At 40.5% G+C, this 103824-nt stretch overlaps 2 protein-coding genes across 8 annotated transcripts; both read right to left on the bottom strand.

The window, feature by feature from the left end:
- Nucleotides 1-13247: 13247 nt before the first annotated feature.
- Nucleotides 13248-15240, bottom strand: KCNJ11 (potassium inwardly rectifying channel subfamily J member 11). 2 transcript variants are annotated; one of them, XM_055814665.1, is made up of 2 exons: nt 15049-15240; nt 13248-14877 (listed from the first exon to the last, which is right to left on the bottom strand). In XM_055814665.1, exons 1-2 carry the CDS (start codon nt 15123-15125, stop codon nt 13923-13925), a joined length of 1032 nt encoding a protein of 343 aa, XP_055670640.1. In that variant the 5' UTR covers nt 15126-15240; the 3' UTR covers nt 13248-13922. The 2 variants fall into 2 exon arrangements, with proteins under 2 accessions (XP_055670640.1, XP_027640743.2); XM_027784942.2 differs by having other exon boundaries at nt 13248-15238.
- A 5273-nt stretch (nt 15241-20513) lies between these two features.
- ABCC8 (ATP binding cassette subfamily C member 8) lies at nt 20514-103494 on the bottom strand. 6 transcript variants are annotated; one of them, XM_055814003.1, is made up of 39 exons: nt 103228-103490; nt 101898-102039; nt 99115-99236; nt 93369-93535; nt 90988-91230; nt 89931-90119; nt 84600-84764; nt 82470-82625; nt 75910-76044; nt 72727-72889; nt 67886-67926; nt 67411-67556; nt 62933-63038; nt 62590-62700; nt 60665-60740; nt 60468-60573; nt 55745-55780; nt 54139-54174; nt 50927-51025; nt 49994-50078; nt 48692-48772; nt 46003-46140; nt 43439-43564; nt 42642-42741; nt 41842-42089; nt 40682-40842; nt 39240-39309; nt 38390-38547; nt 37374-37466; nt 33640-33742; nt 32113-32226; nt 31348-31468; nt 31057-31187; nt 30428-30506; nt 29416-29524; nt 27737-27840; nt 26839-26972; nt 25428-25490; nt 20514-21124 (listed from the first exon to the last, which is right to left on the bottom strand). In XM_055814003.1, the coding sequence occupies exons 1-39, from the start codon at nt 103421-103423 to the stop codon at nt 20987-20989; spliced, it is 4791 nt and encodes a 1596-aa protein (XP_055669978.1). In that variant the 5' UTR covers nt 103424-103490; the 3' UTR covers nt 20514-20986. The 6 variants fall into 6 exon arrangements, 5 of the variants coding, with proteins under 5 accessions (XP_055669978.1, XP_055669981.1, XP_055669979.1 ...); XM_055814006.1 differs by lacking the exon at nt 103228-103490 and adding an exon at nt 102598-102692; XM_055814004.1 differs by lacking the exon at nt 62590-62700.
- Between the last annotated feature and the right edge of the window lie 330 nt (nt 103495-103824).

The raw sequence follows: 103824 nt of genomic DNA, 5'->3' as shown, positions 1-103824 counted from the left end.
GTCACATATCAGGTAATAGTGGTGGACTAAACATTATTTAAATAATTGCAGCTTTCCAATCAAGATAATTGTATGTTTTAAGCAATAAAGCAACAAAATGTTTTTATGCACTATCACAGTATAGTATCTAATCCTTTGTAAAGTGAGGAACCAACTCGTGTTTATGAGTTGAAAAAAATAAAAGCCAACTCAAGCTTCTTTTAGGCAGCCATTTGCACTGTGTAAATGCAGCTCACTTCTCACATAGCTGTTCTGCTTGGTGCATGGCTCCTCATCACTGTCCAACGCCTGGGGCAAGCTCCTGGGGCAGCTCCTGCCACTGGCTTCTCAGCACTCCCACACCTGGAGGGAAAGGGAGTCACCTGCCCACAGCTGGCAAGGAAGAGGGCAGCTCCTGCCACATCTCCAAGGGCAGCAGGGAGGGTCCTTCTGGCCCAGCATTGCCTGCCCAGACAGACGCAAGGGAGAAGCAAGCCGTGTACCCTCCCAAGCCCCTCCTGATAGCATGCACACTGCTGGCTGTATGTAGCTCATGCAGGAGAGAACAACTAACATCCATTTCTTCTTTTTTTTTTTTTTTTTTTTCTTTTTTAAATTGACTGTACATCTAGAAACAAATGTCCCTTTTGTGCCTTACAGTTCCTCAAAAAATACTAGCATTCAAAGGAAGCATAGAAATGAAGCATTTGGAAGAAGCTATTTTGGATCACCAGATTGTGGGCCTTCATCCCAAACCATTGACACTAAACTTTTTAATCTGAAGTATACATGAGAGAAAGGTACAGATTTTCTTCTGGTAACACACAATGTAATGCTGCAAGAGAAGGACCAGGAGGATCTGATCTGAAAGCCTTTCAGTTTCAGGTGCACGTAGAAGAGAATGGCACTCCACACGCTGTTCAGGTTTCTCCAAATGCATGCGAGCATGACAGGGCAGAGCTTTCCCTCAAAATCATTTACGACAGTTAAGCGCACCCTCTTGGGTGGACACCACCACTGACTGTCATAGGTAAGAAAACTGCTTTGCCATGCAGTGAGTTTAATTTCTGGAAGACAGCAGCTGTCTGGATTTACGGTTGGTAGGGCTACAGCTGGTGCTAAACCAGATAATTTTACAAAGAAAGTGTGCACTTCAGGGCTCCCAAAGTTTCATCTCACTGTTACAAGGACGGGTGTTCTTTGTCTCCAGAGCTGTGACAGTCATTTCTTCTAACTCAGACACACTCACATGAATACACAGTTATTCCTATGTGCTCACACAGAAATGCTGTTAGTGATACTGTATATTTTCTCCAAATAGCTGCCTTAACCACTGCACTCGGTTCTCCAACAGCTGGTCATTTCCCTCACAGGCCCTCAGGAGCTGTGAGGGTGCAAAGCATTTCTCTGTATCTTATGTAAGGTGTCTGAAAACCATTTCCAGAGAAGGCACGTTCTCTTCACAGAAGGCAGCTTAATCTCTCAAACACTGTTGGTCATAGCCACCGAATCTCTCTAACTGGGAAAGCAAATACCCTTCAAACACATCTTTGGTTTTTCTTCAGAGGAATGTCACACCTGTATAGGGTGCAGCTGTGAAACCCATCCCTCCCCAGCCCTTTTCTTTTTGCCCGTGTTTGCCTAAAACCCTTCCAGCATGGGTTTCTCTGGGGGTCATGGTGCTCAGTATCTGGGGGAGGGGACAGCCCCGATGAGCACCTTGCGGTGCTGTATCGTATCTTGGTAAAATTTAAAGAAATATGATTATTTGCTTTTTAACCCTACCAGCACAGGATGCAGTGCAATGTTTAACAGAGATGCGAACTGCTGGGGAGGTGTTCACTTTAACCTGCAAAGCCCATTCCTTCTTTCCCGAAGGAATTGAACTCTTCAGGTATAGATGATGAGTAGCTCTCAGAACAATCCTTCACAGATGCTGAAGTTAAAAACAAAGGGTCTCTTGCTGATGGAGACAAAAACGTATTGCAAAACCAAATTCCGTTTACACAGCCACACAGTGCAGTTCACTGCTTACATTACACATTCAAAGAGTGCTACAAGGAAATGCTGATCTCTTCATTTACAAGGTGACTCTTTTATCCTTTGTTCTTTGGGCAGTATGTTTATGCTTTCCTCTTTGGTCCACTTGAAAACATCTGGAGAGGACACACTGCCTTTAAACGTATGTTAGCTCTACCTCGAGTCAGGTATGGACATGCCAGAAGAAGAGAGTTTTGGGAGGGCTGAACCTAAGGAGCAACAAAAGTACTGATCCTGATAAGATTTCACAAGCTTCATCACAAACTATCTTAATAAAATATTTTAAAAAAACCCCAACAAACCTACCCAGATCTGACTGTTTGTCCCAATGTGAGACACCTACATAGCATTGCACTTGCAAACCGACGTCTGCAAAAGAAAGGAAAATGTTCCAGATAGAGATCTAAATCCAGCTTGAGGTCTACATTCAGCTTGAGAAACAGAGCTAGCTGAAGAATTTCAGAGTGTCCACAGCACCTGTATTCCTGCCTACCCTACTAGAAATCAGGCAGCCTGATCTGTTGAGCAGAGAGGTTTCAAGAAACAAACAATCACCCCCCCCACCCCCCCACCCCAAAAAAAAAAAAAGAATAGCTCTCACAGTTCATGAAGAATTTTTTCTGAGGAAGTATTTTTTGATAAGATGACACTGATGTTTTACAAGAAAGTGAATAAATGGTTCCCACAGCAGAGAAACTGCTAGCACTCCATAATTCACCACCTTTTAAATTGCTCTGTTGTAGCTGTTTCAGGGACTGTGAGAAGGACTAGCAAGGAGAAGCTGGGAACTTCATAAACCCGGGAAAAATAACAAAATATATAATTATGTGTTACATTTGTTATAGAAGCCCTGTAGCTGCAGAAGTGCTAATTTATTATAAATAAGTACATTTTCATATCCAGAGGACTACGAGTTCATTGTGTTTAAGCTGTTAAAAGAACATTATTTCTCGTACTGATTGTATTCCTTGCTGAGACTGGATCCCTCTTGCTTCTTGTATAAATAGCCAAATATATAAATACCAAGGCTATAAAGACATAAATAACCAAGTTTCTTTGATCTCCTTTTCAGGTCCTTATCTGCTTATCTAGCATTAGCAAATACTATATCATCTCCCTGAGTCTCTGTGTAGAGTAAGTGATTTTTGCCCTGAAGAGATTTAAATGCAGTGGTTACTGGAGGAGGATATAATCAAGGATAATGTCAGAAAAGAGCTACGGGGCCACTCAGGCGACTGCTTTTACGTACAGTATGTGCTTCAGACCATACCTACAGCTTTCATGTTTGCCAAAAAAATTGCTTTCAAAATAATGTACAAAGCCTGGAGAAACCCATCACAAAAGAGGTATTTCTAAAGCTTCCAGGTATGTATAATACATCTATGGTCCCTTTCGCTTAAAGGGCAGTACAGAGCACTATTTGATGTAACTTGGGGGGGATGGAAATAATTTTGTTTCAGGTGTACAGAGTCCTTTGGGACAGGAAGGTATAACTTATGAGTCACTGTGCAAGCCCCAGGAGACTCTGGCTGTAGCTTTCAGTTGAATTAGTCCACACAGTGCTCCAGTAGATATATTCATCTGGCATGTTATTTATGCTACTGAGAGTCTCTACAGAAGTCCCAACAAACTGGTATAAACAAAGGTTGAATTTAACTTGAGTTTTTGCTTTCTTCAAATTGTTTTATTTTAAGTGAGTGATGAGTGTTCTATTCCCCACTATGAAAGTTGCTAAAAATAAAGTGGCTGGTAAAAAACATCAAAGCCAGAAATTGAGGTTCTGTTATCTTGAATTCAGCCATTCCACCACCAGTTTGTTTTCCAGGAGATATCACATCTGACAGGAGCAATTTCACTTTCCCTCTCTACTCTCAACCACAAGATGTAATTGTATATTTACCCTGCTGTGAAATTCTAGTGATGAGAAAACAATATAGATCTTAGATTTCATACTTGAGGAGTGTTAGCATCCATCCCTTGTCGGGGGTTTACGTCTCAACTAATTTGTCCTCCAACTATAGCTCTTCTCTTACTTTGTAGCGAGGTAACAATATTTTAGTTGGTGGAACTGATAATGAACGGGCTGCAAACAGCCTGCTCAAGACAAGTGCTAACTATCGTGTTGATAGGACTCATACTTTGGTCTTACTCCTGCTGCCAGAAAAAAACCCACACCCCTTAAAAAAAAGAGCAATTTTTCTTTCTTTTAATATATGTAGTATGACACACTATGTACGTATATATAAAGTGCAGTGTCTGTATTACTGAGCCCAGGTACAGAGCAGCAGGCGTATACTTTTTTTCTGTTGCAATTTTCTTCTGTAATAAACCACTCTCGGTTCAGTGTCCCAGGAGTATTCTACTGCAGCAGCTTTTTAATGGAAGACTTTCTCTGTTACTTTAGCAAAGTCCTCTGTTGTCTCCAAGGTAAGAGAAATTCCTACACAAACCACAGTCAACAAGACTGTCTGTCTTTAACTTCCCATATCAAATTTTGTACCTGACAACATCAAGCACTACATGTATGTATCAGAGCCACAAAGACCAGACAGTTACCTGAAGCCAACCAAGTAAACAAACTAGAATTGGAGAAAATAGATTAAATGTTTGTATCAGCAAACTACAGTTGTCTCCAAAGGCATCTGACAGTATTAAACTACTAAGATGCGAGGTTTTTCATCCAGCAACCCAACACTGCATAGAACAAGCCTTTCAACTCGACCTTGCAGGTAAACTCTATTGTTTTATTGTTGTTTGTTATTTCTTAGAAGTTAGTTTAAATTTGGATACTAGTTTGCAAATACTCACACTTCTTTTAGTGTGGCTGGAAAATGGAATAAGACATCCCACAAACTTATTGGAGTCTTACCTAAAGAAGGTTATAACTTTAAGGGAGTATTTCTGTGTGTCAGAAAAATGTGGAAATTATCAAATTTTCCATCCCACAGTTATGCACTGAATGAGCTACAGCTACACTGTGAACTGTAAAAATGATCTAACAGAATTTCCCCCCTATGATTCACTAAGGATCAAATCAAACTTCTCAACTAATGCTCATCAGTTTGGTTTTGGTTCTTTTTTTGTATTTAAACTGTTCAAAAAAAAATAAAATAAATTAAGTACAAGTGCCAGCACACCGTTTTAGTCAGGCATTCTGTGAACTTCATCCAGATTTTTTTTTAAAGTCAGTAAGAACACACCGGTTGAATTTAGCACACTTTGGTAGTTTCTCCAAGAGTCAATGTGAAAACCAGTGATGACTGAATATTGAGTAATGACAACACGCTACCAACAATTTTGTGGACTGGTGTAAATTTGGCAATATGTTTTAATGCAAGATTGTGGATTTTCATATGGATGCATTAACTCTACGATACATCAGTATAAGATTATTACTATCATAAATACTTTTATTTCTTCTACAAAGTAGAAGAACCTAACAGGGCTACTAATAAACTGTCTCTGACTGCAAGTCAGAGCCACACAGAACATCTTAAGTATTAGTTTTAAAGCAGAACAAAACTATAAAGGCCGTTCTGATAACAACATTCCTGGGCATGATTCTTGCCTCACCAGGTGAACATCTCTGGAAGGTATGGCAAATGAAGGATGGCTTATGCAGCAGCTGCACACCCCTATATCTCCTACAGGACTCCAGGTGGAGAATTAGCAATACGTGTGTAAAAGGGGAAGAAACGCAGGGTGCATATCGTCCACCACCACCAAAGGAGCTGTCTTCAAGATAATACTAGTAGTTGTTAAACAAAGATTTTATTTTTAGTTTTGTTTCTTTTAAAAATGGATGTCACCTGGAGGAGGCAGCAAGAGATCTCTGACAGTCCAGACAGAGGTTCACAGAGAAGGTTTTTAGGCATACAACAGTTACACATTGGGTCACCTCAAGGCCAAGTCCAAACAAGGAGAATAAGCAGGCAGGGAGTCTTGTACTTATACTAGTCTCTTCAGGTAGTTATTTAATGTTATGGAACATCAGCGAAAAGTAAAAATTGCAGTTTTACTAGTAGAACACAAACCACTCGGGCAACATAACACATTTATGGAGTGGCTTTGGTGCCAAGACCTTTATCCTCTTCTCTCTGAAAACATAAAATCAAAGATTCTGGTTCATCTAGCCAAGAAGCAGTTCCCACTTTGAAGATAAAAGACTAGCATGGATGTGGCACTTCAGTGCTGCGTATCTGGAAGGAACAGAAACAGGGTGAGTTTAGTTGCCAGGTTTAAGGGACTATTCCCAACTGAGGAGGAAGCAGAAAATAAGGACGATGAGGACTGATCTGATTTCATCTCCTGTGTAACTTGCAAAGCAGAAAAGCAGAGCGAAGAATGTAGGATCAGATGTGAGGTTCCTAGTGAATATGAAACTTTTGAGGAAACCTATATTTTAAGACTCAGTAGAGCTCCCCTTAACAAAGGAAACAGACTCAGTGAAAACAGATCTGCACATTAACAGTAGAAACACCTGTGATACCATTGAACTATCTTGAATGGTAGTACTATAATTTAAGAGTTCTGACTGTGGGTCAAAGGGCTGTGCCATGCTGTGGAACTTTCTGTTTTTCTCCTTAAGCAGATGCTGTTCAAGAACACAAAAGAAGTGACGTATTTCTCAGGCTATGTACAGTAACGAACAAAGTAAGTAGGAAAAAAATCCAATAAAGGAATAACAACTTTGCTGCAATTAAAAGAACAAAACACGAAAGAGCAACATTTCAAATGTAAACCTTAAATGTCACTATCAAATGTATCCATTTAGTAAAGCAGGTAGATTCTGAGTGTAAAGATTTCAGCTACGGATGTCTAGACAACATTTGATAGAGGAAATCAGTGAGAAAATAATGGCTACTTTCTACAGAGACATTTCTAAAGATAGATACTGCCTTTGGAAAAATACCTGTTTACTGCCTATAATTCTAGATAAATTCCTAGCAAGCATGAGCTTTCTGTGGCTGGCAAAGCCAGCCATTAGTTCTTCCAAATCAAGCCACCCTCACGTATTCAGTGATCAGCACGCCCACAAGTGCTAGTCATCTTCTCAAACATTGCTGGGGATGGCTGCACAGGGCAGCTCCTTTACCCTCAGGGTCAAAATCTACTGTCATTTTACATTAGGAAGCTGCTCTCTGGGCACTCTGCTCCAACAAAATCCATACATTTTGCAAGAACACACCAATCGTCCTGCTCTTCTTTTCCACCCATCCAATGAAAGAAGCATTATCTTGCTAACTTTTTTTAGAGTAGAGCTAACTAAATTGAAATAATGCATCTGGGGCAAAGACAGGGTATAGAAAATGTCCTCGTTACTTGTATGCACCCACCAGGAAACAGCAAGAAATTAGAATCACAGAACCATTTAGGTTGGAAAAGACCCTTCAGATCATCAAGTCCAATAACTATATCTCCAAATACAAACCTAACACTGTTGAGTCCACCTCTAAACCATGTCCGTAAGTGCCACATCTACACACCTTTTAAATACCTCCAGGGACAGGGTCTCAACCACTTCCCTGGGTAGCCTGTTCCAGTGCTTGACCACCTTTCCAGTGAAGAAGTTTTTCCTAACAGACAGTCTAAACCTCCCTTGGCACAACTTGAGGCTGTTTCCTCTTGTCCTGTTGGTTTTTATTTGGGAGAAAAGACTGACACTCATCTCACTACAACCTTCTTTCCAGTATGTGACAAACAGTGCAGGCTGATCTCAGACCATGACATAAACATTCAAGTCATTCAAACCCCTCAGCATATAGAATTACACAATATGCACATGGGCCATATTGTCTCATACTAAAGAAAAAGAAACAAATCAAGATTTTTACTCACAAGGCACAGGAAGAGGTTCCCAAGAGATACCGAAGCAGAAGGAGACTTTTAACTTAAAACATAGGAAACAGCATTACTGTTGCCACAAAAGCACCATCAGGGACTATCTGGGTCAGCTGCCCACCCCATTAACCTAATGGTGCCCAGCCCTGAGATGGAAATCCTGGTGCTAATGAACTCCCTGGCAAGGCTGGATTTAAAGGCCCAGGATTTAACACGGGGACCTGATTTGAAGCTCACTGAAGGCAAGGGCTCCTACTGCTAGCATTGAAGCTTGCTTTCAATCTCTATGCCTCAGCTCTGCTCAGGAATAACATTATTGTGACTATAATGACAATAATGCTATTTATACACTGTGCCTACCCTCTCTTGAGCAGAGAAAACATAAATGCAAAGCAATAAACAGGTATTTGCTACTTAAAATAGCAAATGAACAAAAAACACCCTGGGAAGGAAAAGTGCGGCTCTCACCTACTGCTATAGCACATGGCAGCCCTGCTCCCAGCTCAGGATCTTGCCACCCTTACAGCAGCAGGGGAAGAGGGATGGGATGGGGTGCTCAATGCCTGCTGCCAGGGCAGGTGCCAGCTCCTGTGAGAGGAGAAGAGACACAATCCGCTGTGGGGTCCCTCCAGCTCGGATGGAATTGCTTATTTAAGGCTGCTTAGCTTTGCAGTAAGGGAGCTGCTTAGGAAACTTCTCACAGTTGCTATCTACATTTAAACTCAGTAAGTCCACCAGGCACAAAGGTTGACAGGGGAAAATTGTGAAAAGGGGCTGTGGGTTTTGATTTTCGAAAATCACTTTTAAACTGAGTCATTCCCGTGTGATGATTCTTTAAAGTCACACTATGTATTAAAATAGGGGCATAAGCCATAAAAACATGCAGCATACGTCCTCTGTAGGCACCCAGCAGTGCTGAGAGCAGGATGGAGGCAGCAGTATCTGCAGCCTCTCAAGAATGTCTTCTGCTCTTTTAATAGTTCTCCTTGGGGAGGTGTGGAGGTTTGTATCACATATCTTTCTCCTGTTGCTGAATCAAAAATAGTACACTGAGTCATTTGTTACAGGCAGTTAAGACAGTCACCAGCCATGTTAAGCGCACATCCCACCACCCGCTCTGGTCCACCTTACCCAAGGCCACCTTCACACAAGGGTCTTCTCACCTCAAACAGCAGCTTTGATTCAGTAAGGTCGGCAGCACCGACTAAATCCCTTTCTGCTGTGGCACATGCTTTCAGTAGGTTGGCAGATTACATCCTTTGATCCAAAAATCTAATGAAATAGGTGGGACTTTTCTACTCCCTTCCAGGAGCCTTGGGTCAGGGATGTTGGGTTTGAGATGTCTGCCTTGGAAGGGGGCAGCTGGCCCTGGCTAAATGTGGGGCCCATGGGAACATGCATTGCAAAGAGCATTGACCCTGCCCGTTTTCCGTGACACCACCAGTATGACTTTGAGAGTAAGGTGTAACCAGGGAGGCTAAAATGCAGTGATTTTGAACCTTCTCTTCTCCCTTAACCCTAACCTGAAGAGCTAAACCTCTTTCCCTTCCACAGGAACCTGCAAAATGAACACCAGGGAATAATCTATGGTAGTTTATTAATACCAGGTTCCTAGGAATAGATATTTCCATGCTTTGTACAAGGAATCACTGTGAAAGTTGCAAGCTTGGCAATTTCACAGAGGTTTCTGGGTTTCTAATATCTATTTTATTTTTGTGTTTCATTTCCCAAAACACTCTTGTGCTTTATCCCAAATCAAAACAATCTGTGCCAGCAGACCCACAATAATTACCCTTAAGGGTGGATGATGTACAAAGAAAGAGCGGAAGAGGAAGGAAAACATGAAGAAACAATTTTTTTTTTCAAAGAGCTATTAATTATTCATTAGATTGATATTATTAACTATTAATAAATAACTAATGATAAGAATCAGTCACCACAAAGCCCTCCTAACACTGCTTCCAGCAGGGCTCTGTTGTGACTTGTACCTTGCTCAACACGCAGTAATATTTACCCGCTGGATTGAGCAATGCTGCTCATGCCCAGCCGGCAGTCTCGCCTTACAGGGAGGACTGAATTTTGACAGTGACCCTGTTGCTGATCTATGCTAGCGCATAAACCTTGGCCTTGTTAAAGCCTTTTACACCAGCTCCTCATATCTGCTTTTTAGGTCTCTGATCTCTCACCTCAGCATTGTCACAGCTTCGCTGGTAAGAAGGGCTTCAAAAGGAAATAGTTTATTACTTCTTGACACTGACTTCCCTCTGTGTTACCTGTGGATTTTAAATGTATTTATTTTGTGTCTGTGACCCTCTTTTGCCTCAATATGCAGCCTCTTGAGTTCAATTCTGTTTTCTTTCTATTTTACAGGGACATTGTCCTACTGAAGTACACCACTATAATACTATACTTATCAAGTGCCTTGGGGGATAAAGAGACCAAGTCAGACCTTGTTATACTCTAATTTTGTATATGAATGTCACTTGATTTCATTAGGAAACGCAACATGAAACTGATATGCCCGGCAGGCTACGTTCTCACCAGCAGTCACTACAAGTATTTTAAAACTATGGCATATAACATAAGGGTTCTTCAGACTCTGTTTCTGATTAATAAGCTTATCCTTCTGTCGATCCAAATAGTTTAACAAACTCCAATTAGAATGCACTAAACAGTGTGAACTACGAGCATAAACCGATAATGGTCTCCAGACTCTGAAGTACGTGAAAGGCAATTCCCATGGACACAGTTAGTTCTGCCACAACCTAAACTCAGTAACAGGTCATTACAAAACCTACAGCTCCCCACTTCTTGTGTCCGTGCCCTCCCCTCAGCCAGGGCAATCCCTTAGCATGCAGCCTCCAGCTTCCCTCCCACTGGTTTCTGTGCAGAGGCCATGTGGAGAGGTAGCAGTGGAGGGAGCCACAGCACACTCCCCTGAGCTGTTTGGCAGCATCCCAGAGGCGGTACCACCTACCAAAAAGCCGATGTAGGCTGAGAGAGAAGGTTCAAGAGCCCACTCGCTTTGGACTTCAACTATGGAAAATTTAGTGTTTGCTCATTGCTAAGAATAAGAACTTTTCTACATCAAATGGTATCATTGGTGCCTTCTCCAGAACCTTTCCACAGAGAATGAGGGTTGTCAGCAGAAGTACAACTTCAGGAACAGTTTCAGATATTTGTGTTCCCAAATACTTTGTAAATGACTAAATGAAAGGATCCTCACAAAGAAGTAATATCCCTAGTACAAAATAAATACACATCTAGTTCAAAATAAATACACTTCTTCCTTGCTCTGCCCCTGAAATGTTCCTGAATATTTTAAATGGTCAAAGAATAGAAGGATTTAAAATCACAAGAACCCTGAGATTCAAAATCACCAACACTTTGATTGAAATAATTCACTATGGTGATGTTAAAAGTACAAATCCTGCCTTCCTCATAATATTATGATACCTATTTACTGCAAGACTTCAGAAAATTAGGCAGATTCTTGTCAAAGAAGTGACATAAAAAGTGGTCCTGAAAGCAGCCCAGCATACGCAAGCTCCTGTCTTTCCCCTCCCATCTCCAGTGAACAAAGAGAATTTTCTACCTCTCTGTAGCACAGATTTCCCTGAGGGAAAAAAAGCTTGCATCAGTTCCTGAAAATAGTTGCACGGTAGTGCTGCTGAAGCTGCTTTACATTTAGGTCAAATCTTGAAAAGAGCTTTAAAACGCTACCAGAGCTGAAGAGGTTTTGTGCGAGAGCCTTAAGGTGTATTTTACACATTGAAATAAGGCACTAAAGAGACTATGTAGAAGCCAACGATTTCGAGTCACTGGAAAGCTAATTCTAGTATTTTGTCTATGACACTGTAAGAACAGAGCAGTGGTATTGTGACAAGTGATAAAGAACAATGAACTTTCAAAGGAACAAAGGTGTCTAGGAAATGCAAATAGCTCTACTGTCAGTGCCCCTTTGATGGGTGATGGGAGATGGAATAGAGGCAGTAAATGGGAAAGCTGGAAAATAATGTGACAATTAGACTCAGTCTTACAGAAGAAATTTAATCATCAAAGGCATTTAATCATTCCCTATTTTTAAAAATAGGATTTTTTTATCATTACAAATGTAAAATGTGCCTTTCCAATTTTTTTTGCTGGCTACTTGTTAATGCTAGTTTTTTTTTTCATTGTGAAACTCATATCACATTTTCAGAGCTGTTCACAGACTAGTATTGGTGTATTGGGAATCTGAAAACTGAACAGGCGTTTATTCTCTTAACAGGCTGCCTGATAATGCTGATACAGATCTTCATAAAACTGAAATACATAAATATTGAAAACATAACTACTATTTCATCAGTTTAAAACAACCTTTGGTTTCACCCAAACATTATTTCATTTTATTATAGATGCCTGAAAATATTCCATAGTCGATACGGAAGTTTTGTCACACTTTTGAATGAGTTTGTCATATTGTTACACTGATGAGGCATCAAAAATTTGCCATATTATTGCCAACATGAATTTTAGGTACCTGTCATGAACTACCTAACACACAAGAACTTGATACTAGAAGCTCTTTGAATAATGAAGTTGAAAGTAACTTTGTGCCTCTTTTGCACAGCTTATGTAACCAGGTGTTGGATCACTTCTGTGATGCTTATTTAAGTTTTATTTGGACATTACCTTTTTTCACTTGAGTGGCAATTTGCCCTGTTAATAGCACACTGTAGTTAATACTGCTGCTATCTCCTAATAACCCTGGATCGAAATAAAATTGCTGCTGTTACTGATATCTGCAGACAGAGGATCTGCAGGAGTGTGCTAAGGGGAATTGCTCCTATCACCACTGTGGAACTGAAGGGGTGAGCATGGCTCCTTCATGTTTGCCGGTAAATACAGGATCTTGATTTCAGCTAAAAAACAAGACAGGCACCGGCTGTGTCGGGAGGTCAGGGTGTAAATGGAAAGGGAATAATTTCCTCAGCAGGTGTATGCTTTGTGACAGAGCACCCCAGAAGTGACCACACGGCCTTACACATCCCTTCTTTCCCCAAGCACAAAACCCTCAACTTCTTTGACTTGAAGGGAGAGAAAGGTTTTGCCTATTGCATGCAGATATAATTTCAGCATTCAGCATTGCTCTTTCATTTAAAATAACTAATTCTATGAATAGTCCCTGAATCAAACACAATTCACTCTGGCCTAAAGGAGAGATTAATTTTCTTACTGAGTATCCCATGGCCATGTGGCTCGGGGCAGAGGGGACATTACTTCTCTTCTTTTAGAAATCAGAACACAGATTTTTTCCTATTGATAATTAATATCAGTTGTATACTATCTGCTACTCTTTTTAAAGGCAAAGCATTGCTTACTATCAGAAATGTACAGTCCAAAAAGGCATTCCTGAATGTTTTATTTTGGAAGTGTAAAGAGTTTTAAAATAAACAAAAGTAAATACTCAAATCCATTTCATATTGCATGTAGCAGGAGTGGCTCCATACCATACAATATGGATGAAGCAAATCCGGCAGTTAATTTCTTTGAGATGTAGAGTATAATACATAGACACTTTCAGATCTGATCTTGTGTCATACGTAACATTACCTGACCCTTTTGTTATCATTTAAATCCAACCTACTTTATTTATTATTAATATTTTGCTATATTGATTGTTCAAGTTAGAAAAAAACAGTTAAAAACTACTGACTTGAGGACACTGCAAGACCCTAAGTAATGCAGTCTCTGTGGATAAATATACATTTATTCTTTGAGAAAATATATCATTACCTGCAGATGAATCAATGCAAAATGATCATGCAATTAAACAGGACAGTCTGAATGGAAATTTAAAGCTGCAGACTGTGATTTTTCTACTCCCAGTGCTGCTTGAAATCTCTCACACCTTTAAAAAAATATAATTAGCTTTAGATTTATCCCACAATAAATAACACCAGAACATACCTTGTGCTACCAACCTGAATTTAAAAAAAAGTAAGAGGCCACCTCAGTGTTTTGAGTTTATGAGATTTTTCAGACACAAAGGCCTAACAGAGTTTCCCAGTCCAAAGGCATCAGGAAGGATCATCACTTATGGTAAACTTGGGCTTTAGCTTGACAGACCTCTTCCTTATTGTGCCTTTAGGGGACAATGGCATGGTGTCCATAATACTCTTGTCCTCCTCAAGCTGCCTAGCAGTGCATGAAGGGGTGGGCACTTTCACTGTGTTGCCAAATTTAGAGTAGTCCACAGAGTATTGCCCATCTTCCTCTGCCACAATGGGCACAAACCTTTGGCCCCAGAGGATTTCATCTGCCAGGTAGGAGGTTCTGGCTTGAGTGGTGATGCCGGTGGTCTCCACCACCCCTTCCAAGATGACGATGATCTCCAGGTCCTCGTGGTGGTGAAGGTTCAGAGGGGAGATGTCGTAGAGGGGGCTGTTCTTGTCTATCACGTGGTAGATGATGAGTGGGGAGACGAGGAAGATGCTGTTGCCCCCCACGGGGTTCTCCATCTGGATGTCGATCTGGTTGAGGGGCACCACCTCCCCCTCCAGGCTGGCGGTCTTCTTCACCACCTGCATGCGGATGGTGGCACTGATGATCATGCTCTTCCGGAGGTCACCCACCCGCAGCATGAAGCAGAGCTTGCCCTCCCGCAGGGCGATGACTGCGTGCTTGCTGAAGATGAGGGTCTCGGCCCGGCGGTGGGCCTGTGAGGTCTTCATGAAGATGCAGCCCAGCATGATGGCGTTGATCACCAGCCCCACGATGTTCTGCACAATCAGCACCAGGATAGCGGCTGGGCACTCCTCTGTCACCATGCGTCCCCCAAAGCCGATGGTCACCTGCACCTCGATGGAAAAGAGGAAGGCAGAGGTGAAGGAGTGGATGCTGGTCACGCAGGGCACGAAGCCAGCCGGGGCCCCCGCCGCCCCCTCGCCATTCTCACGCTGCAGCCGGGTGCTGTGGTCCAGGTCCCCGTGGGCGAAGGCGATGAGCCACCAAACCATGCCAAAGAGCAGCCAGCTGCAGAGGAAGGACATGGTGAAGATGAGCAGCGTGTGGGGCCACTTGAGGTCCACCAGAGTGGTGAAGACGTCCTGCAGGAAGCGCCCCTGCTCCCGGATGTTTTTATGGGCCACGTTACAGGCACCGTTCTTGCCCACAAAACGTGCCCGCCGCTCCCGGGCACGGTACCGGGCATGATCCGGCACATCCTCCGCCAGCCGGGTCAGCACGTACTCCTCGGGGATGATCCCCTTCCTCGACAGCATGGCTCCCCGCCGCCGCTCCGCCGCTCAGCGCCGCCCCATGCAGCCGCCGCTCCGCCGAGGGAGGGAGCCGGGAAGGGGGGGGGGGACACGCCGCCGCCGCAGCCGCAGCCCCTGCCGTAGCCGGGAGGCGGCGTCTCCGAGGCCGGGAGCGACCGAGACCGGAGCCATACGCCGGACCCGGCTTGTGGGGCCGGTCTCGGTCGCTCCTGGCCTCCATGTTGCGGTCTCTGAGGCAGCCCCGGCCCCTCAGGCAGCCCGAGGCGGGGGGAGAGGGGCTCTGAGGTGTTTCCCGCCCGCGCCTCCACCTCACGGTCGTTGGGTAACGGGCGCAAGGGCAGGCGGTTAAAAACCGTTGGGCGCCGCTCCTCAGCGTAGCCCTCTGAGGAGAGAAGGGGGAGCCGAGTCCCAGCTTGCTCTCCGATGTGCGCTAAGTGCCTTCCTTTACCTTTTTTACCTCAGTTTTTTTTCAAATTATTTTTCATTATGGTTTTTTTTTCCCTGAGGAAGGGGGAGGTCGGGCTTTGGGCCACGGTTTCTGTAAATATTTGCCAGTACCTGGCTGCCTTCCATTAGCAGCACCTACTTTGTAGGATGGTGTGGTTTCAGGTTAGGCGATTATTCTGTGAAATAGAAAACAAAATGGTAAGGAGATTTTCTAAAAGGAAATCTTTAATAATAATAATTAAAAAAATATCCAGAAATTCACCTGCACATCTCTTTAAGTAGGAGGAAGGCATTCATCAATAGATAGGGCAGGCATTGATAGGAGATGGCCTTGAAGAGGCCAAATCCAAGCACATAATGGTTAACCAGAGACCTGCAATGAAAGGGTCTCAGTCCCACTTAGCAAATTTGCTGGAGTTATTTTGCCAGGACTAGGGAAGGATTTTTCTAAAAGGAGGAGTTCATGAAACAATATGAGCTGTGACTGCTCAGGAAAATGTCTGCTGTCCAAATAGGAGTAAAAGTTGCCAAAGAACAATCTAGACACAAATGGTTAACCCACAGGGACATGAACTTCCAGACAGACATCAAAATTACCAGAAGAGGCAATAAAAGGAGACAGAAGGCTGGAACCTGTGTGTGGCAGTATGATGTCTGCATGTTTATAAATACATATACGTACCTATAAGGATGTGTCTTTGTGACAAGATGCATTATTTAAACACACTCCAATGTGGCTGCTCCACTGTTTAAATGCAGCATTCCCATTCATGTGTTTACTTTGGTTTAGGTATTTGTTTCTATTTCACATGTAGACACCAACATTACAGAGTTGCTAAAGCATCCTAGGATATTCTGGATAAGAGGTTTTTCTTTAGTGCCAGTGGATTTTTGATTATATTTTTCTAATTGTATGTGTCCATGGTCTTTCCTTTGAGTCTTGGCTCTAAGTGCTTTGGCTCTAAGAAGAAAATTAACTCTATCCCATCTGAAACCAGGACACACATACTTTAAGCAGTTATTGATTGCCTGGGAAAGGCAGTTGCCCAGCTGGTGGTTGGGAGCCTGCCAGTTGGTGTTGGAATTAACTTTCTCCACCTACAGCTACTTACAGTGGCCCACCTATGGATTTCCGAATAGTATTTTTAAGTAATGGCTCTGAGCTCTCTAGGCATTCATTATAGGTCTTGTAATTAACCGATTACTATTACTTTAGACTATTTCTACTTCTTATGTATGAATAGTTGCATGTCCTTGGGCACCCATTCCTTTTGGAGGGGTCAGTTTCCCAGTGCTTTCTCTTGTTCCACTGTCTTTCTTGCTGCTTTGAAAAATTAAAATAACAACAAGGTGTGGCACCTGGCTGCCAGGCCACTGAGCTTAGTCAAAGATATTTCTCCTTTCTCTGTATCACTTTGCTAGACATTTTTTTGCGTGCTTCCTGTGAATGTCACCTACACCTACACTTTTACTTTACGTACATGATTTATAGATACAATTTAACTTCTAAAATACTGCATTTTTCATACTTTTTTTTTCTCTAAACACTTTTAAAAATGCAAATGGATGAAGGAATTTGAAGATTTACTTGTCAAAGATGAAGTTCTCCAACTGATGGCAGCTCATAGGTGCTTCCAGCATTTTGCAGTGAGCATAAAGGGGCTCTATAACACCACGCAGGGTAACATTTCACACTCTTTTGCAGAGAAGGACATAGCTACCTTGCAGTGTTTGGTTTACAGTTGGACCTGATGACCTTAAAGGTCTTTTCCAACCTAAATGATTCTACAAATCTAGGATTCAAGAGGCAGTCGTGTCTTTCATGCCATTTTTCTTTACTCTTTTCTAATTGCTTTCTTATTCAGTACCTTTTCCTCCAGAGGGTGGTAACGACGTGAATGTAGACTAAAAAAAAAATGTGTCAGAGGAGTCTTTGCAAGGGAAGGTTAAATTGCTTCATAGTCTGGTGCTAGGAACGATCCATGGAGCCTGCTACAGCAAGGGGTATTGCATGAACACACCATGTTGGTTTTAGGAATCCTGAACTCTACAGAGATAGAAGGGTGTTGTCTTGTTTCCACTTCTGTTCTTTATTGGGACTGTCATTTGCCACTTGTTTCCCTTCACTTCTGAGCACTTACTGGCTGAGATGGGACAGCAAAGCAAGTGGCTTCTGCTGAAGAGTTTCTAGAGCAGAGTAAAAAGAAGCCCTGTCTTTGTGGATCAAGTGACAGATACTTTAAAGAAAAAAGTGACAGCTCTTCTGTGTGAGCCAACATATTTGTGTTAAGAGCTGCTGAACAAATTGGGCTCACAGGAATCAACAGTCCCACTCTGTAGTATTGAATCATGAGGGGTAAGTTTTTCCACCCACAAAATAGGTTTTATATTTCAAAATTCCCCCACCCCCACCCTAATTTATCCTAATTTTAATGGCTATCAAATAAGATATTACTATAATTGTTAAATTATAATTTAGTTGGCACCATGGTGTTACTCTGCCTTTAGAAGCAGGTCTGTCTTTCAAAGGCTACACAGTGTTAACCTAACACAAATTAAGCCCCAGAAATCCCCTTGCTGTATGAGTGGGTAGAAAAAAGAAAAGAGATGGGAGCTGTTTAGGCAAAGCCACAGGGGAAGGCTGGAGAGAGGGCTAATGTAGCAGGCATGCTGTGCTTCCTGGCCTCCCAGTGACACAGTGCTCCCTTAAAAATAAATAGAATAGGATGAAATGGTCACACTAAGACAAGGAGATAAATGCTATAGCAGTTGTTGTATAATGGGAGTATTTATAGAAAGCAAGCAAAATAAAACAAACTTTGTGTCTTCATGGACAGCTTATCCTACTAACACCTTTGGGACTGAGCCAAGTCCCATCCCAGAGGAGAAATGAAAGTCTGGACGTGGCTGCTCTGGGGCTGTCTTGTACCTGTTTTAGTACAGCACTTTGCTTGGTAATGCTTCATAGCCCTGCAAAATACACTTGTGAGCCTGATTCAATAGTGACTTCTAGCCTGCCTAGCTCAAGGCAACAGGTTTAACAGCTCAGATAATAGCAGTGAGTCTCCCACCACAGGATAATTTTCTTGGATGCTGCTTCTGGTCACTGTTGAGAATCTCATGCTTTGGAGTTAGGGAGCAGGCAAATACTCCCCTGGGACTTGGGCCCATATAAACAAGACTAGATAAAATGTGCTGAGGCAATGTGAAGTCTACTCTGTCCAAAGTGGCAGCTGAGAGGCCTCCCTGTTCACACGTTTGTCCAGTAGTGTGGTACCATCAAAAAGATACATGATCATTGGATATGAACCAACTCACCCTATGCTCCTGCAATGCTGCTTTGTGAAATAGAAGGCCCATTTTCAATTGAAATGTATGACACTTGTGTTTTGAGTGTTTTCTTAATGCTGCAAGATATAATGCAGTCTTAGCGATATGCTCCCTTGCATTCCTTTCTAGATAAGGTTGTCAGAAGCTTATGGATTAGAAGCTGGTCCAAACCACAGTGTCAAATCCCAGGCACTTTATTAAAATTATATGAAACCTTGCTTCCCTGTATCTCTCCTCTTGCCATTAGGATATAGGACCTCCACAGGCACTTGCAAAGCTTCTGAGGATCTCTCTCTGCAGCGTGAGTTTGAGATGTCCTGCAGAGCAATGTTCTCCTAAGCCTTTACAGGATGAGATCCTGCCTTAGACCAGTGCTGGGCAGCTAGGAGGCAGCAGGCACAGTAGCTGTAGCGGAAACCTGCCGTGCCCTCACTCTGCCTTTCTGGTGCCCTGGAAGGACAATCAGCCATCTCCCATTTCTTCTCTCTTAGCCCTGATGGATGCCCGGTACCCTAGGGTGAAAGCACACCAGTAGTTCTGCAGCTGTTTTCTTTGCTGCTGCCCAGTGATTCACTGGGGAAGGAAATCTCTCCCAACTGCCCATTTTCATTCTTCATCTGTAGCAGGCAATGACAGAGCTCATGCACTCGTCTGCATAACTGCATTCCACCTCCCCAATTTTATGCAGCTGTATGTTCTGTGGCCTCAGTTTAATGCCCTTAGATATTGCACAAATAATAGCAGGCAGATGCTGCAAATACTCCACTGTGGAACTGTTAACACTACTAAAACTGCAACAGAAGTTCTTGCTTTCTGCTGCAATGCTAGAAGTAATGCATTAAAAATATCATGTATCCCATGAGAATACAGAGGTGTCTTTTTCTAGAAAATAAAGCTTTTAAAAAAACAGATTCCAAATTAATTGAACAGACTAAAGACAGAAAAAAGAAAGACAAAGCAATTTTACTAAGTGCTAGAAATTCTTCAAAAAGGGGAAGAGTACATAAATGGATGTAAAGCCAATGTTGCTATAAAAAGATTAACAGTGAAAAATTTGTGTAGCCTTCCATTTTTTGACATTCTAACCCCTTAGCAACTAATAAATCCTGAAAGGATTGTCACAATGAATCAATAGGGCGGGGGTAAGGTGATACCTAGCCATATTAGGATAATTTCAGTGGTTACAAATTAAGCATATATCATCTATTGGTAAGGATCACAGTGAATCTAGAAACAGTGTGACAGCGGGTGAAATACCTAAAACTAGGAGACAATGAGTCAAGCTGTCATGGCTCTGAACTACAGTGAAAGGTTTAATGCTCTTTTTTTACTAGACTTGGAGGGATAATGTCCAGATGAATTGGTACATCTGTACTGGTCTGGAAAAAGCGTGCATTAAACACTGCTATGTTATCGCAGCCTGCCTACTCGTAGCTTCCTCACAGTTTGGGAGGGAGTCTAGCTCAATCCTGTTTGGAATCAGTATAATAGTATTCAATGGGGGTAGAGGTGAGGCAGCCTAAGGAAAACTAAAGGAACGTGATTCGTTTCTAAAAGGTATTAAAGGAGAGAACAAGAGACACAGGAACTATCAATAAAGGACAATATAAAAAATGCTTTATAGATTTTATATTTAGATATTAAAGCTTTACAGAGTCATATGAATAAGAGATACAAGCTTTTGAGAAATCCCTTTGGTATACAATTTTTCCTTCTGTATTTAGTCAGCCATGAGCACTATCTACAGTAGAACTATGACATAAAAATAACATGTTAATAGAATGACAGGAGAGGTTTAAGAGTTACATAAAAACTCCATGCCGGCTATGTTTGATGTGTACCCTCTCATATTTCACCCATATCATTTTTTCAGCTATATTTCATGATTCTTTGGTAGCAAATAAAAAGAGTAGTAGTATACATAAAAGGAAAATACACAGATAATTTGTTAATGCTTCAGATGGAGAAAAATCGCTCATTTTATTAAAAAAGGAAAACCTCAATTTATTATGAAATATTTATTTACAGGTATTTTACATTTTTAGAAAATAATACAATTATACTTTAAAATGCTTCATTTATTTTTGTTATTTATCTGCTTGTACAAAAGAAGCAAAGACACTGTCTTCTTGTTCTAGCAGAACCTCAGGCTTGTCATATTCCAAAATAACCCCTCTCTTCATGACAATAACCAAGTCTGCATTGAGGATTGTATGCACACGATGCTGAAAAAGAAACAAAATGCTAGTTCAGCATATCTACCAAATGCATTCCAGGATAAGACAGAGTTGCAGAAATTATCAAGTTCAAGTTTGATTAGGTTTACTTATCCTACTTTCATCCTAATTTACTGTGCAAATACTGCAGATAAACATACAGACCAAGAGCCATGTGGATACTCAAGTATCATAAATTGCACATAGGTACTTGAGGTACTTCAGTATGAGGAGTCATGTAAGTTCAGACTACAATGTCCCTAGCTCGGAGTCCTGCCACCGAGTGTTGCCACAGGAAGGTAGCCCGGAAGTGAGAACAGGGAAGGAATTGTGGTACTGCATGCAGGCACCCTCCCAGTCCTGGGCTACATCTAGATCACGGGGGTTCCTGAGATTGGTGTGGTTTGTCTGTTTGTAAAACTGAATGGATCTCTTTTCTAAGACCTTGCCCACATCTTCTCTTGAGCTTTCATAAATGTTTTTCATCTACATTCTTTGGAAAAGATTTTTCAAGGCTTGCGCCCCACTGCATGAACAAGTGCACACTTTTGTATGCTCTGGGCCTCACCACTCAGAACTTCATCTGATGCCCCTTGCCTCATGATTTTGCAGACCAGTCTCACATATCCTTATGTTGTCCTTCTTCCAGGCAGAAGAGGCCGAGCCTACTCAGCTGCTCCCCTTAAGGAGCAGTTCCACTCTTTCGATCATCTTTGTGCTTCCCAACACTTTTCAGTTACAACATGTCGTTCTGGGGATGAGCGGACTGGAACTATACACAATATTCAAGGTATGATGTTGTCTCTTTTTGTTCTCTACCCTTTTTCTAGTGACCCCTAACATTTGATTAATTTATATTATTAGGAAGAAACCTCCATAGTTCTATTCACAGTGGATAATAAAAATAATTAATTTAGCTTTCTGCAATACCATTATCTTTCCTGAGCATTCCTTTCATATATCCACCATCAAATACCCCTATAAATTGACAGACTTCTTGCTGCGGTGTGTTTCAGGGATTCATGAATTCATTATTAGTTTTGATAGCTCCCAGAAGCTACTCTCATAGGGGTTTTTTTTTGGCCTGCCTTATTGCATTTTCATATAAACATGCCAGAGTTTATGATAATTTCTGTTTTCTTTATGAGTTCATCTTCTACAAGAATGCCTTCTTGTTTCTAATCATCTTTATTTGTTTAGCCATACCAGTTTCTATCCTTACTCAAGCCTTTCCTAATAAATAGCATGCATTGGCTCCAGGATCTTTGAATAAAATCCTCCAGTAATTTCCACGACTCCTGGCAGATTCAATTTTCTTCTCTGCTTCTTTTTAGCTAGGTTACCCCCATCCCCCTACCCTGCGTATATTTTTGAGGTTTGTTTTTAGCAAGCCTCCTTGATTTTTCCAGAATTCTTTCCAGAATTCTACTCTTTAAAGTTGAGTGTAACTCCATTGGATTTTTGGGGTCTGCGTTACTCCTGCAGGGATATTTAATCTTAAAATACTATGGCCCCTGTTACACAGTTGCTCTTCACCCGTAAAGTTCCTAACCAGATCTTGGGCCCCCTCAGTACCACAACAACTCTTGTATTTCTTTCTGTGGCTTCCTAGCCAGATGTTCCATTAAATAATCACTGATGGTATCTACAAATCTCATCTCTGCCACAGTCCTCCTGTGACATTTATCCAATCCACAGGCAGGGGGAGAGGACTAAAATACCACATTCCAGTTGTACTCCCTGCCCTGGTTGTCTGACCTCTTTCAGTATAACACAATCACTGGTAAAGTAACGTAGATGATAATACAGACCAAATACTAGACTCCTCCTATTCTTCCTAATGCAAATTGGGAATATACGGCCTTCTCTGGGGGAAAAAAAAAAACCAATCAAAAACCCCACTGAAAACCCAACAAAAAACACAAAGAAAAAGCGAAAGCCATCACCTACCCCACCCCCAAAAAACTTGTTATATTTTTACTAGAGAATGTTTTGAATACAAACCCACCTGCTGTAAACCACATTTACATTTGGAAGTAAAAACATTCACAGTAAATTTCTTCCAAAATGCTGTTTGCTTGAACTGTGCAGTTTAAAACTCACTAAGAGAGTGAAAGATTAATAAAACTTTCTCAGCCTATCCCCAAACAAACTGAAAAAGATACATAAATGCAAAATGCAGTGCAACTCAAGAATTTTCAGGCAGAGAAAGCAGGAAATTTCAGGCTTATGATTCCTTTGCCTTTTTAATAATGACACAATGAATGGATACCTTGAAATAAATCAGGTTTTCTATTACACATATGCTAGGTAAAAATAAAAACATACTGTAACATTCCTGAGCATAGGTTTCTTGACTTGTATTTAATTTTTAAATGTTAAGAAGCTTAATGACTTTACTTCACCTTCCTGAAATATGTGTTTTTCTAGAAAACAGAGAACTAAAAGATCTGTATTGCTTCTGACACATCTGTTAAGCCAACTGCTTTGATTCAGGTCAAATCTCTTTCATAAACAATTTTTTAAGAGATACTCAAATCTTTATATAATCACTTCAAGAATATGCAAACTTAAATTAAATCACTGTCAGCAGGGATGGAATGTTTATTTTTAAAAGTTGGTAAGATTCTAATTTATTTAAATTCTGAAACATAACTGCTTTATCCAGTGGCAGAACTACCACATAATTTTACTTGTCCTTTGTTAAATTATTATTGTAGCTTGATGAAACATTCTTAGATTTCACAGTAGTCAAAGTCATATTATATTTTAAATTACCCTAAAATGGGTAACAGAAAACAGACTGTGTACTTAAGACTGCATGCCTTTACAGGCAATCGGATCTAGCATCATGTAACACATTAAAGCAGCTGTTATTATGTATTTAAATATCCAAAGTGCCATCACGTGGCACGTGCGGGACAGCTGGGGGGTCAGGCCCAGCCAGCACAGGTTTAGGAAAGGCAGTTCCTCCTTGAGGAACCTGATCTCCTTCTATGCCAAGGTGACCTGCCCAGTGGACGAGGGAAAGGCTGTGGATGTTGCCTGTCTGGACCTTAGTAAAGCCTTCGGCACCGTCTCCCACAGCATCTCCTGGAGAAAGCGGCTGCCCACGGCTGGGAGGGGTGTGCTCTGCGCTGGGTTGGAAGCTGGCTGGACACCGAGCCCAGAGCGCGGCGGGGAATGGAGTTACACCCCGCTGGCACCGGGCACAAGCGGCGTCCCCAGGGCTCGGTGCTGGGGCCGGTCCTGCTTAATGCCTTTATCGATGATCTGGGCGAGGGGATCGAGTGCTCTCTCGGTACCTTTGCAGATGACACTTGCTGGAGGCAGGCAGGCTCTGCGGAGGGGTCTGGGCAGGCTGGGCCGATGGGCCAAGGCCAATAGTATGGGGTTCAACCAGGAGAAGTGCTGGGTCCTGCTCTTGGGTCACAGCAACCCCACACAGCGCTCCAGGCTTGGGGCAGAGCGGCTGGGAAGTGCTGGCTGATGGCTGGCTGACCATAAGCCAGCAGTGTGCCCAGGTGGCCATGGTGGCCAAGGGCATCCTGGCTTCTCTCCAAAACAATGTGGCCAGCAGGACAAGGGCAGTGATCGTCTCCCCATACGCGGCACTGGTGAGGCCGCACCTCGAAACCTGTGTTCAGTTTTGGGCCCCTCACTACAAGAGGGACATAGAGGTGCTGCAGCGTGTCCAGAGACGGGCAACGGAGCCGGGGAAGGGGCAGGAGCACAAGTCTCATGAGGAGCGGCTGAGGGAACTGGGGGTGTTGAGTCTGGAGAGGAGGAGGCTCAGGGAGGATCTTCTTGCTCTCTACAACTACCTGAAAGGAGGCTGCAGGCAGGTGAGGGTCGGCGTCTCCTCCCTGATAACCAGGAACAGAACAAGAGGAAACAGCCTCAAGTTGTGCCAAGGGAGGTTTAGGTCGGGTGTTAGGAACAGTTTTTTCACTGAAAGGGTGATCAAGCACTGGAACAGGCTGCTCAGGGAGGGGGAGGAATCACCATCCCTGGAGGTGTTTAGAAAATGTGTAGATGCGGGGCTGAGTGACATGGTTTAGGGATGGACTTGGCAGCCCTGGGTTGACAGTTGGACTTGATGATCTTAAAGGTCTTTTCCAACCTAAATGATTCTATGATTCTATAAATAAGAAAGTAATTTAAAATGGAAACGAAAGCTTACACTTAAACACTGCTTTAAAAGAAAAGACTAATGGCCAAATTAACACATTTATCAACATTTACAAGAATTAACTAATGTGACATTTCTGATTCTTGTTTACATTAGAAAGGTAGCAGAAACTGTACTTACTGCTATTGTAACCACAGTACGGTCAGCAAATGCAGTCATGACTACCTTCTGGAGTATGTTCTCCTATGTAAAGAAAAATGTTTGTTGCTCTTTAAACAACAGAAGTTACATGACAGACACACAGATACTAGGAAGGCTTAAGTAGCCAGTAATTATTCCATGCTTTTACCGATCCTTCATTGCAGAAATGAAGAATTAACGCTGTGCCAAAACTAACTCAGAGCCTGGTCTCCAGTTAGACAGCCCTTGCTTGTTCTTGCCACCCCCGCTGCCTCTGGCATTCAGCACACATGACAGTTGTGCTCTGGTCCCCAGACCCCTACTATCCTGACCTCAGTCCTACAGTGAGGAAATCAAAAGTGAATTCAGGGTGCTGCCAGGCTGCCTGCACAAAGGTGCCTCTGTGAGGTGTTTTTCACCCTGCTGCAAGCCCAGGAATGTCCCAGCAGACTAGGGACTTCTAACACCAAGGGGTGTCAGGGATAAGCAAGGGAGTATGCTGTACCTGGCATATTTAACAGTGGAGATAACATTTAAGATGGTCTTAACATACATAGTTCTCACTCAACAAGTACTATCCTTTGATATTTAGGAAACTTGATGTTGTGTACCAAACTGCCTAGAAATGTCACTAGCACAGATATTTTTATTTGCTATTACCTGTTCTTTAGGTATCTCAAGAGAGGAAGTATATCCTCAATGAATCAAAATTAAGAATTTTAACTGGGCTGCGTACAGTATAATTCATAACCTTACTGACACCCAACACAGTAACATTTCATACAAGTAAAAATTGTAGCTGTTACAATAAACCCTTCCAATGATATTCTTTACTCATCGAAAGAAAAAGACTGAAACATTTCTCATAACAGAAGAAAAAAAAATCCTAAGAATGTACTGTTATTTGGCAAAAATCTAGTCAGTGCACTAATATTGTGTGGTTTAACATGTGTCTAGCAATTTCAGACAATTAATGCAGTAATCCAGTATGTCTTCTCTGTCTCTTTGTTTATTTCCTTGACTCTAATTTCAAGCCTTCTAACTTCCTGACCTGTCCTGTCCACCATACTGGGGACATTATTCTGCTTGCCAGTTTACCCTTCACTGACCATCTCAGCTGACCTTCCAAAGCTTTGCTTACTTTAGGAAATAAAACTGCCAATGAAAATAACGTGCTTCATTTTCCTAATGCAAACAATGCTGGAATAACTATTAACCCCCTAGTAAAATGAATTGAAAGCTCTCTAGTTAGCAATAACTCACAACTACCTGGACTTGTAAACATGTCTGCACTAAATGCGATCTAAGCGTATTACAGGTTAGAGAGAATTGCTTTCCACCTTTTTCTTTGCCTATTAGCAGTTCCCTCCCCACCAAGGAAAACAGGAAGTCAGCAACACTCCAAACTCACTGTTGCCATGTCAATAGATGCTGTGGCTTCATCCATAATGAAGATGCTCGTCTTCCGCACAAAAGCCCTTGCTAGGCAGAACAGCTGTCTTTGGCCCTGGCTGAAGTTTTCACCCCCTTCTGTGACTATAGCATCTGGAAACGATATAGCAAAACCACTGTTTATATGGTGTGCATGCGTGTGTATGAGAGGGTCTGATCAGAGCAGAGCACATGCTTGGAAAATAATGTCTCACTTCCAGCATAAGGGCTTTCAAAGTAACATTTCCTAGGTCTACAGCTGCTGGTGACCCAATTATATGACCAGTACTTCTGCCTCACTATATTCTTTATATCTATTAGACATCAAAGTAACTAGGTGTGTTTAAAGCGAGTTTATCTGGAACACTTGTGATCTATGACACTGCATCCCCCTGTCAAAGTAGCATCTGTAATTTCTGTACCCTAAGGCTGTATAACTTTCAATTTTCAAGGTTTTTTTTAGTTTTGTTTGTTTCATTGCATGGCCAAATGAATCACACCTTCAAGCTTTTGAAATCTTCCTCCCTGGACATGACTATTGGAAAATACCAAAGAACATATTCTACTAACACCTGACTTCTTGGCACCTTCTTTGAATTCACAAGACCTGTAAACCTCAATGTTTCATAACAATGACATACTGAAATAAAATAATAATTTTACCATTGATTTGAATAAAACAGGATTCTGCCCCACAGGTGCAGCTGGTAGGTAAGGCAGTTAGATGGATACAGGACTTTTGCCTGCTGGCAAGTACCTTTTGTCATAAACCAAAAAAGTTTTTTCTTCAGCAACTACTTTTTTAATAAGCAGTAAATGTGAAACAGGAATGTTGTGAACACTGGAAGCAATTCTTCTCAAAAAGGAAGTCTCATTACCTAGACCCCCAGGTAGCGCTTTCACCACATGCTTGAGCTGTGCTATTTCCAGTGCCTCCCACAGCATGCTGTCAGTGCACTTCTTCTCAGGGTCCAAGTTAAACCTACAGTTACATGTAATTCAAGAATATCAGTCAAAATAAAATAAATACATGGCAGAAGTTTATAATGTTTAGAAACAAAGCTGCAAATAATCAGAATCATATGCTAAAGATCTATCGTTGGTATAAATCCACTGAATTTTGCAGGCTTGGTCAACATTTACACCAGTGTGATTAATAACAAAATTTGACTCTTTCAGTTGAGCAGTACTGAAAAAGCTTCCTGTTTTGCACGTATCTTTGTGCTTTTAGAATTTATTCTATCCTGAATAAATTAAAGAAATTCTCATGCTTTATTAGAAAAAGCTCTGAATAAAAGTAGTAAATATGATCAGTTTAACATTATTTTTTTAAGAAAGACCAAAATTCTACCATCCTTTTAAATCCAGCGTCTCTTTGTTCTTTACGGCTATAGAAACGCTAAACAGAACAATCAAGATTCGTATTGAATTATGAAACTCAAATCTTCACTACAACTGAACAAATCTTGAATTTATGAACAGATGAATGTTAATTTAGCTTGCTGTGGCCCAGAAATGACAGCAACAAATGTGACTCTCCTATTTATATAATGATAATGAGAAATAAAAGATTCAGCAGTATGTAACACTTTTTATGTTTTACTCCTACTGTATGTGCTGTGCAGATCGACGCTGCCTTAAATAAATTTTTTAATAGATGAATTAATAGAACAAAGGTATACAGTCACCTCAACTTTTGACATGAATGAATCATGCTCTATTCAGGCAAGTTCAGGAGATAATCCTGAGATCCGTATTAGCACGGAGTCAGCAAACCAGAGAAGCCTGTATCATTTTCAGTGAACTCTAATGACTTTTATGCAGAAACTGTAACAATAGGTGATGTAACTGTGCACTGAGGATTGTACTGTTCCTCTCTAAGGGAAATGCCACAGACATAGGGAAGGACATTTGTTGGAAACTGTGGATATTTTTGCCGCTGTTTCTACTGTGTCATCCTCTCAGAGGAGAAGGAAGTGGGGGAGCGGGGGAAGTGAAAAAAGAGAGAAACAAGGTGTTTGGTCTCACAGATGAAAGAACAGCTCAAACACTAGAAAGGCAACACTGATAGAGGCTCCATGATAAAATACCCAAGACTTCCTCCAGTACTTCTCATATTGTTTTACTGCTTTTTTCCTACATTAATTTTTTAGGCTGCATTTTTTCCATCTCATATTTTAAGGCAGACACATGAAAACCGATGTAGGAGAAAGAAGGCGAAGGTTTCAAGAAGTGCTGGCTGGTTATGGGTATTTGATCAGTGAGCTGAAATGACTGCTCAATCCCGGAGGAACAGTGACTTTCCCTACTTCCCAGGCATGGGATGCCTTCTGTCGACAGCATGCTGTCCAGGCTCAGGCACTGGGAACGTGCAGTCTGGCAGGGTGGCTAAAAGGCACAGACAGAAAGCAACGATCCTCTCCCTACTCCAACTAAGGTGACCAGAACTGAACAGCTTGCTATCAGCAATTCTGTAAAACTCATGACATGATATAATTTTAATATATAGTAACATATAAGTCATTGTAAGTTTTTATTGCTGGTGCTTAACGCTTACCGGATTGTTCCACTGAACAAAATAGGATCTTGGAGAATGATCGACAGCCTCGATCTCAACGTCTGTAAGGGGAGCTTAGCGATATCTATACCATCAATGATAATCCTTCCTATTCAAAAAGAAAATGGATAGTCTGCTAGACCATTTATCACGCCATGCAGCTGCTCACAAAGACACGGCTCACTTTCAGCTTGCAATACAGTACAGCAGGAACAGGCCTTGAATTGCATATCCCTTCATTCACTAAAGAAACAAGCTGTGGTCAAGCAGCAAGCACAACTGTCTTGGGACTAAGCCTCAGCTGGGAAGAATAAAAAGTATACCTGTAATATTTTATGAATGATTAGACACACTACTTATCTGCTTGACCATTATAAACATCTACTGAACAACAAGGTAAGACGTCACTTCAACCAGTGACTAGTTAATGGTTAAGCATTTCAGAATGCCAAATTACTATTGAGCGCTTTTGAAATTTTATCTCCAAGTACAACCACCTGGCTCTGCATACGGGCCCTGTGGGTGATGTGGCTGGGAAACTGAGGCTGAACTATTTTTAAGTTGCACAGGAAAACACTCCATCAGGCACATAGATATGGTGCACATAGCAGGAAATATGGCAGGAAATTCCAGGGCAGCAGGGCAAGCTGCAGTCCTCAGCTGCTGAGTTTTCTGGGCCCAGTGGGCCCTATCTGCGCATGTACTTCACTGTACTTGAACACCGCCCCCTTTTATGCTTTGCTCCTACAGCTGTGATTTAACAGCACAAAAGGCTGTCCTCTGGCACTCTTGGACTTTTGCTTCTGTCAAGCAGAACTTTTATTGATCCAGCTTATGAATGGCACAGCTGTTAGGTAACAGATGATACTGTATTTAAAGTACAATACAAGGCCAGAGAGTGTGTCCTGCAGATTAAAATAAATAATCACAATTCAAAGCTGTGGCTAAGGAAAGGACTAGCAAAGCACCTTCAGGAGCTGAGCTTGACCAATATGCAGAAGTGTCATCTTACCCTCAAAAGTGTCAACCATTCTGAAAAACGCCAGAGAGAAGGAGGATTTTCCACTGCCTGTTCGGCCGCAGATCCCAATCTGTGACACAGAACACAGATGAACGCCACATGAGCGGACATGGATAATGTCTGTATTTGACGTTTAAGATGAGTGGATGGAGAAGCTGTTCTGATCCCCGTGACCCTCATGGATCAGCCAAACTGAACTGGCCATAACAAAATCCCTGAGTTCACTCTTTGTCTTCAGGGGTCTGAGCATTTAGGAATAAATCAAGGCCAGTCCTACATACAAGAACAACAGGAGAGTGGCAGCAATGGGAATAAAGGCAAGAGAGCCACATAGGAATGATGGAAAGTAGATCTAACACAATCGCTTCTTATGGCACTGTGTGCTGACAACAGGCGCTGGGATACTGAAAAGTCATATGTAGTTCTAACTTGTCACTCTTTAAAGTATGCCTAAAGACACCAAAATAAGAAAGCCCCAGACTCCTGCCCAGTGCACTACATTCTTTTAGAGAAAGACTTTGGTAATTCAGTCATCAAAACATACTGTGGTATGTTTTTTAACTCTGATTTCTATGATGTGCTAGTCTAAAATGCTCCTCAGAACCACTGCAGTTCTTTACCTTCTGTCCTGGAGAGATGTGGGCATTGACATGCTTTAGCACTGGCTTTAAGTTGCTGTCGTATCGGACACTGAGGTTCTGGATTTGGATCTCCCCTCTGTCTGGCCAGTTCTGGGGAATCTGCGAGGAAGCTGTACCAGGAGCACAGGGGAAAAAACCCAATCAACCAACCCTCTCATAATAAATTAATCAGTTCATTAAGTGATTTACTATGTTTTTCATGGTAATACACTGCAAAATCATTAAAATTTCAGCAAGCTCTTTCTGCATGCTGCACAAAACTGCACTTACAAAGGAGCCCTTCGTAATTTTCAGCTTCTGTTTTGAGAAGGCCATTGATTCTTTTCACTGCACCCAGCTGGATCTCCATGTCAGCCAGGTTACGAACCATCCAATTCAGATAGTTAGACACCTGATGTAAAGCAAATACACTACTAAATTCCAGATTTTTAGTAGTTTGCATCATTTGACCAGCATGCAGTTTATATTCCTCCGCAGTTTATATTCCTCCACAGAAACACCTGTTCAGCCTCAATAAGCTGGCGTTGCGAATCTGTATGGTACACATCAACAGGGTGATGGCAATGACTAATGGTTACATTTCCTAACTGCAGTGTGCAAATGCTTTGGTACTATGGAGATCTGATCTACAGGAACAGAAAAGAGGGGGAGGAACTGTAAAGACAGGTGAAAAGACATCATCTTGCTAACTTAAGGTTTGACAGTCTAGAATGATGTACCAGGGCATAAATATAATTGATGCACTGAAAAAATACTCTTCATGATGCAAGACAATATTAAAAATATGACACAACTTGGCCATATTTGGTTGACATATTTGAACTAACACTTCAATATTTTATCTAAAAACTGAAGAAAGCATACACTCAAATATGTCAACCATTGAATGAGAACTGAAGGTAACACATGGTTTCAATGACGTTACAGCACCCACTAGAGAAGTACAGACACCTTCAATCTTCCTGTTCATCTTCGTGCCGTGAAGAATTACATAAAAACGTTTGGGAGAGACAGAAAGGGTCCCAAGATTCTTACCATAAGAGCATAGGTTAGTCCCAAGCCTACAAGTCCTGAAGAGAGTTCATTATACAGGCAACTGGTAATAGAAGTGACAGCTGCTATGAGTACCACACATGCTCCAATGTACTCCTGAAGGAATATGAATAAACTCCATCACTGTAAGTCTACAAATGATTAAAATGTCATAATTTCACATACCAAATAACAAACCTGTTGGACATGCAGAAAACACCACGTAACTCTAAAGAGACCCTGCCTAGGAACCCATTCTTAATGCCTTTAGTGTGGCTGTGCTGTTTGGAAACACTTTAGCACACAGGAGGAGTTGTACCAACACTCCTTATCTTCTTCCAGAGAAGTCAGTGCAAGTATCTTAAGCATGTAATGGGGGTGGCTGAAACCGCACAGCTGGTGTTACCTGGGATAGGAGGGAAATGCTCATGTAATCCCATCTGTGAGCAGATCCTCTCTGCGGCTGATGGCTGGGAGGCACTGCTGTCACTGCTGAGTGGCTACCAATCCATATTTGTTCAAACCAGCTGTTCTTGCACAGCATGTATTTATTAGTTGGATTGCATCCAACCATGACGGGCTTTTGCTGCTTTAATTTAACTCATTAGTGATTTGACCTCCCACAGACAAGCCTTTGCGTAAAATTATGTAACAGACTAGAAAACAAACTCTGTAAGGAAGGAAATTGTTTCTTGTCTGTATTTGTACTGTTTAGTGATATACGCACTGACCAAATTAGGGTCTTCAGATGGTCTAGGACTGAGCATATAAAAAGGAAGTAATATTTTATTTAAGTCATACTCAATATCTGGATTTAAGTTGCAAAAGATACCAGCTAAAATAGAGTCCAAAATGGAGATATAGTCTGAGACATGAAATATGAGTTAACATACACTTAGCACACATAAAAGGAGCCCATGTTACCACAACAGCAGTACTCCACCTGTATCTAACAAAGTCTGATACAAGTATCACCATCCACAACATAAAATTCCTTGATTTCCTTCCTAGGGAGTTATTTTTAATAAATAATTTCTCATGCCAGGCTACTTTACTGAGCACTTTTAAGGAAATGGGCACTTGAATATCTTTGGCATTCCTCAGATGACCCAAACCCAGGCACAAACTGCCTGCATCCTTCTGCTCATTGAGAGAGCTTCCAAGATGTTGAAATGTCCTGGGGACCCCCAAGGCCAAGGCCTGCTGACACTGACTAACATGGTCCCACAAAGGCATCCTGGCTGGCAGCACAGCTTGACCAGCTCTAATCACTCTTCACACACAGAGGAGCCAATGTGACCTATAAAAACTATTCTTGTCTTGGAGAAACAGCTGCAGGCTATGGGGAAAATGTACAACGTTCAGTTTCCAGGGTGGGCTGGGCACATATTCGTTACAGATAGAGAGATACAATGGGTAAAGGCGCAGATCTGAAACCCAGATGAAGCTGGATAACTGTTGGATGCCGCCTCAGATTGCTTGGAATGAAGTCAAATTCATTGTGTATACACACAAAAATAATGTACTTGCCATGCGGACTTCCAGCCAGCGATTGGCAGCTGTAAGGAAAAGGGAAGCGATGTTGTTGGAATCTGTGTATTCAAGAAGCTTTTGGCGAAATTTGGCTTCATACCTGAAAAAAGAAAAATAAAAAGGAAAAAAAAGGAAAAAAATAGAAGAAAAAAAAAGGAAAAAAGAGAAAAAAGAGAAAAAAAGTCATGCATCGTGTCTTGGAAAAATGAAAAGTAAAATTTAATTGCTGGGGATATATGCTCATCGGCAGTTTGACACAGGGTCTAAATCAGCCTACCAATAGTTCAGTGACATTATCTGTAGACTTGTATTAGACACATGCAAACTGTATTTGTACAGCATTTTTAGGAGTAAATGGATGTTACTGCATTGATGAAACTCTATGTGGGACTTTCAGATCACACTGGGCATTTTGTAAATGTATTTTATTACATGGTAATTGTGAGACAGGCAATCTGAAACTAAAAATGAAAATATGAGAGAGAAATAATACATGCATGTAACTTGTGAAAAGTATTAATGCTGCAGAATGCAGTTCCTCTTCCCACCTGATCATATAAGCTCGTTTTAAAATTTATATTACTGTAGTACCTAGAAATTGTAACAATTTATTATAAACTCAAAGTACCTCCAGTCATAGTAGCCCCAGTGTTAGACAAACACGCCCTTATCAGTGGATAAATGGAGCACTTTGTAAACAGCAGTCCAAGCACATGGAGCAACAAGAAGTAACAGAATGGAAAGAACTGTGTCTTCGCCCCCACCTGCCCCCAGAGAATTAGTCACAACACAAAACGATGGCAAATAGAGCTGCTTATGGTTTATTATATTGAATCTGCACCCACTCATCAGAATAGCCGCATCAATGAATTCTGCCTTGAATTCAGCAGATACGTAAGGTGATTCCCTGCTACACCTATTTAGACTGGGGTCTTGGCAAGCATACAAGTCAGTCAGTCACCCCTTTTAGCTGGGCATATTTATTTGCATAGGTATTAATTAATATGATGTTAATAACATGTATCAAGCATTATGTCTAATAACAAAGAGGTCTGGCACAAAAGTTTTTTCCAGAGCACTAACAGAAGCTTGAAGTCATGAAGGTCTAGTTTAAGCACCCAGAGCCTGAAATTTTGTTCTCCTTTATTACATTAGCAAGTTTAACAAACACGCTCATTTCCCCCTGTTTATATCCTTTAGCTACTACAGCTGCAAGAAGCACTAGTTATTTCTAAGTTCAGCTCTCCTTATACTGATACGAGAGAAAGATAGGACAATGTTTTAAGTATGAAGTACGTGGCTTAGAGAAGCTTTCAAATTTGTTCACTGCAGAGCATCTTAATCGTTCTTCTGAGTACAGCATAATAAAGTTAAGACTTTACATAAACCATTTATGCTTTTGAGGAAAAGTAGTAAGCGCCACTTTTGGAAAAAATTTCGCTGTTCAAAACTTAACCATTTGCCAAGACATAAGAGATGTGTCTGCTGTGTGCAATGAAGAATGGCCTCGGCTGGCTCTGAGCATATTGGTGTATATGTATAGTCTAGAATGGCTCTTCCTGAAAGCAAGTGCTAGCATCACACAGTGTCAGTTAGTGAGCCCTGCCTTTCCTCAGGACTAATTACCCTCGGTGTCCTACCATACAGAGATGGCTGTACTGCTTCTGGAACCAATTCGGTCATGTTTAACTCTCCTATCTACACCATGAGGTATTATGTGACGCAGATATGCCTCAGAAGATGTGAGGTATGTGTCATGAGTCAGCCATGCATATATGCACGTGGAATGGGGATGCAAAGTTACCACTATTGGTGGAGGACTGCAGAAATCTTTCTCTTCAGAGAGCGTCCCCAGATCACCAGGCCTCTCAGAAAACAGACCAGTCTTTGCAGAAGCCTTCACATTTACATTTTATCGATTATTTAGCACCAACACTATCTGAAGTGCCAGATAGCAAACTATAAATCAGGCCAGGGCATCTGCTGAAGGCATATTTATAGCTGCAGCAGTAGCTGTCTTTCTGATCTCCCCCTGGATTTTTTGTACATTTCTTTCCTTATGCGTTCTGAGAAGTGCAGGATAAGAGAGTTACCAAGGGTAAGGACACTCCAGGAATAACTAGCACCTCCAAACGTGGTGACTGGATTCCTGAATTAGTGTTATTTTTAGGGATGCTCAAGCTAGCAAGTCTAAACTCCACTCCTGCTAATATGCGAGGCAGCTGAAAAGCCACACAGTCCTATAAATAGCCAGGTTACCAGCTGATGCAGGAGGCTGGCAGGCAGATGGAATATGGAATTTACTGAATGCACATGGCTCTCTGGGTCACAGGCACATCAGTTACTGCAGGATTTAAGAAAAAGGAGGCACCAAACACAATTCTTTGACATAGGAATTAATTTCAAGGTGATAGGAAGAACCAAGAGGGAATGCTCCAGAAGACTGAAAATATTAGCTAGATGGCATTGAATATTATTTATTGTATCAACACCTGAAAATATACAGCCATAATACTCTAAAAAGCCTCTTGATGGAGTAGAATACACAAATGAGAAAAGCAACAAATAAAGCAAAATTTATTTTCCTTAAAAGTGAACACAGACATAGCTACAACTGTTGTAGCTGAGAACACTGTTGGCACTTAACGAATTAAATATCCAATAACAGTAATTAATAATAGAAAATACTATGCCTTTCTACAACTCTTTGGGAAGCTACCTTCAGTCAAAAAGAAAAATCTTAAACTGGTTGTTTTTTCATTGAGCTATTTATATTCTATTTTCTAAATAGAATAAATAATTTATATATAATAAATAGAATAAATAGTTTAAGAAAAAGTTAACTTTGTGCATTACTTCTATTATAAAATTATAAAATTAAAATTACATATTAGGAGGAATAAGCACTACCATTTCAAAGATAGAATAGTAACAATTAACTAACAAAACATGTAGCCATCTAGATGAGATGGATGTGGAAGATAGTTAATTGCTTTTGAATCAACTGGGAAAAGGCAAGAGCAGCACTAGCTCAGGGAAAGCAGCTGGTAAGCTCTGCAGTAGTTTTATTGGTACCTCTGCCGGTACCAGCCATTTTTGTAACAGATGCAGCCCAGGCATGCCATCAGGTATTCCTGGGCTGCTCCCCTGTCAGCTTACGTGGACAGAAAAATGAATCAAAACAGGCAATGAAAGAGTTAGTCTCCAGCTTGTGTACTTTCAAAATAAGTATAAACCACCAAATTTTCAGCTAACAACCTGAAGAATAACTTCGGGTGCTGAAGTCGCTAGCATGCACAAATTATCTTACCAGGACATCGACTCATAGGCAGATTACTCTGGCATAACAAGTTAGTGCATATTAGTTGTTCCACGGAAACTGTCCAAGTAGACAGTCTGCCACACCGCACACTGCGGTAATTGCAAGCTAATTTAGCTTCTTTAATCACATTTGCCCTTAAGTATTTTTTTTTTCAGGTTGTGTGCAAGTGTGTGGACCATTACCACAGGGCAGCTGACAAACATCAGCCTGTTTTTCCACAGTAACTCCTTCACATGCAAATACTTAAAGTTCCTCAGTGTTTTGGAGTTCCCCCTTACCAGTGTTTTGGGGACTCTGGCTTTTCCAAGTGATCCAAATAACAATTACCAATAACTGCACAACTGCAGAACAGAATCAGAGATAGATATTCAAAAGTGAGGTAATATACGTTTCTTAAATAAAACTGTACCTGAAGGCTCGGATGGTGGTTAGGCCTTCAACGGTCTCTGAGAAATGGGAGAGTAATGGTAGCTGAGTGCTGTCATCCAGCTGCTGCAGGTCCCTGGAGAGGGTTATGAAAAGAATTTTGTAAAAATCCAGTTTTGTTGTGCAGTTCAGTCTCTTGAAACAGGCCCAGAGATTGAAAGTGAATATCATCACAATAATTATATATATGTATATATAGGGTTCAGACAGATTGCAAAGCAGTGCTGCATGTCTCCGAGCAAGGAACAAAGACCCCAGGAGGATTTTCCTTTTTTAACATTTTAATACAAACAATGCTGGAGTTCTGATGGGTCTTTTCCCTTTACTGCCTTCCTTTGTTTCTCCTATATTCCTATTTCTTATACTCAATTGTTTAATTTTAAACAACATTCTGGCTCTATGTTGAATATAAATTCAATGGGATACTGCAAATAACAGCTCGAGTTAAGCAGAAGGCAAAATGCAAGTTCCTCTGTCCCCAGTCTCCCCCCCAGATAGCACAACTTCTCACTGAGCTGACAGCGTAACTTACACAGAGTAACTGAGAGCCCACACTCATCATTACGTTGTTTCTCAGTTTTGTGTTTAGTCACCAAATCAGTGGAAACACAGGTGGGGTGAAATTCTATTTAGTCTCTGTTTCTTCCAGCAGGAAGTAAATTGGTTGTAGAATCCCTCTCAATTCATGCATACATGAAGGGATAAATGCAGCATTACTACGAACACTTCTTGAGCGCCACTGGGAGGGAAGCTGTATGTTCTTAGTAGCAGAACAAAATCACAGATATGGCTAGAATTTTTCAACTTGTTAGAAACTAAAAGGCACCCGGAATCAGAGAGGATGCTTGTGCATGTTAGATCCTTAGTGGGCAGCAGTAGCACCATGGTTATACTGCGTTCTCCAGATTCTCCCTGGATTTACAGATTTCCATTTTCACCTGGAATCACGCATGCAGAAGATGTTTCTATTGCCAGAATGATACTGGTTTATGCTCTTACCGTGATGCGACTCGGAAGTACTTCTGGATGAAGTAACACATGATTGCGAGGGGAACCAGGGCAATGAGAAACATTGGTGTAACATACGAGATGACAGCAAGAGCAGATACACACAGCAAAGTGGAACGACTCAAGCACTCCAGGGTAGCTGGAATGTGCTGTATAGATAAAGAAGAATAAGCACACAGAATCTTCCATACCATATCAAGTTTAAACCAGCATTATTTCATTTTCCTTTGTCCACTTACACAAGGACAAAAAAAAATTGAGGATCTGAAGCACTAAGTATACAGGTCTGATTTTGAATAGAGTGCTGGGTTTTGGAAAAATTTGAAGGGATTTCTGTGGGGCTGCTTCACATGTCTGCATTGTGGCCCACAATCCTCATGTCAGAGGATTACAAATGGGATGCAATGGATGATTTTAGCATCTGTATTAATCCTATGAACTGGCAGTGCAGTCTGGGTAAAAACTGATAATTTGAATCTCGCTTATTTCTATTTTGGGCAACAGCGTTTGCATTCTTCTAATTTCATTTGCTCGTATGTGCCAAGTGAATGTGTCTACCCACTTTTTAAAAAAAGATTCTCTTAATTTGGAGATATCACTATTGGTCTAATTTTGCTTGCCTTTTATATACAGGGCATCTTAAATAAATGGTTTTTCAATGTGCATTTAAGATGAGGAATGGATTCTGAACCTAGAAAATCACAATACAAATTGATAAAGTAGTCAAAACTATAGATCATCAGTAAACTTCATCTAAATGAGTCTGTAATAAAACAAAATCCAGCCTTTCAGACTGGGAAAGAAAGGACAACTTGGCAGCTTGAATATATTTATTCAGTACCTGGTCGATGGTATTGCAGTCAGCTGAAAATCTGTTCAATATACTACCCAGAGGTGTTGTTTCAAAAAACCTAATATGAGACAAGGAATAGGAAAGATTACAATATTGGACACTAGAATAGTTTTAGGGGTTTTTTGTCTTCCTTAAGCTAGGTACCCTATCACAGACACAAGCAAATATATGGACAGCCACAGTAAAATTTCACATTCTTTTCCCATCACCACAGCTTTCCAATGAAATGGCAGTCTTGAACGTAATCCAAAAACAGCAAGCATCTCCTCAGCTCCCTCTACTGCCTAAGCTACACAAATCATGATTACATTTAAAAAAATCCTTTGATTGCAATTTGAGGCCTCTTCAATGCAAGAAAACTGCAAACAAGTTATATTGAAAAGTCTTGCATTTTTCTGGGAATAGAAATGCATAACTAAGAACAAATGTGGAAATAATATATTAAGAGACCTTTGCATACGCAAAATGCAAACTTCATTATTGCTCTGTAATTAACTGTTCCATAGCTTTTGATGAACCTCAAGTCTAATTCTATCCTGAAAAAAAAGTATTTTAAAAAATCTGAGGTTTTATGCGTATATTATTTCTACAGGATTTCTGGGTCAAACACAGTTAACTTGAAAATAAGAAGATATTTTTCCTAATATTCAGTAACAGCTGCAGGTTTGAATTAAGATACAACTTGCTTTTCATGTATTAGAAAGAAAACTTACGCAGGACAAAGTCCTTTACTGGTATCTGTGCATCCCAGTGTACTGTAATGATGCCCTGATGACTGTCTAAGCCCATTACCCTTCATATACTTGCACAATCACTGCATGACAGTAAAGATTTTCAGTGATTAAGATTATGATGCATGCTATGAATGTACTGTACAACATCTAGATCAATAATTGTGTTTTCTCCCTAATTAAAAACAGCAAAGAGAAATTAAATATGCAAGGAAGTAAATCTCTGAAGTCACAGTCAGGCAGGAGAGGTGTTTGATCACTGTCTAGGAACTCAAGCAGCCTGGGTACCATTTTCAAAAATTGCTCAGTAGTGTGATACCTGGTGATTTTCAATGATACAAAAAATGTGATTCACAGTCACTTCTTAAAAACTGTGCTTAGAAGAGCACCTTGAAGTAAGGAGCACAAAACGGCCTTGACAGGCTTGAGAGGTGGGCCCATGTGAACCTTGTGAAGTTCAACACAGCCAAGTGCAAGGTCCTGCACCTGGGTTGGGCAATCCCAAGCACAAATACAGGCCGGGTGGAGAATGAATTGAGAGCAGCCCGGAGGAGGAGGACTTGGGGATGGATGAGAAGCTTAACATGACCTGGTAATGGGCGCTCACAGCCCAGAAAACCATATCCTGGGCTGTGCCAAAAGCAGCACAGCCAGCAATTTTTTACGACAATACAATTTGTATTACAATCAGAGCAATACCTCATTGGAGCCAAAATAATCTTATTTAGTAAAGAAGAGTGTAGTTTTTTGGTGACTTTCAAGCCAGTCCACTCCACCGCTATTGATGTGACAAGACATAATACAATCCCAAGACAGCAGAGAATGCTGAAAACTTTTGAATATTGAGAGTGGTTGAAATCCTAAGAAACAAAAAGCAAGTAACAAAATTATTCACTGTAAATTATGTTTAATAATTATTGTAAATGCACAAACACAGGACTGAAAAAATGTAAGGAGTAAATGCTTTTTCCTCCCTAAATGAAACTGCCAATGGTTTTCAACAACCTTAAACCACAATGTATTATCCTTTGGAGAGGGGCATGTTTGCATGAAAATAAGAGATTAATCAGACATTTAGAATCACAAAATACTATTAAAAAAAACCCTGAAAAGATATATTTGATAGTTTCATCTGAAGGCAAAAAAACATTTTAAAAGCATTTATTATGTCTTTGTTGTTTTGGTCTGTTTTCTGAACAGGAACAGAATATAATAGTTTTTTATTTTGAAATACTAATTTAATATTAAAACTCAGCATCAATAAAGCATCTTTTAAAGATGACAGTGTGATCCACGAAATCATACACAAACTTCCCAAACACTAATGTAGGATTACTTGTAGAAACTGAATCCCGATAAAGAAAATCTTAGTTCTAACAAAATCCCTCCTCTACAGAGTATCCTGATAGGTAACACAGTGGTCAATTCCATGTGGCATTCACATTAGAAAAAAAACAAACAACTGAAAAAAGCATGCACATCATAAAAAAAAAAAAAAATAATCTGTGTTCCCCATATTAGAAAATCTGAAAGCCCTACTTGCAGTAGAATGCAACAGTACAGAAGAATTTGAAAGAACTATGGTATCAAAATTACTTTAGAGACCAAGGTTTAGGCATATCAGCTAGATGATGAAAATACAATAAATCTAGCAAAATGAGAAGAACGGCACATAAAACTTAACTGTTAGTTTTATTGCACTGTGTACCCAAAAATGCATTAACCTTCAAAACACTCTCCAGTAGCTAGAAATTTACTAGAAATACAGCACACTGCATACAGATCTTGGAGCAGAGGTTGACAGCGGGAGATCCCCACCGGTTAAATCATAAGAGGAAGATGAAGAAGGCGTTGCATACCTGATAGGAAGAGCAGTTCTTCAGCTGTAGCTCTGTTTTCTCAGAAAGGGCATCTGAGGTCCAGAGTGCCAGGCAGTAGTCAATGGCCACCATTATTGTGTGCTTCAGCAGCTGGGACAGAACCAGCAGTGGCAGAAGAAGGATTCCTGCCGCGCTGAGGTACTTGCCACAGGCACTCCAGGGCATCTTTGCTCTCTGATGCAGCACCGAAGACAGGTTGTCTTCATCATCGCTTTCTGTTACTTCTTCTGCAATGTGCAAGAAAAAAGTACTTACTCGTACACACCTTTCATACGGACTGGCAAGTGGCAGCTACAAAACAGGTCTTATACGGGATAAAGAGTGGCTTTGAGGTGAAATTACATGCTCAGCCACACATGCTAAAAAGGTGCAAAGAACCTTAGTACTTAGTTATCGATGTCTTCAGCCATGTTTTTGCAATTTAAAAGTACTGGCTTGATAAAAACGAATTGTAAAACCTTAAACAAGTGTACTTAAGCTATTGACAGATTTGAAGCTCACCCACAATAAATTATTCAGTATTATTCCCTATTAATTATCAAATCATGTTCAAGTATAAGAAAAAAAACCTCAAGAGTTTGAAGGAACCTATGACTCCTGAATGCTTGAAATCACTATAGTCCAGATGTAAAAATCAATGGAAACAGCCCTCTTGCAAATCATGACCACCTGAAAAATGGTTATTCTCTTGCCAGTTTGCATTATATTAATTCATTCACATATAATTGAACTGTGAAACAGTAATGTAGCAGTACTGGGCTCAAAGGCTATCCTTTTACCTTCATCCTCTTCATCATCTTTCAGCAGGGCTTCACGGGAATACATAGTCCTCCGGAGATTTGTTCTTTCCAAAACAGTTTTGCTCTCAATAATAGTCTCCTGAAAAAGGGACAGTTCATGTGTTTTCAACTAGAGAATTAATAAAAAAATCACTAGCTGTGACAAAATTTGTTTCCAATCAGAACATGATCGAAAAATGAAAGTAAAGCTCTTACAAGCAGGCAGTCATGAGTGATGTATTTGCTACCTCTGTGTAAAACTCAAGGACATAAATTAGATATCCGACATTAATTTCACATTGTCAATCCCAGCTTCCTTGAAATCTTAACGTGGACAGATATCCCTTAATTAATAAGAACTAAGATTAATTATCTCATTCTTCCCGTGTTATAGCATTAAAGTCAAAATGTGTTAATGATTTAGAGAACTTGATATAGGCACATCTGAAAAACTTCTACCCGATGCAATGAGTAAATTCAGCAACTTTTATAGAAGCAGCTATCGTATCGCACATTAACAATGCTTTTTCCAAAATGGTCCAATTTAATATTCCTTAGGCAAGAATATTTTGATAGGGCTTCCTATCAAGAATGGACCAGAGGCAACAGTATCAAGGAAGGATGAGCTGTCCAGATGAAAGAATTTCTCTTAACAGATAAATAATAAGGGTAAATGCAGTACTCCAAATCACACACAGCATATCAATCCTTGCTAATGCTTCCAACCTAAGGAGAAAAAAAAGAAAAAAAAGAAGTCACATTTTCTGCAAATGTCGATTGCCCTGCCCATAAACAACCTTCTCCAGCTCTTGGTCTTGGCGATTCATTAATGTTTTCCAGTGTTCAAAGAGCTCAGTCTCTGATTTCTGAATGTCCTTGAGTGTTCCTTCTCTCTGGATGTTACCATCTTTCATGGCAATTATCTAAAAAGTTAGAAACACAAGTGGTGAGATAAAGAGCCACGTACCTCTATTTATTTTAAAGCTATGCTGCTGGGCCTGGACAGAATTTTCTCTTTTCTCAAATAAAGAATACTTCTGTGAATAAATCTGTCTTCTAAAAAGGCAGTGAAGTTATCTCTTGACTCTATCCCCTTTACTCAAGATGCTGCAAAACCATAAACTTCCTGCACTTCATGCTTTCAAGAAGGAAGGCTGCTTTTAAGTAAGAAAGAAGAACGGGGTCCCTGTCAGCACACAGGAGAGTGCATTACTCTTCCTAAATACAAGTCATTAGCAAGATGAGATTTTAGAGTTCTCTTACCTCCTAAAAGGAAAAGGCTTTTAGCAACACACTGTGTGCAGCATGTTTGCCCTCATTCAGGCAATTAGATACGAGCATGCCGGCTCCACCGTCTGTTTGATATCATGGACCTGATAAGGAAAAGCTAGGGAATTTGAATCCCTAAAGCTTTTAAAAGCATAAACAGTGGACACAGTTTGAAAAGAATTATATATACAAGACAACGGCTGAAGGGTGTGGTTTCCAGGTTTATCTTAGTGTAACTACATTATATACACAGCGTAACTACTTTTACTTTAGAGCTGACAAGGAGAATTGGAAAGTGAGGCATGTGGATTGTAAACTCACATGACATCATAAGAAAACATGTTAAAGCAGTATTTATTTTTCTCTCTCCCTGGAAACTCGACAATTTCCATGGTCAGTGGGTGGGGAAATAATCTATTCTGTTTACTGCTAAGAATTTACAACGGAGAAAAGGAAAAAATAAAGCAAACGGAAAAGGAAAAAATAAAGCAAACAACAATCTTGTGATCAATTTATTCTGTAAACCTATAATTGGGCTGGGCCTTGAATTTTTTTTTTTTTTTTTTTTGCATAGGGTTTTGCTATGAAGATTTAGGAGAGCCATCACATATACTTCCAGTTATATTTTTATTTAAAATTCCTTAATAAAGTAAAATAAATATTCATGCTGCACTCCATTAGGTTAGACTTGCTAAGCCTTAATGAGACCTGTGCTTAGGAAAAAGAGCCTGAACTATTTCTGAATAAATATTTTTCATTATAAATTTAATTAATACAAATGGTTACTATCCTACAGGCTGGTTGGAACAGTATATTTCATGAAACATTACTCAAACCCAATTATAAGATAATAAAAATAAAATAATTCTCATAAAGCATCTCATAAAACACAACTACCTAGAAATGGGTCTGACTCATAAAGAAAATTAAAAAATTATACTGACACAATGCCATAGCTCTGCATATTTTAAAAAATCCAAATACATAACAATTGAAAAAGATGAAGCTAAGAATGGACCTCACAGGGAGGGGAAGAAGGCAGAAAAGTCCTGTATCCTGAAAAGACACTGACTGGAAAACCAGAACTGTGTTGAGATCAATAGTAGTTCTTAAAGGTGTACAACTGAGGGACAAGGTCACAGCAGACCACAAAGGATAAATGCTGCCCACCAAAAAATGTGATCAGAACAAGATTAATGTCTATCTGCAAGTTTATAGCAAGCCAATATGAAGAACACAAAGCAGCTGAAACATGGTTATTTCTTGAGACAGAGTAACTGCTGCTTTAGTCTGTGCAAGCTGCAAATGAGAGAGAAGTCCTGCTAGGAGGCATAACTGCAGTCATCAATCATCGTGAGCAAGAAGACCTGTGATATTGTAGCTGGATAACTATAGGAGAACGAAGCACAAGGTCAGTGTGAACCAATGAACTAAAAAACAACTATTCGCAAAAACCAAACTTTATCCTGCCTGATTTGCTTCACCTTTGACATTTGCAATTGCAAACTGTTATAGGAAGTATACCTTCATTTTTTTTCTGTAAACAAGATGTAACAAAGAAACCTAACAAAACAATTGAACACTACCTATTTCTTAAAATTTTGTCAACATACAGAGGGTAAAGATGTTCTTGATACATTATGTACTAGTACTAATCACAAGGAAACACTATTTTTTCCTTCTATTTCCAAGCACAATATCCATAAAAACACCTTTTTCTGTGACAGCACAAATTCCTAGTCACATCCCAGCAGAGGCAAACATGTTAAACGTTTTACTGTTTTTGAGATAAAAAATGAGCAGAATTTTCCAATACAACTGATTTTTTTGTATACTCAATATACTTTAACTGCAGCCTGCTTCCATAAGAGTATTAAATATCAGCTCTGTGAAAATCCAACCTATCAGGTGTTCTAAGATGGGAACTCCAAAATCGTCACCCCAAGCTCACTGGCTAATTTTCAGATCTTTATTATGTCTCTTCTCACTATACTGCCTTGGCAGAAAGATGAAGAGAAAGCCTTGTTTGCAGCAAGACTTATTCATGCCACATTCTTGCCGCCTCATTAAAAAAAGGGAAGAGCTTTCTTACCCAGTCAGCATGGGGTAAGTACTGAAGCTTGTGAGTTACAAGCACAATGGTCCGCTTGTCTTCCCGCAGCATTTTCAGGATCCCTTCTTGCATAAGATGGTCACTTAGGTGGATATCCAGTGCAGAAAATGGATCATCCTGTCACAAGGAAAAAAGGTCAACTTTTGGAGACAGCACTTAGAGTGTTAAAGGAAACTGACAGATTTTAACACCAGTAAACCCAGTTAGATCAATATAGACAATCAAAAGAGGCTGTCAGAAGATTAAAAGTGTTCTGAGGAATGGCTTTTTTAAACTACGTAACAAATCTTGAACTGTCTATTTACAGTGAGTACTAAGACATATAGTAATGTCAGCTGTGTAAACACTGTGATTTCGTGAGGCTTGCTGGGAACTGCTCCTCTCAGCAGATGTGCTTCACAGCCTACGTATCTGCAGTGCATTGCTTCTGGCAGACTGAAGACAACACAGCAACGTATGTCTATGGCATGGATTACATAACCGCTCCAGGGGCAGGGACAAAAAGCACATTTTATTTCCCTTATACATAATGGCCTTCTGCTTTTTTTTTTTCTTTGATTCATAAATCAAAACAATCACACAAGAAGAAATATTGATAATTTTGATGACACTGCTCAGATGCCTGATTTATGACCTAGATTAGTTTATGCCTAAATTTAGTGCATATAATTCATTGCTTCAACAAAATAATCTATATCATCTTTTGGGGGACTTGTTTACCTAATCCTATTTATATGGAATTACAAATCTGTTATTTCTGCTTGCACTAATGATATTGGCTGTGAGATATCCTTCGTATTATTATTTCATACTATATTACACTAAAACCACAATGTCTTAAAAATCAAATTTTGCTTTCTCCAGCTGTTTGCTGATAAAGTAGAGTTGAATTTGAATTAATTCTGCTTTCAGTGTGACATCATTGCTACCAGTTAGTTAGAGAAAGGTACAAGCAAAGACAGGAGTGCTTCAGAAAATCCTCTTGAACTTTTACTCCCTTCAATTCTGCAACAATTTATTTTGTGACTCCATCAGATACATGAAAGCAACAATACTAAATTATCTACAAAACCAAAAATTTCTGAAATCAACAGTAAGATAAATATGATCACTGAAATTCTAATAAATCAGAGCCTAACAGAGCACTTAAAATGTGCTTTTGAAATACAGTAGCTTTGACTGTGGTACAGAATTTATTCTTAAAAATCTGAGTGCACTGTGCTCAATAAGCAAGGATGTATGTTGCCAGCTTTCCTGCTGCAACTACTGATTCTGCTGTCCTACTGATCCGGCACAGACCTGACCATCATTTTGAGCCCCGAGTTTGTACACAGCCACCTTGTCTGCAGTGCTGCGCTTCTGGGGACCGTAAATGCCAGTTCACAGAACACAACGCTGCACTGTGGAGTCGGACGAGGCTGTTCATTATAATGACACATGGATTAGAAGGCACGTGAAAAAACACCAGCTCGTGCTACAGGACTAGTCTGATAGGCAACAAATGAAACACGCAGAGTCAATTAATGTAGTTAAGAATAAAATCTGTAATGAATTATCACATGACCTTTTTTCATATCTGCAATGATCACAAGAAGTTTAGAGAATGTGAAAGGTTATGGAATATGAGGTGCATACTTGCCAGAGAGAAGCTTTTTGCATTTGTTTACAAAAGCAGTCTTAAAAGAACTGAGTGTTTGCAAATGCTACCGTATAAGATTCCTGATTATTTTTAAAAGATTTAGTAACTCAAAAAAGGTTTATTTGTATGTACTTTGACATTATCAAACCATAAGAGAACCTGCTACTATTAGGTGCTTATTGAGCGTCCTGCACAAAAGGACAGAAGTGACAAAACCAAGTTACAGCCCAATACTGGGTCTGCTGATTTGCAGCACCTGGCCCAGCTGCTGTCTACTCCCCTGCATTCTGATCATTGCCTGGAAACCTCCTACATGGGAAGCAAACACATATTGATCAGCCTAATTACAGGGAAAGGTCTAAGTAACCTCCCAGACTTTTAGGGATGACCTTGAATGTGGACAGCTTCTCTGATCCGATGTGACTCACTGTTATAACAGCTGGAGTCAAAGCTCCTTGAAAACCGAGCTTAAGAAAGAAGTCCTACATTGGAAAGCTGGCAAGCTAACTCCTAGCGACTGTGTAGGATACATTCGTTTTCCCGCCTACTAAGTTTTTAGAGCCTGCTCTCGATCCTTTTTCCATAGCACTTCTGTTGAAGTTGGGACAGGATATACAACGAGCAGTTCAGGGTGGGAAGACAGCTTAGTTTGTTGCACAAAGGAAACACCCCAGACACAGGACAACATTAATTTTAGGCCTGAGACAGCTTCGGAATTTCATGAATACAGCAGAGACTATTAAATTTCTAAGTACCAAAGATAAACACAAGGGTCAAAAAGAAATTTCAGCACACCGAGAGGGGAAGCATTAGCATTTCGATTTGTACCTTAATACCTATCTGTCTGTCTGCAACATTTACAAAGTGCTTCTTACCTGCAGGCTAGCTAACAATAGATATAAAATAAACAGTGCACATCTGGCTTAGCTCAGTGAAGCACAATGTTTGGTGTGTGTTACCCATGAAATACTCCAAATGCTCACATCCCATGCTTCCGTTTGGAGCATAAACATAATGGCACCTACTCACCAAGAACACAACATTTGTCTGCTGGTAAAGTGCTCTTGCCACACTGATACGTTGGCGCTGCCCTCCAGACAGATTAATACCCTTGGAGATAAGCAGGAGAAGAACAATCAGACAATTATAAAAACCATCAACTGAACATTCATATTCTGATTGGATTATCCACAGAATACTTTCTGGACAAAGAAACCCAAAGAAATTTTTCAAAAGTGTGGGCCTGCATTCAGCTGGGAACACAGTACACAAATTGTTAGAAAAGCCAGAGCACTGTCTGGAGCTGTACTCCATACATACCAGAGGGACGGGAAACGTTCAGTACTTTGTGGTGGCATAGGTATTCTGCAGGCAGTCTAAACTAGGCTTCTACTCAAAAGTCAGCCTTATGAGTTTGGCTATGTCCTGTTTTTTGTTTTTATAATCGTATGCTGTCACACTATATCAGCTCCATTATACACTGTAATCAGCAAGTGCTGGTGGGAGGTCAGACCATGCTGAGGTGAACATTACCTGGTTGCTATTGTACTTGGGTTTGGCCCTTAGTCCCCTGCTAGCACCCTGCTCTGAGTTACTTACCCTTCCTGTGATCCACCCACCGTTCCACAAATGCCTTCAGCTCTCATAAGCCAGAATTGCTGCCAAAAGACAGTACCCCACCCTCTCCCTCCCCTCCACTTCCCTCCTCCTGTCAGAAAGCATTTGGCTACACAATGAACTGGATTAGGAACAAATCCATTTAAAATTAAAATGGTAGCCGACATGAAGATTAGGTGTGGAAATGTATCCTGAAGTGTATCCTCATGTGGTTTGTTGCATTTTTTTTCGGGGGGGTTCGCTTGTTTGTGACAGTGCCAGTATAGGCCAGAGTAAATTGTTTACACATTTGTGACTTCCATTTCCTTTCTTGTCACTCCCTAATCTTCCCCGATGTGATAAAGCTTAGTTTGCCATTGATTAAACACCTGCCCTTTTCTAAATGAAGGGGCTCTCAAAATTCATGGATTATTTTTACGTTAGTCCTAAAGAAACCAAAAAATGCACTGTGAAGTCAGGATATCTGAGAGAGCAGCCACAGAATTAGTCAAACATTCTGATAGCAGCACATTTAAATCATTGCATCTCATGTAAATGACAGTGTTTCCATGTTTACCGAGCAACGACCTTTCAGACTAATGACCCAAACGTACACTTAACTAAAAGATTACCTTTGTAGCCAAATAACCAGTAAGGTTTTAATAACACAACAAGATAATAAAAAACCTCCTATATGTTTGAAACAAAAATAGAAGCCTGTAGCTGTTTACTGACCCTCTCTCCAATTTGGGTTTGGTCTCCGTGAGGGAGAATGTCAATATCAGGCTGGAGGGAACAAGCATCAATTACTGCTTTGTACCTACGGAAACAAAAAAAGGTAATGCAAAATCCACACAGATATTGCTAAAGCAGCACATTTCCTACCTGCAAAGGAACAAAAATTAACCAGCTGGAAAAAATCACACAGTGGAAAACATATTTGTTAGCCACTAATTGTTTTAATGGGATCTCTTTCAATCACAGGCAAGTAAATAACATTTCAGCTAAGAAAAAACATCTTACATCAGCTTCTCAATTAAAAGTATTTAATAATTACAACCAAGCAAAACAAGCACAACTTCTTCCATGGTATATTGTTACTGTTTAACATTTAACTTTTTTCATGGCCAGGGCCTTTGTTTCTTGTTTCAACTTCCAAGGATGATGGAAAAAAACCATGCGCATAGGATGTGAATTCATAACCAACCACTTCTTTTAAGGGGGGGGAGTGGGGGGGTGGGACATCAGCAATTAACTTTTAAATACTTCAGAATGTTTGGTGAGCATTTATACTGAATAGAAAGGCAGCCCACTAATCCTTCACAATGTACCCGCCACTGAAACTGTAATAAACACATTCCCAAACAGATAATGTCCTTCTAAGACACTTAAACTAGTCAATTAGGTGTAAGAAGAGAATACTGCATTCTAAACACACACGGTGCTGGGAAATGAAAACTCTTCTACATCTCAGTTGAAGTGAGACAGAACTCTGTCCCTTGCATCCTTCAGGAAAAACACGATCAAAGGGGGACCACGCAGAGCTCAAGGTCTTTTGTCATGTTCAGGCAGGTGCAGGACATTAGTCAATAGCTAGAGATGGGGACATGCAACCCCATTGTTTAGGGAAAAGGGAGTAAAGCATGTGACAGTGCTGGAACTTGTTACCTCTGTTTGTTAAAAGGGCTTTCAAATGTGATATTCTCTTCCACTGTAGCATTGAGCAACCAAGGCTTCTGTGATGCATATGCTACTGAGCCTCTTTTCCTGAAAAAAAAACAACCACCAAATCACCAACAAACCTAAACCAAACAGAAACAACAGAGTTGCCAGCTCACCAGTGCAGTCGGGTTTTTAGAAACCCTTTTCTTGTAAATTAAGACACTGGTATTAAGTCTTTAAAAAATGCTGTCTTTCATTTCTTTTTTTTAGGACAATCAATAGCTCTCCCATGAAAGAAATACAGAAGATGTTAAATTTCCAACAGAACACTGAAAAGGTTCAACTAACTGAATTTCAGTCTGTTCCCTCTTTTTCTGCTGTGAGTGGGTTTCGGTGAGGCTAGCTCAGTAAAGCTGCCTCTCGAGCATCACAGATGGCAGGAAGAAAATTACCAAAGAATGAATCCCAGCTCTGTTTGGACAGACTAATAAAAAAAATGTATAGCATATCACTAGCGGGGCAATACATTTCAGGAGGGACATTATAAAAATGGTATTTTTAAACGTTTAAAAAACACCCCAGAATTCCACATATGCACAAAGGCAAGTCCCCCCTTCTTCCAACACATTTATTTTCCCCATTCTTAGAAGAGAACTTGAGTCATAAAGTAAATGTACAACCATGAGTAAAATCTTTCTATATCTATCAAGACCACAAAAGAGAACACAGACAAAAAACATTTGCTAAATTTCCCCCTGTGGAATTGCCCCCATAACGTACCATCAGAAGGGACAACTTAACAGGTACGGTCAACAGGATCTCAACATGCGTATTTTATTTCATAGGGATTATTATTAGTACTATTTAAAAATAAAAGCATCTGCCTACTAGTGAAGTAGTAGTGCTTTTGCTGGCTGTAGTAAGGACCTCAGTAAGGCACAGCTGGGAGAAAGGCAACGTTTTTCATTAGAGCAACTGATACCGCTAGAAAACTCACTGGCGTATCACCACCTCTCCAGAAAAGGGCCAAAAGAGGGATCATACACCTAAAAGCATAGCTGTTTTCTTTCCAACTGAATCAGCTAATCCAATAAAAAGATAGGACCTCTCAACCAAACGCAGCCTTTGTCTGCTAGACAGCCATTACACCAGCCTCTTTCTGGTAGACCTGAATGCAATTCAAACCATGTGCTGCCAAAATACATCTTTTTTTATCAGGAGCTAAGGTCACCGGCCCTGTTCATTTTCTCAGGCTTTCACCAAGCTTGCTTGGAAGTCATTATAGGATCCAATTTTCTTTGATGACCTGAAAGAACACACAGTTACACTACCCTAACGTGTTTCCAAGTTCAAATATCTGATGGCTTGTTAGAATTCAATTATGTTTTATGAATTCTCTTTACTGGAAAATGAAACAGGAAAAAAAAAAAGAAAAAAGACAGAAAAAAACCCCCTAGGCAGCCGAGCCAGCAGTCCCAAAAATCTAATTCAAAGAGCATTCAGTTCTGCCTCAAGAGGGAAGCATTTTTTCAATTAGTATGAAGTTTTCATTCCAGTGATTGAGAAAAAATTGCTCTGGGCATTCCAAGATGAACATGTATTCCCTTCCCCACTTTTTCAATTCCTTGAAACTGTGCCTTTGCTGCTCTTAATTCTCCATGTGATTGAAAAGTTACTTCTATTTTTTGAAAAGTAGGAGCAATGTTTTGCTACTCAGAGGAAAATGTATTTACAGCTTTTGTAAAAAGTATTTTGTTCAGTGAAGACATGGGCACTGCCAGTAAGATGCACTCCGTGCTGAGAACCAGCACAGTGCCTGGGAACACCATTCATACTTGGCTTGCTTTCTGCTTTTAGGCCATCACTGAGGACTAATTACTGCAAGGAATCTGGGAACAAGCAATAAGCTTGCCAAAATTCATTACGGATTTAAAATTTAGTCAACCCCTCTAAATTAATCTTAATTGCAAATTGACACTAGGATGACATGTATCAGGGCAGATCACATTTTGACATAAGCAAAAAGCTTGCAAGTGCCTGATCACATGAGAAGCCTACCGCATGTCTACAGCTCTTCCTATAAAGAGGCAACTGAACTAAACTTTTACTGAAACTGAGAAATATGGGGCCAAAAATCCAGAGACCAAATATTCTGAAATGGAGCGTGCAACACTTTCTCTGAAAGCCTGCCTTGAACCTGCCTAAGGTTTCACACTTAAAATACTGAATGCGAGCAAATGGCTCAGCAAAGATTCTGGAGGAATTTATTCTGCAGGTGGAAGTAACTGCCTCCTACCCCCAGACTGCATAAACGAAGAAATGCGTTTTCATCAGCAGAGTGTAACTTTTTTCCTCTGATAACACAAGATAGACTAACCATAGCCTCTTAATTATCACAAAGAGGCAAACAGCAAAATCCAACCTTACAATAAATAGGAAAAGCTTCCCTGAGCTCCCCGGAGACTGTGTCCTTTGGCTAATTTAGGATCAAACCTGATCATTAATTTAGAATCAGAAAAAACATTGTTGAGATTATTTGTTTGAAGTTATTCATCTAACACTCTCATCACATCTCATTTTGTTAAGTTCAGTAGGCTCAGTATGCATTCAAGATCACTGAAAAAAAGACTAATTAAGGGACATTCATATATTAATCTCAGTGCCTTAATAAACCTACCAACTCTGAAATGTCAGCAATTTTCAAAAGAAAATAGATGCACTTAAAATGCAATGCAGCTATGAGTATAGTGGTAGAGGAATTAATACACTGCAAAGCCATTCCTATGTGTTTTGGATTGCTGACTATAGTTTTAACTTGATTATTTTGCACAATTCATGAATTTCTAACAGCAGTCAACAACTCATAATCAAACGTTCTCCAGACAAGAGAAATGCGTGCTGTTCTGTCCTATGCTATTACTGCACGAACAGAAAAACATATCCTTCCACTATTTTCAGCCTGATGGTAGGTAACAGAACATTCTGATACTGCCAGTATTCAGGAGCATACTTTTTTGCCATTATTAAACCACAAGGTTCACTTCCTTGGTTTTACTTCTGTATCTTGGAGTAGCTGCATACAAAGACCACCCGTCTGCTTTCTAAGGAAGAACAACTCATTAAGTGCAGACACTTTTGAGGAATGTTCAGGGAGTCACAGAATAGCTGAGGTTGGAAGGCACCTCTGGAGGTTCACATTAGTTTTTAAAGTGTTGTACCTGAATTCCGTGTCAACAGGAGATTCTTTCTCTGGGCTGCAGAAAACAAACACAAGGGTGTTAAAAACTGAATTATTTTAGACAATGCAAATAATACCTTAAAGTACTAACACTATGCTATAATTAAAAATACAACAAAAATACTGCATAACATAAATAAAACTCTTTAAGTATGCTAAAATTCTGTACTACATGATGCTGACCTAAAAAAGGTACAGTTAAAGCTTCAGTTTTGAGAAGTGCTAAACAACCTTGTAGAAAGCATTCAACACCTACGAGCAAATATACTCGAGACCTCACAAGACTTTGGCTCAATGTTCTGAGAACACCAGAAATGTTCTACAGGATGCTAGTGCACCAAACCCACCAGACATATTCCTACAGCGCTTAACTAACACCACCAGCATTCCCAGAACGTATGATAATGTAGGTAATTGTTTCATACGGTCTAATATTCTTTCCTACTTTTACATATGCTTGTCATACTGTTGTGCATGTTATTTTGCTGTTTGCTGTCCATCCCCATAACAGTTTCAAATATGCAGATGTCTAATTCCTATCATATTTCTCTTGTATCTTAATGGGTTCAGATGGTTTCACTTTAACTTGGCTCAGGAATTGCAGTCTTTCTTATACAGAAAGAACTGTGAGATTTCCAAGTACCTTCTACTATGAGGCTTAGTAGATACATGAACCTCCCTCTTATACTACACACAGATGGGAGCAGAAGTTTTGCAGGACTCAATCTGACAACTAGGTAACAAGTCTGAGAAATAAGGTGAATGGGAGAGAAGAGGCTGAAAAATCTAGAGAAAACTCAGTAGAATAGCTGGTGTGTCACAGAACCAATAAAATACTCTGTCAGTAGAAGGCACCCAGTTTAGCGTGGTTTAGTCAAGAAAAGGGACATCATATGCCATTTTTCCTCTGCCAGTTTCACTAACAAAGGTCTCGCTGACTTCAGCAGGGATTGTCACCTTTACAAGGTTTACCATTCTGGAGGTTTGTGTGCCACACTAAAATGACAACCGTGTCAGAAAGCTTTGCTCTCAATTGATTTGGTAAGCATTCCCAAAATCCAAACTGAGCTATGTGAATCAGGTAAAAATGATTTCCTTGCAAGGATCTCCTGCCAACAGATGGACTAATCTGCTACTCCCCACACCTCTCAGTTCGTGTGTACCTGAAGAATGCCAGATGAGAAAATAAACTTATGACAGATCATAAAAAAAATAATAAATGAAGGGAAGGGTAATGGGGAGAATTTGCTTTAATAAATGAATCCTTTAAAGCAATACTTGATACTACGTTTTGAAGTGTAGCATTAGGGAATAGTCTAGAAGGATTTTCAATGACATCAAGGGAAGTTAGGATACAATTTTCAAAATCACCAAATGGCTATGTTTTCATAAAGGAATTCCAGCCTTTATTTTCAAAAGTCACATAGGTGGTTTCAAAAACTGTATCCTCAGCTAATTAATGCAGTGAAAGGGTCGCTGACTTTCAGAATTTTGACTCTGAAAAACTTAAGCATACATTTTCAGAAACCTTTGGTTCCTTCTATTGCATTCGACAGGAGGACCAATAACCCCATACAATACCATACCTGACATCTTCCCCCGTCTCGCTGTCAGAAGTACAGCTGCATCACAAACAGAAAGCAAAGACTGTTTACTTAAGTAAGCACAGGCAATCTGCCCCAGAAAGAAAAAACTATTAAATTCCACTTAGTGCACAGACTGCAAACAGTACTTATCACAGAGCTGCAGCACAGCATCTGTTCCTTCTACACAAACTGCTTTCATTTTAGCGGTCAAAAAAATTTGGTGACAGTTTTTTTTCCTCCTGTTTAAACATTTAATTTGACTCAACAAATAAAATCACCTCCACTCTGTCCTGGAGGTGCTAACAGAACTGAAAAGTCCTAGTGTGACAAGAACACAGTTCCATTAAAAAACCCAACGTTTTCAGGGAAAACAAACAGGTAATTCATGATACTGTATTTTTCCATGGCAGTAACTGTACCTGTGCAGCATATAATGGGTTAGTGTGAACCCCAAATCCCATCTTCAGTTGACTTGCAACATGCTGTCCTTTGGGGGATGTGCCTGTATAAATAAGCGTGGGCAGGACTGAGGGATGGACAGGTTTTGGTTTGGCTGTTTTTGAATGGTGTACCAAGATGTTCACAGAGCTGCTTTGACAGGATGACTGGCCATACTTATTACCTATACTAAACTCAGCCCCACTGAATAGAATGAAAAACCCGTGTGTCCAGTGGTATAAACAAGATCAAGGAGAAAAAGTTCTTCATGCTTTAAAGAGAACCGTCTCAGTAACTTCATGCTAACAGCATTTGCTCATAAATATCCAGGAAAGAAAATCACACCTGCAGTTTAAAAGGCTAGTTTGAGACACTTCCAAGAAGTTCACCCATAGTAAGCAATGACCACAACTAAATTCAATTTACTGCAGAATGTCAGAGTGCCAACCAGCCAGTAGTATCTTTATTCCGAAGGGCAGTGTACTAAACAAAGCTTTTCCAGAGTAACCTCACACTCCACTGGTCTTCACCGTGTGGACTCACTGGCGCCTTCTCCAAAAACCCATGAACCTGCTGCGTATCGTTAAATAGCACCACATTCTTTACAGGAACTGTCAAGGGGCTGAAATAGGGAACATCTTTTTCCAGCCGTTCCATGCACAACAGAAGGATCCTGAACAAGAAACATCAGCTCCTCCTTCATGGACCACCCCAAAAATGGCCAGGCACCCATTCTACTGGGGAACATCCTGGTAACTTGCAACATCTAGTAGTTGTGCATGGCAGCAGCACCCCCTCTACTGTGCTCTTTTCCTACGCCAGCCTGCGCCACAGGCAGCAAACTGCACAACTGGTATAATCCACCGAAGTGGCTCAAGAAGCAAAGGTGGGGCAGGGTCCCTCGTGGCTACCACAGTTTGCCTGGGCTCACTGCCGGTGTGCACCTTGACCAGCTCCTGCTCAGAAATGGGGCAAATGCCATGCTCACAGGGCACAAGCCACTCTCAGAGTAGCACAAGGTGCAGCAGTGCGCAGCAATGGCCTGACCTCCTCTGTCAACTGCGCTCTTCTGCTACACGGCCACGGGTGCCACAATCTTCTGCAAGTATTGACAGATCAATTGCCTGATCTGTGTTTCTGTTCTGTAGCTGGAAAAGATTAATTCTGCATTTGGAGTTTTAGCTCACCCTTGTCAATCCACTTTTTCCCACTTTGACTTTGTGTTATCACTCCTTTCCCCCTTTTCCTGCATACTCCTGGCAATTAAGGATGCATTTACCTCCTACCAGTGTTGATGTCCAAGTAATTTATGTTTGATAATGCGATCTAGATCTATTTTTTCAAGGCATATGGATATCTAAAGACGCAAATATGTACCTACTGAGATTTTCAAGCCTTCAGAGACCTCCATTTCCAATTTAAATACAATAAAATTAAGTACCTGGATGTTTCTGAAACCTCCAGTAAACAAATATTTATAAAAATAAATGTATTTTTTAGGCATTAAAAAAACTTTAAAAATATTGTCATTTGATGAAAACAGTCAACTCTACATTGAGTAGAAGAAAATCTACTGCTAACAAACAACCTTCACAAATCCAGTGCTTCCTTCAAATTATAAGGACTCTAGATTCACAATGGAGTACATATGTTGCTTTAAGAAACAAATGTTTTTTTAGAAACAAATTTTTTTGAGAAAACTATTTCTCATTTAGGTCAATTTTCTGATATTATTTACACCAAAAAGACTTATATTATAAACTGCTCCCAGGACTTGAACTGGGACTATTTAAAGCGAGACACTGCCCAGAAGAAATTAGCATGCAATATGCTATAATTATTTACTCAATAACCAGTCAAATCAATACTATTTACCATCTGTTCAGAATGTAAATAATGATTTCTTTATTTTTGCCAATCTCTGACCACATTATAAAATATTTATGCTTAGATGCACTCATCCTGCTTTGGACAAGGGGCAGTAATCTGAGCTGGATCTTCCAGACACACACTGTAACACAAACAACAAATTAAAACTAAAACTGAACTAGTGCTCACTTCTGATTAGCCAATTCCTAGCCCAGGAATAAGTTAAATTTTTTTAAGGTTTTGAAGGAACTAAGTTTTATAGGAAGCAAATAAAGATGGCATGCAGTTAATTATCAATAGAGCATGGAGGCACAGAGGAGAGAAATGACTTGGTGCAAGGTTATCCACCTGACCAAGCAAAGGCTCAGGAATAGAATCCAGATTTCCTGAGCACCAAGTGACATGTCAGCAGGATGTATCCTTCGTCTTCATAGCTGTGACCTTGGAGGAAGGGAAGGGGAAGGAAATCTGGAGCGAAATAATTTAGGGCAATTCTGTAATGTGAATGACTGAAGCCAAGCATTTGTCTCATCCCAAAGAGCGAGCTGTAACAAGGATCTTACTGATTCTGATGACACATTTTATTGCTTGAGCTAAGGCTACAAGCTCTGGTGATTACCCAGTTAAGACTGCTCTCCTTAAACCTGGGAAAATGTCGCATGTACCTGCTCAGGTGTTTGTATTTTCTTATCAACTCAAGGGAGCTGTCATCAGATAGCTTTACACACAGATGTGCAGCCTACACTGACTGCATCTGTCATTCTGAACAGACTAGTGCACATGGCAGCAGCTCTGAAAGATGAGACAAAACATAATCAGTCCCAGTGTAGCTAGCACTTACAGTCCTCAGATTGTTTCGGCCAAAAGCCCCTTTACACATATCTGACAGATAGCAAAGCAAATGTGATAACAACTGAATTTCACCTTGTGATACTCTGGCACATACAAAAGACACGAAAACCAGTTCTGACCTTTACACTGTTGTGTGCTTCTAAACAAGTGCTATTTAAAACCACAGTCTGATCAGAACCATCATGTCGTCTATTTTAGTTTAGCATCAGACATTCAAATTACACTTCTTAATCATGTTATGTCATCTATAAAGAATTACAGCCTTGCTGAAATGAAATTAGTTCACCTCATAAAGCTGCAGGGATCCTGTATGGTTCCTCACCATACTCTGTTTTTCTGCTTAGAGAAGTAAGTTTAAACAGACAGATCACCACATTCTGGAATTTTGGCTCCCTTACCAGCTGAAAGGGTCACCTTCCTACGTTTCATTTTCCCCACCTATAAAATAGGGAGCCTTCCTTCCTCATGCTATTACTATTAAAGCATGTGCAATTCTGAGTAGCGTGACTGGATTATGCATTAAGGCTGGATATAAATATAATCTCTCTACAAACTTGAGAAATCTGAGAATTGTTTCACAAGATCAGTGCAGAACCTACTGGGCAACAGTGACCCTCCATCCATCGGGGTGTGTGGATATGACTTACAGTTGCACTGTTGTTCCTTCACTCCCAACCAGTGGGAAATAAAATTGTTTCTCTAGGTTCTTCTGCAATTTGTCAAGCTTTACCTACAAATAATTGTATCCCAAAAGGCAAAGTGTAGTCTGTATGGCTAGGAAGACTAGTACTGTAAAATAAGCAGGTAAAAAATGTTCACACATTGATCAGATGGTGTACCAGAGATGGTAGTAATTTACTGGAAACGACAAACAGGAGTCTCAATATATTATACCATCTGTCACCTAGTTTGAGGGTCAAGAGACCAAGTACTAACAGTTCAGCTGTTGGAGTTCGGTAGCATTTTTTTTCCCTCCTTTCATGACCAGCACAAAAGCTAGACACAAGTATAATCTGTAACTGGCTGCGAGAGCGCATCTGCTGTGTCCCCTTGGGAGGAGAGGGAAGGACATGGCTATCTCTCTCTTGTCAAATCAGGCAGGATGCACTGCAGGAGCACTCTGAGGTCACTGCCACTTACAAAAAACTCTGCACTCCCCCAGCGCTGGGATGGAGCACACATCTAACAGCACAGCCAGGGACTACTCCTAGAGAGCCAGTACCTCTTCAGAGTTCCAGACATGAGCTCAGGCCTGAAAGCGCAAACGCTGTTCTGTAGCAGCCTAACACTTCAAGCTAGCTAATTCTGATTCCAAATTAGCGACGATTTCACTCAGGTTATGTTGCTGGGGTGTGGAATGCCCAAGTATGGTGATCTATTCCTGTGAATGGAACAGACTCCAGCTGGGGGTTCTCTCTGATGCGCTCCCCTACCCCTTGGGGTAAGGTTTTTATCTTGACTATGCCTACAGAATCCCTGACTCCACAAACAGGTCCCCAGGATGGATGTTGGCTTTTTTCTGCATTACTAATCAACTCAAGCTTGAATTTTTAAATAGCGCTACCTGCTCCAGAATATGTTCCCAGAGATCTTCTGCATCTCACCAAGTATGGCTAGCAAGAGAGACGACTTACCGCAGCCAACTTGTCCTACAATCATTGTCAGCTGACCTGCGAGAGATGAAGGTATAGATAAGCTTACCATTTACCAAATGCTCACAGAAAAACATCTTAATTCTGTATATCTGATGTCATTTTGTACCTTGAGGGATTCTGATATCAATGTTGGACAATGCTGGAGGACCTTCAGGCGTCCATGTGAAAAATCCATTTGTGATCTGTGCCAAGGTAGAGAGAAATAAGAAACAGAAAACCAGCTTTAGAGCTGACTTCTTTTTTTGACATATGAGACACTTGGATTTTCATTACACGGCGCATAGGAAAAGAGTTAGCCTTTGCTCAACGCAGGAAACAGATCTTCAAGTAACTGATTTTGTAAAGGCTGGTAATTCTGATGTGCAAGGATCTCTGAACTCAAACAAGCACAACAATTAGAAAATTATGGAAAATTCCTGTGAAAAAATAAGTTGGTTAGGGTTTCTTTTTTGTTTTGTTTTGTAAGGTGGGCACATGAAAAAGTGAAATAATTACAATACGATTAAACTATATACGGTGTCACGGTGTGCTCTTTGCAGACACATTGCAGAACATACAGCAATTACACGGTCCAAATTCCAAGCAGATTTGCCGAACTTTCCACAGAAATTATATGTTGCTGCCTATTAAGAGTATTTTCCTTTGTATTTCTGATATGATTCTTGGATAACCTAGACTTTGCTAGATACAGAAATCTTTTCACTGAAGGAGACTAAAACCAAGAAACGAAGCCTGTTCAGGACTTTAAATGGAGGACATTTCCATGAATACTGTGAAAAATAAGAGATGGGAGACAATTTCAAAAGGCCTGTATTTATACAGGACCCTCTTCTCTTACTTTTTCAGAGCCACTGAAGCCTTCAAAACCTTTCAGCAATGCAAAGTACATTTTTTGATCTGAGTGAAATGGGACATTTTTATCCTACCCTACAGAAAAAAAGTGATGGAAAACCACCCGAAAAAATGAGCAGAAGAAAGTGTACTGTTCCTCCCTCTAGATTACCGAAGGCAGCCAGAGGATCCTCTCTCGAAAAATGCCCTTTCATGGGCAACAAGGTGCAGATAGACACGAACTGCAGAAGTTCCCTGACCCAGGTGCCACCGCTGACAACGATGTCAGCAGATGGAGCCAAAGATTACAGCTGGTCCTGGCTTTCTGCTCAAGACTTCACAAATACTGTCCTTACAGAGGTTACTGCTCTGGCTTTTCCCAAATATTCCTCTTATTTTCCTGGAAGTCTATTTAAGAAGGAACCTGCACAAAAGCAGCAAGTCAGATGACAGCCCCTAAAAAAACCCCAGAAGTACTACCAGTTGTCCTACTTGGTCCCTTGAAATGGAATTATTCATTGTCTTCTGCCAGAAATGCAAACGTAATAGCAGACTTCCTAAATAAACACCATTATCACTACAACAGCTCTCACGTTTTTTTATTATTTCTGGGCATCTCCACAGCAAATCAAGAGCAACAGTCTTCAAAGTAGCATGGATAACTTCAATTTTTTCTTCAAAGAAGTTATGTCGGATAGTTTTTAACTTCATCTTGAAAGGCTACTAGGAATTACAAAAGAGGAAGGGAAGACCCATGAAAAGATTATTGTAGGAATGTCTAAACCAAATTCTTTTCAATTTTCTTCACATCATTTTTCTGTACATGCACTGGAAGTGGAAGAAAGAGCCTGGCATACACAAAAGGCTGGATTAGATGATGTTTCAAGGTTCCTTCCAACCTGGGCTGTTCTATGTTCTAAGTTGGAAATTTTTGTCATGAGAACAGGACTAATGGCTTGAACACTTCAAACAAAATTGCTGAGCGAAATATAGAGGAATATACACAACTAATCACAACATAGATATTAGTAGTCAATTCTTAAAATGGAAGGTAGAAAAAAAAAGGTGAAGGTTAATCTGTGACACGAGCACAAGTGTCTGACAGTTCACATCAAAATGAATTTGGAACTGCCTTCAGAATATTGAAGTGACTATTAATGAGCTATATAGTAAGCGTTATTAGAGTGACCTTCATATCACCTTTACACAAAACTCATCTGCTTCTGTGATGTTAATGGGTCTTCTCATGTGAGAACTGTAATTGTTCCAGTCCTCCCTGGCAGGCCTCTTGCGGTTAACAACTTTGAGTGGCTGTGCAAAATCAGAAACACAGAATAAGCAGTAATTAGTGGCAGCACCAGCAAGATGTCCTAAACACAAGCAACCGTCTTATGACCTATACAGTTCAGAGCATTAAAAAAAAGTTTTTGCAAGATTTGCAAGAATCACAAAAAATAATCAGTAGGAAATGGAAAAGTAAAAAAATTATTCTGGGTACAAATTACTCCAGCCAATTCACCTGCAATTAAACAGCATTACTCACCACCGCCTGGTATTTGCTGTGATTATCTGCACTTCTTAGCTCTGAAGATTTATCATGCTCTTCTCCAATTTCTTCACTTGACAGGAATTCACTCAGTTTCTGCACGCTGAAGGAGAAAAAAAAAAAAAAATAAAAAAAAAATCACACCTCACCCTGGAAGGCAAAACTTTTGTTCACCACAATGTTTATCACTGAGCATCCCTTTTAGTACTGTCTGCTGCGTAGTTTGTTTTCATTTTGTTACGGGTGTATGAAAACGCACAACGAGAAATTACTGCGAGGAAGCTGACAAAATTTGCCCTGTTGTCTATTAAGAGTTACGGTCTGTACAGATGCTTCTCAAGTCTTGTCTTTTCTGATACCACCAGAGCAGTTACACAAAAGATTTTTTCAGACGTTCGGTGGGATGCAGACTAGCTACAAAAGCAGCTCATTTTGAAACCACAGGCTGAAGTAGAATTGCTGTCATTTATGTTACTGAAGTGCTGCACAGTCAGTTCTACTGAACAGTCTTATGAACACTAGCAGTCTGATGAAACCTGTACCAAGCAGCTGTGATGAAATATGAAGGGTATGAGGTAACATAATAAAGGAATATACCTTAACAGACAGTGTTCAACAGACGAGATATAAAAGGAAACCTGACAACCAGCAACAAAGAGAAGGCATAAAATCTTCACAAGCTGCTTAAGATTTAATTAGCTAAGAGATAATGTGCCTTTATTATGACATGTAATAGATCATGCCATCAATTTTATCTCTGTACCTGACTTTATAAAATGTATGTCTAATCTACACACAGGGACAGCAAATGAAATTTGCAGAGGATGTGAACTGAATCATGAACTGAAAATCAAAGGGATTCAATTAGCTGGAAATAAGTTAATTACCAGTCTCCAAAATAATAAACTGCCAGAAGGCCTTAAGTTCCCAAAAATACATTTATGGTCAAGGACTGAAAAAAACTCATTTTGGTATTTAGCCTTAGGCTAACTAGGGAGAAACAGGCAAAGATGCCACTGTAGCAGAGTGATATGCGGCTGCTGTTAGTGTGCAAATCTTAAAAAAAATGAAACCCCCAGCATTTATTTTGCATTCCACTGCCAGGGATTTCTTCTTCAGGAGACTCAGCTTCCTCCAAGAACCTCTTGAGATACCCCACTGGTGCCAGAACAGTGCTTGGACCAAGGCATGACAGGACTGCCTGGGGCAGGCTCCCTGTACAGTCAGCACTTGCCCTGCAGGTAGCAATGGAAGCCACCTGGGGACTCCCCAGGAGAGAACTGGTTCTACATTTTTTCTGTCAACCTGCCCGCTCACTAATAGCAGCTGAGGAATAAGAGATACATAGCAGCATGGATTTAGCTAGATCAGATACCACAATCTGAGCAACTGCAAAGGGGGAGAGTAACTATTTGGGATGGGACAAGAGGAGTAATATCTAATTCAGGCTCAGTGTTGGACCAAAATTCCTCAATGGGAAAGTCCATTATCTTAAAGGAAGAAATCAGAAGCCCCATCACTATTAGAGATATTTATATCTATTTGCACAAAGCTCTGGAAAACAGGGCTAGGATTTTTTTGTTCAGAGAACCAGACATTTACAAGAACATTTTAAATGTCTTAAAATGGACCAAATAATGATTTAGATGCAGCCTATATGGAGTTGGTATGCAGCTGCACCTACATTCTTTACAGAAAAACTACACTGACATTTGAATAATTGCTCTGAAGGTATCAAAAGCAGATAGACAAATCCCCTGGGACTCTACTCCAGGGTCTAGAGGAGGAGGAAGAGAAGACAGCAAACATATTTTTGGACCACGCACACCCAAACAAGACCGTGTCTCTATTAAGTCATTCAATACTTTGATTTTACTCTCTTCTCTCTAGTTGTGTATCAAGGTGGCTGTACTCTAAGTGCTAAGGCTTCTCCCTGCAAGCCATCTGCCTGATGCTCTGCTTAATTCTGAAACTGCTGCTCCTGCGGCAATTACTGAGGAAACACAGTATAGCTGTGAGAAAGTCTTTTGTTAGAGGAAGCAACTCATGTTTCAGGATGCCACACTGTTCTACACTCTTAAAGAATAAAAAAGTATGTTCTCTGCAGAGCTCTAGCTGACATCAGTTTCACTAGTATGCCAGTATCTCCATGGGGGAGCTTATTTTTAAGCCACTGAATAGATCTATTGATTGAAACATGGTTATTTGCACAGCTGAACGGAAAAGCTGTTTCATATTAAACCAGCTAGATACATAATGCACTGTTGCTACTTGACCTTTGCCGACGGAAAAGTGTACACTGTACCTACCCTTTGTCCTTGAAGACCTCACATTTAAGAAATACATCAACTGGCTTCTCAGTTCTAATTTTCAATGGCACAAACTCTACACATTAAAAAAGACTTTCCAAAGAGATAACAGAATTTCTCACCTTCCTAAGGAAGCTCCCCCTCTCAGAAGCAAACACCTTAGCACTGTAACTTGGAAAGTTTGCAGAGGCCTTATGTGGAACAGAAGCTTTATGTCTGTTTTACCATTGGAATTGATCACACTGTTGTTCTGATAGTGTCAATGACAATCCGTGAGGATGCTTTGCAATTGGGCATATGTGTAATGACTAGATACTGACGAGTTTATTTGTGGAAATTATTGTCCTTAATGGCCTGTGGCACCAGAGACTATAGCAAATATTAACAGAGCAGGGGTTGTGAAGTGCCTAAGATGCAAAGCCAGTAACACCCACTTAGCATCCTTCCTATGGGGGTTACACTACTGGATCATCTGCTTCACTTAATTCCTTTCTGTCACTACAGGAGAAGCTGCCTTGTACCCTTGCTAAAACCAGTTAGAGTATCTCAGCCTAAGGAAAGCTAAAGTACAACTTTATCAGGTTAGGTTACCTTTACCTGATCTAACTGATCAGCTACTTACTAGCAGGAAGGTGTAACAGCAGGACACACTTACAGCAAGTAAATATTAGCTTTGCTCAACTGGCACAAATGCTGCTTTCCAAAAACTGGCTGCTTTTTCACATTTATCAAACTATTTAAATAAGCATGTGTTTGCATGGGTTGAAAATATCTGGCACATGCTTCCAAAACACTGCACTGACGGATGGGGTACTCAGAAGACACATCTAGAACAGCACCAGCAGTGCTACCGAGCGACGCACTCTGGACCACCACCTGTGTTACTGTGACACAGCCAGCCAGGGAGACAAGGACCACGTGAACTTTGTTACCAAGCTTGAACCGCGGGATTCCTGTCTGCATTACAAACGGCAGGGCAACAGCCTGCTAACAAGAAGATAACTACAAAAAAAACTCATGAAGAACTCCCAGCTAGCAATAATTAGTACTTGGTTGATACTAATTGCTTCAGAGTTGTTCCTGCAGCATTAACAGGAACACAACTCATTTACAAAGATATCCTTAGACAAGCCAAAATAAATGCCCATTACCAGTGCCAGTGCGGGCACCCAGACATTTTGCTGGCTGCAGTCTTAGTGTGACAGCTTGCTATGACTCTAGGGACTACCGCGGTGGCTGCAAAACATTTCATGCCAGCTGCTGATGCTCTCAGCTTTCACACTTGTTAAGGGAGAGGACACAGCTGTGACTTTGCACTGTCAGGAATTTTGAAACAGCGAGGGCAACTGAGCCTCCTGCAGCAGTCTCCTTTCCATCTCCAAAGTGACACAAAGGCAATTAAGGAAGGGCTGGTGTCCAGTACCTGTCCCATAGCTTAGACAAGCTCTGCAGATAGCTATACTGGAGGTCACAAAGAGGTCCTAACAAAGCAAGAAGCCCAAACTCTGCCTTCCTCCCCTATCAGTCAGGTAGAGTTACACTGCAGAGAAAAAAGCATGAAGATGTTTTTACACGAATCTGTTGATACTCAGAGTAAACCTCCCAGTGAAACAGCAGTTCTACTGGCTGTTATTTCAGGTTTTGAACACTCAGACTAACATGTCCATAAGAAAATAAAAATACATCATGTTTGTAGACACTTAGTCATTAACTTACTCTCACACTTAACAGTGGTTTTTCTGGCACTTTGGTTATTTAACTCTCCACCAACAGGTGACCTCTCAGGCAGAGAGGCAGAGGCTGAGCACACCCCAAGAGATACACACTGGAACACCTGTGCTTCTGCGATTGCCTTTTTCCCTTCTACGTGCCCGATAGAGGGAAACATTTGGGTGATTTACAAATCTAAATCTTCAGTAAGTTTTCATATCTTTTCTTGTTACCACACATATGTTGTATGCAATACCAATAGAGCTCAACCTATTCTACACAATGAATTATTAGATGTGGACCACCTAATATTGGTTGTGACAACTGTTATCTGCGAAGAACTTGGCTCACATGCTACAACCATGCCATTTCTGAACTTACAACTGTACAATGAGCAATAAACATTCTCAAATGTTGGAGAGGTGTTAGCAAAAATATTAATTTTACAGTTCTCACCTTACTAATGCTTTGACAGTGGATCTAACCACACTGGAGAGCAGGAACAATGGAGACACAAGAATATGAAACAGGGAGATGGAGGCAAATGCTACTGATGGGGAGAAGTCAGCCTTTCTTGTCAGATGAGCATGGACCACAAATGTCTACAAAAGAGATTTGTTATTTCAGTGAAAAAAAACCACCATCATTATCAGCATTTTGTCATAAAGAAGGAAACGTGCAAAGACTTCATATTTCATAAGAATTTCATCTACAGAATCTCAGTTTATACTTTCTGAACAGTTTGGGGGAGCGCTACATACTCCAGGCTGCTTCTGGTCACAGATGACAAGCAGGCATTCTCCATTCTCCCCCAGACAAATTGCAAATGTGTAGCAGGTTTGCACCCTGTTCTCCTCCTTCCTCATTTCCACATCACATATACTTGAAAACGCAGTTACAATGAACACTACTTGGAAAAGTCCATACTTACTATAAGCACAGCTGCAATTGGTATTGCTGCATTCATAAAGACTGTGAAGGAAAACACAAAGGAACATTTAGAAACAATTTCCATTCAGGCATGCTATATGGTAAAATACTACTAGCGCTCATTTGCAATGCCATTTTCTATGCTTAACATAGGAAAAATGCACAAGTATCTACTACGCACATCAGTACACTGTTCTAACACGCCTGCAGTTTATTTCTCTTCAAGTCATCAGAACAGACCGAACCCAGCAGTGCACCCCTGCTGATGATCGATCTACTGGTTTTGAGCTGCCATCAGCTCACACACAGCTCAGGCCAGGGGTGCTGCAGGTCTCTGCCTCGTGAGAGGCAGAAAGGCTGAGCTGGTACAAGGTCTGGGGGGCACCCTGAATACCTGACAGTGAGACGGAGGGGGACCCGCCAGAGGCTGCACAGGACACAGTGCTGGGGCTGCCCTGCGGGCCGGCCGCACACCTCGCTCTGCCCCATCCTGCAGCCCAGCGGTGGGACCTCCCGGCAGAGCCACTGGCACGTACATCCAGTTGTGACCTACTTCTCGGGCACCACTTCTGAGGTACAGAGCTTTATGGCCCCTCAGGTTTTGGGATGCAGTTCAAAGGGTAGGGAAAGATTGACAAACCTGCACTGATCATTGATTTAGCTTATTCTTTTGGAGGATTTACTCATAATTACTCCTGCTTTGTCAGGGTTGGCTTGTGTGTACATCTTTGGGAAGTCAATACAAGTTCTAACAGTACCTAAATGCAGTAGAGCTTCGATTTTAGCTGGGCCTTGAGTTATTAAAATGCAAACAATGAACCAGTTTCCTCCCTGACCTCAAACAGTGTCTGCCTTGGTACCCTGGACTCCCTCACTATGGCAACTCACACACTATAGCAATCAGAGGTTATTCAACAGATGGGTGGGGGGAAGCAAGCAAATACTATTTCTGTATAGGGAACCCTTCTACATAAGGCAGGAATATGGGTTGAGAATGAAATAATAACCAGTTCTCCATCTGGGAGCTTGAATCAGAACCAGAGCTACGTCTGTCCCCTCCATTGCAACCTGAGGATATTATTTAATCAGCACTTTCTCATTTTGACCTTCACTCAACTTAATTTCATTAAGTAAACAACACAGAGAGAGTACACAATCTACAGCTAAAATAGAATTAAAAGATCGGTACAAGTGTAACAGAAAAGAAAGAGGCTAACCACTTCTTTTCTTGCTTAAACTGGGCTGTCCTTTTCTCCTACCAGGCACAGCCAACGTTCAGACAGTAAAAGCACTCCCCAGTTACTTTATTTGGAGTGGAGTGTCATCATTTGACCCACAAATACTTCCGGCTGATTGGCTTGGCCATCCTTTGCTGGGCATAAACCCCCTGAAGAATATATACCATATACAGTATACCTAACATACCACCAGACATTGCTTTTGCCTACATTTAGAAGATCTTTAATGAAACCTGTAAAATACTTCTAAACTCGGCACTCAAGCTTAAACAAAACAGCTGTGTTATTTCACGTAGCTCTAACTCCATCTAAATGACAGAGGAGAGTATCTGAAAACATAGGTATGTTTGTGTATATAATTGCAAAATAAAAGCTTAGCCTTTGGAAAGACTAGAACGTATTAAAGCCTAGACATTCAGAGTTTACTTCTCACCCTAAGGAGAAAAAAAAAAATGTATTTTTCTGAGGGAAATGTTCTTTTCTGTCTTGGAAAACAAAGCCGCTTCAGTTCAGACTTCCTCCTAATGACTCTACCTCCTGCCCAGTTCTCACACTTTGTATAAACTTGAGGTAGTTACGGCACAGAAATTTTGAAAAAGGGCAACTTGTTGCCTGTAACTATGGACTTCTTAATTCCACTAAATCCTTGCATTTGCAGTTTGCCTTTGAGGCTGCTGTAGTACACGAGTTTGCTTTTATGAATGAATCTGAAGAGAGAAACTATCAAAGCTGATAAACTTCTCAGAGGTGGATTCTGCTCTTCTGCTGTCTACAGTATGAGATCGTACCTGTCAAATGTGAAGCTGGCTGGATTAAATATACTGTAGGGTTGCCCACTGCAGGGCTTGGGTCACTTGGTGGCTCCCAAGAAGTCGATCTGATTTTTGCTATTATGTGAGATCACAAGTACAGCCAAAGACTTCACTGCCAACTTCTTTGAAGCAAACAGATAAGGCTTATTGAGCCACTAGAATGTTTTTTTTGTTATTTTCAAAAATTATTTTCATTTTTTCAATTAAGCAAGTGTCCAGCATAATAAAACGTTTTCTAAGATAAATTTATTTTGCAGCTAAGACTTTTGGTTTAATTAGATTTAATCAAAAGTACTTTGTTACTGGAAAAAGGCAGTCTGAAAATTGGGAAAAAACATTTTCAGTTGTTTCTGAATATTTTAGGATAGCAACTACTGTTTCTTTTCCTGTGAGAAAGCCTGGAATTACTTTGCTTCTGACATATTAAGCAAAAATTCATAGAAACAGGAAAACCACTCCTTTCTTTCTGTCTTTCCTGAATATATAGTGTATACTAAATCCTGTAAAACTGAGCATAGGGTGATCTTACTCATCAGTATGAAAAAAATTACAGAGGAATCTTCTTTGCTACAGTTAAAGAAATCGCTGCCAAAAATCAAAAGGTGTCACTACAAACTTTGCAACCCAGCTTTGATTCTGGTGGGTGCCTTTCATTAAGATTATAGGAAGAGCTAATTTCTAGAATAGCTCTTTTAGTACACATGAACAATTCCATATACACACAAACTGGATCCAGACCCAAGGGTGAGGCAGAGGAGATCCAATTTCCATGTGGTCTTGAAACGGAATTTTCTTTCTGTCTAGCCAACACTGCCCTGAAACTTGTAGGTATATTTTCTGTAATCCAATGCAAATCCATTCCTCATGAGCAGAAGTAACTCCAACCACAGTCTTTCGTTCATGTTAATATAACTAAGTGTATCTAGAAAAGAATTCCAGAGTCTTTTCTAAACTGTATGTTAAAAAAAAGGTATATATAAATATCTCATTTCTGCTTTCTTATTGTTCCTCTTGATCAATAATACACACAATCTTGGTCATCTGCCCTTTTCATTTTTTTTCTTTTAATAAATATATGAAATTATATATTCACTACAATATTAGCAAACACGTTTTGTGCTGATTATGCCTACTATTCTACTTATGGTAAGAAGAAAGGAAAGTTCTATATTTATGCTCCTTTTTTAGTCTCCTAAAGTCCAAGTTTGTAAAGATCAATATAATTTCTGCTAAAGACAGCGGGTGTAAGGAACTCCTGGGCTGAAACTACAGGAATCCTTTATAAGCCAAAATGATATGCACCGTCAACATAACAAAGTTGCGCTGGTCTACCCCAGCTGAGAAATTAACTGCTGTATCTCACATACACATAAATATCACACATAATACAAAACAAGAATGCAAATGCAAACATTAAATCTTTCAAGAAGCATCAGTAATATTTAGAACAGTTCTTAATAATACAAGTTCTTACTTATGTCACTATTTCTTTACAGAATAGTCAGTACTCTTGGGATGAATAAGCCTTCTCCTAGCTGTTACAAATGATACTGTGAGGACTGGAAACCAAATAAGCCTCTACAGCTCCTTCAGTCCTACAGCTGAACCTGTGGCCCTGACTATAAATAGATTTTAATGTCACATGTCACACTGCAGACAACGGGAGCCCGTCTGTGTTGATCTGGGTGTAAGATGGAGTTTCTGGTCACAGAATCTACCCCAGTTAGACTGTGGTTTATGTCAAAATGGAAACTACTTTTCAAGCACAGAGCGCTCAGGATCTCCAGAGAGAAATTCTGGTCTCAGAACTCAGTGAAATCCTCAACTTAATGTCAGTTACAATTCAGTGGGATCAGGATCTTTCGCTCAGGGTACACTAGCTGTATAATCATTTGGCAGGCAAGAAAGTCAGCTGCACGTCTCTCGGGTGAATGAAATCACATGATACTATCCTGACTGCAAGTTATTTTGCTAAGGAGTAGTCTTCCTTATTGGCCTAAAAGGTATTTGTACAGGTACCTTGTGGCATTTGAATACTAAAAGTTTCCATTTCATGAACGTCTTACACATTATATGAAAAGTATTCTTCAGTATGACTTTACTAATTATTTCTAAAGTAAAACAGTAGCAATGATACAGGTGATGCATATGAACCTCTCAAATACAGAGTTCAATTGGCCCTAGGTATTTTTAAAAGGATAATAAATGCCTTAAAGTAGGTTGAAAGATAACATGAGACAAAATAATCTAGATATAGAATGACGAAATTGCTAGCATTCTTGTATTTTTCCTTTCTAGGATATAGAAATGGTCTTAAGAATCACTTATTTTTATAAGAAATCCAGATTTTGAGTAAGAAAGTGCAAGAACCATCTGTGGGAGCTTCAATGCAAAGACAATGCCTGTTGCATATAACGATACGCTATACTGTGCAAAATGCAAGGAGGAAAAAATAAAAAAATCACCAAACCCCTCCCTAATCAACAAAGACTTCATCCTGAAGGCTATGCCACAGAGGAGAATATTTTGGCTGGAGACAGCCTGTGAAACACTTGTCCCTCAAAAGCTTTTCTCCAGGAAAGCCAGTGCCACGAAGCATTAACCTGGACTTTCTCTTTTAGGCATATTTCCCACACAGGCAAAATTCTATTGAATTAAATGGAAACTCTGACTAAATGGAAAGTGAGGAGTACAGAGCAGAGCCTAAAGCAACTGGAACAATCTTAACTCATTAGTAGCTAGTAATGCAGTAGCACTTTAGCTGAACAGTGGGTTAGAATGAAGTGACTTACTGGATATGGAGGTATAAAGGGCAAAAGACTTGAGGCTAGTCATTTCCTTCTGTCTGGTTTCCTCCACACTGCTGTGAAAGATGTGTTCCCAAGCATAGAGTTTAAGGAGCTTAATGCCTCGGAGCATCTCATTTGTCTTCTTCAGTCTCTCATTGGAGTACTCCTGCAACATTTACAAACACATTTACTTCAAGAGTGTAATTAAAGCACCTGTTCCCCAAACACAAGGATCACATAAATATCATACGCAGTCTCTTGTAATCAGTTAAGTATACTTTATTAGTTCTGTCCATTTAGACGCTCCGTTGCTGTTTATCATGAAGGTAAGCTTTGCCAGGGCTCAAGTGAAAAGGCCATTGGTTTGCACTCCTGAATCATACAGCTTGTACTGAAAAATTTTACTCTGTCAGCTTTCTGATTACTTGCAAGGCAGCCTCTCCTGACGTCTACTGCCCAGCGCATGGGCTGGATTTTCAACAGGCACACTGACAGCATAGAGATCAGAACACACAGACAAGCTACAACGGGGTGCACGGCTCTGCCCCATCAATACGATACGGAAACAACAGTGCCAGGCTTCAAAGCAGCAAGGACACATCAGCAAGAAGCTGTGATCCTGTAGGGATCCTTGACTCTCAGCAGGGCCAGCTGGCTCAGGCACAGTAACACACAGGTAGTTGTACTCCCAGTAAAGCATAACTGGAAGGTATGCTGCTTCCAGTTTTGAGGCTAGCCCAAGGATCTTTGTACCATTACACTGCACAGTGCAGACATTCCTAGCAAAAAACACACTGCTCCCATCTGCAGGAATGTTTAGGTGATGCTGACTGGTGTCTTGGATGCTACAGGGATGAATGTCTACAGCTCTTGAAGGGTGTGCATGTTGATCACAGAACAGTCAGAGTTGGAAGGGACCCACCCAGTCCAACCCCCTGCTAAAGCAGCTTCACTTAGCGCAGGCTGCACAGGATCTCATCCAGGTAGGTTTTGAATGCCTCCAGAGAAGGAGACCCCACAGCCTCTCTGGTCAGCCTGTTCCAGTGCTCTGTCACCCTCAAGGTAAAGGAGTTCTGCCTCATATTCAGATGGGAGTTCCTGTGTTGCAGTCTGTGCCCGTTGCCCCTTGTCCTGTCACTGGGCACCGCTGCGAAGAGCCTGGCCCGTCCTGTCGGCACTCGCCCTGGAGAGATGTGTGTGCATCGATGAGATCCCCTCTCAGCCTTCCCTTCCCCAGGCTGGGCAGGCCCAGCCCTCCCAGCATTTCCCCATATGGGAGATGCTCCATCCCCTCATCATCTCCGCCAGCCCCTCTCCAGCAGCTCCCTGTCCCTCTGGAGCTGGGGAGCCCAGCACTGGGCACAGCACCCCAGATGTGGCCTCACCAGCGCAGAGCAGAGGGGGAGGAATTGCCTCCTTCGACCTGCTGGCCATGCTTCTCCTCATGCACCCCAGGGTCCCACTTGCTGCCCCCCAGCAGGACAGCTCAGCCTGTGCTGGTGCCTGGGGCTGTCCCTCCCCAGAGGCAGGACCCTACACTGGCCTTGGCTGAACTCCATGAGATCCCCATCCGCCAGCTCTCCAGCCTGCCCAGCTCTGGCTGAACGGCAGTGCAGCCTCTGGGGAACCAGCCACTCCTCCCAGTTCTGTATCATTATTAAACTTGCTGGGGGTGCGCTCTGTCCCTGCATCCAGGTCACTTGTAAGTTGAACAGGGCTGGGCCCTGGGGAACACTGCTGGCCACGGGCCTCCAGCCAGGCTCTGCGCTGCTGGTCACAGCCCCTGAGCTCTGCCATTCGGCCAGTTCTCAGCCCACCTCACTGCCTGCTCACCTAACCCACTGCCTGAGCTATAAGGGTGTTATGGGAGACAGTGTCAAAAGCCTTGCTGAGGTCAAGGTAGACAACATGCACCACTGTCCCCTTGTCTACCCAGTTGCTCCATCGTAGAAGGCTATCAGGCTGGTCAGGTGTGAATTCCCCTTGGTGAATCCATGTTGACTACTACTACTAGCCTTCCTTTCCTCCTCAGGCTTACAGAAGACCTCCAGGATGAGCTATTCCATCACCTTTCCGGGGATGGAGGAGAGGCTGACTGGCCTGTAACTTCCTGGGTCCTCCTTCATGCCCTTTTTTGAAGACTGGAGTGGCATTTGCTCCTCCAGTCCTTGGGGACCTTTCCTGTTCTCCATGACCTTTCAGAGGTGATGGAGAGTGGCTTGGCAGTAACACCTGCCAGCTCCCTCAGCACTCGGGGGTGCATCCCATAAGGGCCCATGGATTTGTGGGTGCCAAGCGTGCCTAAATGATCCCTAACACAATCCCCCCGGACCACGGGAAAGTCTTCCTTTCTCCAGACTTTCTCTCTTGCATGCAGGGTCTGGGATTCCTGAGGGGTGGCCTTAGAAGTGAAAACTCAAGCAAAAAAGATGTGAAGGCATTACTTTTCAGACAGGAAGGTACACAAATAACTCATTACCACCCGTGATTTGTGGTGGAAGATTTCTGCAATCTGTCTGGCTCCATTACAGGTTCATATGGCTCCCTTGGCAGCACATCAGTCGCTGAAAGTGGGGATAAGGTTCAGAGCAGCTGGGCATAGTAATTCCAATAAACCAAAGAAACTCTCTCAGCAGCGATGCAAGCGATTCAAATTATAGACAAGCCAAGTGGGGGATCAAGGAACAGCTTGTGACTTCGCAGACCTCTAAGCTCCCCAGTTAAGGAGAATGCTGTTGAAGTTAGGACTGCTCAGTGGTTATTTAAATAAACCAGCCTGATAGATTTCCACATCTATAACATATCTGGGGGTCTGAGTTTGGATGCAGCATTCCTACTTCCTTTTCCCTCGGACAGCTTGTCATGCATGATTCATCCATTTGTGCACCATCTGACTGCACAAAGCCATTTCAGTCAATGATCACTGACCATTTACATTTGCAAGTTAGAAAGACCTTTAAGTGCTTTTTTTTGCTCTTAGGGAAACATACTTGTTGAAAAACAAACTCCAAACCCTGTATCTTTACTCATTATGCTTATCATGTTCTCACATTCTTGAACATTAAAAAATGTTTGAGAATCAGTTCTTACTCAATGTCCATGGTCAGCTTTATAATTCAACACACCAAGCAATGCATAATTACCCGAGGTGATATCTGTATCATGTACAAGTTTGAAGAAACTTACCAAAGTGCTTCTCTGGGCTTGTGAGAGTTTTGTTGCTACAAAGTACTGAACAGGTGCAAGGACTATGATTACTGCTGCTCCAATTAAGGCACTGATTCCAAGAAGGTAGTAGAGCAGAAGAACTCCTACAATTATCTGTTGGGAGAAACAAAAGTGAGGGGAAGGCTTGGGATGGCTTCGCTTTGGGTATGCACCACAGAGACCAGTCGCAGGGTCACACAGGGACAGCACATTCAAAGCCAACTGCTGGTGCAGCTAACCCTGCCCCCAGACGTCACACGTTCTGCATCACGGGCACAGTGGGGCATGAGTGGTCAGGATATTCTGTCAGAGGACCCAATACACCCAACGCAGCGTTCCTCCCAACTTGTGCCCTCTGCGTGTTTCCCTCTCATGGATTCCCCATTAGGAACAGTAGAAGGTTGTACAGATTTGTGTATCTTCTCTAATATATTTCTCAAAGCTACTTAAAATAACTATTTAAAAATAAATACATTTATAAAAATATCTTTAAACAAAAGTTATTTTAAAATACTTTCAATTTGGACTGTGACATCTTCTCTTTAGAGTCACTATTAAATATGGCAGGGGGTTGGAATTAGAGGATCTTTAAGGCCCCTTCCAACCCAAACCATTCTATATTTCTGTGATTCTCCATTGGCCAGATTACACAGCATGCATTTCCTTTGACATACACGTTTGTTTTTTTTTCCATTGACATTTAAGCATTTTTACACCAGGAAAGTAATTAAATCTCCCAGTTTAATCAGAAGTCACTAGCCTACAACACTGGGACTTCCACAAAGAAGAAATGTTTCTTTGCTTACTATAGAAACTAATATGAAACTTTATTAAAAATAAAACTGATCTTGCCAACGTTAACATGACATTATGCCTGACCAGTAAATTTTAAAAAAAAGATCATCATATTCATACCACTAAGATCTTCCACTTCAAATAAACTCTTAACATAAACTTGCAAGGAAGTGTTTGAAGGATCCACAGTACCAGACTGGCAATGACTGTTAAAAAATGGTTAGAGAAACAGCTTAAAAACCAAAGGTTTGTCTTTGGATAAATGAGAATCTAGAGAGAAAGCCACAGTCTGGATGGAAAGGGATATTGTAAGCAGCTCAATAAATGCAGAAGAGATACACAAGCTACCAATATTAATTACCACTAATCTAATGACTGGCTCCTGAACAATCTGGGGCATTGACACTACATTTTTATCAGTATAAGCTCATAAATCATTCAAGACATAGTGACAGAAAGTTCATTTCCTACATAATTTCCCTTAGTTAAAAAAAAAAAAAAAAAAGGAGATTTCCTTAAAGCATTATCTACTATTCTTGCTATACTCGCATACTCTCATAACCCTCACAATTATCTTCCATCATTTTATGGCTCAGCAGTCACACACACATCGATTTCCACACGTATTTATGGGAATTGCGTGTTTCCATGAATCCCTAGTTTCCACATTTCCATCTTCCCGTTTTCATGAATTTAAGGCACAGAGCGAAAACATAATTTTTTTTCTGAACAATCATTTTATGCATCTCTGCAGAAGAACTAAAATGTGACTCAAAATAAGTCATAGTATTTACCTAGGAAACATGTGGTAAAGTCCTATTGTATATACACCACAGATCTAGTAAGGGCAAAGGTTAAATTGTAAATTAAAGATCTTTTAGTGACGGTTAAGTGCACTATCTACTTCCACCTGAGGTCAGGAAATTCATGAGCGTACGAAGCCAAACAAAACACACAAGGCCTCTGTCACAAAGCCTTGGCAGAACTCCCCTCCAAAACATGAAACGGTCTTGGTCCTCACAGATCAAGATACTCATTCCCAACTGCTTCTTCATGGGCAGAAAATCTAGGCACCAGAAATGCAGGAAAGCATTGAACAGTGGACAGTTAGGAGATGTTCAAAAATACCAAGTCAATGTGGGACACTGACTCCCTGCTTTACTGCTTTCCCCCACTACTGGTTGATTGTCAAGGACATGATGGGACTGGCCGGTTCTAGAAACAGAGCCTCAGCTTTTCACACAGGCAAAGGGAAAGCTATTAGCTATTCCAGCTACTGGATCCCAAGGGAATCGCTAGCTCACAGCTGCTTTTCCAAACACACATGCGCACAACCCCCAGCTATTGAAAGGGTCAGTCTTTGCAATAAAAATTCTATGTTTTCAACAAGCGAAAAATGATCCCATTTTCATCTTTATATTGTGATAAGGGCAAACTTTTAAAATGCACTTGTGTGTGGCACAGCAAAACGAATACTTGTATCTGAAAAGTGCTGAAATCTGTAAGCAATGTTGCGAGTAATTCTATATTTATCATACCACACACTACATCGTCAAGAATAAACAGTACGTAGACAATACCGGAGCTGCTGGAGGACAGTGTCTGGCAGATGGGAAGGCTTTCATTAATATTTCTGAGAAGGTAACGATCATATTTTTAAAAGCCTGTGTAATGAAACACGTTGCTTCCCTTTCATCAAAATCCAAAAGCTCTTACCTGCCAGAGATATATAACATGAGCAAGAAGCTCACCAATAGCTCTGGTTATTTTGTCTTGATTATTTATTGAAGATAGCAAATACTGTCAGCCAGAAACTGCTTTGTGGCCAGTTTTGAAAGAAACAAAATGTCCTTTCATTACAACTGTAAACTATCCCTGCCAATGAATCAGAGATATGAGAATACAGGATTTTTTAAATAATGACAATGAAATCAAACAAGGGTCTTCACAAAATGAAGGCGGGGGAAAAACCTTTACAGGGCCTCATTTGGCTCCCAGGGTTTGAGCCAAAACTACTGGGGGCATCTTTCAACTGATGGGCATCCCCAGGCCTCTTTTCATGGATTTCAATGGCCTTCAACAGTAACTTAAGGCAACGATAAAGCTCCTATTGACTCCAGCCAGAGCAAAGATGGGGCTCGGATTATCTGGACTGTATAGAAAACCTAACTAGTTATGAATGGCTATTACAAAATCCACAGCAGATGCTGAAATGCTAATTGTCTGGTTAAGAGCTGCAAAACAATTTAAACCCCGTTTTAAATAAAAATTAAGCTTGTGCAACTTTTTAATAGCCATCGCTTGAGCATCCAGTAATTGCTTTCACTGCCTCATAAAACAAGGTATTGAGTGAACGTTGTGGAAACATGTTTTGAAGAAACTTTTGACCAATATGACTCCTTGATTGCAATGCATGCACCCATCACAAAACAGGCGCAGGCTTTGACACTGAATGTCCTCATCTGCTATGGAGCACCACAGGGTGAATTTTAATGCAAATATAACCGTATTTTCAGAACACTTGTCAGGAAATCTTTATGAGTCCATGACTTCTGGCACATTAGAGTAAAGTGTTGTTACAGAATATGCAATGACGTTGGCTTAGTTCTCAGTTGCCCTACAGTGCTCTCTATGCTGAGCTGCCTTACAGTGGTCTTACAAAAAGCGTACGTGAAACTGGTACCTCTTATATTGACTGTTTTATTAACGGACTTACAATGGAGATGAAGCCTAGGGGATAAGTGGATCCTAAAAGTAATCATTAAAGAGGTGGATCCCTCTTAATGCCTCATAGCTCTTTCAGCAATATCATTTTAACAGAACACAACCACTGACTTACTGCAGGGTACTTCTAGTAAATGGACAAAAAATACCCTGATAAACAAATTACTACTAAACAAAGTGCCAACCCATAACCATATGCAATATGATATTTCACATCAGTTTATTTTCCTTATAGCTGCGTTCTCTTTGGTGAAAATGCAGGTTCCCAGTACCTCTTCCCCCCCAATTCCAGGGAAACCTTCCTGATGCTAAAAAATGTCAAATTTCTTCCTGAAAAATTCCTGATGATAACTGCTGTATCCATTACCCTTTTTTAATTCTATAAAGTAAAATGTTTTTAACTGGCATACAAGTGTCTCCAGAGTAGATCGGGAAAACTAGTCTATACTCCAATGTAGTTACTCCTACACAAAAAAAGAGACAAGTGCATTTATATTAGATGAATGCAGTCACACTATGACCTGTACAAATACGACTACATTCACGCTAAGTCTTAATATTTTAACAGGTATAGTTATATACAGCTCACATATGTACAGTAAATGCAAACCCTAGGCATGAAGGCACAGTTAAAAGAAGTCATCAGTTAGTAAGCTGCTGGTTGTTTACACCTTAATGTGCTCACTATCCTGATTAGATGTTTTACACAACTCTCATTGGAGTTAGCAAGAGTTTTCCCAGAGATTCAGACAGATTTCTTCTTTCTCCACATCCTACTGCAGTCTCAGAAGCAATCTGACCCTCACTACCACAGAGGTACCAGAAGACATATGGTAATATATCAGGTTTCAAACACATAGCAGAAGTGTGAAAACTTCCAGAGTTTTTCAAGAGGACACCAAATGGTTTTCCAGAGAACAAATACTCCCCGAAGACTGAGACTACACAAGAGGACACAGATGCATTCAAGAACTCACTGTCACTGATAACGAAGAACCTGCACCGCCCTCCCCCGTATTTTCCTCAGTGAGGAAAATAACAAATCCAGGGAAAACAGTTAAACCCGGGATTTTTTCCAGGTTTGGAAGTTAATCTGGTTTACCATGCAATCAGATTATTTTAAGACCATCACAAAGCAGAACCTGCTCTTCGGATCTGCAGCAGCTTGACCAAAACCTCTTGGTTTTGACAGGAACAACTGTAAGATCCACTCAATTCTACTACATATCGTTATTATCAGAAAAGAATCCAGATCTCGATGGCCAGCAGTCTAGCATCTTACTCTTTGAAGGACATTCATATAATTTATATAATCACCTGAACAGCTGGCTTTTCTTCCCCATCCCCAACTTGTCAATGTAATATTCCAATGTGCTCCTCATCTTACAGAAGAAAATCACTAGTATCACATGTTGATGGACACAGGAACTCCCAAACAACACTCCTAAAGCCACGTTAGAAACTCGCTGGAAATATGACCTGCCAGTTGCAATCCCATATACAGGCTCATAAAAATTATTTCATTTTTGGGCAAGGGCAGACAACTCAAAATGTAAAACTGCCAGGTAGATTACTTGTAGCTTTCTGACTTCCACATCAGCCAAATGGGCCTCTGCATAGTGCTGCAGCCAGCCCACCTTTGTGACATGAACACAATGGAGTTTTCATGACGATTTTGAAAGTAATGACACTTTTCTGAAATTCTGAGTGAACTCAGAACTGCACTGCCTCTTTTGTTTCTATTGACTTTTAGCACTGAAGCACCCTCAGCAAAAATAAACAGAGTAGCTGGAAGAAAGCAGAAAGAATTGTGGGGTAGTGTATTAACACCAGATGAAGCTATGTGCTTTACTGTCACTTTTCTCAGGAAATTCCTACATGGAAGTGCAGGAGGTTTCTATGGTTTTAAGTACAGGCTCTTCCTAACTAAGTATTTTGCACTTTTCCACTGTTTCAGTAAGTGTGAACCTGAAAAAACGATCCAAGGTTGTACCGAGATTGCTCTGACCTCCTACTGTGTCTGCTCTACCCTCTTACTGACAAATTTAATCACATGGCCATGAAGTCTGATCACCACTTCACACACTCAGAGGAGTACCACCACACTGAAAAAAGACTAGTTTTGGTCGGATGAGTTTTTCAGTAGCTCTGCCAGCTCATGTGACACAATGCACATTGTATTGAGCAGGAACAATGAAGGAGGTACAAATTCTGTGCTTCCATGTTGGACTTTGCACATGAACTCCTGTTTCAGTAAGGGAAGTAAGGGTTAAGATTAATTTAAGTCAGTCCTGAAAGCATGCTCTGAAATGGGACTCTGCTTTCCTCATCTTAGAGTTCTGGTAAGATACAGCTGTATGTCCTTGGGCATTACACAAGACATGGAATATGGAGTCACCAGGCAATTGAGTGTGACTCAGAACAGTGATCTGCTCCGTGTCATGCATGTGGGAAAAGAGACTGAAGGGATGAGAGTGGCATTTAGAGACAGGAGACCAAATACATCAGAGAGGATAAAGTAGCAGAATCATATCATGTAACAAATGAACTTGTGGAATTTTGTACGCTAGAATTTGCCATCCATGAGGCCGCAGTAGTTTTAAGGGATGACCAAAGGATCATATATTTGATCACTAAGTGATCATATATTTGAATAAACTGCTACTTTGCTTGCTTCTGCTGGGGTTCACAAGACAAATGATCACAATACATTTCAGTTAACTCCCCTGATGTAATAAATGAATGCACTGGAATAACACAACCTGCTGCACCCTATAAATTCTTATTACAAATGCAAAGCATGTTTGGCAGCAGTCAAGATTCTAATACAATCCTAAAGACCTAGAGTCCTGTCACAGATGTGAAATCAACATCTAGAAACATTGTACATAATAGATAGCTTGACATCTCATTTCAAGTTATTCTGTAACTTTACTATCTCTGCTTCCATAAAATTCTTAAGTAATACCTCACTACAGACTGGCACACGTTAATAACAAAAGCACATTCAATCTCCTTACCTGTACTGGCATAGCCCAAAGGTTAGGGCAGAGGAAAAAGAACCACATCAGCTGATTGGTGTCTATGGCAACCAGATTACAGATTTGGCCTGCTGTCATCTCCCCCATAGACATGTTAGAAGTTGAAAGCTGCATAATTTTATTGTATATTTTTGTCTGGAAGAGAGATCAAAAGCTGTTAGTATACAGAAATAAAATAAGAGTTCTAGCTTCATCTAAAGCACAGTCCAGCATGCTTGAGGGAAACCAACATTCCCAGTAACTTGAACGAAGAGCTTAAAGTTTGGCCTTTATGATGAAAAATTTTAAGCTACTGTCTTACCATTGATCTACGAAAAGCACAGTGCAATTAGGCCCATAATGATTATCTAAGTACTCCCCTTTTGCATCCCTGTGGATCGGTAAGAGAATAAAACCTTTACTGGCCAAGAACCACATTAGCAACTATGATTTATACCTCCAGCTTCTCCGCAGAGTGCCCTGGCTGTAACGAGTAAAAATAAAAAATATATTCATTACATTCAGTATATTATATTCCCTGTTATTTTTCTCTGGCAATTGATGCAGGTCCCATCCGACCTCAGACCCATGTTCCTGGCTGAGAATATTGCTACATTTTGGCTAGACCACCCAGTCCCATTACAAAGTTTAATTCACAGACAACTAATGTAAAAGGTTCGATTCTGTACTGAATTAAGTAGTTGCCTCTGTGCAGAATCAGGCACCATGTAAAAAAATAGCTTTTATGCATCAATGGAAGTTTAATTTTACTAGCTGGTTTGGTAAAAGGTTACACAGTGATGCTTTGCAGTTATGAGACTTAGCTGACAAGAGGCACCTTGATTCTGTAAGTGCCTTCACATCAAATGCCAACTGTCCATCATGAAACATAGTCACATAGGGCACATGGGACAGGCACGGGTTTACACAGGAGAGGAAAAGAGATAAAAGATGTAAAGAAAATTGAAAAATTTAAGAAAAAAAATTTATGAAGATACTGGCACAGAGACTACCATTAACACTAATTCTGCTGCTTGGAGTGATAGCTAGAAATTTTCCGATTTGAATGGTCTGACTGCTGGCGTTATCTGGACCTATGTGTAATATCCAGTGCAGAAAACAAAGCTTTTCTTAAACTAAATGAATATAGCACTATTTTCCAACAATTCCTCTTTTACCCTTGCTGTGGTCCATACACTTCTGAGTTAGTCGCAGCTCTTCTGCTTGGTACAAGACATGCAATTTTTTTCACATATGTTTTGGGTCAAATTTTTATTTCTTTAGGAATTTTCTACTTCGTTCTAGTGAGGGAAAACCAACAGATGGAATCCAGAAGTCTGGCAGCCGAGAAGTGCTTCCAAGTGTAAGATCAAAAGAGAATTAAACAATTACGCTGCTATTGAAAGCATCCATCTATCACACAGACTCTCACAGGATCTATGTAGTTCAGCGGATAAATAGCGTTAACTTATAAGGCTGGCTTTCAAGCTGTCAGAGGGTACGTTTCAGCCAGTGCCCTTGGCAATACCCCCTTGTAATCTTACACCTAATTCTCTCATTTCCAGGCACAGATCTTTGTACACTACATAAAACTTTGATCTGCTGTTCACAGTTAAACAATGATTATGGACTCCATTTTATCAATCTTACTTATGTTCAGTCATTAAAGACTCTGCAATAACGGGTAGATTTTGTGGCATGACCTGTGGAATAAGACACTACTCCATGCATTGAGAATACAACCTATTTTTTTGTCCAAAGTATATTTACAAGACATTTTAAAGCTGTATTATCTGCATGGGATGTTACAAAAACATCCCTTGGAGATGAGTGAGGTATAGTTCACGATTTAACTTTTTTCAAAAGACACATTCAGTTTTACTGCCAGCAAATTTATACTCAAAGGTAAGAAACACAGAATTAGATATTACAAACAAACGTTTAGATAAAATAATCAAATAAGATGCAGAGGAAAGAGAATGCAGGCCTAGGTTAACAGTCTTTAATGGCAACAGTTACATTCAATACTTCAGGAGTGAAGTGTTTCAGATTTTAACGACTACAATTATAACTTGTGTTTACAAATACATGTATGATTGTATGAAAGTTGATTAATAATATATTGACTACCTGTATTGCGCCTCTCAAGTTGATTCCTGTTTCAATAGCAACATAGTACGATGCTTGGAGAAACGTCCTTTGCAATAGAAGGGCAAAAAACAACAGTACAGCCAAAACATAAGCATTGGACAGGAACTCTTGAGATGAAATAAAGAAAACACCAATAATTTTAGTCTATAAAAAAAAAAGAAAATTAGAAATCAGGTGTAATGGTTATTTAATTACCAGTTTTGCATAATTAATAAGCAGATATAACCACAGTTTTTTACTTTGAAGGTGCTCCCAACTTTATTTGAAACCTCACAGTTTATCTTTTCAAGGAAACAGTCATAATGTGCCAACTCAGTTTTATTTAAATGCAGAGTAACTTTTATAGGATTTCTGATATCCTTCCAAAACTCTAGGAAGCTTTGAGTAATTCCACATGGTCATTTGCTAAAGATGCACACTGCCCATTGTCAGAAAGGACTAGTTAACACCCTTTTGGAGAAATAAGTCTCCTTATTTTAAGCACCTCAGGTTACTGAACACTAATATGACCTTCACAACTTGCCAAAAAACCACATTCTTCCAACTCCTGGAACTAAGCACATTCTTCCAACTCCTGGAACTAAGCACATTCTTCCAACTCCTGGAACTAAGCACTAAACACATTTTGGTTTGCAGCAGCTTGTTCAGGATTTTTATTTATGGTCTTTGACTATTCTTCAAACACTGGCCAAACTAAGAAGCTGTAGAAGGACTTTTGTCTGCTGTGCAACACAGATGGACTTGCATGCATTGCATAGGTTTACTCCCTTTTCCCACTTATCTGGCATTTCTTACAAGCTACTGGAATTCAGACCAAGGCTGGACACAAAGAAAACCAAGTCATTATGATTCCATTCCTGTAAAACTTTGCTCATGCAAACATTCCTTATTTCCATATACTACTTTCATGTAAGTATACAGTGCAAGAACTTAAAAGAACATCGAAAATTTCCACCTGTGACACAAGTGCTGAGTTTCATTCTTTGAAAACAGAGAATAAAACCTATATGATTCAACAACTTACTTCTTGCTCTCAAAGGCAGATTGTCAGACAATAACATTTTCCAATTCAGCTAGGTACTTCAACTACAACCAGATTCGATGTACATAAACATTTCTGCAGTCCATGGGGCCACTGAACTAAATAGAATTAACCCTCAGAGAAGCCCTCTGAATATATTTTCAAGCATATGGAGTCTTCAAAGTCAAATCAACAGAACGCAAGCAAGCACTGGGCATACTTGTTTCTTTAAGCCTGTATCAAGTACAAAACTCTGAACAGTTACATACATGTCAGCAAACATGTTCAGATAGAGACATTTAGCTACAGTTTTAGTTACTTGTACCTTGAAGAGATTTTCAGCCCTAAAGTATTACTTATTCCATAGTTATTCAAATCAGTTAAACCAGCATTATATACCTTCCATAGTTATTCAAATTGGTTAAACCAGCATTATATACCACAAGTCTCTCTTTCAGATTATTTAGTCTTTAAATGTTCAGCTTTTCAAATCAAGTCAACCTGCCTTTCACCCTTGCAAGACTGTAAATTTATTCTTGCTGTAACTCTGAAGAATAAGAAGGAAAATGCAAGGCTCTACACTTAGCCTAGAAGCTTTAGAAAATGTACCACAGGTGTGGAAAATTAGAAGTACAATCAAGTCTTCTCCCATGCCACCTGTAAGGCCTTGACAGAGGAAAAGAAAAAAAAGTCACAAAATGGTCAAGTCCATGGCCAGTTAGATGCATCCAATTGATCTTTCAGACTCTAAAATTTATGCTAATAAGCATAAAGTATTAGGCACATGTGAGGTGGAAGAACTGCCCCAGTGTTTACGAGTCACCTGTTGTTTCCCATGCAGTGTATATACACTCCAATACAAAGCAAAATTCGAAGCACTGTAACTGCAAAACTTGGTGTTTTGCAGGGGAAAAAAAAAAAAAAAGACAACAAAGAAAACAAAAAGCACATTCAGGGAAATCCAGGATCATTTACATTTGTGATGTTTTCACTTCTCACTTCAGACATCTTCTAAACTTGCAACAGTGAGAATCTCCCCTTTATGTTACCCTTTCTCAAGTCAGCTATTATTTTAGCAGTTCTTCACTGGGATTTCTTTTTATTTCAATACAGTGTCATCCAGGAAAAAGTGATACATTTCTAACATGAAAAACTACAAAAAACTTCTTATGAAGGCAAAGCTAGAACAACATATGGGTCTAACACTGGGAGATCACGATCGTCAAAGATACTAACATGACAGCAAAGAGAAAAGCTAGAGCATTATCACAATCACGAACCATGAAGGTTACAGATTGTGCTTTATTATATCAAAGGCAGTAATAGAAACAGAACAATTTCAGTGCTGTCCTACATATACATCTGGCTAGTACTGCTAATCACTGCACCTAATACCACTTCTTACTGTATGTAAAAGAATATAATTTTTTACACTTTTTTTTTTTTTTTTTTTTTACACAAATCATGCTCTTCTAGCAATGAGATTTTGGTGCAGTGTTGATTCACATCAAAACATTATATAATAGATAAACAAGAAGGAAAAATAAGATGAATATTCTTGTTTTTCTTAAGGTACTCACTTGCAAGGAGGACTTGAAAATATAAAATACATACATAAACATCACACACATACGTGGTGAAAGCACCAAGACGTTTGCCAAGTCTCAGATGCATTATTAGGCCATTATGGTTTACAGAGTTACTGAGCATCTATGTGTTTTAACTACAATAGTTATCTAAGTACACTTGTCAGCCTGCAAGAAACTTAAGGAAATAATTAGGTGTCTGCTGAACCTTTCCCCTATAAAGCAAATAACCTTGATAAGTTGATGGAAATAATTAGATATTTTATTTTCAGAAATGGTTTTGGGGACATTCAGTGTTCCACCTCCCTGACGACCTCAGGATAATACCACTTTTAAGTGTCAGTAGGCTCTAACCAGTAAAAGGCTGAGCAAAAGGCCACTATTTAAATTCTTAAAGACCCGAGACTCACACAGTCTTAAATGTCAGTACTGGGCCTTTTGCTACACTGGGACCTATGACTTCTAGAGCTTTTAAAATAATGAGTCTCTAGGTTTGGTGTACCATTTGAATGTGTTATGTCAGCAGATATTCCTAATACTGGAACTGCTAATCCTAACATTGCAATGTGGAAGATGCTACCAGCAAAAATATAAAGGTTATCATTCTGTCAGTCTCTTCCTCGATGTGAAATGATTAACACTCAGAGAAATTCATGTCAAAAGAATGTTCCGGGGTGGTCATAAATATTGATACTAGAGTTATAAATAAACATGAAGAGCGTGACAGAACTTAAGACACTGTTGTTCTCTGACTAACCGCAGCACTAACTAAAGCAGCTAATACTGCCTGACACCCACGTGACCTCAGAGTTCCAGCTCCCTGGTAGTTTGTATCTGTCACAAAGAGCCTGAAGAACAGAGCAAATACTGTATCTTGGGATTTATCTCTTGGCCTTCAATTTCACAAACAGAATTGCAGTTTGAAAGATACAGTTAATTCACCACAACATCTCAAGCTAACCTATTTAAAGTGAAGAAATGTCACTTTAATGAACGGGTAAAAGACACTGCTGTCCTCACAGCTTGCTTTGCGTGTTGTTTCTGTCCCACTGTATGGCAATTCTTCCAGTGTTTTCAAACTCAGCAGCACATCAGACACAAACAATGTTTTCCCCCAACTCATCTTTGCCTTCAGTGTTTTAGAGGCTTCTTTCTCACACCTCTCAGGAACAAACAATAAGGCATGGTTCTCCTTTTTATGAGTCATTACAAGTAAAAATATAATGTTCCTAGCAGTAGAGCTGGTATATTTTTTCCAAAGTAGACCCAGTTGGCTAGGTGTGTGCATACACGTGGGAGTTCTCCTCAACACCTCCATCTGTTTACAGATGATTTGAACACATTTTAGAAAGATACTTAATCTAATCCAGGAAAAGCAACTTGCAAATGTAATTAGCCTCTTAACAGAAAACCAGTGTGTACAAACCAGGTCGAAACAGAAGGACAAGCCTCTTGAAGAGCTTTTAGCGAAGGTAAAATACACCCTTACCAGTCACTCATATCACCGCCAATGAATTTTGCTGATAGGTGATCCCAAATGGCGTAAATGACGACAACGACAAGGCTACCACTTAGCTAGACACAGTGAGGCTGGCAAGGCTGGATGAGGCTCTGTTGAATGGCCTATCCGGACCAGAACTGAGCTTTCTTCACAGAGAAGCACTAGCTGACAGCTTAATAGGAAAATTAAATAGGATAATCCATAAATTGTGATTCAGTATAATTTCTGCTGAAACGCCACTCCAAATTATCAAGAAGCAGAGCTCAAAAGCTTCCACAGTACTTTGCTGCAACATAGCCCTATAGCCTTAATTTTTTCATTTCCTGCTTTAACTGGTTTCCATTGAATCTACTTGCTCTATTAAAGTTTCCAAATATTAGGATAAGGACTGTAAAATGGATAAACAACTAATTTTAGCCTGGTCCTTTGTCAAATTTTCTGCAATGCGTCCGATGTATTTCAGTATTTACAGTGGACCTAATCCAAAGTGTACTTGAGTGAATGGGTCTATAAGCTGCAGAAATAAATTGGTCTTTCTCATAGAAATTCATCCTGAGTGACCACACCTTACAATTGAGAAGATGGTTCCCCAGTCATCTGCTTTCTGGGTTTTTTTTTTTTTTTATTATTATTTTTTTAAAGTTAATTAGGAAGCATGTATGTTTCTTGTTAGGAAATATTCATTTAAGTAGCATCCTTTAAAAATGCTTCAGTTGATCTTTCAAAACAAACCTCCCCAAAGACACTAGTGGGAATTCTTTGTCACAGTTAAATTACTTGGCATTTTACTGTGATGACAAAGATCTGCTTTAATCCTCTTAGACAGTGCTTGTTTTTGGAAATGAAAAGCCAAGCCTTTTTAAAAACACACTTTCTCCTTTCCAAAAAGCACTCAGTAATGTGCTTGATTCAATCTCTACTCAAGACTGTACGTAAAACCCTTATGACACTAGTGGGATTCTGGATCCACTTCATTATCTTGAATGAAGTTATTTTCCAGAATGCAAGCCTGACTAGATGCGTGGGTAACATATTCTGTTCCCCATCAAGGTATAGAAGTGGATAACAGGCAATACATACATACTGTCATTTCTAGCACTCACAAATACATCACCGAGTTGCTTCCTTTACTGAGGCCAAATAATACGTAGTCATAGCATTACTTTTTTGACTCTTCTATTTTTATGACATTTTGACAGTACCTGTGGGCGGATGGTGTTATTTCCTTTTCCAACATTGTGAACAATCCCAGAGATGCAGAGCGGACCAGCAAATCCAAGCAAGTCAGCCAGAATACGGAACGTGCTACTGAGAAGTAAGGGTCTTCCAAAAGCACAGCAGAGAGCACGCCAAATTGATCTGGATCCTTGTGGAGATGACGACCTTCTGTTCTGTTCAGAATAATAATAATAATAATAATAAAAATATCAGTAAGGATTATGTCATACATCAACCTCAGATATGATAAATGATTGGTATTTTTATCCCTGCTTTAATTCATTGACAACCAGTTGTGCAAACTTTGCGCTAAACAAGCACAGGAATGACAACCATTGTTTCACTTATTTTTATAAAGTCAGAACAAAAAAGTAATTTCTACTCTCCTCTGCTTCACAAAACAACCATGATTTCTTTCCAGCCTTTAATAAGGATCAAATAAGTGTGGTTGGTGTTTGTGGCTTGCTGGGGGAGAAAGAAAAAAAAGAGGGAGGGAACTGACAGGTTTTGTTTTCCTGTGAACATAGAGACTGGAAACGTACATGCTTTTTAGAAGGATGCAAAAGACTTGTCTTAAAATCCTGAAAAAACACAGCTCCCACCACGCAGTCAAACAGAATTTGAGCTGACGAATCTCCTACAGATGAACTGTAACTGAAATAACATGGAAAAAAATAGTCCTGTGAGGCCTCATTAAAATTGACTCCGTAACTGAATGATTGCAGGGTCTTATTAGGAAGAACAATAATGGTGTTCAGTGAATACAGTTTGTAATTACTTTGCACATCAAAATAAAAGCCATATGGATTTTACACGTGTTAAACCAGTAATGTGTTTGACATGAATGTTTGGGTAGAGTAATTTCATTATTTGTACGAGGTACCACTGAGTATTTGATCTCTTCATATATGTAAAGGTACGCTAATGGATACTTCATTTGCATAATGTCTGTTTATATAATTGTATATCATGCTTATAGCATAAAAAGTAACGGAAAGCACAAGCACTGAGTAAGCAGACATAATTCCACGCTTTGCATACCTTCTGTGCTTCAAAGGCCTCATTAAGGCGAATGTAATTGGTCAGAGCTCTCATAGCAATGGGAAGCTTGCCTATGGTTTTCAAGTCTATTGGTTTTTTATGGGCAGTCTTGATGAATGTATTCATCCACCAGTACGTTCCTTTGGATAACAGATTCACAAATGGCTGTAAGAATCGAACACCAAGGTCCTGGAGATCCTCGGGAGGCTTAACTTCTTTAGGAGTTTTGAAGAAAACATACCTCTGAAATTCAGAAAAATACCCAAAAGGTAACACTAACACAGAAAATACAAGACCACAAAGAATAGCTAAGAGATAAAGGACACTGCAGACAATCAACCTGTTTTGGTTTCTTAACAGTACTTGAGGAACTTAGGCATTCAAATCCAACCAACATAGCAATCCAGTTTCCTCAGGTACTGAGGAAAATCAGAAGCATTCAATCTAGAAATAAATCATCCTAAACAGTCACTGTTACTTTGTTTATAGGGTACAAATCTGCATACTTGTTAAAAAAAAAATACCATACATTTCAAATAATGCAGCCCCAGCCTCTTGTTCTGAGTTTCAGACAGTGCAACACAGGACATCCTAGCTTAGGTACAGTCCTGAGGCTGTCACAGTGACTCATCTTCCACAGCACACTGCTTCACACTTAGCTCAGAACAAGCTACCTGTGCTGTCCTGGATGGATCTGGGAAACCAATGAACTAAAGAGTGTGTATGGCACTAACAAATGTTTTCATTGGCTTAAATGCCAAAAGAGCGAGGGCAGACTGCTGATGTCTTCCTGTTGTCAAGACATAACTTTTTCAGACATCACACGTCCTTGGGAACGAAAAACAAAGCCTCTTAAAACCATACCTTTCCTTTCTGAAAAGTACTCAATCACATATTTCATTCAATGTCTGCTCATGGCTGTATCTAAATCCTATTAATTTTAGTAGGATTTCTGGACATGCGTCTCTGCTACCTTTTCTCTAACCATAGTTGGAGAAATAATTCACAGATTGTAGAAAAAATGGTGATGGGGTTGGGGATGGCCATCTCGAGGAACACGGGGAACAATGAAAGGAAAGGAGAAGGTAAAGCTGGGTCTGAAAGTCAAATCTTCTGTCTAAAGGATGATGGGGAAGGCAGGAGAAAAGAAAGTGAGGCCCATGTCTGCTGTTTCTGCTAGCATAGAGACTTCACCTCTTTATTTTTCTCCCCACCCCTCCTCCTCCTCAGCAGTGGCCAACTCTCCATGCATCCGAATCCCTTCCTTCAGCAGCTGCAGCAACAAGCCTGGCACTCTAAACTCTGCCACAGACACAATCAGCAGTAAAAAAATCCATACTGAATTCTATGCATCAATGACATCCTTTAATAATTAAACCAAACAAATACGACATGAAAAAATATTATAACAGCCAGTGACCATTTTTTTTATTCCTCTTTGTGACCTGTAACCCCACAGTGATTAGATCTCATTTAATTATGCAGTTCTATTATGAGGAGGTTTATGAGCAAAATCTCTCCAATGTCACATTTGAATTTCTCTTTTCGCACAAGCCAATCCACTGTTTTTCATTCATGACAAATACTCAACGTCAGCATTGAATTTTTTATTCCTCTTTCAAAAATATTACTGAAAATGCTGCTTTTAGACATATTTTTGTCCTAAGTTGTCAAATAAACATACAGACACACAAAATCCCCCAGGGAAAATCACAAAAGATCAAATAAGTGATAGAGGAAACTCCAATAACGCATTCAGCAATGTGAAAGAGTTCATATACTAATGTGAGGAAAAGAGCAAAAGAATTTACATGGAAAAGGTTCCTTTCCACCCTGAGACTTAAGTTTAATTTCTCCACACAGTTAAGTGAGGGACAGGTGAAGGGAAAAACCTTGGCATTTATCTATCCAACAGTCTCCAAAGCAATCTCTTAGTTCGGATTATGAATGCAGACACCACACCGGAAAAAACACACACAAACAATTAGGAGGCTAGACAGCAACCCCAATTGCCCCAATAAATCACTTCTTGTGATTGCCTTCTGGAAAATGAGAGCTATTATTTGTGTGTCTAAGCCATTCTCTGACAGAGCAGACTATTCCTTTCACCCAGACTTTCATTGCTTCAGAAATATTTGTTTCTGATGACTGAAACTGTAAATCATAACAGACATTTTAAAAACAAACTTGATAAGATTAAACCTTAACTACAATGGAGTCTGGAATTTTTTGAAATTATGGATTCATCTGGCTCAAATATGTTTCTATTTCTAACTTTTTTCTATTTCTCCTTTGAAATGCATGTGATACTACGTATGTAGAAGGGGGAATAAAAAAACAAACAACAAAAAACACAGGAGACTTCTATGATACTAACTTACCCTCACCCTGATGACATTGATTTCTACAGCTAGTAGCATTCCATATAGAATAACCAGGAGTCCTGTGAGGCAAAATCGAAGCTGAGAAAATCCAACCCCATTATCACAGAACTTGACAAATTTGATGGTTTTAGTTATGAAAGCTAAAGTCCAGTAGAAGAGCAATGCTGTAGGGAGGGGGGGGGGAAAAAAAGGTAAATCAGTTCCACAGTTGCAAAAATATGCAATAGCAGTATTAAATATTCATTCAGAAGGAATGCAGCAAGAATACATAAAACTAGATTGGCCTTTCTCATGTCAGAACAGAAGCCTAATTCAATTTCACAAACATAAAAATATTAAGATAATGCTAGTTCCAAATTCCTTTCCTATTAGATTTAGTGACATTGGGAAAGTTTCACAAGATGAAGTCTACTGAAGGAAGCTTCCATCTGTTGTAAACATGCATCCGCATGGTAAGTTCAAGGGAAGGCGCTGCTCCACAAATGAAGGTGGCTGTGAATGATGCTCTTCAAATTTGGTTAATGCTACAAGACTGCTGTGAGTCTGGCTTGAAGGAAACTGATCTTGTTCCCCCTGCAGATCTCTGGGATTACGCAGAAACAGGTATTAAAATATTCCCTCCAAACTGCTACTGCTTTATTTTTCAGTGCAAATTCCATATATGTAATTTATATCGCAGATACACAGGCACATCAAGGAAGGAGGATGTTCTGCCGCTCGGAGAATACAACTATACAACTTGAGCTTTTTAGAGTTCTACTGAACTTGTCTAAAAGTGCTCATGCTAGTGTCAGTTATAGGTAAATAATCCCTGCAGTAAGATCTGATGATTTGGAAACACTCTCCATGCTATTCACCACACCATAAACCAGCTCCTGTTCCCCATTCTTAAGGAAATACCTCCTAGGGTTACGGTCTTTTACATTAATCTTCCATTGCTGCTGGATCTACCATGGTGCAACAGCTGGAATGTGCTTTAGCTGCCAAGAAAAACGTGGATATGCCTTCTGAGCACCTTGCTGCAACACCAGAGCAAGTCTTCAACCAAGACAGTAGCAACAGTAAATCTCACAAACACAGATTAATCATCAGGAACTTGCAAAAATTCCAAAGAATTTGTGGTGTTCCAGCTACCCAGAGGCACCCCAGAAAGCCATGTGGGGATGTACTGTGGGGCCACCCTTTCCAAGCAAAACGCGATTCAACATGGAGAGTCTGCGTGGGATCTGGAGCTGCCAATCCTGCTTCTATGGAAATCAATTTCCAAATTCTCATTTAAATGAGGGCAGTAAATGGAACAGTCCAGGAGTACTGGGCATTAGGACATTTGCCAATCTTCCTCTAAAATTAATAGGCCAGTTTGTAAGAAGAAAGCACTAAGAGGTCAGGTGTTTCAGCACTGTATTTTAGCGGCTGATGCAGCTGCAGAGAGGATTTAAGAGACATACTTACAGAATCCCTTCTTATGGGAGGCCTCCTACCATCTTCCCAATTTAAACCGCATCAAATCTAATCTCCTCATCCTGCTTCGGACTGCTTCCTACCTTTGAGGCACTATTCCCTCCTATTTGCCATGTGTCTGACTAAAATCCCACTTCATCCAAGAAAACATTCCACATGGTTCTACTCCTAACCACTTTTATCTTTTAATCCTTGTGTTTTGTCTCATTCTTATAACAGGCTGAGAACACATCCTTCTCAGGCTAAAGAGGACTTAATTGCACACCGAAAATCTGCACCAGCAGGGCACACCTAAAAAAACCACCAACCAAACTGGTAGCTATGTAGAGCTCCTGGAATTAGAAATAGTAACCAGCAAAGCCATTCTCCTATTTAGGATGTAAATAAAGGTCTATATGACCTTTTTTATTACTAGTATTTTATTAGGACACTGATTTATCTTTTATCTAAGAAGTATTAGAAAGTGCAAAGCACAACATTTAACTGACCTCCTGCTACCATACCTACTAGAAACATTTGAACATATTTATCTTCTTTCTTTTGAATACAAGCGTATATAATCTAAATCAGGCAGATGTTCTCAGGCCCCTCAAGATAAGGCTTCTGGGAAAATACAGTTATGGCTCTTTCTTTTAATCTGTGTTTTTATCATCTGTCTGGTGAGTGGATATTGGCTGGGAGTTTCTAGAAATGATCACCAAGAACTTCCACTGGCCTGAACCACCTAGTGATCGGACCACAGAGGCATGCTTTAATCTACTTGATTGCTTTAGATATATTCTACATGCCTACAGCCTAAAGGACCTTGCTTTTTCTTGGGCCATGTAAGCTACCTCAACCTACAACACCAGGGTGTAAATTCTCACCTGGCACCAGACGGCTGAAAATCAAGTGATGTGAAACTCAAAACTGTTCTACACTTTTATGGGATTAAGCCCAAGATCTAAAAAAATCATGCACTTAACTGAATGGGATTTATTAACTTGTGTCTGTTTTGAGAGGTATTTTGTGTACCAAACAATAACCTTTATTTTTATACAATAACAGGAATTTCCTTTTTAAACAATAAACTACAATGCCAAGCCCAAGAAATTTAAATTAACAAACTAGCTTACTGTCAGGAATGGTAAGGCAGTCCTATAATTAAGATGGGTTAAAGAAAAGACAATTTTCTGAAACAAAAAAATTCATGTGTTCCCATACCAATATTCCTTTCAGTTTAAAAACTCAAAGTCCTATTGTTATTTCATAATTTTCTCCTGTTTAATTTCTGAGGTTTATTTATCTATGAAAAAAACCTACCTTAAAAAATAGTGCAATCAGATGCTACCATTCAATTACATATTCTGAATGTCAAGAAAGCTAGCAGATTTTCCAAATTCAGTATGAAAACTATTCTAAAATATGTCCTGCTAAACTGTACAACCATTATGCATCCATTTTGCAACACCGTGCAAAAAAGCACCAAAATTATCATTATTACAAGAGTCCCCTGGTATACAGAGCTACACTGGAAAAGCTATCTTTATTGAAATATAATTACAGGTCAAAAACATGCAGAGAAAAACAGATTTAGACCACATCAAAGTGTTTCAATAGTCTGGACACTCAACTAGGACCCTGGACTCAATCATTAGCTTCAGATAATAAGTATTCCAAACCTTGTGAACTTTTTTTAGTACCAGATAATAAGAATGACTACATCAAAATAGCCAACAGCCTGGGCATAAAGGTGCAAGGCAGGAGCAATATGGGAACTTTGCATCCTTGTCTTGCATTATCCCAAGGGAACATACTAATCCTCAGGTCTGTTATTTGCCTCTTACTCGTTTATGAAGAACTACAAACAGGCTCGGTGTTTTTAAGGTACAGAGTGGAAAAACATTTTTTAAAAAGAAACCATCTCAAAGTTTCACAGGATTGGAACATTTTATTCTGTTCAGAATTAATGAGCAGACCTTTAAGGGTCTTCTGCACTGCACCAATGAGAGTTTCCCCAGTGGATTTAGTAAATCTTGGATAAGGCTCTGTTAGCCTTTGCTTTATACGGCTACCAACTCTCTGCAAGCGCAGGAATCGATCCTACAGCTGAGGCAGATGATACCCTGTAGTTAGGTGGAACTTCACTGACACTCAGAAGCAGCACAAGTCATCACATAGGTAATTTACTTTTCTCTGTCTCTGTGTGTGTGTAATATTAGACCTTCTCTACAACATTTTATTAACAAAGAACTCTTTCCATTTCCTTCCTTATACACTCAGTAAAAGGTTTATCACCAACTTAAGCTTCTCCTCATGGTTCTCACTACTTCATTTGTATAAGGCTCTAAAAGAAAGCTGCTTCATGGCCACACTGCACTCTAGTGGGTTGATGGCTGAGTATAGGTATAATTTAACTGTCTCACACTGGGCAAATTCCCATAAAGTTATCATTGCCTAGTCTCAGGTGTCAATACAGAATAGCTGCAATCAACATTGATAGATGACAATCCTCACAGTTAGGTAACATTAAATTTGTGCAGTCAAGAATAAACGATGGACACTTCCAGAGATGTCTGTCTTACATCCTCTTAAACACCCAGAACAGTGAAAAGAAAAACAAAGTCAACAAATTAAATAAAAATCAAAGACCATCAGCTTATGAAGACTTTAGACTAAAATTTAAATCAGACCAACTAAGCAGAAAAGACTGTGGCAGTCTGATATTCCTTTTTGCAGAAGAGTTAGCTATTAAGATTAGATTTTCTAAAGGAGTCTATTCCTTGGAAATTCTTACAAAATGAGAATTCGTAATTATGAACTTCATTATTGATAACACTTGTTAGTATTCACTAGTATAACTGTTTACTATTCAAGTACTGTTCAGAGCTTACCCAGCATCAGTGCTCTAAGTACTGAACAAAATTATCATAAAAGAGAAATCTACAGAGAAGGATTTACACAAAAAAGGATAATCAACTACCAGCTCTAAGTTGGTGCTGCCCTTCTCAATGACTTAACAATGGGAACGCAGTAGCAACACTAAATTACTAAACACTGCATTATACATCTGCAATAACAAAAAAAAAAAAACCCTCCAAGAAAATCAGTGCTTGCTTTCCACAGGTAATTGTAACAGGCTACCAATGCTTTCCTGAGACATAACATCCAGTCCTGTAAGAAGGTGTTAAATGGACTGTGTTGACTTATAAAAACAAAAACCAAATGACCCCACCTGGTTATAAAAGACAAAAAAGATCCTCCTTAAAAGAGGGGAACAAGAAGAAAAGCAATTTCAAACAAGAAGACCTAAAGCCTGTGAAGCCTGGATCAAATTCTGAAATTTTTGAAGAGGAATGACTTTTTTTTTTTTTTTTTAACAGGACTTACAAGCTCCTTCTGCAGAAAATGCTTACTTACAGTTCAAAATAATCTTCAGTATTTAAAAGCTTTCTCAAATACAGCTGTTACTGACTTTTTATCACCTGACAAAAACTAGAACAGAGCTTTGATACACAGAGCTACAATGACACAAGACAAACCTTAGCAGGATCCACTAATACAGAAGACCAGCTCAAACAAAATTTGATGAGCCAGGACCACCAAAGAAATAACAGCTGACAGGATGAATAAACATGTATACATCCACAGTCTGCAATCTACTTAAACAGTAGAGAATACATCACCAACTTCATGACTGTCAGCAGTAATGGATTTTCTATAGTTAGCTACAGTTTACTTAGAATCTGGCAGAAAATATATAGTATTCTAGGTAGTTCTTATACATAGCAGTTTCCATTCAAAAGGCTTAAAGCGGTTTACAAAGGGAGTTTTAGGAATAGGAAGCCAGAACAAGCAGGCAAAGTAACATATCCAGGGTCATATGGAAAGTCAGTCACGTCCTTCATTTCCCTTGACTCTGTGCATATTTTAATAGACCACACACACGGAGATGGCTTCAATTTTTCATCACGCTTAAATGTAACATTGCTGACAAGCAGGGGGATTTGGATAGCTTTTAGGGTTAAGAACTGGATAGCTATCTCTCCCACAAATCTATTTTTCCTAGAGAAGCCTTTGGCCCATTGGATCCCCAAGAACACCACACAGAGGACTATTAGAAGTTAAAATTAACTGTTCCAGGAAAACTCAGAAATTAGTCTGGTAATGGCAACCAGCAGACCAGAATATAGATAAAGCTTTATCCATACAAGCTAGCACCGAGACTGAAACAACCCGTCACAGAATGATCAGAGACACAGCATCACTGTCACACTTCCAAGCCTTGTAAGTTGAGACATACCAATTAACAGCTTCGGGAAATTGGATGTTTCGATATTATGGTAATAGACAACTGATGTGATGGCCGCCAAGAACGCCATCCCAGCTGGCATGTACAGGTGTAAATGTCGTGATTCTGAAACCCTTAAAAAGAAAAAAGTGAACATCTATTAAAATCAAACCCTTTTAGCTATTTAAATGTTTTTCTTTAAATTTATGAATTGTATCCTGTACTCAGTCCTGATGTAGGATTTTCTAGAATGACTTACGGGTGTAAAGCTCACCGATTTTCAATTGAATTTATACTCCTAAATCACAGTTGGATTCCAAATTTCTCCCATGCTGAAAATGAAATGTGTGTACTCCTATTTCATACTGAGATCAATTGGAAGATTCTTTAAATCAGGATAAGCAGCTCAGCTCCAAAATGAGAAAAGTTAATTTAAGCTAAACTAGTTTGGGAGCTGTCCATCAAAATATGTAAATAAGACCAAATGACAGCACAGTTTAAGGTTTTCTATAGAAACGCTTCATTTTGATTTTCCAGTTTGGGAAAAGGAACAGCACCACAGCACAGGAATTGAGTTCTGTTTTCAGTGACTGCAAGCCAACAAACAAAACCTACAACAGAATCATATAGCCTTAAATTTTGTTATATAAAGCAAAACTCTCCTGACACTTTGCTTCAAGTACCAGTGAAGGGGGTCCTGCCAACTACAGCCTTTGGGTATACGGAAAATTTTGAGCTATGTTGTTGGTTTGTGCAGAGGCAGGTAGAATTGTGTTCCCTCCCCCCCACCCCCCCCCATCATTCCTCTTATTAGTCACCTTCTTCTCCTCCCCTTTTATTTCTTTCACAAAAGTAATGGAGCATCCTGTGCTGTCAAAAGGTACAATTCCCTCTGTCTCCAAACAACTCCAGGAGAAGAAGCACCAAGAGGAAGTCTTCAGGATGCAAACACTCAGGGACACTCACACCTTGTCCTCTGAACCTCACAGAAAATAAATTAGCATCTCTGGATTTGTTCTTGCTGCAGCAAAAGCTACCTTTGTGTTGTCTAGAGAGACAAAAGGGGCTGTGCTGTCAGGGTGCTGGAGATCATCACAGGATGGGACATGTCTGAAAGCAGAATATCCCAAATATCTAACAGGTCTGTAGGAACTCAGGAGGACCACTTCCTGCACCTGCACTAGGAAAGGAAAGCCCTCCCTCACACAGACACTGTGATGAACTCCGCAGAGCTGACTGCAACTATGCTGACAACCTGCATCATGAAGACTTAACTCCCTCTTGTTGACAATGAGTTGTATGTGTATACAGCAAAATAAGAAAAGTTTCTCCAGCCCCTGAATTCTTATAATGCCAGGGTTTTTTGTACACCAGGGCTGAAACCTCAGCAAGATAAAACAACCAATAGGAAGAGATTTCTTCAGATAGCCTAAGCTTCAGTAGGTGAACACTGCAAGAGTATGAGGGTTTTCTAAAATTTATTTCACAGACAGAAGTTGATGGAATGTAACTTATCTCCAACAGGCTGCCTCTATCGCTGGCACTTTTTCACTCAACTGCTGTTAAAAGGACTTACCAGCATGATCCATTTTGGTCTTAGAAAGCTGATGAGTCTCAAAATCTGCTATTATTCACTGGAGCACTCACTAGTCTCCGGAGTGCTCAGGAGGCACGACTGTGGGCTGGCACTCCCCCAATATTGCTAGAAGCTTTGATTCTCATCAGGTGACACATTACTTAACAACAGCATTCTGAGTCAAGTTAAATAGCAAATAAACAGAATAAGAGGAACTGCTAAAGAGCAAAGTAAAAAAGAAAACTCATAGCAGGAGATTTCGCTCTGAGCATCCCACACCCTGATAACTCTGAATAAGCATGAGAAAAATCCCTTTTTAAAAAAACTGGCACTGAGAAACATCCTATTTATATATGTTTAAAGGAAGTTATAATAATAATTATGATATCAGCTTCTACAGCAGAATACTGCAATGCCTGTCATGCTGGTTGGTGGAGAGTTGTTATATAGATGGCTAAACTGAGAGGTTTTGTTCTATTTAACGATAAGCTTCAACTTTATAACCTCTGGGTTGCAAATTCCTAAGTTACAAAAACCAGACCTGTCTTTAGAGAAAGAGGGTCATAATCATTGTTAGACAACATTTATTTTTTTTCATAATAAATTGCTCTCTGGTATCACTTGTTTCACTTAAAATAATTTTTTCCCCACAGATCACTGTTTAAAGACATCCTAAATTGAGTAACAGATGATAGAACATGGCTTATACATTGTGAGCTGCTCTGCTCAAGGTAACAATCCTAAGTACTGCACAAACACCAAAAGAAACTCTACGGGGTATAAGATAAGGCCCAGTAGATCCACTCCTTTTATTAAGATGAACAGAACTCTGTTTGTGGGGGAACAGTGTGACCTACTGTGCACATGGGAGTTCTGCCTGAGTAAGGACTGTGGGACTGGGTTGTTGGACATAAAACATATCACAAAAATGTCACCATCTGCTTGAATTGTTAGGATTTATCTATGATTACTCTTTGGAAAGATACTGTCATTAAGCTGAACTAAAAAAGATTAAGGTCAGTTGTGCGTGTGTACATAACTTGGCAAGGTCTATGGAATTTCTGATACAAGGTCGGTAGGTTAATCACCAAGAATACAGATTGCATGTTCGTAACCACAAGGAATATGGTCCCCATGAGAATTTATACAGGGAAGAAATACCTACCCTGAGACCTTTAAAATGCTCAGTGCTATCAGGAGAAGGCGGACACACACTTACCCATCAGACACTATGCCCTCTGCAATTTCACACACCAGAACAAACAAGAGGATAAATGTCAGTATCCAGCGTAAATTGTGGCCAGGAAAATGAAGCCATGTGCTATGATGTATATGTACTTTGGAACTCTGACTCCCCCATCCTAAACAGGAAAAGAAAATTATGAAGAGCTTTCTTAAACAGCAAGAGTGACATACAAAGCTCCTGCATATGGAAAAGCATGCATACAAGAAACCACTTTACTGAAGTTAACACAACTGTGTTGTTAAATACGCTTGTAATTGAATATTTTCAGAACGATGTGCTAGTTACTTCATATGGAATAAAATCAACAACGCAAACAGGACACAGCCTTAAATTCCTATACTTTTAGCAACTATGAATTACAGGCATTAAATGTTTTTCAAATATGTTAACAGACAAACAAACAACAATTGAACATATTGACACATACCCACAAACACTATAATATGTACGCTATTTTATCTTTGCTTCAATACATTTAATTGAAGCATTTACACCTTAACTTTTTTTTTTGAAGTAACTTGTTCTCTCGATCTAGATAAAAAATAGCAATACTAAGAAAAGCCAGATGAACAACAATTACCAATTACTAAGCAGTTCTCCAGCTGACCCCGTTTTAACAGTTGTGCTGTTATTTCTGCACCGGCCCTTTTATGCTCCAGAGAAGGAGCGTTACCTCAGGCAGCCGGTCCCAGGGCTGTCGGGAGGGCAGAGCAGGCTGAGGAGAGCCCCACTCGGAGCAGTGACAGCCACATGTGTTAAGCCACCGGGCCACCTGCCGGTAACCCCAGTTTTATGTCAGCACGAAGCACCCGCTGCAGACAGGGCGCGTTACAGCGGGGCACCCCCCTGGCCGCCGCCGGTAACGAGGAGGGCTGCCCGGCTGCGGGGACCCCTCCGCAACCGCAGGGAACACGAACGGATAACCTAAGGCTGACTGACCAGCTTTTCTGGTGTTTAACAGCACGTTTATTTCTGCTTCCCGCGCTGCCAGTCACAATCTGCTGGCAAACCCCGCAGCCTCCCCCAGCCCGCCCCGCACCCGGGGGCCCGCCCGCCGGCCGCCCCGCCTCGGGCGGCCCCGGCGGCGGGCACCGGCGGGCGCCGGCAAGCACCGGGCAGCCTCAGCACAGGCGCCCGAACGGCCCCGCAGCGCGGCAGAGGCGGCACGGCCAGGCCAGGCCGGGCCAGCGGCGGGGGCACCGCACCCGCAGCGCCGCTGAGGGAAACCCGCGGGCGCAGGAAACAAGGCGGCGGGTGCCGCGGGCAGGGCAGGGCAGGGCGAGGCGGACCCGCCGGCACTCACCGATGAAGAGGATGGGGAAGGTGATGAAAAGCAGGAAGACGTGCGGCACCACGTTGAGCGCGTCCACGAAGCAGCCGTTGTTGAGCACGCCGTGGTCCACGTTGTAGGCGGTCGAGTTGCCCTCGTCGCCGCAGAAAGCCAGGGCCATGGCGGGACCCTGCGCGCAGCCGGGCGCCGCCTCCGCCACCGCGCACATCCAGGCGGGGCCGGCGCGGGCTGCGCGGCTGCGGCTCTGCCCACACCTGCCGCCGAGCGACGGCCCCGGCCCGGCCCGGCCCCCGCCCCGCCCGCCCCGGGTCCCGGGCCGGCCGCCTGAGGTAAGGCCGCGGGGGCGGGGGGGCCGCGGGGCGGGAAGGCGGGAAGCGCGCGCCTCGCCTCACAGGGCTGCGCGGCACCGGCCCCCCGGAGCTGCCGCAGAAACGCTCTGCCAGCGCTCTCGCGGCGCCCTAATTAAGTGTTCTATGCGTCGTTAATAAGACAGAACATCGAACAACAAAAAAAAAGGCCAACACTGAATCAGTGATGAGAGAGGAGCTATTCATTACAAGTGTACTTTTTCACCTTGTCAGTGCAGACACCAGCACCAAGCTATGTGAA

The sequence above is a fragment of the Falco peregrinus genome, chromosome 9 (assembly GCF_023634155.1).
Source record: "Falco peregrinus isolate bFalPer1 chromosome 9, bFalPer1.pri, whole genome shotgun sequence".
Classification (NCBI taxonomy): domain Eukaryota; kingdom Metazoa; phylum Chordata; class Aves; order Falconiformes; family Falconidae; genus Falco; species Falco peregrinus.
The sequence above is the reverse complement of the archived record's forward strand: the minus strand, read 5'-3'. Positions and strand labels throughout refer to the sequence as shown.

Bases quoted from the DNA above. Each gene is read 5' to 3' on its own strand.
- KCNJ11 (XM_027784942.2), bottom strand. From the start codon at position 15,125: ATGCTGTCGAGGAAGGGGATCATCCCCGAGGAGTACGTGCTGACCCGG.
- ABCC8 (XM_055814003.1), bottom strand. From the start codon at position 103,423: ATGTGCGCGGTGGCGGAGGCGGCGCCCGGCTGCGCGCAGGGTCCCGCC. The intron at 50,079-50,926 runs GTAACAAGTTCC...TTGTTTCCGTAG, and splicing joins AGCCCTTTTAACAAACAGAG to GTACAAAGCAGTAATTGATG. The intron at 33,743-37,373 runs GTACAGTTTTAT...TTCTTTTTTCAG, and splicing joins ACCACCATCCGAGCCTTCAG to GTATGAAGCCAAATTTCGCC.